Source organism: Ursus americanus, chromosome 3 (assembly GCF_024610735.1).
Source record: "Ursus americanus isolate L20-20 chromosome 3, mUrsAme1.1.p, whole genome shotgun sequence".
NCBI classification, from domain to species: domain Eukaryota; kingdom Metazoa; phylum Chordata; class Mammalia; order Carnivora; family Ursidae; genus Ursus; species Ursus americanus.
Genome location: NC_142129.1, coordinates 89,640,874 through 89,785,052, shown reverse-complemented (window position 1 = coordinate 89,785,052; position 144,179 = coordinate 89,640,874). Strand labels below are relative to the sequence as shown.

General features: G+C 42.9%; 1 protein-coding gene, 1 non-coding gene and 3 pseudogenes across 3 annotated transcripts; 2 read left to right on the top strand and 3 right to left on the bottom strand.

The window, feature by feature from the left end:
- Positions 1-12,903: 12,903 nt before the first annotated feature.
- On the bottom strand, positions 12,904-13,216 carry LOC148110433 (10 kDa heat shock protein, mitochondrial pseudogene; annotated as a pseudogene).
- Positions 13,217-47,071: 33,855 nt separating this feature from the next.
- LOC123789735 (U6 spliceosomal RNA) lies at positions 47,072-47,177 on the top strand. Its single transcript, XR_006778895.2, has one exon. It is a non-coding gene; the product is annotated as a U6 spliceosomal RNA (small nuclear RNA).
- A 14,545-nt stretch (positions 47,178-61,722) lies between these two features.
- RALA (RAS like proto-oncogene A) lies at positions 61,723-136,863 on the bottom strand. Of its 2 annotated transcripts, none has more exons than XM_045793499.2 (5): positions 136,625-136,863; positions 77,820-77,972; positions 75,507-75,715; positions 69,112-69,286; positions 61,723-63,374 (listed from the first exon to the last, which is right to left on the bottom strand). In XM_045793499.2, the coding sequence occupies exons 2-5, from the start codon at positions 77,931-77,933 to the stop codon at positions 63,252-63,254; spliced, it is 621 nt and encodes a 206-aa protein (XP_045649455.1). In that variant the 5' UTR covers positions 77,934-77,972; positions 136,625-136,863; the 3' UTR covers positions 61,723-63,251. The 2 variants fall into 2 exon arrangements, with proteins under 2 accessions (XP_045649455.1, XP_045649456.1); XM_045793500.2 differs by lacking the exon at positions 136,625-136,863 and adding an exon at positions 100,144-100,338.
- LOC148110432 (aspartate aminotransferase, mitochondrial pseudogene) lies at positions 89,093-99,991 on the bottom strand (annotated as a pseudogene).
- LOC148110431 (cell division control protein 42 homolog pseudogene) lies at positions 104,166-105,572 on the top strand (annotated as a pseudogene).
- Positions 136,864-144,179: the final 7,316 nt, after the last annotated feature.

The following is a 144,179-nucleotide window of genomic DNA, read 5'->3' as shown; positions in this document are numbered from 1 at the left end:
TGGTAAGAGCTATGTTTCATATTAATTAGTTACATTTCCACACCTGTATCCTAGCCATCTGATGTGAAGAACACCAGTGTTAGCTAATATTTCAGGTTTCAGGTGGAACCATGACTGAACAGACATTTTCCCATAACATGGAAGTCGAAGGACTTTGAGCATCTCCCGTAACAGGGAGACAAATTTTCACCTGCACTAAGAGCAAGAGTTGACACTGAAGGGGAAAGGGGTTGGACCCTGCTGAATATCTTCTTTTCACCTCTCCAGATCCAATCTCCATTCTCCTCTCCCCTGCTCTGTGCTCTAAGAGGCTAACCTTTATGGAAAGCATGGAAGCCTCCCTTGCCTTCTGCTTCTGACTAAATTCAAATCATGGGGAACACCTATAAGATTAGAAGGAGGGAGAAGAGTGAGGATGAAATGTTTATTTCCAGGATCCCTCTCGGGGAGTTTGCTGTCATGGCTGTTGTAGTTAGCTATCAAAAACTGACTGACTGGGGGGCGCCTGGGTGGCGCAGTGGTTAAGCATCTGCTTTCGGCTCAGGGCGTGATCCTGGCGTTCTGGGATCGAGCCCCACATCAGGCTCCTCCGCTATGAGCCTGCCTCTTCCTCTCCCACTCCCCCTGCTTGTGTTCCCTCTCTTGCTGGCTGTCTCTATCTCTGTCGAATAAATAAATAAAATCTTAAAAAAAAAAAACTGACTGGGGCAGCTGGGTGGCTCAGTCAGTTAGGCGTCTGCCTTTGGCTCAGGTCATGATCCCAGGGTGCTGGGATCGAGCCCCTCTCAGGCTCCCTGCTCAGCGGGGAGTCTGCTTCTTGCTCTCCCTCTGCCTCCCCCCTTGCTCATGCTCTCTCTCTCAAGTAAATAAATAAAATATTTTATTTTAAAAAAAACGGACTGACTTAGGGATGCCTGAGTGGCTCTGTCAGTTAAGCATCAGGCTCTAGATTTCAGCTCAGGTCGTGTTCTCAGGGTGGTGAGATTGAGCCCCACATCGGACTCTTAACAGGAGTCTGAGATTCTCTCCTCTGCCCCGCTCCGTTCTCCCCACTCATGATCTCTCTCTCTCTTTCTCAAATAAATAAATCCTTTAAAAAAACCACAACCAACTGACTTAGAATCTTCACCATTTTATTGTTTCCCATGATTCTGGGAGTTGACCAAAGCTCCGCTGAACGATTCTTCCAGTGGTCTCACAAGTTGTCTCTCACAGAGCTGCAGTCACACAGCGGCTGGGGCTGGAACACCCAAGATGTCTACACTCTCCTGTCTGGTGGGAACAGCAGGAAGCCTGGGCCCAGCAGGGGTTCTGGGAAGGGAAAACTTCTCTCTCTCCCCAAGCGGTCAAGAACCTTGCCCCTTCTGTACCGCCCACCACAAGCTCTTTTCCCGTGGTCTCTCCAGCAGAGTAGCTGGACCTGGTGACTCAAGGGCTCCCCAAATTGCAAAGGCAGAAGCTGACGGACCTTCTTAAGGTTCAAGGCCTGGAGCTGGCAGAGGGTCCCTTCCATCATCTTTTAAGTAGTCCCTTTATTAAGCCAATCTAAAATGATCCCAACTTGCGCGTGCCATCTGTTTCCTATTGGGACCCTGGGAAGTTCCTACTGTACACGCCTCTGCACTCTCTTCATGCCGGCACCCGGTAGAACTGAATTGCCTTGGGGAAGATCGATTGACTCTACATATATGGTCTATTCCTGAAGTCTCCATTCTGTTCCAATGATCTGTACGTCTACCCTTATGCCAATACCACATTGTCTTCCTTACTGAAGCTTTGTACTAAGTACTGAAGTCGTAAGTCCTCCAATTTTGTTCTTCTTTTTTAAATTTGTTTTGGATATTCTATATTGTACGCATTTTTGGATAAATTTTAGAACCATCTTGGCACTTTCTACAAAGAGTTTTTTGGGATTCTTATCAGACTTTCATTGTTGGCCGGCCGCTGCCGCGTTCTCGTTAATGATCCTTCCACAGGTTCACCTACGGAAACCTTGTTATGACCTTTACTTCCTGTAGGTAGTCAAGTTCCACCGTCTTCTCAGCGCTTGCCAGGGCCGTGGGCCGACCCGGCGGGGCGGATCTGAGGGCCACACTAACCCATCCAATCCGTAGTAGCGACGGGCGGTGTGTACAAAGGGCAAAGGGCTACGTATAGCTACGGACCCAGGGGTGCCAGATTTTCCAGCTAAAAAATAAAAAAGCCCCAACATGCTTTCTGTGAAATCTTCCAACATTTATATGTTTTTTTAAAAGATTTTTATTTATTTATTCGACAGAGATAGAGATAGCCAGCGAGAGAGGGAACACAAGCAGGGGGAGTGGGAGAGGAAGAAGCAGGCTCATAGCAGAGGAGCCTGATGTGGGGCTCGATCCCAGAACGCTGGGATCACGCCCTGAGCCGAAGGCAGACGCTTAACGACTGCGCCCCCCAGGCGCCCCCCCAACATTTATATGTTGGTAAACAACATCAGCCACAGCAAGACTAGGCAGGCAAAATAAACAGTCTGCCAGCTGAAGTCTAATGGTGTTTACCAGTTTGGGACTTTGGGACATGAAAAGCTCAAGGGCCTCTTTCAGCTCTAACCATATAGGATTCCATAATATCCCAATAGTGTTCGTGCAACCCTGTCATTGGTCCTTCACGGTAAGCCATTCACGTGGATGACAGTCTTCGGTGCTGCTTGAACAAGCCTACCCAGGGATTTCAGGGTTAGTGTTCACCCACTGCTATTTTCATTCATTCATTCATCCATTCATTCATTCATTCCACAAGCGTTTGTATAGAGCTGATTACACACAAAGTATTGTTAGACCAAGATAGAGAAATAAAAGAAAGACATGGACCTAGGGGCTCGTGGAGGAGAAACTGGGATTTACTTGTAAGAAGGAGAAATTGGTCGTTTCTCATCTGATGCCTCCACCAGCAGGTCTTAGCTAAAGGAGAAAGGTCTGCAGCTCGATTCAGGGGCTCAGTGTCCCCCTTTCCAGGGTGAGCAAACTTGTCCCTCATGGGTCCCCCGGATAGTCGGGATCCAACCGCTTCCTCTTCCACCTGAAGAAAAGACAAATGAAAATAAAGGAAATAAAAATAAAATGTAAAAAAAAAATAAGGAAAGGAAAGGAAACCTCTGCTTACAGTGATTCCTGTGGTTGTTACAAGACAAAATAACAGGTGACACTTGTTAAAGAGGGGTAAAAAGAAAAAAAGAAAAAACACGAAAATGAGGGGCGTAGAAAAATGTGTATCGTGTGGTAGCTTTGTGTGGACCATGTGTGGACGCCTCTAGAAGAAACTGATATATGAATTCTATCTCATTTCTACCAACAGAACGGGAGCTTGAGAAGAAATAAAGTTCGAAACAAAGAAAGGTAAAATACCGTACCAATAAAGCACAGGAAAACATTTACCATCTTAAACTCATTTTAAACCATTTTCATGTAACATTTTTCACAAAAATGACCAGTTTATAAGAATTACAAGGATTTAAAAAATCATAATACCCAATGGTGTTCATATAATACAGAACGGCGTCAAACCATTCAAGATTGTATTAATACGAATTGTTCCAAAGGAAATCATCTAACATGTGTAAAGATTTGATTGCAAGGATGATTATCATAAGACAACTTTAGAAACCAGAAAATAGGGGCGCCTGGTAGCGCAGTGGTTAAGCATCTGCCTTCGGCTCAGAGCGTGATCCCAGCGTTCTGGGTTTGAGCCCCACATCAGGCTCCTCCACTGGGAGCCTGCTTCTTCCTCTCCCACTCCCCCTGCTTGTGTTCCCCCTCTCTCACTGGGTGTCTCTCTCTGTCAAATAAATAAATAAAATCTTTAAAAAAAAAAAAGAAACCGGAAAATAACTCAATAACTCACAACAGGGAATTGGTTAAAGAAATGGCATAAATTGTCACTATCTAGTCATTAAGCATGACTCAATTTATTCTCTAGAAAGATGTCCCAGGGGGTGCCTGGGTGGCTCAGTTGGTTAAGCATCTGCCTTTGGCTCGGGTCATGATTCTGGGGTCCTGGGATTGAGCCCTGCGTCAGGCTCCTAGTTGAGAGAGCCTGCTTCTCTCCCCCTCGGCTGCTCCCCCTGCTTGTGCGCGCTCTCTCTCTCTGTCAAATAAATAAACAGAATCCTCAAAGGAAGGAAAGAAAGAAGAAAGCAAGCAAGCAAGCAAGCAAGCTGTCCCAGGGAAGCATATTTTAGCTTATCTATGAAAGAATCTCCTGACAGCTAGACTTGTGCGTTGAGCCACCTGGGGCATTCCAGCAAGGTCTCCAGCAAGAGCTGTCATGTGTCATACTGTGGGCAACAGGATAGGGCTGGCCACAAGGGCAAGAACTAGAAGGAACCAGACAGATCACACAGCTTAGGGAAGTGGTTAAGCCCCAAAAGGTTAGTGACAGTAGGGACCATCAGAGAAATACCACAGGCTCAGATCAGCAGGGTCTGAGCCACATTACGTAATTTTAAACTGTCTAGTAGCCAAATTTGAAAAGGACAAATAAGCAACTGAAATTAGTTTTAATAATATATTTTAATCTAAGCCAGTATATCCAGAATATCATCATTGCAACATGCAATCTATATTTATGATTACTAACGAGATATTTTGCATTCTTGCTAGGTCTCCAGAATCTGGTGTGTGTTTCACACTTACAGCACATTTCGCGTGAGACACATTTCAAGGGCTCAATGGCCACATGTGGCTTGTGGCTACCGTGGGCAAGGAAGCACTTGGGCTAGAGGAAAAGTATACCTGAAAACAGGTCCAAGGGCAACAGCTGCGACGTCTAAGATACTGTCCCCTGAGTGAGTGTGCGGGGAACGGACTGCTGCCCTGGAAAATAAGCTGGGCTTTGTCGGTCCTGACGCCGAGTGCCTGAGCCTAGGGTGGGTTTCAGGCCCCTGACCTCACTGTTTCTAACAGAAACAGCAGGTGCTCAATGTCAAGTGCACGAAGTCAGTGCCATACTTACCACGGACAGAAAGACAGACATACACACAAATAGAGATAAAAGGGGCCTCACCTGAGCAAAGCACACGGTTGCTTTGGCTAGTAGCTTTGTTTTGCTGAAATATGAATGACTCTGTGTCTATGTGTATATCAGATTACGTAAACTTTTGTAATCTCTTAGTCCTTGACACCTTATTTTTTTAAGATTTCATGTATTTACTCGTCAGAGGGAGAGAGAGAGAGTGAGTGCATGAGCAGGGGGAGCGGGCAGGGGGAGAAGCAGGCTCCCTGCTGAGCAAGGAGCCCGATGTGGGACTTGATCCCAGGACCCTGGGAGCATGACCTGAGCTGAAGGCAGACGCTTAACCCACTGAGCCACCCGGACGCCCCTTTTTATTTTAACGTTAGGCATATAACTTCAAGTTGCTCAGCCAAGCATCTCGCTGCCACCTCAGAATCACCAGGCTGATGAAGGGAAAGTGGGGTCCAGGGAAGAGCAGGGAAATCTACTCCGGTGGGAGCCCGGAGTTTCAGGCTTGTGCAGCCTGGTTGGGGCTCAGATCTAAGAAGGTACAATCCTGTTGGCATCAGGGTGGGGAAGTGACAGCAGAAACGCACACATTTGTTATGTGGACAGAGGACATCATGACGATGAGTCACATATCTATGAAGCAATTCCTAAATTTTGGCTGGCCTAATGATCACTCAGGGATCTGGTTCAAAACGCATAATTCTAATCTCTACCTTCGGAGATTCTTTTTTAAAAAGATTTATTTATTTATTTGAGAGAGAGAGCATAGGCGGGAGGGGCAGAGGGAGAGGGAGAGAGAATCTCAAGCAGACTCCATGCTGACCGCGGAGCCGCACACGGGCTCCATGTCACAACCCTGAGACCAGAACCTGAGCTGAAACCAAGGGTTGGACACTTGACCGACTGGGCCACCCAGGTGTCCCCTCTACCTTCGGAGATTCTAATGGAGTAAATTCAGAGCTGGACCCCAGGAGTCTGAATGTAAGCAGCACCCCAGCAGACTCCGATGCATTTGGTCCCTGGAGAAATACTGATATCGCCAGCAACAGTTCCAGGCACAAGGAGCAGGATCTGGCCCCTTACGCACCAAGACCGCGAGGAAAGATGTCAGGGCCCAAGAGGAGCCATCCTGTGAGGAACTGGGATCTCAAACATAGAGTCAGGTGGACGCTTACTCATCCTGGAGAGCCCAGAGATGGGAGATAGGGATAAGGGCAAGGGGGTTCCAGAGAGCCAGCTACCTAAACCACAAGCCCAGAAAATGCGAGGCTCCTCTCAGACGTGCGCTGTCCCCTCTAGACCCACAATGGGCTCTGGAAGGCATGTTGTTTTCCTATGAAATGAGCCAACACCAAAGACTGGGCCGTTCCACCAAGTTACTTTATGATTGCTTCTGCTCTACGCTGCTTGCAGTCCATATTACCAAAGTGGAATCTTGGAGGGTCATAGAATTAGCTGTAGAATTAACAGTCTAGAAGCCCAGTGACATAGAGCTCGAAAGGCAAAAACTGGATTATTTGGCGTCAAAGGTTGAAACCAAGGCATTGTCAGGCTAGTGATGCCTTACTTGGGATGCGTCACCAGAGGGCGCTAGAGCATCCTTCTCCGAAAGAAATTTCTGTTGCCTAAAACCCGTTAGCCTTCAATTAAATAAAATACTTGCCCAAAGGGACAGTCTCCACGGAAATAACCCTAAAAACAGAAGAGAGCGGACAGGTGGCCCCTTAAAAGTCTCCTGAGGGCATGCAATTTTGTTGATGTCATCAGTGTTGTGTTAAAAATTGGTGTAACTTTCCACTGAATCTCCTGGTTTGTTTTAATGTAGCATATGATGCTTTACATCCCTTATGCCCAGTAAACAGGATGCTCCAGAGGACGCTGGTCGCCCGGCACACACTGGCGCCGACCCGCCAGCCTGGATTCCTGCACCCCAGACTCGCTGGGGAACGCGAACCCACGCCCCTGCTGGCCACCTCCTGCAAACTCTGACCCTGAACTTGGAACCCCCAGCTGTCGGGGCTGTTGACCTCGGAGAGTCCTTCTTCCAGTGTTCTCGTTTCACACAGGGGAAACCGAGGCTCAGAGCAGCACAGGGACCTGTTCGGGTTAGACTGGCGGCCGAGGTGAAACTTTGTTTTAACCCATGAACTGACACTGGAGTCCCCACTAGGAAGGGGTCTCGGCCCGCTGATGGTCTAAAGCCTAAACGAGGATAAGAAAGGGTCTGAGACCCAGGAAACGGGGTTCAAAATGCAAAAAGCTGGCCTCGTGGCGTTGAGGCAGGGGGCGGGGCAGGCGGCGCAGAGCAATAGTCTCCGGCAAAATTCCCGTGTAGTGCTGCCATCTTCTGTTCAACTAGGGAATTAAACTCGCATGGTCTGTAAAGCCGGCTTTTCCGATAAAATGGTATTTTGTAAAAGAGCTGGCACTTGGTATATTTCTTTCATAATACTGTTTTCCTAATTCATTTGCTTGGTATTTGCAAGCCCCATGATCATCACTAAAGAAATAGGAAAAGACAAATATAAAGAGACATGAAAATTTCACAACTAATTACTAAGAAATTAAATTTAAAAACTTCAATTTCTTCTAGACTCAGCCTTTACGAGTGTGAAAGATCTGTGGATCTGGCATATTTTATAATAGGCATTTGCAGTATAATCACTGACTCACAAAATGAATTCTGAATTAAAATAATAACAAACATTTGAGTATTTACTGTATGCCATATGCATTTTTTATGCAGATAAAGTATTTTGTGGATGAAATACTTTATGGCTACATACAGTACCCATACTTCATATGGATTAACTTATTTAATCCTCACCATAACCCCCCCAAAATAGATGCCATTATTATCCTCATTTTACGTAGAAAGAAACTGAGGCATGAGATAGTGAATATCCCAAGGTCACACCATGGATGGTGAACTGGGAGCCCACCCCACTGAGTCTGACCTGGAAGCCTGTGATAACCAAAAAGCCAATGGTTCTCAAAGTGTGGCCCCCAGACCAGCAGCACCATCATTACCTGGAAACTTGACTGATACACTGAAACACAAACACATCCCATCTAAGAACAGATAGTGGAGAAGCCGGGAGGGGTACAGGAACCTGGGCTCAGGGAGGAAAAAAATCTTGGAGACTCAGCGTGTCCCTGCTGAGTGAACCAGGGGATTGTCAGGATGACTCAGTTTTCAGGGGAAGAAAGATGAACGAATCCTGACTTTTTGTGCTATCCTCACCACAAGATCACACAAAAACCAATTTCATGATTTGGTGGGAGGATGTTAGTGGGGGCTGCCTGGTCTGAGCCCAGCCCAACCACTTACCTGCTGGGGGACCTTGAGAGAGTTACTTAACCCTCTTTGCCCAGGGTCGCTTGTGTGTGAAATGAAGAGGATAATAGCACCTATCTCACAGGTCACTGGGAAGTTTATGGGAGTTAATATGTGTAAAGGACCTAGAATAATCTGCAGCATACAGGAAGCACTATCTAAATTTCTTCTACTTATTTGTAGGATATATTCATAATTACGGGTAACCTGCGCCCCTTGGAGCATCCCTCTCTCCTGCTCCGCCTCCCCTCCCCGCATTTGCCCTTGGCCAGTGTGCAAGCAACCTCATCTTCCTCACTTAAACCCCTGCCATCAGCATACCAACCCTTCCCTGGATCTTCTCTGCCCTGACTTTCATAGAAGCCAGTCATCGGCGTCTAACATCCAAGCTGCACATCATCCTGTGACGTCTGAGTGGCCATGGGGGGATGTGGAGAGGCAGCCACGGGAGCCTTTCCCTGCCCTTGCCACCAGCTCGTTGGGCACCTGCCGTGTACCATGCAATCCGGTGGGCACAGAACATATAATGCTTCACTCGGTCCTTCCAACGTGTTGGGTGGTACCGCCGTAGTTTCACAGCAGAAGTAGTTGAGGCCAAGAGAGGTTAGTAATTGCCCAAGATCACACAGCCAGAGTCATGGGGTCAAGGATAGGAAAGCAGGTCCGTGGCGGCTGCATAGTCCTTGCCGGCTGCATAGTCCTTGCCGGCACTTTCCACTACAAAACCTGTCCATTAACTCCCAAGGCATGGTTAGGAAATCTTGAAAGGCATACGTGCAGCTGTAGGGACAGGAGAGAAGCGGGGAGATGAGGCTTAGTTCTATAGGGGCCTCGGATCAGAGAACAGAGACGCGCGAGAGGCGTCCAGAGAGTAGCCCTTAGCTATCCTCCTTCCATTGCTCCCTGGTCCCTAACCCCCAGGGTTGGCCTTGGTCAAAAGCCACCAAGCTCAGATGGTGCAGAACCAATTGTCCGAGACAGCAAGAAGGGCAGGTGTTTCATCGCAACCAAAGAGAGGGTAAGGAAGCCCTGACTCCGCTTCCCCATTTCCTAACGGGGTGTTCCTGTGAGATTACAGTTCTTAGAACCATTTCCTAACGGGGTGTTCCTGTGAGATTACAGTTCTTAGAACTCTCTACAACTTTCTCAGCCCATGAGGAGGAAGCCATACAGAAAATATTCTGAGGGGCGCCTGGGTGGCTCAGTCATTAAGTATTTGCCTTCGGCTCAGGGCCTGATCCCAGGGTCCTGGGATCGAGCCCCACATCAGGCTCCTCTGCTGGGAGCCTGCTTCTTCCTCTCCCATTCCCCCTGCCTGTGTTCCCTCTCTCACTGTCTCTCTCTCGGTCAAATAAATAAATAAAATCTAAAAAAAAAAAATTTTTTTTGAGTGACTGTTTTCTCAACGTGCTGGATACATAGCAGCAAAATTAATTCATCACACACATGCCTTAGGACAGCAAAATATCCTGGATTCTCTCAGGAGTCTACTCACTTTTTTGTTACATACACAGAAATAGAAAGAACAATGTATACGAACTAGAATGAACCCTGGATGCACCCACCTACCTCCAACAATTAGCAACAGTTTCTCAATGTTGTTTCATCCCTTCCTTGAGACATCATGAACTTTCACCTGTAAATACTTGAGGATACATCTCTCACTGGAAAGGATCTTTTAAAACATAATCAGTCAGGGTGCCTGGGTGGCTCAGTGGGTTAAGTGTCTGCCCTTGGCTCAGGTCATAATTCCAGGGTCCTGGGATCAAGCCCTGTGTCGGGTTCTCTACTAAGCAGGAAGCCTGCTTTTTCCTCTTCTTCTGCCCGCCGCTCCTCCTCTTCTTCTGCCCGCCGCTCCACCTGCTTGTGCTCTCTCCCTCTCTGTCAAATAAATAAACAAATAAAATAAAAACAATAATTCCAAAAAAAGGAAGCAGGCAGAAATGCTTCCAAATTCCTTTTAAAAAAATAAAAATTAAAAATTAAAAAAAATCCATAATCACTCTGCCATTATTGCACCTGACAAAAGTAATATTAGTAACATCTAAACAAATAAACCAATATGAATAATATTTATAATAATTTAATAACAGGAAATACTCCAATCTTTATTTAAATTTCCTTGATTATCTCAAAAATGGCTTTTTATAAATTTATGAGGCTAGCTTAGGCACAAATACAGGCAAAGGATCCGGTTTTGAGAAACATGTCTGTCCTCCCCTCCTGCCTTCCCCCCTTCATTTAGCAAATATCTATTGACTGCCTGTACCAGGCACTACCCAGGGCTGTGGCAACGGGCTGTTAAAAGCCACAGGGCCTGTCCTCAAGGACTAATGGGTCACCTGCCCCCTTCCCTACCCACTCTTGCACTACCACCCCCAGCTCCCACCTAAGAACTTTTTTTAGGAGTTAATTGAACCCAAAGCAGAAACTCCAGTTACCAGATTGTTGAATCTCAGGGTCTTTGGATAACTTCTAGTACAATATTCCTCAAAGCACTTTCTCCAACTATATTCTTGGGTTCCGAATATAGGAAATATATTCACTATTAAGAATATAGTTATAGGGGCCCCTGGGTGGCTTAGTTGACTAAGCAACCACCTTCAGCTCAGGCCATGATCCCAGGGTCCCGGCATCGAGCCCCAAACAGGGCTCCCTGTTCGGTAGGGAGTCTGCTTTTCCCTCTGTCCCTCCCGCTGCTCGTGCTCTCTCTCTCCCCCAAATAAAATTTTTAAAAAATCTTTTTAAAAAAGAATATAACTAGGGGCGCCTGGGTGGCACAGCGGTTGAGCGTCTGCCTTCGGCTCAGGGCGTGATCCCGGCGTTCTGGGATCGAGCCCCACATCGGGCTCCTCTGCTATGAGCCTGCTTCTTCCTCTCCCGCTCCCCCTGCTTGTGTTCCCTCTCTCACTGGCCGTCTCTCTCTGTGTCAAATAAATAAATAAAATCTTAAAAAAAAAAAAAAAGAATATAACTAGGGGCACCTTGGTGGAGCAGTTGTTAAGCGTCTGCCTTCGGCTCAGGGCCTGATCCCAGCATTCTGGGATCGAGCCCCGCATCAGGCTGCTATGCTAGGTGCCTGCTTCTTCCTCTCCCACTCCCCCTGCTTATGTTCTCTCTCTTGCTGGCTGTCTCTGTCAAATAAATAAATAAAATCTTAAAAAAAAAAAAAAGAAAAAATATAACTATATAGAATGAAGCTAAGAATATTCAGGCTGGGAAAACAGCACATCAAGAAATCAAAGGCAATCTATAAAACTTTCAGTTGTGTATTATTTCTAAAATATGTTTTGTCTTTATAACTGATAAAATAATTCCACCAAAAAAAAAAAATCACAAATGCAGGTTGATTGTTTCGGTTTGACATTTGGTGTAACATTTCTTTTTTTTTTTTTTTAAGATTTTATTTATTTATTTGACAGACAGAGAGACAGTGAGAGAGGGAACACAAGCAGGGGGAGTGGGAGAGGAAGAAGCAGGCTCCTAGTAGAGGAGCCTGATGCGGGGCTCGATCCCAGAACACCAGGATCATGCCCTGAGCCGAAGGCAGACGCTTAACGACTGAGCCACCCAGGCGCCCCTGGTGTAACATTTCTTAAAATGAGGGCTACAGACACAGGGGCGAGGGGTGCATATTTGGGGGAGACTATGTATTCCCAGTTTGAGAAACCAACATAAGGTAGTGGATCCTAAAGCTGGCTTTATGTTAGAGTCTTCTGGGGATTTCTGTAAAAATACACCTGCCTGGCTCTATCCCAGACCTACTAAATTAGAATCTCTACAAGTGAGCCAAGGAATCTGAATTTTCACATGCTCTCCGAGTGATCCTTATGATTGGCTCTTTTGAGAACCATTGGTCAAGGAGTTCCTTTACTTCTCTCCATCATTAATGCTTAAATCCATTAATTAATGCTTAAATCCATTCTACAATTTCCTAACAAACACTCCTCCTGTGTTAGCTTGTCTCCCCCAGTGAGGGGCAGATTACTTTCCTCTGAGTCAGCTCATTCTGTCGTAGACATCATTGTTGTTGATTTTTTTTCTTGCATTGAGCTGAACTCCCTTTCCCTCAAGCTTTACCTAAGGGTCAGTGAGGCAATACAGAGAACAAATGTAGATCAGAACTTGGAAAATTATTATTAAACAATAATATTTGTTAATAATAATAACCCTCTTAAGACACCCTGTCTCTAAAAGTCTGGTAATTCTTAGAGGGATTTTTTGACACAAAATCCCAGACTCAACACACTATGTTCTATATATTAGGACTGATTCTTATAGGCTTTATTTAATCATAACGATTCATAAACTGTGGTCTGGCTGGACTCCTAGGAAGTATCTACTATTTTCTTTAGGAAATTTTGGGGAAAAATATGTAAAAATATAGGTACAAGGATTGTGTCTGAGGAATGGAATTTGTTAAGGAACATAGCTTTTATATTTTTCTCGTGATGAAGTTTCTTTGGTTACCATTGGTTTAGGATAAAGGAGAGTCGTGAGAATTATTTACATGAGGAAGGATTTCACAGCTTCACTGGAGTGGGCAGCTTCACTTTTGCCATTTCAGTGATTTATTTCAGTATGTACTTTCCGAGAATGTCGCCGTCTCCAAATAAGAAATAATCCTTGTCGTCTGGAACGGCTTTGGTGCCTCCATGTTCTGGGAAAAGAACTTTATCGCCAACTTCTGTGCTGACTGGTTGACTCTCTCCACCCTTTCCTTCAGAGCCCGATCCAGCAGCTACTACTGTCGCTTGCAGTGTTTTTCCTCGGGATTTTTCCAGGAAGTATTATGCCTCCTTTAGTTACAGTCTCAGCTGCATGGCTTTCAACTCAAATTTGGTCAAACAGGGGAAGAAACTTCCCAAACGCCCGTCCTGCCATGACTGCAGCCTCCGCAGTTTGTACTCTGGTCTCTGGAGGTGCCAGGTCAACGAGACCTGCAGTCTGACCCTCAGGCCACACAAACGTGGGGGAAAAAAAGTCCCACGAGGAGTCTTTTGATTTTATCTTCAAATTCTTGAAATTTTTCCGATATTGTTTTTCTCCTATCATCCCTCATCCTTCCCTCTCTTCCTCCCTGCTTTCTTGGGGCTTGTCAACAAGTATTTAGTCTTTCTCCTATGGGGCAGGGGAGAGGCTGGAGGAGGAGAGCCAGTTTGGATTTACTACAGCAGCCTAGGCCTGAATAGAAGGTAGGGTAGGGGCAATGAGGGGGGAAAGAAGAGACAGAAAGGAGAGTCAGGGAGGGAGACATGCCAGGAGGGAATCACCACGTGGATACAGGGGCACAGGAGGTGGGGGAGGGAAAATTTACTCCAAGATTTGGAGGCAAGGGGGAGTGATAGGCAGAAATGGCAAGATCTAAAGGAGTGGATGCTGAGGAGAAGATAATACATTTAGACATACTGGTTTGAAGAACCGGTGGAGGGTGTTTAATAAGCTTTTGTAATGTAGTGCTGGAATTTAGGACCAAGGTTAGGACAGAGGAAAAAAGCCTTAAGCCAAAGTAATAAACCTCAAGGACTGAAAGGGAAGGCATCAGTGAGAAGGTTGGGGGAGTATGCTGGCAGAGGTAATCTCTCTCAGAGCTTCTAGAATAAGAAGTGAGAGTCCACATCCAGTGATCCCTATTTAGTAATCCTTTGCTTATAATCTCATAACACCAATGTCTTAGGGTCAAATTCCCTTCTAGTTAAAGTTTTCCTGATTTTCTGCTACATTTTCTATGTAGATTTATCTTAGATTTTTACAAGAAATTTTACTTTTCCTCGGGATTGATAAATTTTCCTTTCGGAAACTTTGATAAACTTCCTTTCGGTGACCTATTTTTTTTTCACTGTAGTCATTTTCTGCCCAAACTATGTAAGTTGTTTAGTCTGTCCTACAGCAAGTTCTTTGTCTTTATAATTCTTTTTTTTTAAATGTGGTAAAGTACATGTAGCATAAAATTTACCATCTTAAGCATTAAAGAAGCACCGAAATTTCAGTGGCATTAAGTTCACTCACATTGTGCAGTCACCACCATCATCCATCCTTAGAACCTTTCTCATCTTGCGAAACTGAAACCTGTACTATTAAACACTAACTCTCCAGGGGCGCCTGGGTGGCACAGTGGTTAAGCGTCTGCCTTCGGCTCAGGGCGTGATCCCAGTGTTATGGGATCGAGCCCCACATCAGGCTCTTCCGCTATGAGCCTGCTTCTTCCTCTCCCACTCCCCCTGCTTGTGTTCCCTCTCTCGCTGGCTGTCTCTATCTCTGTCAAATAAATAAATAAAATCTTTAAAAAAAAACAACACTAACTCCCCAATCTCCCCTCCCCCTGGCCCCTGGCAACCACCATTCTACTTTCTACGACATTAGGTACCTCATCTAAGTGGACTCACACAGTATTTGTCCTTGTGTGACTGGCTTATTTCACTCAGCATCATGTCCTCCAGGTTCATCCACGTGGTAGCTGTGTCTGACTTTCCTTTTTTTTTTTTTTAGGCGGAATAACATTCCATTGTATGGATATGACACGTTGTGTTTGTTCATGCATCCATCGATGGATACTTGTGTTGCTTTCACTTTTTGGCTATTGTAAACACAGCTGCTACCGACATGGGTATATAAATACCTCTTTGATATGCTGGGGTGCACACTCTTCTATTACTCGGTACCTCTTCAGTTATTTGGGGGTATATACTGGGTCATATGGTACATCTATGTTGGTGGCTTTTTGGGGGTGGGGGGTGGACTGCCATACTATTTTCTGTAGTGGCTGCACCATTTTATAGTCCCACCAACAGTGCCCCAAAATTCCAATTTCTCCACATCCTCGCCAACACTTGTTATTTTGTTTGTTTATTTGTTTGCTTTTTTAATAGTAGCCATCCTAATAGGTGTGAGGTGACATCTCATTGTGGTTCTGATGTGCATTTCCCTAACGATTCATGAGCTGAGCATCTTTTCATGTATCTGTTGGCCGTTCTTCCTTGGAGAAATTTCTAGTCAAGTCTTTAGTTCATTTTTTAAATCACGTGTTTGCTTTTTTGTTGTTGTTGAGTTGCCCATGTTATTCTTGATGGTCGTGTTTCTCTAAGTAATTTCTTTTTAAAAAACATTATTTATTTGAGAGAGAGAGTGAGGGAATGAGGAGGGGCAGAGGCAGAGGGAGCCTGATACGGGACTCAATTCCCAGGACCCTGGGATCATGACCCGAGCCAAAGGCAGACGCTTAACTGACTGAGCCACCCAGGCGCCCCTCTCTAAGTAATTTCTGTCCTCCTCTTCCTTTTTTTCTTTTTTAGTTTTTCATATTTTGCCAGCAAAGCGTGTAGCTTCTTTGAACTCTGTTGTGTAGTTTCAGTGTTTATTTAGGAGTGAAAACAACTTAAAAAATAAAAATAGAAGAAAGCAATAGAAATGCAGTAGCTTCCAGCTGCAATCTGGTGAATTATTACGTTTCACCAGCAAGTCTTAGAAAAAGGAATTTTTTGACTCATGTAAGCTGAAAAGTATAGGGGAAGAGCTGATTCACTGATTTAAAGCTTAACGTAGGGCTCCAGCAAAGTCACCCAGATCCACCTCTTGGCTCTGCTTCCTCTGAGTCTTTTCCATTTTGAGACAGCCTTTCCCAGTGTGGTTGCCAATGGCAACTCTCTTCTTTTTCCTCCTCCTCTTCTGCCACTTCCTCCTCTCCCCCCTCCTCTTTTCCTTCAGTAAACTTTATTTTGACATAATTACAGATTTACGGAAGAGTCATGAGAATAGGAAAGAATCCCTTTATATCCTCTGTAAAGGAAGACTCAATTCCTGTGTGTCTCCTTTACTCTCGACACTACTCCCACATTTCACTTCTGACACCGAGGTGTGCTAGTTTTTACACACATTAAGCAATTCTGCAGCATCACCTGGGTGTCCTTCAAGTTAACTCGATTCTGACACTAACTGGAGAGAGTGGCAGATCCCACAGTGAAGGGCTCAGTCCCACAAGACTGTTTCCCTGGTTTCACGTGTCAATCACGATTCACCTGTTTCTCACCAACCAGCTATAAATTGAAGGTTCCCATGACCCCCTTCTCAAGTTTAATCACCTTGTTAGAGTCACTTGCAGAACTCAGAGAAACATTTACTTCCATTTGCTCGTTTATTATAAAGGATATTATAAAGGATACAGATGAATAGCTGGATGATGAGATATATAGGGTGAGGTCTGGAAGGGTCCTGAGGACAAGAGTTTCTGGCCCCGTGGAACTGGGGTGCAAAACCATGGATGCTTTCACCAACCCTAAAGCTCCTCAAGCTTTGTTGTTCAAGAGTTTTTATAGAGCTTCATCTTCAGCCCCCTCACCTTTCCAGAGGTTGGTGGGCGTGGCTGAAATTTCCAACCCTCTAATTACTTGGTCTCTCTGGTGACCAGCTCCATCCTCAGGCTAGTTTTGGGGCCCAGCCTAAGTCAGCTCTTTAGCATAAACTGAGATATGCTCAAGAGGGGCCTGTGATGAATGACAAAATGCCGTGGGTTTTCAGAATTCTGTCCCAGGAACCATGGATGAAGACCAAAAGTATCTCTTATTACACCACACCCTTTAACCAAGTTCCTCCACTGCTAACGTTTTATTCCCTTTGCTTTACCATTCTTTTTCTTGTCCCCAACTTTAATCTATTACCTCTGCGTGTCTGTGTGTGTATAAGGTAATTTTTCCTGAACCATGGGTGAGTTGCAGATGTGATAACCCTTTATGCCCAACACTTCAGTGTGTATTACCTAAAAATAAGGATATCAACCTCAATACAGTTATCAAAATACAATGATCAAAATCCAGATATTAAAGTTGATAAAATATCAGCTAATGCACACACCTTATTCCAATTTCACTAATTGTCCTGGTAACATCTTTTATAGACAAAGAAAACCACAGATCATAAATTGCATCCTGTTGTCAGTCTTTTTAGATAATGCTGAATTCCCCTCTGTAAGGCTGGAACATCTTGCACTCTCACCAGCAATGCATGATAACAGTAGCTCTATTCTTCTTTTTTTATTTGAATTCAATTAGCCAACATATAATACATTATTAGTTTTTAATGTAATGTTCAATGATTCAATGGTTGTGGAAAACATGCAGTCCTCATCATATCACGTGCCCTCCTTAATGTCCATCACCCAGTTACCCCATCCCCCACCCACCTCCCCTCCAGCGACCCTCAGTTTGTTTCCCGGAGTCAAGAGTCTCATATGGTTTGTCTCCCTCTCTGATTTCTTCCCATTCAGTTTTCCCCCCGTCCCCTATGATCCTCTGTGCTGTTTCTTATATTACACATATGGGTGAAACCATATGATAATTATCTTTCTCTTATTGATTTATTTCACTCAGCATAATACCTTCCAGTTCCATCCATGTTGCTGTAAATGGTAAGTATTCATCCTTTCTGATGGCTGAATAATATTCCATTGCATATGTGTGTGTGTGTGTGTGTGTGTGTATTCACATCTTTATCCATTCACATCTTCTGAGAAAGAATCCAGTAAGGTCCAGGTCACTCATCAATTTTTTTGAATTGAGTCTTTTATGCCCTGATTGGTCCAATTTGGGTCATGTGTTCTTTCCTGAACCAATTACTGTTGTCAGGGGAAGTAGACAGTACTGATTAGCTTAGCTTGGGTTACACATCACTCCCTGGGAGCCCATGGCTGTATTCAGGTTCACAGGCTGGGCTCAGACTGGGGGGCGGGCTGGAATTGGAATACTATTTCTACAGAATAGAACTGGATGAAAGCAACAAAAACAGCAACAAATATCCAATACATTCTCCCCATAATGGGTGCCTCATGGTCACACATACCAAAACAATAAATGCCTACCATGTGTGGTGAAAGTGAGAGATACCAAAACCAGAACATAGGTAGATCCCCACCTAATTTTTCATGTTCATGCAGTAAATATTTTAATATCTCTTCTCTTATTTGTAGCACCACTCTCTCTGAGAGATATTTTGGTCTGTCTAATTTTGTTTTATTTTTCAGTTGAACTAACTCTCAGCTCTAGGTAGCAGTAGGAAATTGCATATTTATCCTACTTTTGCAAAGTATGTACTAAAAAATAATTGAAAAATAATTGAAATAATTTCACTAAATGTTACTCAAATAAATAAATGTAAGCCCAGTTTTTGCTTTTGTTGTTGTTCTAACCTATAGGTCTTTTGAAACTGTGATCTGTCTAAAAGAACTTGCAGATATTTTTCTCTCAGTTTCACAAAAGAACAAACAAACAGTCATTGTTAGAATGTTTATTTTCCTGCCTTTTCAAATGACAGAGGATTTTCATCTTGCACAGAAACTGGAGGGCTCTTGGTGTAGGGTGATGATTTGTGGCTGTTCCACACTTCTTCTCATGCTTGTTTTTCTTTGGATTGTAAAGCTTCTAAATGATCAATTGCCATCATAACAGACCCTATGGAAGTTGTGCTCCCCAGGACAGTTTCTTTAAGCCCAGAAGCATTAACCCTCCCAGATGTATCTGCACCAGGACAAATGGATCTCTTGTTTTACATCCAAAGAGTATTTGGGAAAATATTTTTCGAACCTAAGTAGTTAGTGTACTTTGAAGAACACACATCTTATTCCCGTAGTCATCAAACATCAAAAAGTCCTACCATTCCTTGATGTAGGAATGTACTCATTTTTATTTTCCGTAATTAACTTCTTATTTTCCACTCAACAGAGTTCAGAAATACCTTAAAAAACCAAACCAAAACAAAACAAAAGAATCCAATTTAAACCAGTATCTCTCCATTCTTAATCAACAATTGGACAAATAATTAAGAAGTTGTGGTCCATATATACAATGGAATATTACTCAGCCATCAGAAAGAACGAGTTCTCAACATTTGCTACAACATGGATGGCACTGGAGGAGATAATGCTAAGTGAAATAAGTCAAGCAGAGAAAGACAATTATCATATGATTTCTCTCATCTATGGAACATAAGAACTAGGATGATCAGTAGGGGAAGAAAGGGATAAAGAAAGGGGGGTAATCAGAAGGGGGAATGAAACATGAGAGACTATGGACTATGAGAAACAAACTGAGGGCCTCAGAGGGGAGGGGGGTGGGGGAATGGGATAGGCTGGTGATGGGTAGTAAGGAGGGCACGTATTGCATGGTGCACTGGGTGTTATACACAACTAATGAATCATCGAGCCTTACATCGAAAACCGGGGATGTACTGTATGGTGACTAACATAAGAAAATAAAAAATCATTATAAATACTTAAAAAAAAAACCAAAAAAACAATTGGACAAATATTAAACAGAGGAAACTCAGTGATGATCTAGCCTGCATCTTTCCCTTCTTGTAGATCTGAAGGAGAAAAATGCAGAGGAGTGTTTTAGGGAGGTGTTAGAGGATGCAGGGAAGGGGCATGAGCCCTGGGATATGGACACAGGACACCTGGGTCCTAAGGTGGCTGTGTAACCACAGCCAAGCCACAGATACTTTCTGGAAGTTGGACCATGATATATAAAAAAAAAAACCCACAAAAACCCAAAAACTTCAGAATTTAGTACCAAAGTCATAATTCCCAGAAGTGACAAAGGGCGTCTTCCTGAAAAAAATAACCGTAAATTTGTGATCTCATAATTCAGATTGCCCGGATAGATGTTATTCGTATAAATTTCCCTAGTATAATGATAAAATGTTTCCTTTCATATGGATACTTTTATTCCTTTTGAGAGGGGAAGGGAAGAAGGCAGATTCCTGTGACCAAGCTCTCTTCACCCAACACAAGGTAAACTTGAGGCTGTTTCTTAATAGGGAAGATAAGCCTTAGGAAAAGAAAGGGAAGACAGATGACCTATTCCTTTAAAAACAATCGATCTGACTTCAGATTGATGGGGCACGGGAAGATCAGCTGAGGCTTTGAAGCGATACTGGCTACCTTTCCAGAAAATTTCTTATCCCAAATTAAACAGCAATTATGCCTTGGAACCCATTATTTGGGGCCTATATTTTATTTTCTGTAAAACTGGATTAAAATGTGGAAGAATTTTGAAGTAAAAAAGAAACAGAACGGGACAAAATAGTTCCTAAAACCTCTTTAAAATAAAACAAGTGGTCAAAATCAATTTCTAGAATTCCAGCTGGCAACTCTGGATAGTCTCATTACAGACCAGAGGAATTGTTTTGATAAACATCCACCAGGTCCGAAGGCTTTGCCTCCAGGTCTTAATTAAAAAATTATCCTTAAAAAAAAAGGGGGGGGGGCGCCTGGGTGGCACAGCAGTTAAGCGTCTGCCTTCGGCTCAGGGCGTGATCCCGGCGTTACGGGATCGAGCCCCACATCAGGCTCCTCCGCTATGAGGCTGCTTCTCCCTCTCCCACTCCCCCTGCTTGTGTTCCCTCTCTCGCTGGCTGTCTCTCTCTGTCAAATGAATAAATAAAATCTTTAAAAATAAATAAATAAAAATAAAAAATAAAAAATTATCCCACAGTGCATGTTCATTATTTTTTAGGGCAAACCGTATCTCAAATTTTCCCTATGTTACTACCACTTAGCCTAGAAGCTACACTTAACTGACCCCTGTCGCTCCAAAAATAAAATAATTTAACCACCAAGAAATGTCTTGGGAGGGATTCTTATTAGAGAATAGTTATTCATTCATATAAATCTTAATAAGAGCATCTGGGCATGCAGTAATGAACCAAAACAATGGCTCCGATCTCATGAAGCTGGATTCTAATGAGGAGAGACCCACAATAAACAAGGATATAACATCAGCTGAAGACAGGTGCTACCAAGAAAAATAAAGCATCATATAATGCAAAGAGCAGGCGGGGTTCATGCATTCCATTTAGGTAGAGTGAAGACCTGTCTGATAAGGTGACATTTGAACAGAGGCCTGAATGAAGGGAGGGAGGGAAACATGAGGTCATCTAGAACAAGAGTTTGCCATTTTTTTCTGTGCGAGGACAGACAGCAAGTATTTTTGGCTTTGCAGACCATATGGTCTCTGCTGCAGCTCTTCGACTTCACCCTTGGGGCGAGAAAGCAGCCATGGACAGCATAAATGAACAGGGAAGGCTATGTCCCACCAATCCCATACTTATGGACAGTAAAATTTAAATTTCATGTACTTTTCATGTGTTACAAAATATGATTTTTCTTTTGTCTTTTCTAACCATTTTAAAATGTAAAAAACATTCTTGGCTCAGAGGCCCTACAAAAATAAGCTATGGGCTTGGTTTGCTGACTTCTGATCTGTGATCCCTGACCCCAAGTAAACATTCCAGGAGAGGGAAGAATCAGGCCTTGAAGCAGGAGCATGCATAACTTGATGATTGAAAGCAAAGGAAAGTTCCATCCAGAGGCATCAATGAGTAGTCATTATGCGAGAGAGCTCCTATAGTCATTACAAATTATTTTTACCTGGATATGTCAAGCTTCTAACTGTTAAGTATCTTTAGGACCAAGATATGTTCTCTTGGTCTCCCTTCAGAAGACAGATCTCACATTTCAGAGGGGTGGATGGATCTGGAGAAACTTCTCAGAGGAAGTAGGTTTTGAACTGGTTTGGCTTTGAAAAATGAGCCATGTTTTAACAGACAGGCCTGGACAAAGACAGGGAAAGAATTTTCTAGTTAGAGAAACAACCTGAATAAAGGCCCGATAGAAAGTAGGAGAGTAGCATCTTGTGGATTACAGGTCCTTTTGGTCCTGTTCCAAGTACTCTGTATGTGCGTGCATGTGTGTGTGTGTGCATGTGCATGTGCGTGTGTGTGTGCACGTGCGTGTGTGTGCGCGTGCATGTGCGTGTGTGTGCATGTGTGTGTGTGCGTGTGTGTGTGCATGTGCGTGTGCGTGTGTATGTGCATGTGCGTGTGTGCATGTGTGCGTGCGTGTGTGTGTGTGTGTGTGTGTGTGTGTGTGTTGCATATCCCTACACCTTGAAATACAAGCCTCCAAACAATGGTTCTCAAATTCGGGCCTGCATCAGAATCACCTGGATGGCTTATGAAAACCATTGCTAGACCCCACCTGAGGGTCTCTGGTTCAGCAGGTCTGGAGAGGAGCCTGAGAATGTGCATTCCTAGTAAGTTCCCAGGTGAGGCTGATGCTGCTGGTCCTAGGACCCCACCTGGAAAACCACCGGCCTGAAGGGTCGTCTGCTACAGAGGAAGGGTGGGATCTGGCAATCATCTATTCCCTGGCTTTCAAAATGGGGTAGTGCCTGACCAGCTGTGGAATCCATGCCTATCATAGACTTCCTTATGCATGAATTCCGTTCCGCTCCTGACTTCTTTCCTGCGACTATTTAGAAGGGCTTAAAATGTGTACATGTTTCATATGATGCTTCTGCTTCCAGATTAAAAAAAGAAAAGCCATAGAGACATGTTTTTTTGCCATCCACAGCAAAGCAATAACATGGAGTAGCATACATCACACCAAGCATTCAGAGACTTCTAGGGTGTCTCCAGAGAGACAAAGGAAACTGGAGACATTTTGGAATTGACTAATGCAGTGAGTTTGTGTATCTTTCTCATGAATTACAGCCCAAGATTCAACTTAAATTCTCCAGCAGCTAAGACTATCATAATTAAGTTTCTTACTATGCATACTATTGATTCTTCTGTCATAACCATTTTTTAAGACTGGCAGGTAGCAAAATTAAGCAACACATTATTTCTTTGAATTCATTCACTTGCACCAAATTTCCAGGGATTAGCAAAAAATCCAGAAGGTAGGCAATTAGAAGATCAATACGCTCCAAAAGAAATATGTATTTTTAAAATGGAGAATACCAAAAATAAAAATTCTCCTTTGTGTTCCAAAATTAAACAGTGAAAAGTGAAGTGAAACGTCCACATGTATTTGGAAGTGGCACTTCAAAAATAATCAAGTTAAGGGGTGCCTGGGTGGCTCAGTTGGTTAAGCTCCTGACTTGTTTTTGGCTCAGGTCATGATCTCTGGGTCGTGGGATTGAGCCCCATGTCAGGCTCCGTGCTCAATGGGGAGTCTGCTTGAGATTCTCTCTCTCCCTCTCCCTCTGCCCCTCCCCCAACTCTCTAAAATAAATAATCTTTTTTTAAAAATCAAGTTAATACTGAACTAAAACCTAATTAAGAATATGGAGAAAAAACTCAAAGTTTGAAGGATCAGAGTAACCTCTGTACATTGAGTTTGCTGTTGGCTGGTCTCTGCTAAGGAATAAGGCCCTATTTACAAATTATTTACAAATTCTGTGGCCTTACCAGCTAAGGTTTATGTCTCACGACCCTGCCCCATACCCCCAGCTATGGCTTACTGGGCATTTGATCCAAAGGTGACCTATCTCAGGCAGGCCAGCAACCTATGATGTTGGAGAGACTGGGTCAGCTGGCTGTGAGAGCCACGTGAGGGCTCACTGTGGACCAAAGGCAAAGTGAGGGTATGAAGAAGCCCAGTGGTAAAAAGAGGAGGACAGGGTGGGCAGATTCACAGGAAAGAAGTAGAGAGGCCATCAGTTAGAGATCACGTGGCCACTACTGGAGAAAGGGACAGACTTGTTCTGGGTGGTTCTTTAGTCCCAGTATATGTGTATTCTTAGAGTCAACTACCTTTTCCTTGCGATAACTCACTCATGTGAGTTTCTTTAAAGGGACCTGATGCAAACAGCACCTGTGTTTATAATTATTACTATTATTTCTAACTACGAAAGCAGCAAAACTTTTATTGTAAAACATTTCAGCACATCTACTGGGAAAGAATGGTTTAGAAGCATGCATGAATCTCAGTTCTGTGTGGTCTGAAGCTTGCACAGGTTGGGTGGCTATCTTTAAGAAAAGAAATGCCAAAGTACCCATAAAAAATAGGTAGAGGGCCGTGGAAGAGGAGACCCATGTAGGTGAGGGGCTTTGAAGCCTGAGCTTAACTTTATGGTAACTTCAAGTCCATTTAGAAGTGAGAACATGATCCAAAGGGGCAATGTGAGCTTAGACACTTCTGTCTCCAACAACAACGTTTAATTTAAGTAAAAAGTGCCCCCCAGAAAATTACATTATACCACCGGCGTGCTTTACTTCAGTGTTTTTAAGCCTTAGCTAAAGAAATATTCGTGGGCATGACTGGCACTTTGTAAAGGATGAACTAGACTAGGAGAGAGTAGAAAATATCAGGGTGCATCACATGATATCAGGAAACAATTGTTCTGTGAGACTTTTGTTTCAGTTTTATACTTAAAATGCTAGTGATTCTCAGGATCTCTTCAGAGCCTCAAAATATAGGCGGGACCTCCCAAAGTGTTTTGCTTGTGTGGGATGTATCTATTGATATTTGCTGTATTAGAAATTAAAATTGAGAATTAAATACATATATTGATATTTTATCTATCTATCAATCTCTCTATATTTTAGACTAGTCAAGTGCAGTTGCGAGAAGGGGGAAAGAGTAGAACAAAGCGTTCGAGCTGTAACTATGAACGATCAATAGAGGTAACTCACTACCTTTGGACCAGACTAAAATATATTAATTTCTTAATTTATTAATAACTTGTGGTCACCCCAAAGAGGCAGGATGAGCCCAACAGCTGTCACAATGGACAGGGTGTTTCGGTGGTGACCGCCACCAAGAGTCTCTCTTCTCGTGCTTTGGCTTGCCAACTGGCTCCGCTGCCCGCTGCTGAGCACGGATTTTTTTTTTTTTAAGATTTTATTTATTTATTTGACAGAGAGAGAGGCAGCGAGAGAGGGAACACAAGCAGGGGGAGTGGGTGGGAAAGGGAGAAGCAGGCTTCCCGCTGAGCAGGGAGCCCGATGCGGGGCTCGATCCCAGAACGCTGGGATCATGACCTGAGCCGAAGGCAGACGCTTAATGACTGAGCCACCCAGGCGCCTCTGAGCACGGATTTTGAGCTGCCTTCTGGCCAGAATGTTCTGTGAGCTGTGCTGCTGCCTGCTGGGGAGACTTGCACTTTGAACTGTGCTCCTTTGTGCTGCGTTTGCTGTGTCCTACCGAGGCTCTGTTAGAGACGCAACCAACCCAAGTGGAAAGTTTCGATAATTTGTGTTCAGGGACTGGATTGAGACCCTCTTTAAAGTAGCCTCTCTAAAGTAGCCTGGGTCATATGTCTCAGCCTTTGCCAGATGTTATCATGCTGGAGGACCCCTTGGCTACCTGGGGAGCCCCTGGGGATGAATAGAGTGAGTAACAGTGGGAGTTTATGGACCAGCACTGCCATCATCACACATGAGGGAGCTTGCTGGAGAGTTGCTGGCTTCCATCCCTTTACTGGGACATCCCTTCTTAAGGATGGGACACAAGGGCCAGCACAATTAGCTGCACTACAGGCAGTCATCTTAGCACTGGTCCCTGGCCAACAACTGACCCCACCTGCACATTTTTACAGGTACTAGGGTCATTCATTGTCAGTGCTCAGCCATCTGGCCCGGCGAATGGCAGCAACAATTTCTTATCCAAGGCCACATCCTTATGGTTAAAGAACTCTGGAAATCCATTGCTAACAGACACCCAAATTATAATGAAGGTCACACATAACTCTGTACATACTAAAACCACAATATGAGGCTTTACTAAGACATTCCTTTGCAGTTCTAAACTTTACTGATAGTGACCAAGGCACACATTTCACTTTGCAAAATACACGATGCTGGGACCTTGAACAAGGTCTTCAACTGAGCTCCCTAACCAGATTCAAGCTACAGGTTTCATAGAGCCTGTCATAGCTTATCTGTTATAAATTCACGTGCAGTTAAATGAACCATGACATTTTCAGTTATTAGTCAAATATCAGGAATGAATTTTAATAATCAGTCTGATTCCATTTTTGATATTTGCGTGCTGATATCTTTCAACCTCCACTCCTCACATTTCCCTCTTGCACACATCTGGGAAGGCAATAAGAAGGCTCATGAGCTCCTTCTCTTGATGCCAACAAAGAATTCAGACCACACAATATCTGGTCCATAGGAGGGAACCCTTGCTCCAGCCCCACTTCCTAACTACGATAAAACTCCAAGCCAGTCACCTCCCCTGCTTTCTCAAGCCACGTGTGGACCATCCTGGGAGCCTGTCCTGCTCTTTCCAGAAACCCTCATTATATGAGTAGTAAATTGCTTTATGTCCTCTTGGTGTATGTGTGATGTATCTGTCTAAAAAGCTGAGCCAAATTTTGGCTGTGGGGTCCGTATATCTCCAAAGGGTGACCACAACAATACCAAATATAAACAAAAATAAACGTAACATGTTAAGTTAAAAAATATTTTTAAAAATAAATATTTTTAAAAACAGGAAAAAATTCAGTGAGGAGAATGGCATTTTTACATTTTGGGGGAGAAATCTCTTTGATGCCTAGTTTAATGGAAGACACTTTGATTCTCATATTCTTCATTCAGTTTATTGCAATGTGCTTCTCTGGTTAAAGTGTTTGAAGAAAATTCATCCTCACTGTTATCTAGTTGGAAAGAGGAAGAGTATTTTAATAACAACTTTAGATAATCGTAGTTATTTTTGATACTGCCCCAGACTTGATAAGTGGGAGTTTCCTAAGTGGCAGTGTGGAACCTGAAACCATATCAATGTACCTTTCATGCTTTGCTACATTAAAATCCATCCTGCATTTTGAATGGATCTTTTACCCATGCATGTTTTTTTTTTTTAAAGATTTTATTTATTTATTCGACAGAGATAGAGAGAGCCAGCGAGAGAGGGAACACAGCAGGGGAGTGGGAGAGGAAGAAGCAGGCTCATAGCGGAGGAGCCTGATGTGGGGCTCGATCCCACAACGCTGGGATCACACCCTGAGCCGAAGGCAGATGCCCAACCGCTGTGCCACCCAGGCGCCCCCATGCATGTTTTTTTTTTAACATCATATTGATTAACTGAGATGCACATCTTACAAAAGGTGACACATTTCACTATGTGATATTTTAAAAAATCACCTTTGTTAATATGACTATTGGTCTTATCAGAAAAATCTTTAAACGTTGGGAAACTGTCAAGTTCATACTGGTGGGTACAAGTTTTCCAAAAATTCTCATTTTTACTTGAAAACTCGAATTGTATCACTGCCAACAAATGCTGTCAATTGTTGTCCTTCAAGTGACAGGCTCACTTCATTCATTTTTGAGGAAATGTCTGCCAAATATTCAAGGGTGACTAAATCTAGTTTGTCTGTTAGGTGTTCTTTCGGAAAGTAAAAACGGTGCTCCATGAAAAGATGCAGCTTGTTCAGTCTGCAACTCAAACAGTAGTTCAAGGGCTCTTGTTGGACAGCCATTGACTTCATTATGCAGCAGAGTGCTTTATGCATATTTATTTCATACACAGGATATTAAAAAGATGTGTATGCAAGGAACAAGATTTAATATAATGAGTGACTTTTTACTGTTTTACCAACAATACTCTTAAATGATATTGGCTTTTAAGACAATCGGCAGTGTATGGAGGTGAGGAAGGCCGCCATGACTCACACAGTTTGGCGCCCCTGCCTGAATTGATCCCAGGGCACCAACAACTTTACCGCCACTGCTTTTCACCATTATGCAACACAGTATAAAGGCAAATAACACCTAGTGTTCAGAGGCAGGCGATAGGAGGTTGTGAGCTGAAACAGCGTTTTGTTGTTATTGTTTAATGATTTATTTATTTGAGAGAGAGAGAGCATGCGCATGAATGGGGGGAAGGAGAGGGAGATAATCTCAAGCTGACTCCCTGCTGAGCTCGGAGCCCAATGTGGGGCTCGACCCCACAACCCATGAGATCACGAGCTGAGCCGAAATCAAGAGTCAGACCCTTAACCAGCGGAGCCACCCAGGCACCCCTGAAGCAGCATTTTAAACATGAAAAAGCAAGGGCTAGGAATCAAGCAGTCAAGGCTTCTAGTCTGGCCTCTGCACTACTGAGCATAGAGATTTACGTGTAGTAGGAGATCAGTAACTATTTTGTTGGTGACTGATGAACTGTGTGGCCTTGGGAAATCGCTTAGCTCCCACGGGGCTCAACTGACTATAAACTGAGGTGAACTAAATGTTCCTCGAGGCTCCCAAACGATGGCCATTCCGTGTTGTTCTGCAGCACGTAAAAATTCACCTACCGGTCAGGTCTCCTTGGCACTCCTGTCATTCCTTCACTACCTTAGTGAGAGAGCCTTCATTCCTTTCCAAATTCAAGAAAACATCAGAAGTGTTGCTTATTTTCCCCAATTTTCCTAGAAAGAGAGAACGCTTTGCAGGTGTACTGTCTCCAACATTTGGAAAGGTACCAGTGGGCACAGGTGGTAAAACCCTAAAGGATGTTCCCTTATACACGTGCATTTCTGTAGGGGAGCAGAGCACGAGGATAATTTTCTGTGCCAATTCACCCGGGCAGAGGAATATCATTTTCTGTTCTTTTTAAATTGCTGCCAGATGTTTTGGCATCATCTATTAAAATCTGATTTTTTTTAAAGATTTTCATTTATTTATTTGTGAGAGAGAGTGCACAAGCAGGAGAAGAAGCAGGCTCCCTGCTGAGGGACTCGATCCCAGGACCCTGGGATCATGACCGGAGCCGAAGGCAGACGCCCAACCGACTGAGCCACCCAGGCGCCCCTCCATTAAAATCTTTACAAAGGACTCCAGTTTATTCAGAGCCAGGGGAAGCGAATGAATCCGAATCAAATGAAAAACCAAGAGATGTACAACTGAATAGAGAAAGCATCTGTCCCAGGTTGATTAGGCAAAATTCATGTCCGTCCGAAAGCTATGAACATGACTTTATACGGAAGGAAAGTCTTTGCAGATGGAATCAAGTTAAGACAAGCTCATACTGGATCCGGGTGGGCCCTCAATTCAGTGACTGGTGGCCTTCTGAGGAGAGGGATTTGGAGACAAAGATGCAGAGACCCGGACACAGAGAGAAGAAGGTCATGGGGCCATGGTGGCAGAGACTGGAGGGACACAGCCACGTGCTGAGACACACTGAGGATTGCCAGCCGCCAGAAGCTAGAAGCAAGCAAGGTTTGCCTACAGGTTTCAGAGGGAGCACGGCCCTGCCAACACCTGTTTCAGACTTCCAGCCTCCCACACTGAATGCATTGTGCGAAGCCTCCCAGTTTATGGAACCCGGTTATAGCAGCCCTAGGAAACGAAGACAGCATCTTGCAAGCCTCCCGTGTGAGAAAATGTAATGTCTGGAGTTATGAATTGGACCTCTCTAGGCCTGAAGGTGTGTATTCTCTAGAAACATTGCCCTGTGACTGTGACCAGTAATTAAAAGGATCCGTTTTGAAAAGGTAACAGCGAAAACCCATGTCATTTAAATCAGGAGGCCTTATAGGTATGACCTGTGTCGTTCGGATGCAGGCCACTGGTTCCAAGTCCCTAGGAAGACCCGTTTTCCCCACATAATTTTAGGAGACCCCAGAGCAGGGCCCTGACTGGGGTGAGATTAAGGGGGGGTATGAGTGGTTCCCTAAATGCTGTGCCCTGGGGGCTGCCCTTCCACCACCCGCAGCTCACAAGTGTGCATACACACAGAGACATATTTAGAAGCCATACCAAGTTCACCCTGGAGAAGACCTCCCCGGGAGGGCAGGCAGACTCTGCATTGAATGACCCTAAGGATGAGCCAGGTGGTGCTGGGGGAGGGGAATCCCAGCCAGGCCCAGAAACATGATTCAAAATACATACATGCTTCTTGCCTTACACCTGCTACGTTCATCCGGGTTTAAAACGCAGAGACTCCAAGAGATGTTAACACAGTCTCACACTTTGTAGATGAAGTGTTGAGAAGCTAGAGAAGAAGCTGAACATGACGAACAAATGAATTAAAGATGAGAGGGTAAGGAAGGCAAAGGAAGTCATGAGATTCCAGTGGTATGAAATGTCTACAACAGGCAAATCCATGGAGACCCAAAGTAGATCGGTAGTGGCCAGGTGTTGGGGAGAGGAGGGCATGGGGAGGGAGAGCTTAATGGGTACAGGGTTTCCCTCTGAGGAGATGAAAAGGTTCTGGAATCTTCAGTAGGTGAACGGTTAAATAAACCCCGGGTACAACGTAGAATGTGATTTAGTGCTAAAAAGGAACGAACCATCAAGCCACGAAAAGACATGGAGGAAATCGAAGTGCATATTACAAAAGCCCTTGTGGACAGGCTCTGGGACATTCTGGCTGCCAGGGAGGAGGAAGGAGGGGTAGTATCTGCACGATACTATGATGGTGGATACACACCATTATAAATACACCCAAACCCACAGAATGACAATGGCAAGAGTGAGCCCCAATGTAAGCCCGCGACCGAGGTGGCTCTAACGCCTGGGTAGTCTATGTAAATAAACCAAAACCTAAGCCCGAGTCAGTGCCCTCAAATCCCAGAAAGCAAAATATAAGGACGAACAGCCCACTAGGCTCTCCCAAATAGGGCAACCCCTCAGGCGACAGCCGATCAAGTCATTGCTTGGCTTCCATATCTTCTGGATAAAAACCTTTCTGCCAGCTCCTGTCCACACTGCTCCTGACCACTTGTTGTTGGTACTGCCTGCTTCAAATGAGGCTTGCTCAAATAACTCCAGATTTGTAACGTGCCTCGGTTTACCTTTTACTAGTCACCGTGTGCTGGTGTGCACATTGTAGCTTGGAACAAGGGCTCGGACACGCCCTCCAGCTCCGGGACGCCGCGATGAAGGCGACTGGACAATTCGGCAGAGCCTCAGAGGAAGTCTCGGGTTGTCACTCAGGGCTCCACAGCCACCTTCTCTGCCCACCCACAGAAATATGGCACTTTATTTTTTTGGCACCTGGGAGTTTTTCACTTCACAGTTAATTTTAGAGGCATTTCTGTATCAGCATATTCTTACCACTGCATTAGAGCCTTAGCGCAGCACAGTTTTGTTAAAAGAAAACACCCAATTGATTCTGTGCCATTGCAACATGGGGGGACTATCTGAGCATAATGGGAATTTCACATTTGGTTCTGCGTGATTTCTTCTTCGAGAAATGCTAGGTGATGCGGGAAATCTACTCGCTGGGGCTGAACTGAGCCACAGAAGGATCCCTGAGTCGCACACAGGTACGCAGCTCACACACCCTCCAGGGGTTCGGCTGGCTGCTGTGCAGTGAGCCACACCCGTGCACGGGACGTGGCACTTCCAAAGAAATGTGCACTCCAGCAGGAAGGGACCCGCCCAATCTGCATTTCACTTGTGCACCCTGAACGCCCGAACCTCCTTTTCTGGGTAGCTCATGCCAAAACACTGGTGCAGCAGAATCACCAGCCGTGGAGACATTTAAAGAGTCACTGAAACTTCTCAAATGCAACAGAACCACATTTCCTACTGACATTAAAAAGGTTCTGAACGCTCACATGGGAGGATCGGATGAACACAACGGGAGAAGAGTAACAAAATCGTGCGGCCAGGAGGTGGCGCCTGGCACGCAGCTGGGAGAAGGGAGGCTCCCCCAGCCAGGTGGCTGCGTGGAAATAGGGCTGGGCAGGAGAGGGGACGATCCTAGTGACCCAACAGCAGGCCAGAAAACTGAAGAATGACTTTTTTTAAAAAAGATTTTATTTATTGGTTTATTTGCCAGAGAGATAGAGAGAGAGCACACAAGCGGGGGGAGCAGCAGGCAGAGAGAGAAGCAGACTCCCCACTGAGCAAGGAACCTAATGTGGGATTCGATCCCACGACCCTTGGATCATGACCAGCCAAAGGCAGACGCTCAACCGACTGAGCCACCCAGGTGCCCCTAAAGAATGACTTTTTGCATCTCCTGCTCACTCCCCAGCATAAGCTGGTGGGCTGCCCAAGAAAATGTAAATGGACCCCAACCCAAGACTCAGACCAACAACATCTGCATTAAAAGCGAGCAGCCCGTGGGGGGGGGGGGGCGGTGGATCCTGATGTGGGCGTGGTCCTGAGGTCCTGGCTATAATGATTTTGGAAGAAACCAGCACATTTTGCAACTTAAGGTTGGAGCACATTAATAACTAAAATTGAATCTCACCTCTCGGTTTGCAAAAGGCTTTCACATCAAAAGTGTTATCTGAGACTCAGAATGACCTTTTTATAAAAGGGGCACCTGAGGAGTCAGCCCAGCCCGCCACCAGAGCCTTCCATTTGCAATGCAGTGCCTGTTTCTCAGCTCCAGGCAGCATTACCCCACCCTCCACCCCCCGTCCCAGGACCCAGGCCAAAGCCACAGCAGGCATGGGTTACCTGGGTCGTTCTCCAAACCGGAGAACCAGACCACCGGGGAACCTGTTACAAGTGCACTTTTGCGGGTCCCACCCCAGACCTGTGGTTTGCGAGCCTCTGGAGTGGGGCCCAGGCATCTGTGTTTTAACAGGCCTCTTGAGGGGACGCTGACCCTTGAGAACCACTGAGCTACCCCAACCAGACCCTAAAACCTAAAGGCATCCTTGGTGTCCAGACTGCTGAGTGAAGCCGTCAGCTGGAGGGATCGCGGAGGGTGCAGGGGGTTAGTGGGGGGCGGTGAGGGCAGGCCTTTCCCTCTAGTGGAGTGTAACCTGGTGCTGAGGCCTCGCCTATTTTTTTCCTGCTTCTCTGAATGGCCCCCCTCTTCCACCGTTCCATCCTGCTCCCCAGGAAGTTTATCTGATACCGGAGAAACTTTATCAGAGCCAGCCTGCTTCTCAGCCCCACCCTTCCCTCCCGCAGGCCATCTGGACGCCGCTGACCTTCAGCCCCAGCCCCAGCTCGAGGCCTGGCCTGAGGTCCCCGAGAGGGAAGTCTGGAAGGAGCGCCAGTCCCCGTCCGGGAACAGACACATCCTCTTCGTCTGCCGGCCTGCGCGTCCTGCTGCCGCCTCTCACGCTTACTTCTTTCCAATCAGGCTGTTTGGCTCTTGAAAGCTGACAATTCCCCGCCTCCCACACGGAGAGGGCTGATGGCTTGTCTGCAGCCCAGGCTCAAACAGCTCCCTTGCAGCAGCTTTCCCGGGACCGACCCCACCACCCCAGCTCCTTTCCAGGAAACGTGAGCCGTTTCCTCCTGGGGCGGGGGCTGGGGGGCTGTGGCACCTGGAGCTCATCTCCACCACTTACCTCACTGTATTCTAATTCTATGTATCCGCCTGAAATCCTTCTTGGATTCCCAGTATCCTCGCCTATTCCTGGCCCAGAGGAGGATGTCAGTGAGTGCTCAACGGGACACGTTCAATGTTGCAAATGCAACTTGGAATGGGTGTTTGATTTCCTCCCAGCCGCAGCCTTCGGATCAGTGTACCTTGCTTTCTGCACGCGGGGTCCCAGAACGTGGCGCCCGAGCGTGGGTGAGACGTGGAGGTGAACCAGAGCGTGTATCCTGGCCGTCTGGGTCTGTCCTGTTTGAGGCTGAAGAATTTAGACCCTTTCGCACACTCTCTATTTCTTTTATTTTGGGGGAACCAGCACCATGTCCCTGGACCACTTCTCCAAACCCAGGCTTCCAAATCTTGCTGACTGTGGAAGGAACAGACCCCTGTCGGGTTCCCAGTAAGGAAAACCTGTCACTTATGCCCCGTATTGGGGCACTTTGGAGAGAGAAAGGGGCAGGATGAGTAATGACACCAGGACAAAGGTGTAGAAGGGGAGTCGCAGGCAAACTGGGAGATGTGGTCACCCCCTCTCTGAGCCACAGGGCTGCTCCGTCCCCTGGCATTCAGGAGCTGGGTTTGGCTGGACTGGGCCATGTAGCAGCTGTACCGGGAGCCGTGAAAGGGGTCTCACGGCTGAGGCAAAAAGCATTTTTCCATGGAAACTAGTGCCCGATTTTGAACTGTGGGCAGGCCAGCTTAGAAAGAAAATTACATTTTGGGGCACCTGGGTGGCTCAGTCAGTTGAGCATCTGCCTTTGGCTCAGGTCACGATCCCAGGGTGCTGGGATGGAGCCCTGCATCGGGCTCCCTGCTCAGTGCAGAGACTGCTTTTCCCTCTGCCCCTCCCCCTCCCCCTGCTCATGCTCCCACACACGCTCTCTCTCTCTCAAATAAATACATTTTAAAAACTAAAAAGAGAAAAGAAAGAAAATTACATTTCAAAGGTCTGATCTGACCTCCAGCTGCCTTGGGTATCACTTCATTTTTGGCACTTCCTCTTCTTTCTCCATGGGCTACCTCTTCGCTGGTTTTCCGGATGCTCAGGGACCCCAAGAAGTCACCCACTCTCATTATAACCCCCAACCGGTCTAGCTCTTCAGTGAAAAAGCACTTTCACACACTTAACCTCTTTGGGGCCACACAATGGCTTCCTGGGGCGGGGAGGGGTGCATGGAATGACCGGGCGTCTGTCACAGAAACACAGGACACAGCAGAGTGTGAATAAAAGGAATTCCGCGTGTATCCATGTACCCCTCCCACACTGGGATTACCTGATTAAACAGAATGCTTACCACTTACTATCTTACTGCATCAAATTAGAGGGGGAGTTACTCCCATGGCACAAGGATTCTCCATTTTTCGAAAGGGTCCTTTTAAGAAGAACTTCTCATGTGTAGGCTTGCAGATTGTTACATGCTTAACAGAGGGAGACCCCCCCCCCAAAGCTGAAGTGTTCCAGCTTGCTGCTTCTTTTTTTTTTTTTTTAAGATTTTATTTATTTATTCGACAGAGATAGAGACAGCCAGCGAGAGAGGGAACACAAGCAGGGGGAGTGGGAGAGGAAGAAGCAGGCTCCCAGCGGAGGAGCCTGATGTGGGGCTCGATCCCAGGACTCTGGGATCACGCCCTGAGCAGAAGGCAGATGCTTAACAACTGAGCCACCCAGGCTCCCCTAGCTTGCTACTTCTTTAACAGAATTAAAAACTGAAATCAATGTAATCTGCCATTATGATGCCTAAAAAAGTATTTTTATATGTTTCTTCTTTCAATAGCCATTTCACCCGTTATGTTTTTTACTTCACTGGGAAGGAAGCTAAAATGCCAGATGTTCAGCTCCATATGGAATGCAGGGAGAGTTGGGTGACTGGTGCTCATGCACCCACAGAAGGAGGCAGACCCAGGACCCGACTCAGTCTCCCCCAGGCCCACACCACCTCCCAGCCAGGGCCGCATCACCACCCACTTCCCGCTTCCAGCCCTTTGTGCCCTTGGCCAAGGAGGTCTTTTCCGTCAGCCAGAGAGGGAAGAGCATTCTATTGGCAGGTGATCCTGCAGGGGTTTCCCCACACAGGACGGGGTGGGGGGACTCATTTCAGGACATGCCCCTTACTCACTACATCCCCGGCCACAAGCTTCTGCTCCTTTCTCTGAATGTGCTCAGCTCCTTCCCACCACAGGGCCTTTTCCGGGTGGTTGTCTGGTCTGGAAAGTTCTTGCTTTTACTGGATTGCTTGTGGAATCTCTCCCTCTGCGGAAACTGAAAGCTCTATACATGCCTTTAACATCATCTGTCTGGTGTACGACTCTCCTCAGCACTTAGTCCCTGGCACATCGTGAGGACTGGTGAAATGACCCCGTCTTTACATGTTCCCTGACAGCTGCAGTAGAAATTCTGCAGCGACTCCCCAGCTGGGAACGCTTCCAACACCACCATGTAATTTTGGCTTTCTCTGGAATTCTATGTTATCTTTTACTACCGTGCAATTAAAAGCCAGGGGGACACGTTATTAAGTCACTGTGAACATTCTAAATGATTGTTTACAAACAAAAGAGACAAGCAAAATTTCTGTAAGATAACAATTTCTAAGCAGGACTCATTTATTTCGTTTGCACAGTATCATTTGAAGACCTCCCTGGAAGAAGACCTTATTTACAAAGGCAACCAAAGATATAAACTACAGAGGAATAAACTTAAAAATAAATGCATCAAATGATGTGAAGAAAACTATAAAACTTTGCCAAGAGACATAAAGATTTTAATAAATAAACACTAAATGAGGGGCGCCGGGCTGGCTCAGTTGGTGAAGCGTGGGACTCTTGATTTCGGGGCTGTGAGTTCGAGCTTCACAGTGGGTGTAGAGATTACTTAAAAATAAAATCTGTAAATAAAATGAACACTGAATGAGAATTCTCAAAGTTAAGACATTGAATTAACCTACATGTTTTGCATTATCCAAATCGAAATGCTAACGTTAACTTTTCTGAGATTTTTACCAAATGGTACTAAAGAATATCTACATAGAATAATGACATACAAACACAGCCCAAGAATTCTGAAGAGGAAAAATAATGGACAAGGACATTTCCTCTCCAAATATGAAAAACATGTACAAGAATGTTCATGTAGGGGCGCCTGGGTGGCTCAGTTGTTAAGCATCTGCCTTCGGCTCAGGGCGTGATCCCAGAGTCCTGGGATCGAGCCCCACATCAGGCTCCTCAGCTGGGAGCCTGCTTCTTCTCCCACTCCCCCTGCCTGTGTTCCCTCTCTTGCTGGCTGTCTCTCTGTCAAATAAATAAATAAAAAATCTTGGGGCGCCTGGGTGGCTCAGTCGGTAAGCATCTGCCTTCAGCTCAGGGTGTGATCCCCGTGTTCTGGGATCGAGCCCCACATCAGGCTCCTATGCTGGGATAAAGAAAGGGGGGGTAATCAGAAGGGGGAATGAAACATGAGAGACTATGGACTATGAGAAACAAACTGCGGGCCTCAGAGGGGAGGGGGGTGGGGGAATGGGATAGGCTGGTGATGGGTAGTAAGGAGGGCACGTATTGCATGGTGCACTGGGTGTTATACGCAACTAATGAATCATCGAACTTTACATCGGAAACCGGGGATGTACTGTATGGTGACTAACATAATATAATAAAAAATCATTAAAAAAAAAAAAGATTCTCTCTAAAATAAATAAATAAATAATCTTAAAAAAAAAGAATGTTCATGTAGAATTATTGATAATAGCTAGAAATTAGATAAAATCCTAGTGCCCATCAACAGTAGAATGGATAAGTAAATCGTTGTATATTCATAAAATTTATTTACAGCGATAAAGAATGATCTCCTGCTGCACCCAACAATGTGGTCGCATTTGAGAGATATGATGATGAGGGAAATAAGGCAGTCATCAAAGAATACACACCGTGTATGATCTATTTACATAGAAAGTTCAAAAATAGACAAAACAAATCAAGCGTGATCAAACCCAGAAGACTTACCTTGGGAAAAACAGTGACTGGTAGGGGGCACAAGGGAGGCTCCTGGCATGATGGTTACACATGAATACACACTTATTATTTATTATTATTATTGTTATTATTAAAAATTTTATTAGGTAATCTCAAACTTACAACCTCGAGATCAAGAGTCATATGCTCCACTGACTCAGCCAGCCAGGCGCCCCAAATATACACTTTTTAAAAATTCACTATTAGAATATACCAAAAAAATACATCAGCGAAGATGAATGAACTACTGTTGAACCAACAACAGGAATAAGTTCACAAAGATAATAATGAGTGAAAGAAATCAGACACGAGTGGGTGCAGACTTGTATGATTCCATGTATGCAAAGCGAAAGGACAGCCAGAATCAATCTTTGGTGTTAAATTTCAGAAGAGCGGTTACATCTGGAAAGGTGAGGGCAGAAAAGGATGGGGGGAGGGACGAGAGGGGTTCTGGTTGTTCACAGTTTTCTATTTCTTGTTTTGGGTTGTATTGACACAAGCGTGTTCCCTGTGAGATATTTGATCAAACTGTCCACTTATCATGTGTGCACTTTCTGTATACAAGACATTAATCTATAAGTTTGTCTTTTATGAAGCAGGTGCATTTCCTTTGACCTTGCAATTTCAATTATATGATTTTTTTTCCCTAGGGAAACAATAATAAAATCACCCAAAGATGTACAAAGACATGTATCAGAGCACCGTTTATAAAAAATAAAAATAAGAAACCATCTAAATGCCTAATGGTAGGGAAAGCACATGAATAATTTAGGAGGCATACACTGAGATACTTTCCAGCCAGCTGTGGATGACACAGATCTGCATTTATTGACCTAGAGAAAGGCTCACTACAAAGGCTCAGATGACAAAAGCAAGCAGATATACCGATCTTTTCAGCTATAACACTAAAATGTTTTGGCAGTAACTTTGGATGGGGGATTGATTATTTGATTGCTTTTGTTTTTACCTCAATATATTTTCTACCTTTTCTATAAAACCCATGTCTTTCTTTTTAAAAATTTATTTATTTATTTATTTATTTATTTATTTATTTATTTATTTATTTAAAGTAAGCTCCATGCCCAGCGTGGAGCCCAACGTGGGGCTTGAACTCACAGCCCTGAGATCAAGACCTGAGCTGAGATTAGGAGTTAGACGCTTGACTGACGGAGCCACCCAGGTGCCCCATAAAACCCATATCTTTAAAAAGACATTTCGTCATTTTATTCACGTCAAGACAGCCCAGTCGTTAGTAAATAGCTGCCTTGCCTCCCCTAAGAACTTAAACTCTGTGGATAGATCCAGAATGGCGTTCCAGGATCAACCATATTAGCCATGCTACCTTGGGGGTGTTGCCTCAAGTTAAGAGCTTCCTCTTCCAGACCAACAAAAATGAAGATAATTGCGTTTAGAGGATTTGAAATATTTCATCGTATGTAAAGCATTTTTCATGGAGGGCACACCAAAGACACTCATGGATGTCGCCGCCCTGCTTCGGCTATGTTCAATGCTCTTAATTTCAGAATTTGGATTTCGGATACAACAATCCTTTCAACAGATGCTCAGTTTTCCAGGGAATTAGAAAATGTCTACAGCCTCTTTTGTTCTTATTGCCTTGTGTTTTTGCCTTGTGTTAACAGCTATTGATCAAAATTGTTGACAGTACCTGGAAACTTTTCCTTCAGGAGAGCGAAAGAAACGGGATTGCCAGGTGAGGACAGAATATTCTTGTTTAACCCTGTCAGCAGGTGGAGTTGCTACACTTGTGCTCCAACTTCGATATCTGAAGGGTCAGCAGCCCAAAGGGCTCGGGAGGAGCTCTGGTGACACAGCAGCCCTGAGCCAGCAGGGGTCAGATCCCTGGGGCAGAGCAGGTGGGCTCCTTGACGGTATCTCTCTATTCAGGATCCATGACCCAGCGACTTCACAGACAGGGCATGGCACCCCCAAGGGTCAGCCACCTCAGCGTCTGGTTCCCAATAAGCTAAACCAGGACGTCGGGCCACAGATACAAGCACAGCCTTTGGGAGGTGCAGGGAGACGTGAAGCCTTCCCAAACGTCACTCCATGCCCCAACTTGCTAAGAGGTGCTCTCTCAAACACGACAAGTCCTGATGTAAACCCCAAGGCCTCACTGATGTTCCGAAGGAGGAAAGTGAAATGATGGGCAGGAAGCTTGTCGGAACACGAAGCGTGTCAGTAAATGAAAACTACGTGACGTGCGAAACAGAAGTTCATCGATGCTGTGATAGTGTACGCATTGCCACGTTTTCATTAAGATGAGAACTAGAGACAAAGTCAGCTGTGAACACCTTCCTGTGAGGAGACCCCACTGACAGGGGAAGGGATCCTCCTATTTTATCCACTGAAACAGCGACCCCGTTTCCTCACCTCTCCAAGCCACAGTCAGCCTAGCTAAGACTTACACCCCACTTAGTAACACTTCAGGCATTTACACTGACTGACTTTATTCACCATCATGACTTATGAGGCAGCTAACGTTCAGGTGAGAACACTGAGGTTGTCAGCCCATGAGACTGGGCCACACAAGCCTTGCTCCTCCTCTTCATCATCCAGCTCGCTCAGCCACTTTTGTGGTCTGGCTACCCACCAATCTCCCCCAACCAGGCCTCTTGGTGATCAGATCGGAGCTACCAGACCTTGATCCCCCCCAGAGCTGGCTCCCTGACACCCATCAAGATTGGTGACGCCGGGTTGTCTGTAGTTGACTAGGGCTGCCATTACTGAGACTGCCGGTCAGATTGCCAATCCCGGGGAGGTGGCACTCCATTGTCCCACTGAGGCTGCTTCCACCAGTTGGGCAGGAAGGGACCCCAATGCTGCCTCAGATCTAAGAGTGATTCTCAGTGTGGGGGCTGTACACTGGAATCACTTGGGGAACTTCTAAGAATCCATTGGCCAGCCACACCCTAGACTAATTGCACCAGAATCTCTGGGGGTGGGGACCAGGCATCAGTGTTCTTTAAAACTCCCAGGTGAGCTCCAGTTGAAATCCACCGTCAGCTGTCTGTCACTGACTGGAAAGGGGAAGACGAGACCTCCACGAAAACGGTCTTGGAACTAAACTGTTAGAAAACCCAATACAGAACTATGAACTGGCCCTCCCTTCTTTTCAATTTGTTTATTAAAAGCATAAAACTTCTACATGGACTGGATTTCATTTTCCTGTTACAGAGAACAGAAAGATAAGCATGCTGTAATAAACATATGGTAGACATTATTCCTTCGAACTAAAAAGACCTGAATAGAAGAACCCTCTTGGCCAGACCAGAAAGAAGAGACATAGAGCAAATATTTATTGAGTAGCTACTCTATGCCAGGTATTTTACTCAGTACTGGGGAAGACAGACAGACAGACAGACAATTACAGTTCAGCACAGCACCTATGATGGAGAGGAATACTATGAAACCATAGTATGGGCAAAGATAAAATCTTGTCAGTCAGTCAATTGCATTAGAGATAGTTCCCCAGACCTGAAGGTCAGAGTGTCTAGACAGGGCAGTTTTGCCTTAGACTTTTGTAGGGATGGGTAGACAGGTTACAGGTGTGGGGGACTTGACAGTGGGATTGTTTTGCAGCTAGGAGAAGTCTCAGTCAGTCTTAAACAGGAAGTGTTTATCTCTGTGTCTACCTAGTTTCTTTTTTTAAAAAATTTTTATTTATTTTTATTTTTTTAAAGATTTTATTTATTTGAGAGAGAGAGAGAGAGAGTAAGCGAGCACAAGCAGGGGGAGCTGCACAGAGAGAGAGAGATACAGGGCTCGATCCCAGAACCCTGAGATCATGACCTGAGCCAAAGGCAGATGCCTAACTGACTGAGCCACCCAGGCGCCCCTTTGTCTACCTAGTTTCAAGGGAACAAGCAGTTCTAAGCTAATTATTCATGAGACAAAGAACAGGACATTGAGCAAAGGCAAAAGGGTCTATGTCTGGCCTTGTCACTCCTAACCAAGATTTTGTATATGTGTATATATGTGCTTTTCTTCTCTCTCTCTCTCTTTTAGTTGGCAGCATTTCAAATCTATGCAAAGGAAGAGAGAATAGTATAATGAATCCTTATATACAATCCTCCAATTCCATTAAGTATCAAAATTTGGCCACTCTCGATCATTTATCCCTCTTTACTTTTTTCAACATATTTTAAGACAAATCCTAGACATTGTGTCACTCACTCCTACATACTGGAATATGCATTTGTTAATTATATTTAACCAATTTTTGAGGTTTGGGAAGGCTTCCTAGAAGAAGCGGCATCTAGATTGAGATCAGAAGGACGGATCACAAATAACCTGGTGAAGATGTAGGTGGCGGCCAGAACAAGGTGCCAGGAATGTTCTAGACAGGGAGAAGAGCATGCACTAAGTACATTTTGAGGAGAAAAGGATCCATGAGAGATGGGAGTAAATAGGTAAGTGGTGGCCCTTTCATAAAAGGCTTTGTGAGCCTCAAGTTCCAGAAGGCCTAAATTCACTAGAGGAGAAAGGAGAAAACGGTGTATCAAAAGATTTCCCCAGCCCACGGGCTCTCTGTAGCTTCACTCCACTGGGGTCTACTTTCAGCTCTTGCCTGAGGTGGGGAATCTAGAATCTCATGGGTCTCAAAGCATCAGACTAAGCAAAATGTGCACAAGGGACTCAGTTCTCTCATGCAGCATCCCCCATTCCTGCCGGCCGAGGTGGGTGGGCTCCCGCCTGGTCCACCCCCTTCCAGGCTGTTAGATCAGAAGTGGGGGCTTGTCTTTCACAGATTTATTCCTCCCGAGACCCACTCAGAGAAGTGGGGAGGTCCATGTTCTCCAATGAAAGAATGGGACATTGCACAGTATACAGCTCAGTCCACAGGCCAGGAGAGATATGAGCTGGCAACAGAGACTTGGGAACCGACTGCAGAGATGTGCTTGAGGTGGAAAGTGAGCCTAGGCCAGTAGCCAGAGGGATGCCGATATTTAAGTGCCTAGCAGAGTAGTTACATTACATCTTGCCATTATCTCCTTAAGCTTCATAATTGCATTGGTTCGTTATTTTTCTTGCACCCAAGTGTGTTCCTGCAGTAAAAACTACACGTCTGTGGCTTTGTCTTTGGAGATAGTAAACCTACGAGATCACAGCAGGCTGTACGAGGGTACAGCAGCTTGGAGACGGTGGAGGCGACAGTGAAGTGATCAGGAGGAGAGAGAAGCCAGCTGAGTCCCTGGGAATTACAGAATTATAGGTTGGGGGAGGGAGAAGCACGGAAGCCAGAGTCACCGAAGGGGGAAATAGTTAACAGAACGAGCATGGGGACCCACCCAACACAGAATCCACATTTAACAAAAATCCATTTCCTTTATTAAATATTTATTTAAAACATTATAATGACCATTTATTAAGAGCCACATGCTTGGCATCTTTTTTCGTGATTTCACATAATTCTAGGGACACCCCGCTGAAGAGGGATTCGCAGTCCTGTCTACAATGAGGAAACGTTGGCTCTGAAAGATCATCCAGTGCCTTCCTGGTTAGAAGCGCTGGAAATGACCTATGTTCTGGCTCAGCCACTTGTCTAACTGTGGGGCCTGGGGCAAGTCCCTTCATCCTGTACCCCTTAAAGACACCTGGCATTTGAGAGACCCCCGGCTTGGAACCACCGGTCTAGGGGGGCTCTAATGCCCCTGCACTCCAGCTCCGCGGTCCAAATCTCAACCCTATTTCACAGATGAGGAAACGGAGGCCAGAGACAACGCCGGGTCTAGAACGCAGGGCTCCTGGTTAATAAGAACCTCTCATTGTGACGCTGAAGCTGCGGACCAGCGCGGACAGTCCCTTCTCCCTGGTTGCACAGAAGGAGACCATGCCCAGAGGAGACGCTACGGTGAAAAGAACAAAGCTGGAGACGAGAGTACTCGCAGCCGGGCTAGAGGGTGAGCGCCCGCCCCGCCTCACCGCGCCTCCCTTCCGCGCAGGTGCGTCGGGGCGGGAGCCGGGAGGATCCGGCTTCCGGTTTCCAGGCACTACTGACGTAGCCGCCCCTTCGCTGGGGAATGCCGTCTCCTAGAGCAGGCCGGGGGACGCCCAACTTGGTTCCTTCCTCGCAGCCAGAATGCGGTCGCCACGGAAACCGCCTCCCGCGTCACCCGGGACCACAGCTCCCCCTCCTTCCCACGCAAGGGGGAGAGAGGTTTCGTCCAATGAGATAGCGGGAGTCCTGTGACGTCGGCGGTAGCTAAGTGGGCGTTGGCCGAGAGCGGAGCCGGAGCCTGGAGCCTCGGGCAAGGGGTTGGGAGGGATGGTGCTGGGTGAGAAATAAGGTTGGAGTCCAAGAGTGACAGCTTCCTCTCCTCCTGGATGTCCCACAGGCGCCTCCTCTCGTGTTCTCCCCGGATTCACCTGCCTCCCCGTCTCCCCCCCCAACCTGTTGAATTCAGTTTCCACGAAGGTGGCCCCTAGGTGGGGGAGGACGGATGGGAGAGAAGCATTGTCAGAGAAGGCTTCGCTAGGGAAGCCGGTCGCTGAGTTTTGATTCTGCCTGGAAGGGTTGAATGGGGTTCAGACAGCAATGGGAGGTAAGGGTGAGGAAGGCATTTCTTAATTGGGGAGGGTGCAGGATGGAAATGCCACCCTGGAAACAAGCTTGCTGAGCTAACTGAGGTAGGTGCACATGGGGGAAGGAGGGCACTGGCCCGAGGCGTTATGCGGAGCCTGAGTGCCAGCCTTCTCCGCTTCCTCCTGCTGGAGGTGGCCAGCAGACAGTGAAAAATGTGGGTCTGCAAGCCGCGGAGGCCCGAGTGGACGTCCCTATACGGCAAGCGTCTACGCACTGGTCTTTGTGGTTGGGGTGAGGAAGGGGGGTGACTTTGTCAGGAATTCTTTGGGCCCAGAAGGTTCTGGGGCTGTTCCTTAGAAGGCCACAGAACCTGGCTCAACCCAGCTTGGAGAGGGTCCCTGGAGGGAAGTCCATCATTCCTCCCTCAGTCCCTTTCTCAGTGTGCGTTAAGGGCCACTGTGAGCCAGGCCCTGTCCCAAGGACTGGAGATACAGTAGTGCACACAACGACCAGGTTCCTGCCCTCAAGGAGATGGCATTCTGGGGTGCATTCGAGCCTGCCTTCTAGACTCTAGACCCCAGACTCTGCTCTGAAAGTGATCCTTTGTGTCCAATGCAGTGAAGAGATCATGACCAGACATGGCCCAAAAGAGGGTAACCCCCCCTTTTCTTAATTTCAGCTTCGTTGAGGTATAATCAGCATATACAATTATAAGATATTTGAAGGGTACATCACAGCGATTTTATATATATATATATATATATATATACACACACACACACACATATATACGCATTGTGGAAAGATTCCCCCCATCTAGTTAATTAACACAGTCATCACATTACATGTTTGTCTTTCTCCTCCTCCTCCCCTTCTTCTTCTTCTTCTTCTTCTTCTTCTTCTTCTTCTTCTCCTTCTCCTTCTTCTTCTTTCATGAGAACAGTTACCGTCTACTCTCAGCAAATTTCAATTACACAATACAGTGTTTTCAACTGTGGTCACCGTGTTTTCCATCAGCTCCTCAGACCTTATTCATCTTACAGCTGAAAGTTTATACCCCTTTACCAACTGTCCCTATTTCCCCCACACCCCAGCTTCTGTCAACCACTTTTCTACTCTGTGTTTCTATGAATTTGGCTTTTTTTTCCCCAGAGATTCCGCATATAAGTGATACCATGCAGTATGTGTTTTTCACTGGCTTTTCACTGAGGAGTGTATCCTTTCTTGATGGCATCCTGACCATATCCCAAAACTGCCCTTCCCTCATGCTAAGGACTGAGGCCTCAGGGCCAACGCTCTAGGCCCCTGGGTAGTATTCATCCCCTCTGCCCCAGTCTGTTCTCTCCCCTTTGGTCTCCAATCGGAAGATTCACCCAGGAAGAATAGGACCTGGGTTCGAGCCTCAGTCCTATCCTGAGCTGCGGTCTCAGGAAGGAGTAAAAGGGGTACGGTGTTGAGGTTCAAGGGATTTGGGGGCCGGCCAAGGGAAAACATGACCACGAAGGGCAGTAGCACACAAGCTTTAACAAAGTTGGGCTTGAACAAGATCGCACACCCGGGAAGTCCCTCCGGGCCTGAGACCATCAGAAGCTTACGGTGAGCTGGTGAGCCACCATCCGGCAGAGGGAGGCAAGGGAACCCCCAGGGATGTGGGACTCACAGAGGGGGCTTCCAGGTCTAGCTCCTGTAGCTCAGCAGCATGGTGGGGAGTGTCTGAGTCAAAGGGCAGCTTGGGGTCTTATAACTGTCAGACTCTCTCTTATCTCTGGCTCGCAGACACGGGGTGAGCTGTGTCTTGCAAAGTATGCAAAGCAGGCAGGCTCGAAATGGTTAAAAATCTGCTTGTTTGAGCTACTTTTTAAATAAGTGAATGTGTAAAAATTTGCATTTTGCCCTGGGGGGCTTTCGAGCTGGTGGGTTTCAGCCCACAGAAAGAACAGCCTAGGGACTGATGCGTGGAGGCCATCTTTGTTTTGGCTCATTTATATAGGACACGGACTGCAGGAGCAGAGAAAGGTCTGCTGATGGCCTTCCCTCTTCGCATGACCTTGTCTCAGGATCCCCTCAAAGACTAAATGAGGGCATCTCATGGGGGGTATTTTCCACCCTTGGAGGACTCCGAAGCCTGGCATTCAGGGTCCTTCAAGATCCGGCCCCTGTTGGCTCCTATACCAGTTGCTAAGTATTGTAATGGCACAACGGGGAGATAGTCTCCTTAGAACAACTTTCCTCACGTCATCCCACTTGGAAGCCACAGTGGCTCCCTATTGTCCACTTTGTCCCACAGACTTGGTGGCTTCAAACAACAGAACTTTCTTGTATTACAGTTCTGGAGGCGAGAGCTCCGAAATCAAGGTGTCACGGGACCGTTCTCTCTCTGGAGGCACTAGGAGAGGAGTCCTCTCTTGCCTCTCCCAGCTTCTGATCTTGCTGACATTCCTTGAGTTCCTCGGCTTGTAGAGGAACGTCTGCGCCCAGGATCACATGCTGTCTTCTCCCTACGTGTCTCCCAGTGTCTGTGTCTGTCTCTCTTCTTACAAGGCCATGGGTCATGTTGGATTAGGGCCCATCCTTCATGACCTCATCTTAACCTGATTATATCTGCAAAGATCTTATTTCCAAATGAGGTCATACTCACAGGTATGGGGATTAGGACTTCAACAGCTCTTTTTGAGGGACACCATTCAACCCAGAATACCAGGTGACTAAGCTCCTGTTAAGTGACTGTGATAGAAATACGCAGCAGCATCCTTAGCCCTTTCTTAGGAAACAGCGTGTGGGTTCCCTTTGCTTTGTCACTGTCTCTTCCTCCATCTTGCCGCCCAGAACTTGAACTCTGATCTTGAGGCCATGGGAGACGAAGCAGCAACACAGAGGAGCTGGGTTCTTCATAGTGCAGAGCACACCTCCAACCTGGACTTTTACTTTAAAGAGAAATAAATTTCAGGGGCGTCTGGGAGGCTCAGTCAGTTAGGCATCTGCCTTCGGCTCAGGTCATGATCCTGGGGTCCTGGGATTGAGTCCCACGTTGGGCTCCCTGCTCAGCAGGGGAGTCTCCTTCTCCCTCTGCCCCTCACCCTGCTCTCTCTTTCTCAAATAAATAAATAAAATCCTCAAAAAAAAAAAAAGAAAAAGAAATTTCAGTGCTTGCTTTGATATACTAAAAATTGGAGATGACACGGAGAAGATTAGCATGGTCCCTGAACCAGGATAATATGCAAATTCGTGAAGTGTTCCATATTTGTCTGGATGATCTAGAGGGTATCGTGCTAAGTGAAATAAGCCAGTTAGAGAAAGACAAATTCCACGATTTCACTCATATGTGGAATTTAAGAAACAAAACGAATGAGCAAAAGGGGGAAAAAAACCCCAGAGAGATGAACCAAGAAACAGGCTCTTAACTACAGAGAACAGACTGATGGTCACCAGGGGGGAGGGGGTGGGGGGGAAACAGTGACAGGGGTTAAGGAGGGCACTTGTCAGTGAGGAGCCCCGGGGGATGTATGGAAATGCCGGATCGCTACGTTGTACACCCAAAAATAATGTAACACTGTATGTTAACTACACTGGAATTAAAATTTTTTTTTAAAAAAGAAAGAAATTTCAAAGCATAGTATAAATCCTTTATTGTGGAGATTGTACTTATAGCAGCAGAGCCCGGTTCCAACTAGTAACACTTGGTGCCGTCCTGGACTCGGGATTTCACCATGGGGATTGGTTTCCCCTCAGAGTTGCCATGGGGAAGTGAGCACAGGTCCTTTTGCTTTTAGGTTTTCAAACTAACTTGGGGTTTCTGTCACATCCTCCCTTCTCGGGGCCACTCACCAGTGCCTCATCTCTCTCCGCTCCTCTTTTTTCTCCCTCAATTCAGAGGGTTTCCTAGGGCAGGGAAAAAGTTACTCGCTTGCATTCATCCAAATCTATGATTTCTGCCAAAAACGGCCTGCGCTGAGTCCCTTGGGGCTTTGACATTTGAAACTCAAAACCTTTATCTCTCATTCTGTTGTCTCAAAGATGTAATCTGAAAGCCAGAAATCCAGAATGGACATTTTTCTGCGGCTGTACCCCTCCTTTCTCTGGGGTTGTGAGACCAGAATGCTACAGCTTATGTGCCCTTGTAGGGGAAAGGTCACAAAGGCCCAGGAATGACCAGGAGTGAGGACACGCTGGCTAATTTATCAAATATGCCCCTGCCCCATGATCATGCACCTCTATGTGGTGTCAGAAAATGCCAGTACTGATGATGTCTCTAAGAATCTCCCCCAAGGGGGCGCCTGGGTGGCTCAGCCGGTTAAGCGGCTGCCTTTGACTCAGGTCATGATCCCAAGGTCCGGGGATCGAGCCCCACATCAGGCTCCCTGCTCAGGCTTGGCGGGGCCGGGGGAGGGGCTGCTCCTCCCTCTGCCTCCACTCCTCTCTTTCCCTCTGCTTCTTTCACTGCCCATGCTCTCTCTCTCTCTTGCTCTCAAATGGAGAAATAAAAAATCTAAAAAAAAAAAACAAAGACTCTCCCCCAAAAGAAGTGTTCTGGGTTCGAAATAAGTTTGAGAAACAGCTTTTACTATGCAAGTATGCACCTTGATGTAGACAGAGTGCACATATCCTAAATGTATCTTCCTTTCCAGAACCATATACAACACACCAAAGCACAGGAAAGTTCTGTCTTCTAAGATGTGTCTTTACTAAGAATATATGTGTGTGTTGTCCAGGAAAAAACATAGCTGGTACAAAGGGTGGCCTCTGGGGATCCAAAGTGGGGAAGCTGACTTCCTTTTCACTGTACAACTTTTGCTCTTTGGGGTTTATGCTTTCTACGTGTACGTGTTACCCAATGCCTGGAACGGGCGCTATCTCGGGAAATGAGCGGCTGAGCCGTGGCCCGGGCAAGGCGACCTGCCCTGTCCCGGAGAACCTGGGGGGCTGGACAAATCGAAACCATAGATCCTGGCTGGGTTTGCCAATGCTGTTGCCGACCAAACTTAGATAAACCCGTCGCAAGAGAAGCCAATAACTCAACAGACAAGGTTTTTGGGAAAGAGAAAGGGAGAGATTTATTTCGGGTGCTGGCAGCCAGGGCAGGTGCAACAGAGCAGGCAGAGAGCCCGCGATCCCAGGCGAGGGTGGTAGGGATGTGTTCAGCATGAGATCAGGGGCAGGGAAGGGGACCTATGGGGGGTGGTCTTCTAAGCATTCCATTGCTATTGGGGCTTTCCCCACCTAGCAACTGGAATGTTCCAGTCATTGCAAAACATCTTCAGTGCCTCCAGAAAGTGCCATGAGAAATAAGAACCATGGGTTTCAGTGGGAGCCTGAGTTAAGCCATCTTGTCTGTTACTGATTTTAATGGTTGGGGTCTGTAGTTGAGCAAGAGGGCTTGGCGACTCATGTATTGAAATAGAGACAATAAACTGATGGACGCTTAGGTAAGCCCAAAACTGGATATGGAGTTGACATCAGGTTTCAGTGAATCCTGCTGGGGGCTGAGCTGCTGACCTCCGTTGAAGGTCATCGCAAGGTACATCCCTCAGAAGCTTGCCACTGAGGCTGCTGTAAGAATGACATCGAGGCTGCTGTGAAATCGGAAAGCAGGAAAAACAAGCACAAAATCTGATTTAACTGCTCTGGTGTGGAACTGGATATGGCAAATGTTTTAAAAACTCTAAGGAGTAGCCAGAGTCAAGACCCACTGGGACTAGAGGAAACTGTAAGAGGTCTTCCAGAAGCCTTTTCTCTTGTTTTGGGCAAAGCACTGGGGGAAAATTCAAAAGTAAGACTTGGTCTCTATCTTCAAATGGCTCCTGGAGCTGGAAGTTGCTCTGTTTCTTATCAGAGATGTTTCTGGAAAGAGCCTCTCCCCCCACTCCCTGTTTACCCCCAGCTTCTTTACATAAGAGCTGGGGCTGGGGCTGGGTTTGTTCAGAGAGAGCTGAACCGAAGTATTGTGTCAGCCTCGAAGATAAAGAGCTTTGGGTCACCCGGAGCCCTGAGGGCAGCTGGCCCTTCCAGATACTTCTGGGAGAATTCCACATTCCAGATCACACATGCAGGCGTGGGGAACCCGGGGTGGGGGGTGGGGGGCTGTCCCTTGGCTTGTACAGCCGCAGATCCAAATTTTGCTCTAGAAAAACCTTTTTGAGTGCCAGCCCTTGGACAAACTATGTATTTTTTGCCATCTTGATACAGAGTCACACAACCTTTTCAAACTCTAGCAGTGGAGAAATCATAATTTCTCAGGAGAGAGAGCATTCCAATTCTGGAAAATTCTATTTTATCCTAAAATTTTTATCTTGAAATCATTATGGGCTCGCCGGACATGGCACAATTGGTACAGAGGGTCCTGTGTTCCCTTCGCCTCACTCCCCCCACCAGTGACATCTTATTTGGGGGTAGGAAGTTTCAATTGACACTGGCACATGACTGGTCTAGAGTACAGCACTTACTCACTTGTGATCACTTTTTTTTTAAAAGATTTTATATATTTGTTTGTGAGAGAGAGAGAAAGAGCACAAGCAGGGGGAGGGGCAGAGGGAGAGGAAGAAGCAGGCTCCCCACTGAGCAGGGAGCCGGATGCAGGACTCGATCCCCAGGACCCTGGAATCATGACCTGAGCCGAAGGCAGACACCCAACCGACTGAGCCACCCAGGCGCCCCACTTTTCATCACTTTCTAAATTACAAAAACCCTGTATTCATTTGTGTTTGCCACTTGTATAGATCTGCATAGAAATTCCTGTATTTAAGATATAGATCTGTTTCATCCCTGAAAGAGAACTTCCTGCTGCCTCTTTGTGTTCACACCCACCCGTTTCTAGATGGGGAATGTTCTATAAATGGACTCGTACAGCATGCAGTCTCCATCTGAAAGGTCACAGCTCGAGGGATATATAATTCACACACCATTCATTCAAAGTGCCCAGGTCAGTGGCTCTCACTGTAGTAAGAGTTCTGCAACTATCAGCACAGTCAAGTCAGAACCTTGTTGTCACCCCAAAAAGAAACTTTCCACCAGTCAGCACTCGCTCCTGATTTCTCCCCAACCCTCAGCCCCAGGCAACCACCGATCTGCTTCTGTCTGTATAGATTCGTCTGTTCTGGACACTTCATAAAAATGGAATCATATAATATTTATAATCATATCTACTTAGCCCTTTGTATTCTGGCTTCTTTCCCTAAGGATGATGACCTTAAGTTTCATCCCTGCTGCAGCAGGAATCAGGACTTTATTCACTTTTATTGCTGAATAATAGTCCAGGGAATAAATAAAGCACCTTTGTTTCTCCATTGATCTGTTGTTTCCCCTTTTGGCTCTGATGAACTGATTGAATTGATTGGCTATTATGAATTGATGGATTGTTTCTACTTATGGCTATTATGAATAATGTTACTGTGAACATTTACATACAAGTTTTTTGTGTGGATATATGTTTTTATTTTTTTAGGTATATACCTAGGAATGGAATTGCCAGACTTTAGGGTAACTCTATGTTTAACCTTTTCAGGAACTGCTAATGAAGGATAGTTGGAAGATAGGCAGGCAGGGACGAGGGGCCCCCACCCTAAGAGGAAACCACTCTTAAAAGGATTTTACACCACCCTGGAAGGAGCCCTCCACCCTTTCCCACATGATAGGTAGATGACAAAAACCTGATTGGGTGCGCATGGAGGGTTAATCAGATTAAAGCAGCCCGCCCACAAGCCCATAAAACCCCCTTAGATTAAGAAATTCGTGGGGCAACACTCTCGGTTCCCCTCCCTTTTTGGGACTTTTCTGCTATCACTCAATGAACTTTACCGCTCAGTAAACTTTGGTTTGCTGCCCACCCCTCTTCGTCTGGTCTCTTTATTCTTTGAAGCTGCGTGACCAAGAACCCCGGGCAGTAAAGGCAAAGAAATCCTGTAACACTGCCAAACTTTTCCCAAGCAGCCGTCCCAGTTGACGTTCTCACCAGCCGCGGATGAGGGCTCTGATTTCTCCACATCCTCAACCAACACTTGGCGACTGGCTGTCTTTCTGATTCTAGCCGTCCTGCTGGGTGAGTAGAATCTCATCGTGGTTTTTGTGGGTTTTTTTTTTAAGATTTTATTTTCATTTATTTATTTTTTAAAGATTTTATTTATTTTCAGAGAGAGCGAGAGAGCACAAGCAAGGGAGAGGGGCAGAGGGAGAGGGAGAAGCAGACTCCCTGCTGAGTAGGAAGCCCAATGTGGGGCTTGATCCCAGGACCCTGGGATTATGACCTGAGCTGAAGGCAGATGCTTCACCGACTGAGCCGCCCAGGCGCCCCTAAAGGTTTTATTTTTACGTAATCTCTACACCCAACATGTAGCTCGAACTCACAACCCTGAGACCAAGCGTCACACACTCCACTGACTGAGCCGGCCAGGCGCCCCTCACTGTGGTTTTGATCTGAATTTCTCTAATGACTAGAGACATGGAGCATCTTTTCATGTGTTTTATGGCCTTTTGCATATCTTCTTTGGAAAAAATGTCTACTTGAATCCTTCTAAATTGGGTTGTCTTTTTATTGTTGTAAGAGTTTCCCCACATAATCTAGATACAAGTGTCTTAGATTTATGATTTGCAAATATTTTCTTCCGTTCTTTATGCTTTCTCGGTAGTATTCTTTGAAGCACAATTTTAATTTTGATGAAGTCCAATTTATCTCTATATTTTTCTTTTGTTGTTTTTTTGTCTTCTTTAAAAAAGGATTTTATTTATTTATTTGAGAGTGAGCGAGCATGAAAGTGGGGAGGGGGAGAGGGAGAGGGGGAAGCAGACTCCCCCCTGAGCAGGGAGCCTCATGCAGGACTCGATCCCAACACCTGAGATCATGACTTGAGCTGCAGACAGACGCTCAACTGACTGAGCCACCCAGGCATTCCTTTGTAGATCACTTTAGAAAGTACTGCTATCTTGGCAATATTAAATCTTTCAATCCACACACACAGGGTGTCTTTCCATTTATTTGAGTCGTATTTAGTTTCTTTCAACAAATATTTTTAGTGTTCAGACCATAGATTTTGCACTTCTTTTGTTAAATTTATTCCTAAGTATTTTACTCTTTTGACGCTATTGTAAATGGAATTATTTTTCTTTTCTTTTTTTGGAATTATTTTTCTAAATTTCAGTTTCAGATTATTCATTGCTAGTATATAGAAATGCAACTGATTCTTGTATATTGATGTTGTACTCTCCAACCTTGCTGAACTTACCAGTTGTAATAGTTTTCAATGGATTCCTTAGGGTTTTCTTTTCTTTTTTTTTAAAGATTTTATTTATTTGAGAGAGAGATCAGGAGCGTGAGCTCAGCAGGGAGCCCAACAGGGCGCTTGATCCCAGGACTCGGGGATCATGACCTGAGCTGAAGGCAGACACTTAATTACACTGAGCCACCAGGTGCCCTCTCGTTAGGATTTTCTATATACAAAATCATGTCATCTGCAAATAGAGAGGTTTTTTCCCATGCATTTAAAAAAATGTTTATTTATTTTTAAGTTTATTTGAGAGACAGAATGCACACGAGCAGGGGGAGGGGCAGAGGGCGAGGGAGAGAGAGAATCTCAAGGAGACTCTGCACTGACCATGGAGCCCGGCTTGGGGCTCGATCTCTTGACCCTGAGATCATGACCTGAGCCAAAATCAAGAGTCAGAGGCTTCACCGACTGTGCCACCCAGGTGCCCCTCCATGTTTTTTAAAATAGACTATTTTTTAGAGCAGTTTTCGGTTCACAACAAAATTGAGACATATACTCTCTGACCTTACACATGCATAGCCTCCTTATCAACATTCCCCACAAGAGTGGGGGGTACATTTATTACAATGGTGGAGCTACAGAGACACATCCTTACCCCCCAGAATCCAGAGTTCACATGAGGGTTCACTCTCAGTGTTGTACATGCTATGGGTTTGAACAAATTTATAATGACACGTATCCATCATGATGTATCCCACAGAATATTTTCACTGCCCTAAAAATCCTGTGTCTGCCTGTTCATTCATCCTTCCTCTCTCAACCCTGGCAACCACTGGTCTTTTGACTAGTTCCATAATTCTGCCTTTTCCAGAGCATTTTGTTGGAATTATACAATATGTAGTCTTCCAGGCTGGCTTTCTTCACTTAGCGAGATGCATTTAATTCTTTAGAACTGAACAATATTCCCATTATCGGATGTACCATCATTTATCCATTCCCCTACCAAAGGACATCAGGGTTGCTTCCAAGTTTTGGCAATTAAAAATAAGGCTGCTTATAGACATCTGAGTGCAGGTTTTTGTGTAGGTGTAAGTTTTCACCTTCTGTGGGTAAATACCAAGGAACACCATTGTTGGACTGTACGGCAAGAGTATATGTAATGTTCTGAGAACCACACACTGTCTTGCAAAGTGGCTGTTCTGTTTTGCATTCCTACCAGCAACAGATGAGGGTTCTTTTTCTCCACGTCCTCACCTGCATCTCGGTGTTGTCAGTGTTTTGGATCTTGGCCATTCTAACAGGTGGGTAGTGGGCTCTCGTTGTTTCGATTTGCATTTCCTTGCTGACCTACGATGGGCAGCATCTTTAAATACGCTGCTTTGCCAGCCCTATGCCTTTGATGAAGTATCTGCTATGGTCTTTGGCCCATTTCTAAATTGAGTTGTTTTCTTATTGAATTTTAAGTGTTCTTTGCGTATTTTTGGGTAACAGTCTTTTAACAGCTGTGTCTCTTGCAAATATTTTCTCTCGGTCTGTGACTCGTCTTTTCGTTATCTTGACTGTGTCTTTAATTCGCATTTTTCTAATGGCTAAGGATGCTGAACATCTCTTCATGTGTTTATTTGCCAGCTAGTGTAAGACCCGTTTATGCTTTTTCTCTCTTTCCTGTTTTCTGGGGTTTTTTTTGTTACTGTCGAGAGTTATTTATATATTTTGGTTATGAGGTCTTTGTTGGATATGTGTAATCATATACTTAAAAAATTAGTTTCAAGCATGGAAGTAGCCATGAATGCATTCCTTTTTTTTTTTTTTTTTTTAAAGTAGGCTCCATGCTCAACACAGGGTTTGAACTCACAACCCTGAGATCAAGACCTGAGCTGAGATCAAGAGTCAGATACTCGGGATGCCTGGGTGGGTCAGTAGGTTAAGTGTTTGTCTTTGGCTCAAGTCATGATCCCCGGGGTCCTGGGATTGAGACCCCCATCAGGCTCCTTGCTCGGTGGGGAGTCTGCTTCTCCCTCTGCCTGTCACTGCCTGTGCTTATGCTCTCTCTTTCTCTCTCTGACAAGTAAATTTTTAAAAAAATTCTAAAAAAAAAAAAACCCAAAAAGAGTCAGATACTCAACCAACCGAGCCACCCAGGCACCCCACATGAATGCATTCTTTATTTAAAAATAGTAAAATAAGTTTAAGTTTAAACCCCCAAATCCTTTCCTTTTCCACCATCCCCCAGGGATAACCATTATTATGTATTTGAGGTATATCACCTAGATTTTTAAAAAATAACTTTTTTCAAGATGCACAAACTCACAGAATGTATATGGGGCTGTTTTGTATATGGGTTTTACAAAAAGTTATACTGTTTGTATCACAGTGCAAGATGCATTTTTGAATCAGGGATATTCTAGAGAGCTTCTTAATGCTGATAGATATCTCTGGTCTGTTCCTTCACACTGTTGTAAAGCCTTGCATTGTATGACTAAGTTATGTTTAGCCTCACCTCGGCTGCAATCATCCAAGCGGTTCCCAGGGCTTCTCCAGCGAACAGTGCTGCAGTGAACTGCCCTGTGCAGGGCTCTGGGCACACGTGGGAGTGTTTCTTTAGCAAGATACAGAGAAAGGGAATGTTGAGAACATTAAAGTGTGTGCCATATATATAATATATATATATATATATGCAAGATTTTATTTATCTTAGAGAGGGAGGGGGGAGAGAGAGAGAGAGACTTAGAGATGGGGCTGAGGGAGAAAAAATCTTAAGCAGACTCTGTGCTGATTGCGGAGCCCAACACAGGGCTGGATCCCATGACCCTCAGATCATGCCCTGAGCTGAAATCAAGAGTTGGACGCTCAACCGACTGAGCCACCCAGGTGCCCAGTGCTTTTTCTATTTTAATAGGCCCTGCCAAATCACCCTCCAAGATGTGTGTGTTTCCCCACGCCTTGGCCGACAACCACATGTCTTTTGAATGTAAGACCCACTATTTGGTGGGTCGATTGCCTACCAACTGCGAAGAAGAGGCTGTCTGAGGGCGGGGAAGAGGAGTGGGACTCAGACACGTGGCCGGGGAGGGGGAGGGGGGAGCTCACACCGACCATGCCTTCTGTGTCACGGGGCCTGTGTTCACATGCTTCCAGCTCATTTCTGTTAGGGACTGTCACTGACTGGAGGGGACGGAGGAGGCATGAAGACTAAGTCCAGTGCGGATTCTGGATTAGAATGTGAAACAGAAAACGTGAGAACACTGGTGAGATCCCATGAAGTCTAGTTTAACTGTGGTGTACCAGTGTTAATTTATTCCTTGTGACAAGTGTGACCGGGTTATGCCGGGAGAAAGATACACAGGAACTCTCTGTCCGACCTTGGCAACTGCCTGTAAATCTAAAATTATTGTAACATAAAAATTTGTAAAAGAAAAGACTTGAACATGCAATAAAATACAATGTGTGGACTGTATTTGGATCCCAACAGAAACAAACAAAGAGATTTGGGGGGAGAAAACAGCAAAAATTTGAATATAGATTGGGCATTAGACAATATTAAGGGGTTATTATTAATTTTGTTAGGTGTGATACCATGTTTGATGAACAAAAATCATCTTTACCTATTGAAGGTACGTGCTGAAGTATTTATAGGTGATATGATATAATAGCTGGAATTTGCTTTAAAATATTCAGAAACAAGGGGGGCCCCTGGCTGGTTCAGTGTGTAACTCTTGATCTTAGGGTCATGAGTTTGAGCCCCATGTTGGGTGTACATATTACTTAAAAAACAAATAAAATATAAACGGACACCTCCTTTAAAAAAAAAGTTAAAATATTCAGAAACAAAAGAGAAGTACTTAGGGGTAGGTAAAGCGATATAATTTCTTGGGGTTACTTTAAAATATTCCAGAAAGAAAAATGTAGTTGGGGAAAAAGATGAAAAACAATTGGCAAAATGTTGCTACTTAATGAGACTGAATGGAAGATACAGGGTGTGGGCGGGTGTCTGACATACTCCTCTCGACTCTTATGAATGACTAAGTTTTTCCATAATAAAAAGTTAAATAGACAACACTGCTCCAGGGATAGGAGTGACTTCGTGACACCCACTTTTTCTTCCCATGGGACTTTTTTACTCTTCCATAGCACTTCCTCTGTTGTTTGACGCTGTCCGTAGGACCTGTCTCCTCTCCGCACCAACCTCATCCAGTCCGATAAATGCTTCATGTGTACCAGGCCCTGTGCTGCCCTGGGGGACGGGATGTAAGGAAAAGCAACGTTGTTGCTAACTCATTGAATTTATAACCCAGGGTGGGCCAGGTCCTCTGGTCATGGCACTGGATCGCTCGGCTCTCTGTTTGTGTTGTCCTAACTCCTTACTTTAAGTCTGACCTTTCCGCCTCCGGTTTGTAAGGACTCTTGTGATTACACCGGGGCCACCGAGATAACCCAGGGTGATGCCCCGTCTCAAGAGCCGTACTTCATCACACCTGCAAAGTCCCTTTTGCCACTTAAAGGTAGTAACATATTCGCAAGTTCTGGGGGTGAGGACGTAGACATCTTTGAGGGGGTGTTTTTCAGCCGACTCTGTCGTTTTTTGGAGTTCTGTGTTTATCCTAAAAAAGACTTGGAAGTTAATGAGATGATTTAAGCAAAGGGAAAACCTGATCAGTTCTGACCTTTGCTCTGTTGTATCCGGGATGGACGTGGTGGGCAGGGGGGGCGGGGGGTGCAGCGGTTAGGAGAGGAGCAAGGGCGTCTACGGTGAGAAACGAGGAGGCTGCCAGGACAGCTCAGGTGAAATCACTCAGCCTGGATGAGAATGGTAAAGATGGAGAAGAATGAAGAATTATGTTTGATGAATGAATGAATGAACCAAGGAACAGGCTGTCTTGGAACAAAAGGAACTTGCTTCCCGGCTTGGACGTTTCCACTCTAGAAGCACAGAGCTCTGCTGCTGAGACGTGCAGACCTTGACCATTGCAGCATGGCCTTTCAAGGCCCACGTGGTCCAACGTCACACAGACACGGTTTTTATTAAGAACGGGGCCAGGCACGGTTAGAACCTTCCTCTGCATTTAAAAATCACATGCCCTGTAATAAAAAGTATATTGTCTGGGCCGTCCTCACAATCCTCCTAGAAGGTAGGCAGTGAATGCCTGTTTTACACTCAGGGAGAAGCCACAGAGGCCAGATTGGAGTCAGCCGGCCGGGTTCTGGGAGCCTCCGTCTCCCCTGGGCCCTGTCTGCAGGTAAAGCACCCTGGACACTGTGTGCAAGCTGGAAAGGCGAACGGGAAGAACCCGAGTTAGAAGGCAAGGCGTGCATTCTAATTCGTGGGACCTTGGGCACGTTCCCTCCCCTTTCCGGCGTGTGAAACTAAGGGAATGGTGGCTACGGCCCTTTCTAAGCCGACTTCTAGGACTCTGGAAAATGCATCTGAGGATCTTTCCACCAAATCGGGCATCCTTTGCCAAGGTCAGTCCGCGGACAGCGGGCGGGGCTACAGCCTGAATGCGCTTGCAATGTGGACGAGGGATTGCTGCGGGGCCTTGGAGGTGTTAGCTTTCAGATCAATCTGCTCCTCTCCCTTCAGTTCAACAATTTGTTTTTAGGATGTTTGGAACGCTCTGCCCTTAGGAGCCTTTCCTGCTGGGTGCTTGCGACCACCCAAGCATTTCAGCTGTGTGTTTTCCTTTACATAAAAGCCACCTCCTCGATCCTCTCTCAGATTAGCAGTGCAAGTGCCCACAAGCCTCACAGCCTTCCTCTGCCCCGCCCGCCCCCCAGAAGTGGTGTTCTGGGGAGACTGAGGCTACAGACGGCCAGAGCTCCCCCCGGCGCCCCCAGGCCTCTGCAGGCGGCGGTCCGCAGCAGCTGTGTGCGGGCTCTCGGATGAACCTGCGGGCTGCTAGACGAAGGCTGGCCTTCCGCTGTGGGGCCTGACTCCGCGGTTGAGCTCCGCTCAAAACTGTCCGTCTGGGCCCTTGATCTTTCTCTGGCAACCAGGCCGTCCGCACGAGGGGCCTCCTCGCCTTGGCTCGCAGCAGGCTCTGCAGGCTTTCCCCAGACCATCAGCGCATAAGCGGCCGTGGCCGTGGGGCCGTGGGGTCGTGTGGGGTGCTTCCCACCTTCGTACAGGCTACACGACGGTTTCTTCTCGTCTCCACTCTGCTCCTCGTCCCCGTGCGGTGTTAAGGGCATGGGCGGCACACTCCCGCGCTTCCGATGCCGGCCGGTAGTTGCTAGCTTTGTGGCCCTGGGCGAGTTCAACTGCTCTCTGGCCTGTTCCTTCATCCGCAAAATAGGGGTTCATGATAGCACCTGCCTCACAGGATGAACGTGGAATTTCAATATATATATATATATTGAATTGAATAAATGGAATATATATATATATATATATATATGTATCTGGCATATAGGATGCACTCTTGCTATTATAGTATTATTTTTTTTTAAAGGAGGCTCCATACCCAATGCGGGGCTCAAACTCAGGGCTCTTGAGATCAAGACCTGAGCTGAGATCAAGAGCCGAACGCTCAACCCACTGAGCCACCACCCAGCTGCCCTTATTACAATGAATTTACATGTTGACAATCTAAGAAATATGAGGTCTAGCCCAGAGTAGGGAGACTAAGATTAAGATTTAATCTATTTTTTTTAAAGATTTTATTTATTTATTCAACAGAGATGGAGACAGCCAGCGAGAGAGGGAACACAAGCAGGGGGAGTGGGAGAGGAAGAAGCAGGCTCATAGCGGAGGAGCCTGATGTGGGGCTCGATCCCGTAACGCCGGGATCACGCCCTGAGCTGAAGGCAGACGCTTAACCGCTGTGCCACCCAGGCGCCCCTAATCTCTTTTTTTTTTAAACTTCCCCTCCCTCTGCATGGGGCACAGAGGTCCTTTCTTCAGCGTCAATCTCTGTAATCGCCCCTAACTCATGTTTGTCCTTCATGTTATAGTCTCAGCAGCACCCACATCTACTGAAAAGGACATGCACGAATGAAGACCTCTATTGACCTGCCGCTCTTGACTTCCAAAGTAATTTGCTAAAGGAGACTTAAAACACTGGATTCAATCAAAAGGATTATTTTGAAAACTTTGCAGGAACTTTTGGTAAATGTTTTGATGGTTTTACTCTAAAGGTAGTAATATAAGGTTGCCAAATATTAAGATTTACGTCCTTGTTGCACAATTTTGAGAAATGACATTCTGATTTTAAGACTGGAACTTAATCTAGCCTTTGTTTGGTATGTAATATTTAACAGCATACCCCGTATCGGTGTTAAAAAATAGTCCCAGGGGTTCAGTAGTTGGTCAAGCGTCTGCTCAGGTCACGATCTGTCAGGATCGTGGGATTGAGCCCCACGTAGGGCTCCACGCTCAGTCGGGAGTCTGCTTCTCTCCCTTTGTGGCCCCCATCCCCGCTCATACACGCTTACTCTCCCCCAAAATAAATCTTTAAAAAAATGGGTCCTGTGAGGTTTAAACTATGCTAATTATAACTTAAACGTGCTCATTCTGGCACTGCTTATGAATTAAGTAAGAAATTAATATTAACTGGATTTTGAAAGATAGTGCTCAGTCAAAATGGGGCCATTGTTTCTAACCCACCGACTGTGAGTTAATAGGCCACATTTCCCACCAGACATCCGATGTGAGACTGAATGAATGGTCTGAGGCTTGCTGAGATGGTAGCAGGGTGGTGACTCCTGCCACAATTTGGAAATTAAATGACCCATGGGGATTATTCTGATTAGAACATGAATATAAAGCCATCCCCTAGTCATTCTGGACTTCAGTGGTCGTCTAAAGTGCTGCACACCCGTGACTTTCATGACCACACGGGATTCTCCCAATGCTGCTGTCATCTAGGGAATCCGGCATTCCCCCACAGAAAGCCCTAGACTGAGAGCTCCAGAGATGTAGTGTGTGTGTGTTTAAGGTTTTATTTATTTGACAGAGAGAGAGAGAGAAAGAAAGTGCACAAGCAGGGGGAGCGGCAGGCAGAGGCAGAGGCAGACTCCCCGCTGAGCAAGGAGCCCGATGCGGGACTCGACCCCAGGACTCTGGGATCATGACCCGAGCCAAAGGCAGATGCTTCACCAACTGAGCCACCCAGGCGCCCAGAGATTTAGCAGTTTTAAAATCTCCTGTAAAGATGCCCAGGTTGATAAGTCTGAATGTTACATGTTATATCTATCTATATATATATAGTAAACATCAAGTAACAGCACAAGCATTTAAAAAAAAGGAAGTTTATTGGTCTTTAAATGGCTCAAATTGCAAATAAACCAGTCGGGTAGTGGCATCAGCCTAAGACATGTGACGCATCTTTGTCAGTTGGCTTCATAGCACCTCAGTACCCAGGAGAGGAAAGGTCTAAAGCAAAGTCACAATGTTAGTGGTTAGGACCCCTGGTTAAATAAGACTGCAACGAGTACACATGGAGATCGCTGGGCCCGCGGGGCCGGCGTTACATGGGTAACTTTAATGCTGCACATGGCATAGCCTGTGAAAAATACAAAATGAAAGATGTACATCTCAAACCCTTTTAAGGACAAATATTTAACATGACAAGTCAGATGTAATATCTAAAGAGCTGAGTTCCTAAAAAGCCTATTTTTTTTTTTTTTAACTTTACGTACACACCTGTTACCTGGAATGCCTGAACACATCTTTGACTTGTTGAAATTAGGACGGAGCAAAAAGAAAGACGAACTTAGTTGAATCAACTGTCTGAGCCCCGTTCCAGAGAAGGAAAGAAAAATCTGGACAGCAGTATATTTCCCGTTGAATTTATGTTCCCAGATAGCATGCTAGAATTCTTCCGGTGGGCGCACCACACAACGGCGACACAAGCTCATGTCTGGCCTGCGTTTGCCAAACACGCTTTCTGCACTACACTTGGGGTGGACTGTCTGGTGTTAACTTGAGGACAATGTGGCTCTGGTCTGGTGTTCTTCGTGCTGAACTCGGACTACAGAGACTCCCGAAAACTCTCCCAGAGCCAAGCTGTCACCTCTGAGCACAGACTGAGAAACTAACAGGCGGCCAGCACGCACACCTTCCCCAAGTGCCCAGTGCAAAATGCACGCACACTCACGACGTTTTTCCTGTGCCCTGTTCCAGAGAGACCAACAACCTAACACATGCTCACCGCTGCAGAAAGGGATTTCCAGGGACCGGCATCTTAAAAGAAAAAAAGGGATCACTGAAACGTAACTGCTGAGTCCTCACAGTCTAAAATTATCTTACAAGTATATGCTGGCCCTTCACTGCGAACTACCTTACAGTTAATTAAAAGGAATCACGGTGCTCTGGAACCTTACTTTCAAGAACCAGAGTATGGCACACATTTTGAATTTGGACAGACTCCTAGCAGACGGTTATTTTTTTACGAATCTTCTATACAAAAGTTGTACTCCATACCAGGCAGATACTCTCTCACTGGGACACATGGGGCGATGGGCCCATGGCACTAGTGAGGACACACCCAGAAGGATGTCACCGGGTATTTTTCGGTTTCTAAATTAAGGCATATTCAAAAATTTCCATGTACAAGTTTTACACCACTTTTCCACGTTAATCACCAGGTAATTAATGCAGGTTCACAGATGAATTACTCTCAATTTAACTATATGCAACAATCATGCCAATAACTTTTCTTCTATATTTTGCATAACAATGGTTAAAAAAAGTGGTACAGTTTAACTACCATGTTCACAATTGTCATTTTTCAAGGCAGTAGAAGACCAAGACATTTTAAAATGATATAAAATTTAAGCTTTATAATAAACCAGAGGAAGTAGCCTTTCCTCCCATCCCCCCCACCCCATCTCAGCTCTAACAGTTCCAGAAAGACTGCCCTCGAAACACAAGCCCACACGCTACATTCAGGACCGCGATAAATGTAGGCAATTATGAAAGAAGTTGAACTTTGCTTCTTGGAGAAGCCACATTAATTTCTTTTTTAAGTGAATTTGACTTTCAGTGCAGTTCCAATTCATGCTTTTAGTGATAAATAACAATTTCCAAATTGTTAAAGTAATTTCAGTCAATTGAGCCTTCGATGGCAATGCTTATAAATTATATTTATTAGTATGGTCAAGATAAGAAAGGAGTTTGGGCTTTGATTATAAAATGCAGCATCTTTCTCTGATTCTCTTGGCTAAACTTTTCCTCTTCTTTTTTCCGTTCTTTTCTTTGCTGTCTTCCATCTTTCTGGCTCGAATTTCCCTCATCAGATCAAAAAATACCTAGAAAGAAGAAAACAGGGTAAATAAAGTCAACAGATAATATGAGCTTGGTACTCCTTGGAACCACAGCAGTAAGCCTTGGGAATAAACTAAGAATAACTACTTAAGAGCTCTTGTTTGGGGAGTATAGGGAGAAGACTGCAAAAAACCAAAGTCTCCTTCTCCAAGTAGAGTGGGAAAATTGGGAAATTTTCTGAGTTACACTTTTCAGTAAAATTGTTCACATAATATAACCTAATCTTCCCATCCCGACTTTCAAGATAAAGACGACAATAGCACTACAAATGATAGCTCCAAAGTTACAACTCAGTGGATTCTGCTTATAAAATTAATGAATGTAGGGGCGCCTGGGTGGCTCAGTCGTTAGGGGTCTGCCTTCGGCTCAGGTCATGATCCCAGGGTCCTGGGATTGAGCCCCGCGTCGGACTCCCTGCTCAGCGGGAAGCCTGCTTCTCCCTCTCCCACTTCTGCTTGTGTTCCCTCTCTCGCTCTGTCTCTCTCTGTTAAATAAATAAAATCTTTAGAAAAAATTAATGAATGTATTTTGCCAGTTCATATTTAAAGGTAATTAATTTATGTTTAATAAAATTTATATTTAGTAACTTCTCTTCAGCTCCATTTTTAGAAACAAAGCTGAGGAAAATAAGTGCTTCCTTTATTTTGATACTAGGTACTAAGAAGACAATTTTCTTTGTTGCAACGTATTTGAGATTTTATCAATTCTGATGTCTAGAAACTGGAAAATGAGACCTATTAGCATCATAATTTAAAAATTACTAGTGAGTGTAACAACTCAAAAGTTAAGTATCATTAACAAATGTCCAAGGGCAGACCGACAAGGGTCTAGAAGGACATGAGCTTACACCGTACACACAGTTGTGAGTATGTGTATGATGACCGATGAATAACTTTCATGGTTTACACTCTCATATTCTGAATTTAAAAAAATTCAGTTATTACCTCTGTTTTACTTTTCTTGTAAGCATAAAATAAGAAGTGTCACCGCACCGACTTATTAAGAACTCAATTGAAAACAAAGATTTCAAAAATTCTAGTTAGCTTGTGCACTGTGAATGTTGTAAGTCAACAAATGTCTGTTACGTAATGGCTGGTGTGCGTCTAGCTCTCTAAAGGAAAGGCTGACTGGAAGAGCGAGGTGCTGTAAAGGGGAGGTAGTCAGCTAACCTGCATGGGTGTCGAACAGGAGTTATGTGGATTTGCCTGCATTTGAAATACAAACGATGAAATGATAAACCAAACACTAATATTATTTTCAGGACGAAGGGAACAGGGGACCCAGAACAGTGAGGCATCTCTGAATATACTTCATTATGCAACTTCTACTTCAGAAATGTAAATGTTTTACAGATTAAAAAAACGAAATTAAACACAAAAAAGCAGCTGCCAGAAACTAAAAATCAAGCTAAAACAAATTAAGATGAATAGCACGTAGTTGGTGACATAGTCACACAGAGGAAAGAATTCAAGAGACTTTAAAACACAGCCTATGGAATATACATCTCAGAGCAGAAGCTTAATAAAAGCAAAACCTCAACAAATAAAAAACAAAACAAGCCAAATCTTAAACTTCACTTGGTAATTTAGCTGTTAATAGCAACAGTGGTATTGCTCTTCTGGAACGATCTGACACGCACGCTGCAGGATAGTGTAAGAGCAGTGATGCTACGTAGCTTAGGAACGAAGACTTCCAGTGTGAGAGAGAAGATAGGAAGTCCAAGAGGGAGAAAGTCCTGAACGCTAAAACTGAACTAGAAGTAACAGTATGATCTCAGGACTTGTTTTCTTTTAATAGCACTTCACTGAAAGGCCAGGAAGCCAAGACAAGGCCACAGCGGAGAACACATTTGTCCTCAGGCTACGGCTGCTGAACACCAGTGTTCCTTAGATAAATGGCGGATTCCTGATGGGGAGCGAGAAACAAAAAGTCAGAAAGCAAAGAAGCTATTAAAAAAAAAAAAAGGCAAGGAAGTGATTAGAGACTAATGGCTTAAGTCAAAGGGGTGCAAATGGTTAGGACAGGGAAGAACTGAGCAAAGAAACCCCGCGGAGAACGCAGGAGACTGGAACACACAGGTGACACAGACCCCGGGGGTCTCTGCCCCCACTTGCTGCATCGCGCTTCCCTGGGGTGATTTCAGAACGCCTGGCCTTTGAGTCCACATCTGGCCAGCCGAGGCAAGAAGCTTCCAGACTGGCTACACGTACTGCCAGAGGACTCCCTGCAGCTTCCTCATGCACATATTATCACTATGGAGTGAACGTCAGAAGAAGGTTTAATTTTTTTTAAAGGAGGCTCCATGTTGGGCATGGAACCCAATGCGGGCCTTGATCTCACGACTTGTATATTCTGAGCAGAAATCAAGAGGTGGATGTTCAACCGACTGCGCCACCCAGGCGCCCGTTATAAAATTTAAAAAGCAAACTACAGAAATGCACGATCTACATACACAAAAATACTATATATGTACACATAAGTGTACAAATGTACTGTATATACTGTAAAAATCCTATTTATACGGGGGAAACACAAGCCTTCCCTTAGACTCTATATACTGGTCTTTAAATAAGATAAACGTCTGGAAACATACACCTGAGTTACCAGTGGTTACCTGCCAGGAAGGGGAGTGGAGTGGAATTTGGGTGAAGAGTGACTCCCCTTTCTCCTTACTTAGAATTTTCTTCATATAATAAGCATATGTTCATGTTTTTAATGAAAAAAAAATACAGTATTTCTACTAAAATTCTTTTCCCAAATTGGTTCTCTTCACGTAAGAAATCATACTCTCCTTTTGACATCTACTTGCTCAACCTCTTGCCATTCCTCCAAGGTGTTCCTTAAAATTAGGAGCAACCTTGGAGTTAACGCTTTAAAGAGCCAGAGCGTTCAGCCAGAGGGCCACTAACAGGGTCACGAGATGAACCTGGCACCCCGTGAGTCCACAAGCAGGTTAGCCAGCTGGTCCTCTTGCCTCTGGGTGACTCCTCTGTGACAGGCGTGGCCTCTGGGATGGGCCCGGCTTATCACTCAGATGGTCACGGAGCTCTTCACAGGGTGGATTCAAAATCTACCTCTTTGAAACTTCAGGGCAACGGTCTACTTGGAATCCAGTGGAGGACATGGCATGAGCCCTTAATGTCTCATAGGGGAGCTATGGTTTATTTTCTGTGACAAAACAAGATACTTCCCAATATGATAGGAGACAGTGGTAACTAACACTCACGACCCCAGAAAACCTGTCCCCGGCTTCCAGACTGGGTGACATACACCCTGGGAGATACCACAGGTACGCCAACCAACAGTGAAACAGCGAGATGACGTGCAAACCACGTCGGCCACACCCAGAGCTTGCAGCTGCCATCATAGGCCTTTTGAACTTGAATCAGGTATGTAATCTCTCCACATCTCAGTTTCCTCATCTAAGAAGTGAGCATGAGAAGAGTACTTCTGCTTCACGGGGTGAAAGACGCATGGCTGGTGCCGGCCACAGTGCCTGCGTCTTCTAAACATCAATGAATAGGAGCTCTTTTAACTATTAATATTATTTCCTCAGCAAGAAACCAAGTATCACCTAATTCTAGAAACTGCATAGGTGCTGCAAGCTACTTTCATTTAGCCACTGGGGTACTTTATCTGGCATTTACACTTTTCAGGGTGTAGCAGTACACGCAATAATAGTATTCAGTATGCACTTGTACCTTGGTTTACAAGCCGCCATATTTAATGTGATTTTGCTCTGGAGAGGTGACCACTGACTAAAGACTACCTTTGCCAAAACCAGCCACAGCAATACTCCCTATGTGTTCTTCCAGCATCTTGCCACTCTCCATCAAGAGGTGAGTTGATTCCCCTTCCTCCTGACCCTGCGGGGGCTTTGGGACCACCAAGGCCAAGAGAACGAAGTGGAAATAATGCTGCGTAACTTCTGTGGCTAGGTCATAGAAGGTGATGTGGTTTCTTTCTGGTTCTTCTTCTCTTGTGACGCTGGCTTGGCACTCACCCTGCCACCCTGCTGTAAGAAAGCCTGACGTAGGACACCTGGGAAAGGTCACATGGTGAGGAACTGAGGCATCCTTGGACAACAGCCAGCATCAACCGGCTGAACAAGACATGTGTGAACGGTCTTTAGAACCTAAGCTGAGACGCTTCCAGTTCCCAGACCTGAAGCTTTTCAGCGGAGGCACCAGACGCCATGGAGCAGAGAGAAGTCATCTCCACTGTGACTGTTCAAATTCCTGGCCCAGAGATTCCATGAGCATAATAAATGGTCGTTTTCCCCCGTAAGTTTTGGGGTATAGTTTGTTACACAGCCAGAGTAAGTAAAATAGCCCTACACCTTTACCTTTCGTCCTCTGAAAATACATGCATCTGGCCAAAAAATTCATGCCAGCAGATGACACCACAGGGACTGTCAGAACGACAGCTTCATGGCCTGCATGGTTACTGCTCGCCTCTCCTCGCCCTGCCTCCCCCCCAGTTTAAATAGGTTTTAGAGTGTGTGCTCTACAACCCGCTCAAGACACCAATTAGAAGGAAACCAAATACACACACGACGGTAATATTCAATGTTGCCTTTCAAAACTCCAAATGCACCGAACTTTAAAACATTTTCAGTACTACTTTAAATATACTTGCCGTGGCTTTAGAGAAAACTGGTACACGAAGGAGAAATCTTGTAACACTCATTTTGTACAGCTATCCTGGGCCTACAGGAATCCGACCACGTGACAAACCGAATCAGCTCAAGACAGTATATGACAATGTCTTGAAACCTACAGTAAATGAACAGAATCTCTAATTTTTTTTTAACCTAATGATTTCTGGATCAGCGTTACAAACCTACGGGCACAAGCAGACCGGTTGACTAACACCTGAGGCCACCTAGCGCAGTGCTACTTGAAGTGTGGCCCCCACCCGCCCCTGGGCCACAGTCTGCACCACTGGGAAGCTTACTGGAAATGCCAATTCTCAGGTTCCACCCACAGCAAATAAATCAAAATCTCTGGGGGTCAGACCCAGGAATCCGTGTTCCTGAAGTTTCAAAGAGCACCGGCAGAACCGAGTAGTGCTTGATGGCTGGAAAAGCCCCTCGTGGGGGGCTCGAGGAGCCCACGCCTCGGCCCAGGGGGCAGTCATTCCTGAACACAGAAGATGTGGGTCTCCGGCAGCAGGATGGACTACTGCACCGGGGCCGGCTCCTAGAAAGGAGGCAAGGGTGTTCCTCACCTGGACTCAGGAAGGGCCACCTGAACAAAGGGGGAAGATACAGAGGAGGGCAGAGGAAAAAACAGAGGGTGAGGGTGGGGAGTGTGGGGGCAGTAACAGATTTCAAAGCCCTCTCATCTGGGGCTCCTTTGTCTTGGGAGGCACGTTCCTTCTGAGAACCTACATGGTGCTGGGCAGGTGTCAGCTTAGAGGACTTAGGCCATGCCTTCTCAATTACCCAGCCCATCAGGATAAGAAAAAAGAAAAATTTAAAAAGGGCAGGGATTCAGGTCAGAAATCCTGTCAGTGCTAGAAAAAAAGTGGTGTCTCGTGTTTCAGTGTCTCCTGGGAAGCTGAGGACAAGGTGAAGTACCTGAGCGATCAGGGCGGATAAAAATCAGCACATAATAAATCCCTGTTGGAAAGTTCCACCAGTCTCTAGACACAATGGAGCTGAGTCAGAGCGAACCTTATTGTTAACACGATGTAGCCGTGAGGAGGGCCGCCCTTTACCTTGTCAACATTAGCTCGAGTTTTAGCAGATGTTTCCACATAGTTCACATTCCACTGGTCGGCTCTGGTTTTTGCCTCTTCTACAGAAACCTGCCTTTTATCTTCTAAATCTGATTTGTTACCAACCAGCAGAAATGGAACGTTCTCATCTTCTTTTACTCTTAAAATCTGCTCCCTGGATAAGAGGAAATGAGAAAGAAATATTAGTATTACCCCCGTGTGTCAGACCAACAAAATAACAAATACCATCTGCAATGAGCATTTATTTACATGTTTCTTGAGCTCATTCATCGCATGGTGGGAAATGAGCGTCACGTCCTCCTTACTTTACTCTCAATCCCTTGCATCACACACTCACTTCGTGGACGAAGGAACAACACGCCACAGAGGTGAGTGTAAATATGGAAGTAAAGGTACAAAATGGAAGTGTCAAACGCAACTTCCTCCAAATGCTTTTTAAAAATAAACTTTTACAAGAAGGGTGGTTTTAGATTTGCAGAAAAGTTGTGACGACAGTACACAGTTCCCGTACTCTCTGCGCTCAGTTTCCCCTACTGGTAACATCTGACGCGAGGGTGTGCGTTTATCACAACTAATGAGCCAATCTTGATACATCATTATTAACTGAAGTCCAAATTCTATTCAGATATTCTTAGTTTTTACCTAATGTCCTTTTCTTGTTCCAGGATCCCGTCTAGATCCCACACGACGTTTAGTCATCAGCTCTCCTTAGATCCCACGTGGCTCTGACAGCTCCCAGACTTGCCTTGTTTTTGATGACCCCGACAGTTCTGAGACTTGCTGGTCAGCTCATTTGTAGAAAATCTCTCAACTGGGATTTGTCTGATGTTTTTCTCATGATTAAACTGGGGTCATGGGATTTGGGGAGGAAGATCACAGAGGGAGGAAGTGCCATTCTTATTCTTACTCATATTCTTATTACCTCATATCAATGGTCCCATTAAATGTTTTTAAAAGCCCCACACAGGCCAGACATCTCTTGAGTATAGATTTTGCGTTTAGAGAGAAGTTACAGGCCGTCAGCAGTTTTAAAGGTATGACAGCTCTCTGTCCCTCTCAGTCACGTGACTCTGAGCAAAGTACTTCTTTGCCTCGGTCTCCTCCTGTATAAAATGGGGCTAACAACAGAACCTTCTGGTTGCTAGGAGGGTGAAATGTAAAGTGCTTACTTAGAACTGTGCCTGACGCCTAGTCAATGTTCAACGAATGTTAGCTGTTCTTAATGATTACTAGTACTCTACTGGAGAAAGGGGTTTTCTTCTAAAATCAACATTCTCTTGCTACCTTCCCGATGCCTCTCCTTTGAAAGTAAGAGACACTGAAACTACAGGAACGGTATTCTAGATTAAGAGAAAATGAGAAAATTAAAGGTGTGATCAGAATGACAGGTCAGCAGAGGACACTGATTTTGAGGGATCTATCGTGATGTTTGAGATGGAATATGAATCTTCGCCAAGCCTTAATCTCCGATTTGTCTACTTTGTGCTTCCTAGACAGTGTCGCCTGAACACCACTGCCACCGCCGCCGCGAGCATTTTACTGAGTGCTCCCGAGGGGCCGTGGGCTTTAAATGCACTAACTGCACGCATTACGTTATATGCCCCGCTGAGAAACAACTGCTGCCAGTTTTAACTGTCAGATGTCCTCCTATAAGACACGGCCCTGAGTTTAAGAGAGGACAAAATGCAAAAAAATGTGTGTCCCGGAGTGTATGAAATTCGCTAGTATCTAGCTTGTCTTGTTCATGCTTGGAGCAGTGCCTGGTGTGTGGTGAGCACTGAGTGAGTATCAGGCAGGGTTATTTTTAGTATTCTTCATTCATCTGATTACCGATGTTGTCGTAAACATTCTAACAGACTCCGTGCTTGCAGGCAGCTCTCTGGACCCGCACTCCCCGTTTTCTAGCATGAACAGATGATGGACCACATAGACAGTCACCTCCGTCTTCCGCTGATGTGCATTTACCTTAACCACCCTTTTAGGAAGGAACAAGGTCAGTGGGGCACAGTAACTGGGGACACGTGCTGAGCTGTGTAAGATCGAGGGCTGCGATGTTTCCCACCACTCACATGAGCTCTTGCGAAGAGCATGTCAACACTCACTATTGCTCTTATTACATTTCTGATGTGCTTGTGAAGAGGATACCGGTCAGTGATAATCTTTTTCCCGTAACAACAAATGTGCTGTACCTTCTTAACTGGTTTCCTTTGTGATCAACAGCCTCAACTAAGATGTTAACAACGGACTTAGCCCTTGATCTCACTAACCAGAGACGGACCCTTGTTTTTGTGACTCTGGTACTTCTGGTCATCCGTATATACAGTCATTAGTTTATTTCTTAATAAACACCTAGTAAGGTACTCTGAGTCGCTGCTTCAGGAAGACCAATACTGAAAATACAGTGATAGCGTTCATCACTGCTGTCAGAAACGTGGCTATGGAAAGCCTGGACTTACTGGGCTCGGGGGTGAGAAGACAATATTCATTATAGTTAATTAGTTGGTTTTAATGAGCTACTTTCCCGGATGTCAGAGAAAGGCAATGCTATGTCTACAATTTTCATACACATTTTACTTCATGTGATGCCTCCTTTAAAGAGTGTTAGAGGCTGTTATACAATTTTAGAATAGGAAAGTACCTTCACAAACTGGTCCAATGTCTTCGTTTTTGACATAAGGAAAGTGAGAACCAAAAAAAAAAAAAGAGTTTTCTAACATTTCTACCAAACCTTTACTAAGCATGCCCTGTACGATACATGCCAGGAACTGTGCCAAATATGGATACTAGGGATTCTCAGATGGGTAAGAAATGGGTTCTGCTTTCAAGAGTTTTCCCCTTCAGGAAAAACACATGCCCATCAAGCGGATTCCGAGAGTGTAGTAAGTATGCTGGTGGCACCGTCGCAAGCGCACTGGGTGTGCAAATGAGGGGCCGGGGGGCTCTGCCCTGGAGGCGGGAGGCCCAGGAAGGCTTACGAGGAGCGGTCTGACTCTGTGGGTCAGACCACGTGCAGCGGAACCATTCGGACGGTCTCAGAAATGCTTTCCTGTCGCCGCTGAGTCACTGGGACTATATTTATTTATTTTTTTTTTATTTTATTTTTTTTTATTAATAATGATTTTTTATTATATTATGTTAGTCACCATACAGTACATCCCCGGTTTCCGATGTAAGGCTCGATGATTCATTAGTTGTGTATAACACCCAGTGCACCATGCAATACGTGCCCTCCTTACTACCCATCACCGGTCTATCCCATTCCCCCACCCCCCTCCCCTCTGTAGCCCTCAGTTTGTTTCTCATAGTCCATAGTCTCTCAGGCTTCATTCCCCCTTCTGATTACCCCCCCTTTCTTTATCCCTTTCTTCCCCTACTGATCATTCTAGTTCTTATGTTCCATAGATGAGAGAAATCATATGATAGTTGTCTTTCTCAGCTTGACTTATTTCACTAAGCATTATCTCCTCCAGTGCTGTCCATGTTGTAGCAAATGTTGAGAACTCATTCTTTCTGATTGCTGAGTAATATTCCATTGTATATATGGACCACAACTTCTTAATCCAGTCATCTGTTGAAGGGCATCTCGGCTCCTTCCACGATTTAGCTATTGTGGACATTGCTGCTATGAACATTGGGGTGCATATGGCCCTTCTCTTCACTACGTCTGTATCTTTGGGGTAAACACCCAGTAGTGCAATGGCTGGATCATAGGGTAGCTCAATTTTTGACTTTTTAAGGGACCTCCACACGGTCTTCCAGAGTGGCTGTACCAACTTGCATTCCCACCAACAATGTAGGAGGGATCCCCTTTCTCCACATCCTCTCCAGCAATTGTTGTTTCTTGCCTTGTCTATTTTTGCCATTCTCACCGGCGTAAGGTGGTATCTCAGTGTGGTTTTGATTTGAATTTCCCTGATGGCTAATGATTTTGAACATTTTTTCATGTGTCTGTTAGCCATTTGTATGTCTTCATTGGAAAAGTGTCTGTTCATATCTTCTGCCCATTTTTTGATTTGTTTATTTGTTTCTCGTGTATTGAGTTTGAGAAGTTCTTTGTAGATCTTGGATACCAGTCCTTTATCTGTAGTGTCATTTGCAAATATATTCTCCCATTCCGTGGGCTGCCTCTTAGTTTTTCTGACTGTTTCCTTGGATGTGCAGAAACTTTTAATCTTGATGAAGTCCCATAAATTCATTTTATCTTTTGTTTCTCTTGCCTTTGGGGATGTGTCATGAAAAAGGTTGCTTTGGCCGATGTCGTAGAGGTTGCTGCCTATGTTCTCCTCTAGAATTTTGATGGATTCCTGTCTCACATCGAGGTCTTTCATCCATTTGGAGTTTATTTTTGTGTATGGTGTGAGATAGTGATCAAGTTTCATTCTTTTGCATGTAGCTGTCCAATTTTCCCAGCACCATTTATTGAAGAGACTGTCTTTTTCCCACCGGATGTTTTTTCCTGCTTTATCAAATATTAGTTGCCCAAAGAGTTGAGGGTCCATTTCTGGGCTCTCTATTCTGTTCCATTGGTCTATGTGTCTGTTTTTGTGCCATGGGACTATATTTATTTATGGGAAGGGCAACACGTCGGAGGCACAACAGAAGAGTAATGAATGATTCACTTCTTCTCTGTCACAGCAGTAGCCCAAGATTCTTACTCTTGGCATCAAAAGACTTCATTCCCTTGAGTTACCACTTTGGCTTTGGCACCTCTGGTGACATTATCCCATTACCTAGAACAGGACTTGCTACATAACAAGCACTCAAATCTTTGCTGAATGAGTGAACAAGCACTGACGTTTATGTAACTTTCAACATGTCTCCCAAGACTGTAAGTTACCGGGGCCTGCCACCCTTTGCACTTTATCACGTACAAAACTCCTTCCTTAAAGAAACCAACAAGGTTAATTTTACCAATAAATCTGCATTTTATTTATTTATTTATTTGAGAGGGTGAGAGAGCAAGCACGATGAGGGGGAGGGGCAGAGGGAGAGGCAGACTCCCTGCTGAGCAGAGAGCCTGACGTGGGGCTCGATCCCAGGACCCAGGGATCATGACCTGAGCTGAAGGCAGACGCTTAACTGACTGAGCCACCCAGGCGCCCCAATGATTTGCATTTTTAAAGTTTCTCAATGACATGCTTTTTTGCAAAGAATGCTCTCTTAAATTCCTTAGAGACTTTCAAGTCTACATGAAAAGGAAGCTTTATATGAGTCCAGGTTCAGGTTTCACTCAACCACCGGAAAACTTCTTTCCTCATCAGTGGAAATCCTTCTTATCCTTAGGCTCACCTATCTCATGAAGGCCTCTGAGCTTCTCTCCTCTCCTGGATCCCTGCAATGATCACTGTCCACATCTCCTACCTTGTCACTACCTTGCTCTTGGTTTCATGCCTCTTTCAACTAAGCTGTGTGAATCTTGGAAATAGAGGATACACTACATGCTTCTTTTGCGTCCCTCATACCAAGGCAAACTCGTAACACAGAAATAAAAAAATATAATTAAAGAATACTTTTGGGTGCGCCTGGATGGCTCAGTGGGCTGAGTGTCTGACTGTTGGTTTTGGCTCAGGTCATGACCTCAGGGTGGTGGGATTGAGGCCTGTGTCTGGCTCCACGCTCAGCACGGAGTCTGCTTAGGATTCTCTCTCTCCCCCTTCCCCTGTCCCTCCCCCTGCTCACACTCTCTCTAAAATAAATAAAATCTTTAAAAAAAAAAAAAGAATACTTTTGATTATGCATGCAGTATTAGAGACTACTCAAGAACTTATTTATGCCGTAGTTCTCTTAGAAACTCTCCCCCTTCACCAACCACCTCCCTGCAAACCAAATGGATGACAGATTTGGATTAAGCAAACAGCAAATAAGATATAAAAAATATTACATAACACAACCTCGTGTGCCAATCTATAGTATTTTTATTTCTATTAAAAAAATCAGTGTGTGCTGGCGGGCATCTATGTTGTGAGGACGATGGCGATGGGCCTGCTGAGCATTCCACAGGCACTGTCACCGGTGATGAACACAGAGATCTAAAATGTGGGGCAGAGCTCCATGATGGGAGCCAAGTGTCAACTATGACGGCAGCAGCAGTAGTATGCTCCAAAGAGAAACACCTCAGTAACAGGTACTGAGGCTGTCACGAAGTCACGCTCCAATAGAGCTGGCACTGGGACAGCGGTAAGATTATGCGAGGTGTGCCGAGTATCTGAGCATCAGTACACCATGGATGGGTCACCGATTGCCATCAGAGAGGGAATAAACAGAATTACACAGAGTGAAAGACTAACAAGTAACCACCTCTAGTTATCTGCTTGTTTCGGGGGGAGACACTACTGTGTGGAATGTCAGCGCAAAGGCGCCAGTCCCCACCATACCTGAAATCGGCTGTGGCTGCAAAGGATTCCATTTCTGTAATAGAGAAGACACAGAGGAAACCCTCCCCGCTCCGGAAGTAGTTGTCTCTAATTGCGGCATAATCCTCCTGCCCAGCGGTATCCAAGATGTCGATCTGCACTTCCTCCCCATCCAGCACCACCTTCTTCCGATAGCTGTCTGCTTTGGTAGGCTCATAGTCTTCCACAAACTACAAAAGATAAAACATGGCGTCAAGTGAAGTTGTCAGAACAGTACAGAGAGGTCCCATGCACTCTTCCTTCCGTGTTCCCCAATGGTAAACACTACATTAATTTATATTTTCATTTTAGATAATTCAGTGGCTTCCAGTTTTGCAAAAAGCAATGGTTGAATGATCAAGTCTAGACTGTTTACGGCTTGGAAACTGTGCCTTCTTCCTGCAAACATCATTACCTGCAAAAACGATTATACATCTATTTCATCAAATATATAAAAACTCCTTTCAATGTGACTCTAAATATAAATTTTCATGCCAGAATTGTGGAAATAACTTGAAAGTGCGTCAATAGTGAGGTAAGTATTGAAAGTGGCTGTGAAATCTCTTCTCTAAAATGAACCAAGTCAATGAAGTGGCTTATACTACTCAGCAGAAAGGCAAATCACGAACTTTGACATCTCTCTCTAAATGTCTGATCTTTTAAATAATACAATTAAACAACTTTACATTCCCACGTCTATCTTCAACTCTGTACATCTCACCTCGGTATTTTTCATCAGTGTATCACTGTTAGCATGTGTGTATGTATACATACATACTTTTGCCGGGTTTTTAAAATTAGTTCCTATAAATATTTTCATTATCTGATATTTTCTTATTTATTTGCTCAGTGTCTATATCCCCCTATGAGATTATAACCCCTGGGAGCAGGGACATTGACTATACTACTCATCACTGTAGCTCCCAGGGCTTAGAACAGTGTCTGGTACATGGAGGATACTCAATACATAATTATTTAAGAAATGAACACAGGGAATTTGTAACTACAAAGGCTACAGAACATTCTACCATATTTCCATGCTAATTTTTATTACATATTAAATATTTATGAAGATTTTAATACAAATGTTCAGATATCACATCAGATACTACTGTGAATATGAATATTTATGAATACTAAGTGAGAGCTTAACCATTCATCAAATGTCAGGTACGTGAATAGTCTTACTTTTGACCTCCTCCTTATCGTTAAGAAGGGGCCTGATTTAGCGATTAGTTTGAAAGACTAGAGATTAGTTTGAAAGACGAGCTATTAAAATGAACAGTATGGAAAACAGATTGAATAGATAAATAAGCAATCTCATTTAAAAACCATTTCAATCTCTTCTTTCCAAATTTTTTATTATAGCCCTTAATGAGCAAGACAATGGCTGGATCTAAACCGTTTGCTGTGACAGAAATGCCGATGAGCAGGCCATCGGGTGCTAAGGATGTGCAGGATTTGCTATTAGCAGACCAGGCTTCATGCTCCATTACTCATCGGAGATCACTCCTCTTGGGCAGGCTGAGAAACCTCTCCGAGGTTCTGTTTTCTCGTCTGTAAAATGGGGATACTACCATACCATGCAGGATTGTTATAAGGATTAAGTAAGAAAGAGTAACCATAAAACCTTGCTTCTCTGGAGAAGAATTGAGATAAATGCTTAAACTGGATTATCAACTCTTAAATCATTTAGGCTTGATAAGGGTCTTCTGGGAAAAGAATATATTGCTGTATATGGGCTGAGACCTTAACTCTGTGGCAGTGAAGTCTGATATAAATACAGGCACACAAATCTGTAGCCTTCTTGTAATTATGTTTTAGGGACAGAGCCTTCACCTGTCTAATGGTGAGTGCAGCGCCATGCCAAATACTACAACTGATTTTTTCACTATTATTAAAATTACTTTATTTTTATTATTACTGTTATCACAGGACACTTTATTAAGTTAACTTTAAGTCCCAATCAGGTACTATATCTACCGGTTCTACTAATTCAAAGAGGGAACCCTCCATTAAACACTTAGAACAAAAAAGCCAAAGTTAGATTGCTTAAAAATAGGTACTATTTCCAGTTTTGTTTTTTTTTAAAGTATTAACGTTTTTAAGGATCTTGAGTTATTGAGTTGTTAAATCAAGATGCATATAAATGTTGGCTCTGAATTTAAAAATGGGAAAAAACGATGAGCATCTTTCAAGGATTCAGGAATATATCTAAAACGGCACCAAGACGAAGCCACAGAAATCCTCTCTGAAAGCCCAAACTTTGCTATCCATTATAAAACAGGCACTCACCTCATCATACATGAACTGTAGGGTCAGAGCGGACTTGCCCACACCGCCACTGCCCACCATGATGACTTTGTGCAGGGCCAGAGAATTCTGACCCTTGGGCTTGTTTGTAGCCATCTTGTGTCACAGAGTTTGCAGCAAAGGAGTAAGAAGAATCTAGGAAGAATGAAAAAATAAGTAATGGTCAGTACATTCTTCTTCAGAATTCCAAGTGTAGGAAAGAGATACAGTGTCCTTGGGCTTCAAGACACTCGTTTTCATTTTCACGAAATCACTGGGGTGAATTTAAACAGATGGCCAATGAAGTATGCTCATTCAGAGGAAGCAGCCCTTATCAGAGAGCACCAGGACAATACAGCAAGTAGAGGAGTCAAGGGCGTTTCTCCTGGAACAGCTCGTTTTCAGTAATGAGCTGTGACCCAAAGTGAAAATGCTGACAATCACGGAGCATTACAGGTACTAGAATATAACCACACGGATGATGAAAACAGGCTCAACAATCGCTTTGTTCTCTCATTAGCCTTTATCGGCAATAATTAAAGAGATGTTTCTTCTAATTCTAGTAAGAAACAACTGACTCCCCTCCTACCCTGCTGCAAAAAAAAAAAAAAAAAAAAGTTGCCGACTGAAAGGCTTACTCACTGTCGGTTTATAAATGAAGAAACCTCATCCCAGTAACTTGGTAGCAGAATTAGAGATAGAATCCAACACCATCTTATCACACGTCTCAAGGGACATCATGGAGAAGACGGCCGATCTAACTTAAATGCCTGGACCCGGTGTGCCCTCACTTTGTTCAGAACACGCATTTGGGTACTCCTTGTATGTGCTCAGGGTGGGAGGACCAGGTTCCTCCAGAAGCCGGACGCTGCTCTACACATTCGGCGCCCAGCACCCAGCCTTAGAAAACAAGGCTGTGACAGCACAACCAACAGCCCACGTGGAGCCCAAGCTAGAAGCCTTTTTGTTACTGGAGGTTTGAGCGGGCTGCAGCACCCTTCCTTCTCAGCATCCTTTGCCTGGTTTTGATCACAGTACAGGTTTCCCAAAGTGCAGCTCACAGGACCACACCGCCTCCTGCCTCCCCCCCCCCCCCCGCCGCCCCCCCGGGTCCTGGGCCAGTGTCTCCCAGCTGGGCTGCATCAGACCCCCACTGGCCTCCCTCAGTTCGGCAGGTACTCTTCGGTGCCTCTTGGCCCTCGCCATGCAGTATCCTGCGTCTGGCAGACTCTTGAATTCTATCTGGCTAAGACCTCTCAGTTTTGGGGTCTCAGCCTTACCTGAAACTCTCAACCTCAATTAGTTAGGCTCTTCCCTGCCCTGTGCTCTCATACAGCATCTGATTCTTCCCCTCATAACCATTATTACAAGTTGCAACTGCGTGAATGTGTTAGTTGCTTATTCTGGGTCTTCCTCCCTAGTATCACCAGAAACGACGAGTGCACGGGGCCACGCCTACTTGCTTTACTTTATGCTTAATGGGATCAACACGGCTTGGCAAAATCAGCCACTTGGTACAAACCTGTTGAATGAACAAATAAATGTGCTCAGTCTGGCAACCTCGGGGAGTGATTGAGACGGCACTGGTATAAAGCAGCCATTGCTACCAGAGATTCTATCACAGGTCTGGGCAAGGACAGTCAGTCGGCTGTGGGTCTGTGCTTCACACACTGGCTTACGGGCACCCGAGAGCTGAGCAATTCTCAGGCTGCGCCCAGAAATCACACCTATATGACTATTTGCCCAAACAGAGAAGTCTTTTTTTTTTTAAAGATTGATTTATTTGTTGTACAAAGACAGAGGGAAAAAGAGAGAGAGAGAGCACATGCGTGTGAGTGGGGGGAGAGGCAGGAGAGAATCTTCAAGCAGACTCCCCCCTGAGCGCAGAGCCCCACAAGGGTCTCGATCTCAGAACCCATGAAGTCATGACCTGAGCTGAAACCAAGAGTCCCACACTTAACCCACTGAGCCACCCAGGCGCCCCCTCAAACAGAAAAGTCTTAAGAAAAAAAACCAACCACCACTCATAATCTTATTATCCATGTAACAACATGAACATGTTATACTTTGAGACTGCTTTCAATCTGTATGGAGCCTACCCTGAGCTGACATATATGCAGTTTCTGATCCCATTTTTGTGTATCATAAACAGTTTAGCAGAAGCAGCTTGCCCTGTGAAGTGTCCTGTAAAGAATCTATACTTGGAGGCTAGCAATTTGATCAACTCAACAAACAAGAATTGAGTCCCCCGTTTTCCTGGGTACCAAGGACATGATCATTAGATTATGAATGACTATCACGGCTCAGAAATACTGAAAAATAACAGCATATTTCAGATAAGGAACTAAACGCCTGAAGTCTTCCCAGCCTAAGCAGTTTATGGAACATGATGTTGCTGGTGTTCCTACGGGAATCAGGAAATGACTTCTCCCCATTATGATCCTTACTTGCTGGTAGCTGTAATCACTTCGTGACTATGTAACTACTGTCTTATTTTTAAAACAGTAAGTATACTCTAAGAGCTCTGTGTGTGTGTTTTGAAAGCAAAACATTTAGCAGCTATAGCAACTGGGTTAAGAACACTTTTCCTTCCAGAACAATTTACAATACTGTTTAAATATCTGTAAATATATAATTTAAATATCTTCATTATACTTATTTCATATACATATTTAAATATATAAAATATTTAAATATTGTAAAATATTGTGACTTAGATGTAAAAAAGGCAGATTCCCAAAGACATTTTTCCAAAGTGCAATAGGTCCCTAACACCTATGAGCTGCATATCCCATACGTTCAAGAAGCTATGCAGGAGGAGAAGCTTCCACGGAGGAGACACTCCTCTCTCCCCAGTTCAAAAACTTGGCATTCCACAATTTAGCCCCAATCCCTAGTCTAGATGTTGTTCTGATGGTAAACAAGCCGAAGCCCCTGCCTACCTGGAACTTCAGACAAACACATACATAAATAAGAAAATTCCATAGTGCTAATTTAAGTGCAATAAAGACGTTGAGGGGCTCGGGGCCGAAAAGTAGGGGGACGGGCTAGTTTAACCAGGACGGTCAAGGATGACTCCTTTGAAGAGGGAGCATTTGAGCTGAGACCTGAATTTTATGAGAGAACCAGGCAGCTCTGAGGGAAGAGCATTCCAGATGAATGACAAATGCAAAGACCTAATATGGGAGAGTTTGGCGTGTTCCAGGTGAAGTCCAGAGTGGATGAAGCCTTGGGAGTAACAGAGGGGAGAGTAACAGGAGGTGAGACTGAGAGGTAGAGGAGGCCAACTGACAAAAAGCTTTGCAGGCCATAGAAAGGTGTCAGAGTTTAATTTTAATTGTAATGGGAAGCCCCTGGAGAGTTTTTAAAGCAAGACAGTGACAGGATTTAACTTCTCTCCTTAAAAAGATTAGCCTGGCTGGTGTGTGGACAGTGGATGGTAGAGGCCCAAGAGCGGAGAGCAGAGGAGGCTGTCTCATAGCCCATGCAAGAGAGGGCAGAAGCTTGGCCTACAGCAGCTGCAGCCCAAATGGTAATATTACGAGTCCCCCATAACTAGTACTTGCGTAACTATCAATACTATCAATACTGGGGACAACGACAAACCTTTACCGAGCATTCACGAGTGCCAGGCACTGTTCAGAGCACCTCACACATAACAGTTCCGTTGGGGACCACATGTTATGAATGATCCATCCTATGAGACGTGTACTATTTTAATTTCATTTGAAAGCTGAGGAATCCGGATCACAGAAGTTGACTTGCTCGAGGCCGAGTCAGGACTCAAACTGAGGCAGGCTGGCCTTCCCAGTGCTATCTGGCGTACTTCTGGAGAGACAGCTGAGGCAGGCTGGCCTTCCCAATGCTATCTGGCGTACTTCTGGAGAAACAGCTGACACGGGGGACATGGATGGGGGGGAAACAAGAGTATCTTCTAAAAATACTGAATGTGTGGTGGTGCCACTATTTAACATGGAAAAACACAGGAAGGAATAGGTCTGCGAAAGAAATCCTAAGCTCTGCTTGTATATTGGATATCCTATTGGGGATTGAAAAGGAAATTGGATGTTCTAGTCTGGAATTCAGGAGTGAGGGTAGAGATGGACATAAAAATTTGAAGGTTTACAAATGTACAGATTTAATGACATCCCTATAAAAATACCAACATTTTTCCAGAGAAGTAGAACAAATAATACTAAAATTTATATGGAACTACAAAAAACCCTGAGTAGCCAGAGCAATCTTGAGAAAGAACAAAGCTGGATATTTCAAGATTTACTACAAAGGTGTACTAATCAAAACAGTATGGTACTGGCACAAAAACAGACACATAGATAGATGGAACAGAATAGACAGTTCAGAAATAAACCCATGATTATATAGTCAATTAATCTTCAACAAAGGAGGCAAAAATACAGAAAGGGGGAAAGACTGTCTCTTCAACAAACAGTGCTGGGAAAACTGGAGACCTACACGCAAAAGAGTGAAACTGGACCACTTTCTTACACCATATATAAAAATAAACTCGAAACAGAAAAAAACCCCCACAAAACCCTCAAAATGGATTAAAGACTTAAATGTGAGACCTGAACTACAAAACTCCTAGAAGAAAACACGGGCAGTCATCTCCTTGACATCACCTGTAGAAACACTTTTCTAGATGTGTCTCCTCCTCAGGTCAGGCAAACAAAGGCAAAAGTCAACTGCTGGGACTGACCTAAAAAAAAGCTTTTGCAAAGCAAAAGAAAACCATCAACAAAACAAAATGCAACCTGCTGAAGGGGAGAAGGTATCTGCAAATGATATCTCTAATAAGGGGTTAGTAACCAGAGCATACAAAGATGTTATACAACTTAACACCAAAAAATCAATCTGATTAAAAAATGGGCGGAGGACCCGAACAGACATTTTTCCAAAGACGTACAGATGGTCAATAGACGCATGAAAAGATGTTCAACATCACTAGTTGTCAGGGAAATGCATACCAAAACCACACTGAGGTATCACCTCACGCCTGTCAGAATGGCCAAAATCAAAAACATAAGAAACAAGTACTGGCGAGGATGTAGAGAAAAAGGCACCCTTGTTGCACGTTGGTAAGAATGCAAATGTGGCACAGCCCCTGTGGAAAACAGTATGGAGGTTCCTCAAAAAATTAAAAATAGAATTACCATATGATCCAGTAATTCTACGAAGTGGGAATTTACCCAGAGAAGGAAAACGCCAATTCAAAAAGATAAGCACCTCTATGTTCGTTGCAGCATTATATATAATATTCAATATATGAAAGCAAGCCAAGTGCTCACTGACAGATGAATGGATAAAACAGATGTGCTAAATATACACACTGGAATATTATTCAGCCATAAAAAGAACGAGATCTTGCCATCTGCAACAACAAGACTACACCTAGAGGGTATAATATGCGAAGTGAAATAAATCAGTAGGAGAAAGACAAATACCATATAATTTCTCTCATAGATGGATGGAATTTAGGAAACAAAACAAACAAAGAAAAAGAGAAACAAAAACCCAGACTCTTAAATACAGAGAACAAACTGGTAGCTGCCCAAGGGGAGGTGGGTGGAAAGATGGGTGAATAAGCAAAGGGGATTAAGCATCTACTTACTGGGGAACCTGGGTGGCTCAGTTGGTTAAGTGCCTGAGTCTTGATTTTGGCCCAGGTCATAATCTGAGGGTCATGAGATGGAGCCCGCATGTGGCTCCACACTGGGCATGGAGCCTGCTTAAGATTCTCTCCCTCTGGGGTGCCTGGGTGGTTCAGTTGGTTAAGCATCTGCTTTTGGCTCAGGTCATGATCCTGGAGTTCCAGGATAGAGCCCCATATCGGGCTCCCTGCTCAGTGCGGAGTCTGCTTCTCTCTGCTCAGTGGGGAGTCTGCTTCTCTCTCTGCCCCTTACCCGGCTCAGGTTCTCTCTCTCTCAAATAAATAAAATCTTAAAAAAAAAAAAAAAAAGATTCTCTCCCTCTCCCTCTCACCACCAGCCCCCGATACTCTCTCTCTTAAAAAAAATAGAGTACACTTACTGTGATGAGCACTGAGTAATGTACAGAATTGTTGAACCATTATACTGTACATCTGAAATTAACATAACACTGTATGTTAATTATACCTCAAAAATAAACAAATAAAAAAATGTAGAAGACAGGGTGCTTCCAGGAGCAAAGTACCTCTAAGAGTGGGCCAGAGGAGTGGAGACAGGTCATGAAGGAGGAAGGCCATCTCTTTCTTTTTAACAGGAGATGAGGTAAAGCAAAGAACAGGGGTATAGATGAAGGTTGCAGACAGATCTGATCATTTCTTTAACTGCATCTATATTTCCTCAATGAAATATGATCACACACCAATTTAGTGAGGGAGTTGTAATTCAAAAGCAAAGCCTATCTAGATAGATCAATGGAACAGAATATACAGTAACAGATCTGAATACATACTATAGTTTAGTTTGTGATAAGGGTGGCATTTCAAATGGAGGTGGGGAGGGAAGCATGGAGGATAATTTAATAAATGGTACCGGGACAACTGGTGAGCCATCTGGAAAAAAATAAAGTTGGATCCATTCTCCCTACACCAATATAAACCGTAAGCGGATCAAAGACTTAGATGATAAAATAAAATCACAACAGCACTGGGGCGCCTGGGTGGCTCCGCTGGTTAAGCGTCCAACTCTTCATTTTGGCTCAGGTCATGATCTCGGGGTTGTGGGATTAAGCCCTGTGGCGGGCTCCTCGCTCAATGCGGAGTCTGCTTGAGATTCTCTTTCCCTCTGCCCCCCCACCCTGCTCATGCTCTTCCTCTGTCTCAAATAAATAAATAAATAAATAAATCTTAAAAAAAAAAATCACAAAATCACCAGGGTTGGGGGGGGCGGACCTGAAAGAATTGTTTGATAATCTCAGACTGGGAAGGGCATGAAGTGTTACATAATACTCATCATCAAATAACTGACAAATTTTACTACTCAAAACAATTTCTATATGACAAAATCTTCTACAAGCAAAGTAAAAAGATAAAGATAAAACTGAGGAATATATTTGCAATTCATTTCAAAGAGATAATTTCCCTATATAAAATGTTACTATAAATAAAATCAACAATTATAGGAAAATGGGCAAAAGGTACGAATAGTCACAGAAAAGGGAATATACATGGCTCTAATTGGCTCAACTTTGCTGACAAGAGAAATACAAATAAAATTACATTGGGAGGGGCACCTGGGTGGCTCAGTTGGTTAGGCAGCTGCCTTTGGCTCAGGTCATGACCCCGATGCCCTGGGATCGAGTCCCGTGTTGGGCTCCCTGCTTAGCGGGGAGTCTGCTTCTCTCTATCCCTCTCACCCTCCTCCTGCTCATGCTCTATGTCTCTCAAGTAAATAAATAGAATCTTAAAAAAAAAAATTACACTGGGACACCATTGTTTTACCCATCAGGTTGATAACAATTGTTTGCAAAGGTCAGCAAACTATAGCCCCTTGGCCTGCTTTTTGTATGGCCCGTGAGCTACCAATGGTTTTATGTTTTGAAGGATTGTAAACAAAACAAACCAAACCAAACCAAGAATATACAACAGAGAATGTATGTGGCCCACAAGCCTAAAATGTTTAACTTCTAGCCCTTTAAAGACAGTTTATCTCTCCTGGGTGTAAAGAAACGGGTATGTCCATTCACCAGAGTGCGAGTGTAAGCTGGATACACGGAACAACCCCAACCACAAAACACGTGGATGCTCTTTACCCAGTGATTCGGAGGGGGCCCCAACATAGTGTTAGAGCAAGAAAAACAAGATGTAGAACAATGTATCTTGTATGCTATGAACCCCATATACAGATGAGGAAGAGGCTTATTTAGGAATTCACTTGTTTATTGTATCTGGAACAATATAAAATAGTGGTAACACAGGGTTGCCTGTGAGGACGGAAATGAAGTCACTGGTGGATAGAAGTGGGACAATGGCTTTTTATTGGGTACCATTTTTTGCATTCTGATTTTTGTATCATGTGCATATACAACTTGCTTTAAAACAACAAAGAATTAAAATTAGTCATAAAATAAACTAATAATATAAGCTTGTTTATTTCTTGCATTCACTTGGCAAAAGTGCAATTAACTACCTTGTTCCAACTTTCATCCAAACTAGGAACTGGAGGACTGAATCTACATTTTAATTAAAATATGACATCTCCATGTGTGTGCATGGCTTTCTCCCCTCAACTTATGAGACAGGGATTCTTGAATTTCAAATGGTTTGGTTTATTTGGTTTCTCAATTATCTTCTACCTTTTACTGTTCAATTTTTTTAAAAGTGATGTCCTAGAATAATACTAGAGAACCTATTTGGTTACAGGTGGGCTTCAACTTTTCAACCCTATGGTTTTTCTCTGCTTCATTCAGAAACTAGACACCTATACCATGTTCAAAACAGTCATAAAATATGAATTCCCTGATTACCCCTCCTTCTCTGCCTTCCTTCTTTCCCTCTCTCCATCCACGAAGGCACTGTTCCCAGCGCTGGGGCTGTGGAGTTGAATGAACTCCACAGGCCACGGCCTTGCCGTGCTGTTTAGTGGATGGGTAGCCACACTGTATGAGTGTCCTGTGGCTGCTGTGACAAATCACCACAAACCTACAGAGGCTTCAAACAACACGCATTTATTGTCTTACAGTTCTGATTGCCAGAAATCCCCAGTGAGTCTTCAGGCTCAATCAAGGTGTCAGCTGGGCAGGTTCCTTCTGGAGGCTCCAGGGGAGAATCTGTTCCTGGCTTTTCCCACTTTTTAGAGACTGGCTTCTCCTGGCCCTTAAACAGTCTCAAATTCCTTTGCAAAAAGAATGAAATCCCCTTGCTCCACCACGACACTCTCTGCTTTTGTGGTCACATTGCCTTCTCCTCTACTGTAGTCAAACCTTCCTCCTCTACCTCCCTCTTAAAAAGGACACTTACAATTACATTTAAGGCCCACCCAGATTGTCCAGAATAAGCATCCCATCTTAAGATCCTTAATTTAATCACACCTGTAAAGTCCCTTTTGCCACAGAAAGTAACATTCACAGATTCCAGGGATCAGGTCCTGGATATCGTGGGCTGTTATTCAGCCTGCCACACACAGAAAGGGCAAGATGCTTCAGACTACAAATCTTCAATCCAAATTTGAAACTCTCTTAAGAAACTTTCTAACAAATGATCAGTCTAGTTCTCCAATACTGAATAAGGAATACTCTATCAAGTAAGATATCAAACAGTCCCAGCCCACCAAAAACAAAAATCCCAATAATCTTCATATTTCCCACTTCATTATTGTCTTTAGACTTTCCTAACAAAGGCACTTATTATTAGTGGTAAAAGTTCTTAATGAGAGATTCCTTGTAATAAAGAGATTAAATGAAGCATTCACCCCCTCCAATATCAATACTGCATTAAAGGTTTATGATCACTCAAGTACAGTTCTTATCAAACTACTACTAATCACAAGTAGACAGAAGCCAAATTGGTGACTCATTCTCAAAATGTAAAGTATTTCACACAGGCACACTCACCCACGACACTCCCTTTCTGCAGTAAGAATATTTGCTCAATAACACCCCCCCCAGGAATTCAGTATAAAATTAACAATTTTAGAAGAGTTAGAGTATATTTGACCAAGGAAACAAGACACACTATTCTTTTTGAAAGGGATTTAAGACTATTTAGGCTCATTACCAGGCACAAATATTATCACTGGTATAATTTTCCAGTCATTTAAAGAATGGGTATTATCAATACTATTTACTATTCCAGAAAAAGCTTCCAAATTCTCCTCAGAGAGCTAGCTTAACATCAACAAAGTCCTAAAAAGAGACTAGAAGAAATGTAGATTAACTGACCTATCATGTGAATACAGTGCAAAAACTCTAAATAAAAAAATGTTAGCATATAGAATCCAGCACATTAAGAGTAAACCAAAGTGACCAGGTGGGATTCAACCAGCTATTGCAAGAACAGCTTTATATTTTAGGAAGTCAATATAATTCCTTATATTAACAGATGAAAATAATCATATAAGTATCATCATAGGATCTAGAATCTTTGATAAAATTTGAAGTCCACCACTTATAAAAACCCTTAATAAAGTAGAAATTTATTGGTATTCACTCAGTACAGAAACTGGTGACTTTAAAAGCAAATCCCTAAAAATCTCATCATGCTTCATGACAAAATAAAAGCATTTCCACTAATGTTTTTGTCAGGAGTAAGATAAGAATGCCCACTATCATCACTCTTTTTAGCATTGTTCTGGAAGTAGCATCTGATGACATCAGAAAGAGAAATAATGAGCACATGATCATTATTAACTGATAATATAATTTCATACTGAGGCCAAAGGAATCAATTGAAAAATTGCTATTACGAGAGATTTCAAAGGGTATATGGTTCTTAACAAATATGTTATATAAAAAATGAATTTCTTTTCACATAGCCAGTTAAATGTGTAATGGAAGAAGGGGCCAAAGCAATTAAATGGGGGAAATGACAATCTTTTCAACAAATGGTCCTGGAACAACTGTAACAACCTTGGAAGAAAAGAACCTCTACGCATTTCTCACACTATACCAAAAAATTAATTCGATATGCATGATAGACTCAAATGTAAAACGAACATATGAAGTTTTCAGAAAACAGGAAAATACCTTTGAGACCCTGAGGGATAAACAGGTTTCCTAGAAAGAACACAAAATACATGAAGCACAAAAGAAAAAAAACTGAAAAATTGGACTATCGAAACTAAAATCCTCTGCTCATCAGAAGGGACTGTTAAGAAAATTAAATGGTAAGCGGTAGGCTGGGAGAAAATATTCACAATATATGTCTGTCAAAGGACTTGCATCCAGAATATATAAATAACTCCAACAATTTATTAAAAAAAAATAGAAGCAACCCAATAAAAACTGGGCATAATACTTGACCTTCATAAGCACTTCATGAAAATATTTCTTTGGCCAAAAAGTTCATGAAAAATTGCTCAACATTAGAGGGAAATTCAAATTAAAGTCACAACGATTTCCTACTTCCGGCCCACTAGAATAACTAAAATTAAAAAGTCAACATTGAATGTAGGCAAGGATGTTGAACTATCAGAACTCTTATGCCTTGCTGATGTGCGTATAAAAATGGTACAATCATTCTGAAAAATGGCGATTTCTCAACAAGCTAAACATATACATACCCTATGACCCAAAGTTCTACTCCTACACTTTACCCAAGTGATATATGTACACAAAAAGACTTTTTTTTTTTTTAAGATTTTATTTATTTATTTGACAGAGATAGAGACAGCCAGCGAGAGAGGGAACACAAGCAGGGGGAGTGGGAGAGGAAGAAGCAGGCTCATAGCGGAGGAGCCTGACGTGGGGCTCGATCCCGTAACGCCGGGATCACGCCCTGAGCCGATGGCAGACGCTTAACCACTGTGCCACCCAGGCGCCCCCACAAAAAGACTTGAACAAGAATGTTAATAGTTTTATTCATAGTAGCCAAAACCTGAAAACAACCAAATGTCTAACAATTAAAAAAAATACATATATACATAATATTATATATTATATAATTGAAAAATGGAAAAAAGACTGAATTTACAACAGCATTCACAAAGGGTACATAAGAAAGAACAAGACTAACACAAACTGTCTAAGATATACATGAACACAATTTAATAATGAACTTAGATAACTTTATAAAGAGTGACTCAAATGAAGAAAGATACTGTTTTGGGGGCAAGAAGATCGTATATTGGTTAAGGCACAAAATCCTGTAATAAAAAAAAAAGACTATTACTTTATAATATATAAGAATTTATTTACAAAAAAACCCAAAAACACAAACACCACTGAGTCAAAAGACAAGGGACCTGACTTAGGGAGTCATCAGATCTATCTCCTGAGTTTTCTTTACCCTTAAATTTGTGAAGACAGTTTCTGATGTTGAAAACCGGCTTTAACTTTTTCTTTAAAGGCAGTTTGGTTTACATACAATAAAATCACCCTTTTTATGAATTTTGATTAATGTACAGAGTCACATAACCACCACCACAATCAAGATACATAACATTTCCATCCCTCCAAAGAGGTTCCTCTTACCCCTTTGCAGTAAATCTTCCCCCACGAACCCATCCCCTGGCAGCCGCTGATCCAACTACAGCTCCCATCACCTTTTCCAGAACGTTATATAAATGGACCATGTTGTATGGAACCTTTTGTACCCGGTTTTCATTTTCCTAATAGCTAATCATGTTGAGCATCTTTTCATGTGGTTCGCTGTCATCTACGTCTTTGGTGTTTAAATCTTTAGCCCACTTATAAAAATTGGGTGGGTTGTTTGTTGTTTCAGTGAGTTTTAAGAGTTCTTTATATTTGCTGGAACAAAATTCTTTATCAGAAAAAGTCTTCTCCCAGTCTGTGCCTTATCTTTTCATGTTTCATTTTCTTTACATGTTTTTTGAAGAGGAGCAGCTTTTAATTTTGACAAAGTCCAACTCATCATTTTTTTGTTTCATACTTTTGGAATTCCAACAAATCTTTGACGAATATGAAGTGACAAAGAAACTATTGTTTTGAATATTTATAAACGAAGCCTTTTTCATTAGTCATTAAAAAGAGAAGGTGGAAAGAAGTCCAGGTGAAACATAACATTAGGAGTAACTGTCACCCGAAATTCTTAGGAGGTTTTCCTCCACTTTCAAGTACACGAGCAAGCTCTATATGAGCAACATTCAAAGTTGGAAAGTTTTATTTTTGAGGCACTGTTTTATTTTTGAAATGTAACAACATAATATTTTCCAATTATTCGAGCTGCACTGAATAAGGAGAATACAAAATTATAATAAAGACTGAACTAAGGAAAGTAATACTGTTCTAAAGGTACAGTAGCTGGAAACCACTTAATGATGGCCTAACATTTTGCCTTGTCTGAATAGTAAAATTCTTTATAGGACTTGCCAAACATGTCAGATATCAAAGCACAGACTTAAAATCACAAAGGCTCGGATTACTTTATCTTCTTGGGTCTCGGCATGTTTGTAAAGCCAGGGTTAGCATGAATTAAACAGCACAAGTAAGATGTCTAATACGGTAAGGATTGGTAATACAAACATTCATCTTTCTACGCTCTTTTTAGAAGATCCTACCTTTCTATGCAGCATGTATTCAGCCGCCAGTCAGGGCAAAATTACTAACAGCGGCACAAAGGTAAAGCCCTTGCCACAGTTAAAGCTAACAAAAATTCTCTAGAACAAATGAGGAAGTGAGGGCTGAGACTTAAAAGACAAAGCACTAGGCTACCTGGAAAGCCCAGGAGGGGGAGAGATGAGGCCAGAAGTAAAAAGGGCCAGAAATAGAACCTTATGTACCAGGAATTTAGATTTTTGTCCTCAGAGCAGTGGAGACCCACCAGGAGTTTTGAAGCGAGAGACTATGACTCAGAGGCAGGCAGAACGGCTGGAAGGCTAGAGGGCCATGTGGACTTGAATGTGGACCAGGGAGAAGGTGTGGATGGATTCAAGAGACACTCAACCAATTTGGGGACAGGTTAGATGTGAGGGGTGAAGGAGGAAGTTCAAGCCAAATCACCCAACTTTCTGGCTAGAATGGACACGGGTAAGGAAAAGAAGAGGAATGAGCAGCCTTTTGTGGGGGGCGGCGCTGAGGGGTAGGTGGTGAGAAGGGTTCATGCAAGGAAATAATGGAAGTTATCAATACTGATCTTTTAAATAGATCAAAACAATTCAAAACAAGAATCTAAGTATAGCCTAAGTATAAGTGGTTTTTTTCACCCCGGCCTCAGTGGTTTTGTTACCACATTATGACTTGATTTCTTTTTTTTAAAAAAAGATTTTATTTATTTGAGAGAGAGCGAGAGTGTGAGAGAGAGAGTGCACATGAGTAGGCGGGAGGGGCAGGGAGAGAGAGAAGACTCCCCACTGAAGAAGCCTGATGCCAGACTCAATCCTAGGATCCTGAGATCATGAGCTGAGCCAAAGGCAGACGCTTAACCAACTAGGCCACCCAGGCGTCCTTTTATGACTTGATTTCAATAATGTTGAGAAATAACAGGGTGGAACCCGAAAGGTAAAACAGTAAAAAACCGATAAACTACTATTTACAGCTATTTTAACACTTGTCTCTGAACCCTTAAATGTGCTTTTTTTTTTTTTTTAAAGATTTTATTTATTTATTCGACAGAGATAGGGACAGCCAGCGAGAGAGGGAACACAAGTAGGGGGAATGGGAGAGGAAGAAGCAGGCTCATAGCGGAGGAGCCTGATGTGGGGCTCGATCCCATAACGCCGGGATCACGCCCTGAGCCGAAGGCAGACGCTTAACCGCTGTGCCACCCAGGCGCCCCCCTAAATGTGCTTTTGAAGTAAAATTATGTAGTTTACAAAAACAGTAAACAATTAGTAATTATAAACAATATATATTTTGCTTCTGTACTGCTATGGTAACTCTGGAAGGATACATAACAGATCGTAATCATTTGAATTTTGAACCATGTGAATGTTACTTATTTGAAAATTAAAAACATTAAGTGTTATTTACTGAATTTACCAGCTACAAAACTGGATAAAGAAACAATACTCAGAGACTGGATGCTTAGGAGATCAAATAAAAAAGTATAATTTGGATAACCTGTATCTGCTTTAGGTTCTACTGTGTATGAGTTTTAATTAAGTATATATATATATATATATACACACACACATACATATATACATACACATATATATACATATATACTGTTACAGTTTCTCTTATTGATAGACTTATGAACTTCATATTGTCTAGGAAAGCTCTGCTAATTAAAAAAATGCAGACAGAAAAAATAATTGAATTAATCATGTCTGAATGATTCAGCTTAAATATTATTCAAGTAAATAAGACTTATATGAAACCTAGATATTAGGGGGGCGCCTGGGTGGTATGGTCTGTTAGGCAACTGACTCTTGGTTTCAGCTAGAGTCGTGATCTTGGGGTTGTGGGATCGGGTTGGTGTTAGGCTCCATGCTCAGAGTGGAGTCTGCTTGAATTTCTCTCTCCTCCCACCCCGCCCTTCTCCCCGTGTTCTCTCTCTCTCTAAAATAAGTCGATCTTGAAAAAAAAAAAACCCTAGATATTAGAAGAAATACTGACAAGTATAACAGTAAACAGTCATGAGCACCTGAAATGTTTTTAAGGAATTTAAATTCACATGAAGACATTTGTTAGATTCTACTTTTTAACGCATGTTTCATTAGTATGTTAGCTCTGTGTAAAGAGGCTTCTCTGATCTTTCAGCTTATTTTTGGATTTCCTTCCTGTTTCTTTTTCCTATGCCCATCTTCTGAGTCACCATATAATTACTGAGAGTCAGGTACCATGCTAGGCATCGGGGGGCAGTGGTGGATGGGCACAGAGATAAGCAGGTCAGGATCCCTGACTTCAAGGATCTCACAATCAAGTACTAAGACATGGTGGGAAGAGGTTAAGCTGTAACACACAAGTTTGCTTTCCGTATCCCTTTCCACTAAAGTTATACTTGTTTTTCTGTGTTATTTGTTGACTTCCTGGATGTAATTCTTATGGCTATTTAATATGTCATTCTGTAGATGTATAGCAGTTTACTTACCAAGTCCTGTAATAGAAGACATTACAGCCGGTTAGAATTATTCAGTATAACAATGAATGACCATCTATTTCTATATTTAAAATGCTTTTCATGAGGTAGATTCTAAGAAACAGAAATGAATGAATGGATTGTTTAAGGTTTATTAGGCATAATGTCCCACTCCTTTTCAAAAGGGCTGTACAACTGTTCACAACATTCCCATTAGCGATTGGTATTCTTTAAAAAAATTTGCTAATCATGTATCAGGAAAAAGACCTCATTGTTATTTCTATTTCATCTTTGATTACATGAAGAGGATGAATATTTTTTCCATCCAGTTATTTTGTGAATTGTTAATTCATAACCTGTACTAATCTGGCAATAGTATTATACTAATTTTATATAATATCATGTCACCAGTGGCAGGTAGATCTCCTTCCCATTACAGACCTGGACACTCCATGTCCACTGGCATTTTAACAGACACGCTTCACTTCAAGGTTCTTGGCCAAGGAATAGGATGACAAGTTGGATTCTTCTCCAAATATCAAAACAAGGAGAGTTTATCTTGGGTCGCTAGCACTTTTACTGGAACTCCTAGTCCTCCTCAGGCTCCGAGATTAAAAGAAACTTTGTTTGAAAGTAGATTTCCAAAATAGCATGGGAAGCAATGTTGCTGCAACATTTGTATGGGCTGGGTGTGTGGGTAGGATATCCAGTTGGCTCTTAATACAGACATATATTGATACCATGTCCCATCATCTCTTCTGCTCTGCTCCTACTGACGCAGCTTGAAGTCTCTTCAGCCATCTTTGGGGAAGAAGAGATTCCACTTGCAGCCTTTCCTCAAGGGGATGCTGGCCTGGGGCTTCCTCCACCCCAGTTCATCCATCAGTGCCATCTGTTTTCTGTCTTCTAAAACCTGGAAAGTCTCTGCTTTGCTGATGGCCATTCCATCTGTTCCCATTCTCAGTGCTGTTATGAATTTACAAGTTTCTGTCTGTAAATTTTATTTTCCTCTGTCATTTCACTGGGAGTCGGGGACACAGAGGAGTTAGTCTATTGCCTTTCATTACAAACTTCAGTTAATATTCTTAGCTGACTTACTTGAAATCCCAAATTATTTCAAATTCAGGAACTATGAAAATCTCAAAGATAATCTAATTAAAATTAACCTCAGTTATCTTTTAAGATTATTTATTATTTGAAAGAGAGCAAGCGAGAGGGCACGAGGTGGGGGGGCAGAAGGAGAGGAACAAGCAGACCCCTTGCCAAGCAGTGACCACGACACGGGGCTTGATCCCAAGACCCTGGGATCATGCCCTGAGCCAAAGGCAGATGCTTAACCGACTGAGCCACCCAGGTGCCCGAAATGCCTCAGTTTTAAAGAATACAATTATCCACTACCAATTTTAAGAATAAATAGGTTTCCTGAAATGAGTGACCAAATAATCACAAATACAGAAAAAAAGATTAGGCAATATCTGACATAGAAAAGGAGTAGGAGTGGGGTGCCTGGGTGGCGCAGTTGTTAAGCGTCTGCCTTTGGCTCAGGGCATGATCCTGGCGTTCTGGGATCGAGCCCCACATCAGGCTTCTCTGCTAGGAGCCTGCTTCTTCCTCTCCCACTCCCCCTGCTTGTGTTCCCTCTCTCACTGGCTGTTTCTCTCTGTTAAATAAATAAAATCTTAAAAAAAAGGAAAAGAAAAGAAAAGGAGTAGGAGTGAGGCACAAGTGGGAGAAAAGAGAAAGGATAGCCAGTAGTCTTCACTGCTGCTATAGAGAAGTGTTGAAGTGATTTTTAAAAAACCCATTTTCTTTATAGAATTGAGACAGGTCAGCTAACTAAGAATTTACAAAGGGCCATATTGATCAGTCATACTCTGCAAATTAAGTACTGAAACTCTTTTTATAAACCAGGAATTTATTTTTTTTAAAGACTTTATTTGTTTGAGACAGAGTGAGAGAGACCAAGCATGCACAAATGGGGAGGGGCAGAGGGAGAGAGACAAGCGGACTCTAGGCTGAGCAGGGAGCCCCACAAGGGGCTGGATCCTCCAAGTCCCAGGATTGTGACCCGAGCTTAAGGGAGATGCTTAACTGCCTGAGCCACCCCGGTTCCCCATAAACCAGGAATTTAAAGTTAAAGATTAACTCTACAGCAATAAAGAGAAATCCCTTTGTACCAACTAACCTCTACTACAGCTCTTTTACAGGCCACTTGCTGAGTTTCTACTTTATGGAAATGTGGTTGAATAGCCAATACTTTTTATTTTTATTTTGGGGAGGAGGGGGGTGCTCGATAGAAACTTCAACAGAGAAACCCAGCTGTAATAAGTCTACATGGTTGGAGCAGGTGGTGGTTATCTTTCCAAAAGGCAAAGCCTGAGTCCAGCTGATGGCACACAAAGATTACAAGCAAAGCCAGGATACTCCCCTTTCCTGGTTGTGGCCCCATCGCCCGCTCAGGATGTGAGAAGAGAGACTGAACTACTGCCCTGAATGAAGGAAGAGGTCCGACCAGGCAGAGACAATATTCTGACAGGAGACAAACAATCACTGAAGAGGATTCTGATCTAAGCCCTACAGGATGGGGTTGAAGGTCAATCGAGCAGTAGCAAAGGATGAAAACCTAGGCTAGTTATAGATCTCTGTGCCTAAGGAAAAGAACAGCAACACTAAGGGAGAAGACTAGAACATTAAAATGCCTTTTTTTTTTTATTAATAAGACAGGAAATGGCATCTTTCTTTTCCTTGCTGTAGTGGCAGCACCCTTGCTGGTTTTCACGCAACACGATTTCTGTAACGAGGTCTGCGGATGAGCTTGCTCGGTCACGGGAGAACACGAGGCTGCCCGCTAATGCCAGAGCCAGGCCTTCCCGCAATGCCTCTTGTAGGTGGTATTCTCACGCTGGACCCACAGAGGTGCCCCCAACGCCATCATGTGTGGCAGTGAAAGCTTCTGAAACATTGCAATGGCATGACCGACAGGTTTTTTGGGGGGGGGGGGCTATGTCTTTCTTGTACATGCAGACTCTTCTGGAACAGCTGGAGTTAAAGGATGAGCAGGAGTTTGGCTTCGAGCCACAAAGTTTCAGACACCCGCCACAAATGCCTCTGCCCTATTTCACTACACATTCTTTTCTGAGAAACACATTCAGTGGTTGAGTGTTAAGTCCTGTGGTGGAAAGCAATGACCTGCTGGCCACCATCCACCCTCCTTCTTCCTCCATGTGAATCTCACAACAGAGGAGGCCGTAGACGGGAAGGTTGTCTCTGTTCCCTCTCACCAGGGAAATGACTTGGTGACCTAGCGAAAGGCGTGGGCAAGGTAGCCCCCTGCCACAGAAGTGCGGCCGTCCTCTGTCCTGCAGACGGAGAACTCCTAGGCCTCTCCACCGGCTCAGGCTTTAGTCCTGTGAAACGAACATGCCAATCCGGTCAGTGATGTGCTGCCGGGGAGGAGCCCTCCTTCTTGAGGCTGGAGACCAGCGGAGTCCACACGCTCATGACGCGGTGGGCCACGCCTTTTACTTCCTGCCACCACTGTTTTCACAGGTCAGGGCTGGTCAGGATGGGCCTGGTCAGGATGGTCCAGGAAATGTGGGCCCCACTGATCAGGGAGGATTGGAATACATGGGACGGATCAGGATCTTCAACCGTGACTCCACCTTTGTGGCTGCACCAGCACCCTGGCCGACCACACTGGAGGCTCCCACAGATAGGCCCCTGTTCTCGGCACAGGACTGGCAGAGACCGACACGGATGCTCTGTTCGATGAAGTGGCGTACAGCCCAGGCATCCTTGTTGCCATCACCACGGGCAAAGCCTTGGGAGGCTATGTCAAACAATGCAAAGAAACTGTTCTTCACCACCGTTGTGATCTCCTTCCACTGCTCAGGGCGAGGGTCCACTCCCGTGGGATTGTGGGCACAGGCATGCAGGAGAAGAACACTTTGCTGTGGTATTTTCAAAATGTCCTCCTTAGTGCCTGTGAAGTCAAAGCTGCACATCTTGGGGTTATCGTATCAATTAACCTTGTGGCTGCATGCCAGAGTCCCTGAAGACGGGTGTGTGATTGCCCCAGGATGGTTCCCCAGAAAGACATTTGGCTGGACTTAAAAAATCTTTGCAGAAAACTGACTCCAATTCTTAAGGCCCTAGTTCCAGAAATGGTCTCCAGGGTGACATAACCTGCTACTTTTCAGCACTTGGTTGTTCTGCAGCTGCCTTACAAAATTCAGCAAGTCTCATGATGGCAGGTATTCTTTGTCCAAATTTTGGCAGCAGTCTGGGCCTCTGCCTTCCAAACGCTGGGAAGCACATAAGGCTTTCCATTACCATCCCCATAGGCACCAACTCCCAGATTCACCTTTTTGCTGTTGGTGTCTCTCTGACAGGCTTCTGGGACTCCCAGGATGGGATCTGGGGGCCCCATTTCCACACAGGTCCACCAGGAGCTGGCTCTGGCAGAGGCCACATAACGAGGACTGGGAGGAAGGCGGCAACGAACGCAGACAGCGCACCTGGTTGTGACCCAGCAGGGACATGGTGGGCGCAGAGAAGGCAGTGGGGAGCTGCGGGGCGGAGCGGAGGGCCAGCAGCCAATTCTTTTTAAATAATAACAGGGAGTCATTCAAAATACGGAAAGAAAGAATATCGAAACCGGTAACCTCTGAAATTGACTTGCTATCACGCACGGCACCAGGCATCCACGTAGTCCCATTAAGCGTTTGGTATGTAGTCTATGATGCTTACTGTAGACGTACGGCACAGCAAAGACAGGAAATATCACTGTTTTTTAATTAAAAACTCTAACAATGAATATAAGAAATAGACAATCTGAACTTATGTTTAATAACAACTTGAGTATTTGTCAACTAAACTCGCAAATGTGTTTACCACCGGCTCATTTCCGAAGGCTGTGCTGAAGGCTGTTGAGGAGTCTTAACGTTATCATTAGTGTTGATCAACCACCTACACACACGTACACAACGCACACACACACATGCGCAAGGGATGTGCGCTCCTCCCTCACTTAACTTTTCATCATTATAAAAAGTAACATGTACTCATCATATAAAACTTGGAGAGTAAAGAGACAAGGGGAAAGTCGCCTGTGTCGTCCTCTTACCTAATGTTAATATTTTTGAATTTTTATTTTCTTCTAGGACGATCTTACCTTTTTTAAACGATTTTATTTATTTATTTGAGAGAGAGAGAGCACAGGTGTGGGGGGGGGCAGGGAGAAGCAGATGCCTCACCAAGGAGGGAGACCCATGCAGGGCTCAATCCTGGGACTCTGGGATCATAACCTGAATCCAAAGCAGACGTTTAACTGCTTAACTGACTGAGCCACCCAGCTACCCGACTAGGACTATCATACAAAGCATTCAGCCAATCATATGGTTCAAGAAGCTGGTAGAAAATTCCCAAGGAAAGGAGGAAAAAGTAAAAAAGGAAAATTAAAAAAAATACCCAGAGATAAGACAATAACATTGGAGGAAAATAAATATTTTCACTTATTGACTATTTAAGTTGGATACTTTTTCAACTACTTGATTATCTCAAGAAACTCTTAAAGGACATTAAAACTATAACCCACATTTTACAGCTCACCCACACAGAGTTTTTAGAAGGTGACCAAAGTCACACTGTTTGTGTGAAGCCAGGATTTTTAAGAATCCAGATCCTAAGAGTTTACCATCTAAACTTTACTACCATTATGGAAGAAACTGATAAGAATCACCTTTCTACAGGGCTCAGGCCCCAGACCGTGTTTATTTTTTAAAGATTTTATATATTCATTTGAGAGACAGAGAGAAAGAGAGAGTGTGAGTGGGGAGTGGCAGAGGAGGAGGGAGAGGGAGAAAGAATCTGAAGCAGACTCCGCACTGAGCAGACTGGGGCTCGACCCCACAACCCCAAGATCGTGACCTGAGCCATAACCAAGAGCTAGAAGCTCAACCGACTGAGCCACCGAGATACCCCGGACCCCAGACAGTTTTAAAGGCAATTTCTCTTAAACATAAAAAGATAATTCTCATGGGTAGCACAGAAAAGCTACCCCATTCATTTCGTTTGGGTAAGAGAAGCCAGGGGTACCAAAATATCAGTAATCATACCAAAAAGAAGGCCACATTATAATTTCATTAAAGAACAGACATTTCATAAAATACAAACACCCGATTTTTACCTCTTAGTAATGAATAATTCATTACGGTTAAATGTGTTTTATTCCAGAAATACTAACAGCCAAATATTAAGAATGCTAGAATACGATCTAATCACATGAATAAGCCAAATGAGAAAACCCATATAATCAGAAGAGAAAAGAAAAAGGCATTAGGCAAAATTCAATATTCCTTCCTGATAAAAAATTTTTGAGGTAACCAGCAAAGGGTACATGTTGTTTAGTGTTTACATAGACTTATAATGACATGCTTCACAAATTTGAGAGTCCTTTTTCTTCAGGAGCTACACGAAACTTAACCTTCTCTGTTTTTTAAGAAAGTACATATACCACTAAAGCCAGCCCACTTAAGGAGTGCAAATCAGAGAGAACATGGTGGCGGGAGGTAGAAAAAAGCTCAGATTTCTCTTTTCTGGGTTTTAATATTCTTGTCTATAGCTGTCAATGAACGAACAGAAAAATTTTGCCCATAATTTTGGGCTTGTCTAGAATCCACTTACCCAGAGATTTCAAAACACTGGTTAACAGTAAGAGAACAGGGGTGCCTGGCTGGCTCAGTCGTTAAGCGTCTGCCTTCGGCCCAGGGTGTGATCCTAGGGTCCTGGGATCGAGCCCTGCATAGGGCTCCCTGCTTGGCTGGGAGTCTGCTTCTTCCTCTCCCACTCCCCCTGCTTGTGTTCCCTCTCTCGCTGGCTGTCTCTCTCTGTCAAATAAATAAATCAATCAAATCTTTAAAAAACAAAACAAAACAATAAAAGAACAAGACACAAATTACTATCAGTGAAGGGGAGAAAGCTGCTGTTCAAAGAATCTGCCTCCATTTTCTCTTGGCTACGTTAAAATTATGTGGGTAAGCTGCCATCGTGAGTCAGGTGAGTGAAGGCAGTTAAACTAAACTGTGGCCTGCTTACTACAGCTTATTCTCTTTTGCATGAAAAGGCAAAACTATATTGGAAAAGTGCAAAATCCCAAGTTTAAGTTGTATGAAAGATAATGTGAAGTGATCTTTCATAACTGGGGGGAAAAAAAGACTTGGAAGTTCCTTGAAAATCATGAAAACATCTTATAGCACCTAGATTTTCCTTCCCAAGGTTGAGTATTGATAAATATTAATTTGAGATTTGATCATATCTTAAAGTTAAAAATGACAGTAATTTGTGGAGTCATAAAAATAAAATTTCAGTTCATGACCAGATAATGGATTACATGAAAAACATACAAGTCTGTATAAAAGAACTTGTACATAAAAGAAAAACAACCTGAAGGGAAGATTATCTGACAGGTATTTTAGCAGGCATATGAATGAGAATCATCTGGGGAGCTTTTTAAAAATGCATTTACCATCGGGCGCCTGGGTGGCTCAGTCGGTGAAGCGTCTGCCTTTGGCTCAGGTCATGATCCCAGGATCCTGGGATCAAGTCCTGCATCAGGCTCCCTGCTCCACGGGGAGTCTGCTTCTCCCTCTACCTCTGCCTCTCTCTGTGTCTTTTGTGAATAAATAAAATATTTTTAAAAAATGCATTTACTCAGGGGGCGCCTGGGTGGCTCAGTCGGTTGGGTGCCAGACTCTTGATTTCGACTCAGGTCATGAACTCAGAATTGTGAAATTGAGCCCAGCATTGGGTTCCACACTGGGTGTGGAGCCTGCTTGGGATTCTCTCCCTCTGTGCACCGACCCCTCTCTGCTCGTGCTCCCTCTCCCCCCGCCAAAAAAAGTACTTATCCAGGACCCATGCATGAAGATCCTAATTCAATGGGCTAGGTTGAGGGCAGTGTATATTTACATACTGTAAAAGGCTGACTAGATAATTCGAATTTGCATCCTGGTTAAAAACCATCACTCCGCGTATCTATAAAGTTGAAGATATAAAACTGCCAACATTAGATTTCTTTTTTTACTTACAAAACAGCAATTCCATATGATTCATTTAATAGAAGGTGGCCAAGACTAAAAACAGCTACCATTTCCTGAATATACTACTTTGTACCAGGCACTAAGTTCTGCACACCTGTTGCTGCAAGTTTCCTAACACTAGCCGAGAAGTGGGCAAAAATATACCTGGACTTTGTATGGGGAAGCGAGGGGGAAAGAAAGGCAGCTGAGAAAAGGAGGAGCGGAATCAGGGATGATACCACAGGGTAAATCATCATTATGCCTGGAATAAGCACCACTGGGGTTCTAGACGGATTGATGGAGGCAGAAGAAGAGACTGGACAACATTAACTTAAAATGAGTCCCACATACAGCAAATGTCCGTGTGGTCAAGGAGGGACAAGCCTCCTCTGTCATTTCCAACATGTCTAACAGCCAGAACATAGAGCAGGATGCATGTCCTATTACTCTAAGTGGAGTTGGGGGGTGGGTGCGGTGAGCGCGAGTGGGTAGAAGGTGCTGATTGGGGATAGTCAGGGCTCATCAGGAATGGTTGGGAATCATAGGCTGAGTAGCAGGCCCATGCACAAGGAAGCTTCCCATATCTTTAAACTGCATCACCAAAAGCCAACCATATATTAAAATGAAAACATTAAACATGTGCACCTAAATTCAAACTGGGGGGTTAGCAGCAAAGCTGTAGCACCTCATTATCATGTAAGGCTCATAGGCTTCAGTATAGAGGACAATCTGGAGATAACATCTGGAAGGTCCAGACCGCAGAGAAAGTGAGATTTACCTAGGGACCTCATTCAATACAATTTACCCTTCGGTATACTAGCCTGTTTCTTCCAATTTTACATGTGATAGGATTTAACAAGTTATTTCCATTTTTACCTAGAAGTTTCACTGCAAGATGTTAAGTCAAGTAAATACAATGTCACTGAAGAACTACAGAAGGAAGTCTTAAAATAGTCCATCCTCTCAGTTTTCATAAGAAGAAGTAAGGGCTAGACATGAGTTCAGTCACTTGCAAGAAATTCTGCAGAAAGCTGTGGTAGAGTTAAAACTAGAACTGACTGACCCAGGATGGTACCAGCCAGCAGAATCCATGTATCTGTCATGGATGTGACAGATGTGAAAGCACTGAGTACCCACACATGACCTTTGGAGCCAGTGCCCCTATCCTCATTCTTTTGCTCTATCTCCAAACCCAGGGTGCAGTTCAAGCGATGGGCTGAGCATGTTTATTTTACTATTATGGGCTTCCACAGGCTCCAACTAACCTCCGGAAGGACTGGTCTCATACGATCTAGTAGTTTCATGTTATGTCAGGTGTTGAAAAACATGGTCTTGGTTAAGGCAGTGACAGGTGCTATATGAAGACAAAGAAACTTCTAACAAGAAACTCATTTTAACAACAGAGCCTTCCCGTTGCCAGAAAACCAGCCGCTGCTCCTAAATCACCTTTTTCCTTTCTGGGTTCTTCCCATCTCTTACTGTCATCGAGCATCTGTAGGGCCTTACTGAGAATCATAACTAATCCCAAATTAGTGAACCTTGACCCTACAGGTTTGAAAGGAAGAAAAATAAAATACCAAAACCACTTACATACCATTTTATAAGATTTCATACTGAAAAACAGCAAGGATACATACATGAAGCCTGTATTTAATTCCAGTAGACTAAATTCTTAAGCCTAAATATAGTTGTCATTCTCACAAATCCAAGAAGCAGAAGCAAGAAAATTCAAGTAGTTCTGAACTTTGAATTGCTAGTTATATTTCATTTGACAGGATGCAACTATAATGTACAAAGCCTGGGAATAAAGTATCAGAAGAAGAGTATTGACCCTGCCACCCCCCCCAAAAAAAACTATGTATTAACTAAAATACCAAAGAGACTGATACAAAGCCCCTCCTTGTTAATATTGCCTGCCTCTTTATGTAACCACAACCTATCACATTAAAAGGGACATTAGTCTGACACGGCTTAGCTAAAATTCTTCAAAGTCTCGATAGTGCTCTTAGGTTGAAATCTAAATTCTGTAATACTGTCTCCCTATGACATCTGCCCCTGATCATTTCCTGTTTTACACTTCTCCCCTTAAACCTTATATATCTTGATCCTATGCATTTTTCAGTTTCTACTAGTGAAATATGTCTAGACATTTGGGGGAGTTTGAGTTAAGTGGATAACAAAGTGGGTTGTACGTAGTGGAACAATGGTACCAAGGAAAGAGAACAGACCCTGTAGGAACTGACATGACATAAGGACTTGAATAAAGAAGTAGAAGGTATACTTGAAAGTGAGTTTACAATGATCACATTTTCTGAATGCTATGTTGAGATCTACACACCATTTTTTAATAGGAATAATAAAGTGGGGGTTATTTTATGAAAAGATTAAGGAATAAGAAAAGAAAAATTTTAGCTATCAAAAGTTTATTGTGTTATCCTATAATATGTTTAGAATTTCATTTGTAACAGCTTTCTTGAGGTACAACATACAATAAACTGCACCTATTTGAAAGTCTGACCCACTGTAATCTCCCCTTCCATTGCCAGCCTCCTTTAATACATTGAATGAAATACACTGTTTTCTATATAGGTTAATTAGCATTTTCGAGACATTCTAGAATTATGCAATATGTATCCCTCAGGCTTCTTTCATTCCGTAATTCTGAGATACATCCCTGTTGTTGCCTGTATCAGCAGCCCTTCTTCTCCTTCTATTCTGCACAGCACTCCACTCTATGGATACACCACCATTCGTTTATCCACCCACCTGCTGGTGGACAAGTGGGTTGTTCATAGTTTTTGACCTCTGTTGACAAAGGTGCAAAAGGCAATGCAGTACAGCAAGGACAGTCTTTTCAATAATGATATTGGAACAATTATGACATCCATATGTTAAAAAAAAGGAAAGTACCACATACAAAAGTTAACTCAAACTGGATCATTCTTACATGTAAAACCTAAAATTGAAAAACTTCTAGAAGAAAGCACAGAATTAGTCATGTGGCCTTGGGTTAAGTAATGATTTCTTAGTATACCAAAAGCAGAATCCACAAAAGAACAAACTGATTAGCTGGACGTCAAAATTAAAAACGCCTACTCTTTAAGAGAGTTAAGTAAATGGTTACACCATCATCCGCTACATTCCTATGGTGTGCCTTTTACTCCTGTGATGTACTCACTTCCTGATGGTGATAAGTAGCAGCTACATTTGTGGTGAGCACAGCATAACACACAGACTTGTTGAATCACTGTGCTATACACCTGAAACTGATGTAATACTGTGTGTCAGCCATACTCAAAAATTTTTTAAAAACATATATTTGGCCTTCAAAAAATGAAAGACAGTTAAGAAAATGAAAGGAGGGGTGCCTGGCTGGCTCAGTTGGGAGAGCATGAGACTCTCGATGTTGGGGTCCTGAGTTCAAGGCCCACATCGGGTGTGGAGCTTATTTTTTAAAAAATGATGCATACAGAAGAAGAAAATGAAAGGACAGAAAGGCCCCAGTGGAAAAGCTGAGGTCAACACGAAATCTGAAATATTCAAAAAGATACAAAACAGTCTCAGCGCTGCCGACAAATAAAGTGGGTGATGGTGCCGCTGGTAAAATGTGTCTCCCGACTTCCCACACCACACATTTCCATCTGAATTATGTACCAACTGTTTTTGACAACTATGCAGTCCTGGTTATGATTGGTGGAGAGCCACATGCTCTTGGACTTTTGTGTTTTTCACTGTCTTCTCTGTCCTTGTTCAAAACGTGAAAGAAAAGTGAGTGCCTGAGATAATTCACCACTGTGCAAAGACTCCTCTCTTGCTTGCTGGGACCCAAACTGATCTCAGAGATGACCCCTCTCCTACTGAGAAGCTTTCAGAACAAATAGAAGCCTATCACTCCAGAGACCGCTTGAAGGCTATCGAGTATGTGGAGTGCTTTGAACTCATACAGAAAGGCCTGAAGAACGTGTTTGATGACGCGATCCTGGCTGCCCCACAGCAGGGAACCCGAGGAAGGGCTGCAGGTGTGTGCTGCTGTGAACGTCTCGCCAGAGCCCTCTCCCCACAGCTGGCGTCAGCACCGTACTAAAAGCAATGTTTAACTCAAGCTACAGATGAAAATAAGATCTGTCTTTCCAATGACAACAAATGCCCTGCACCTTCCCACATGTGCTTGTGTGACACAAGGCCCACCGGTATGGCCTCCTGCCTCTCCCAGTACTGGTTAATTCTGCAGAGTTCTATGTTGTCAGAAAAGTGATCGGTATAAGCTTTTGATCTGTTGTTTCAAAAAAACAAAAACAACCAAATGTTTTTGTTATTGTTTTAAAAGCAAGGCATGCTTGTGGTCTTGTGAGGACTCTGTAACAGACTCATCTGGACTGCTGAAGCTGCTTCCTGGTTCCACTCCAGAGAGTAATCAGGGACATCTTACTGGTATTTGTTTCTTTTCCGTTTTGGGGGTGTGTGTTTAGTTTGTTTTTATTTAGTCTTTTTTTTAAAAAAAAGTCATTAACCAGTGGATAGCCCTTAAGGTGTAGACAACAAACTGATTCCACGTCCTAGATCTAGTTTAGAAAACATGTCTCCCCACCCACCCCCGCGCCCCCCCGGCCCCCAAACATGCTCTTAGGAAGGTGTGTAGTAAAAGCCTCCTGTAGTAACATACCCCTTTTTGAGAGCTGACTTTTCTGTCCACCCTTGAATAGTCCACTATTTGATGAAACTCATAAAAGCAGGTGGTAGCTGACCTGCCCCTGCTCTTTTCTGGAATGCACTCTGTATGTGACTGTGACTTTCAAGGAGATCTGTCTGCCACTTGCTGAGTTTTTTTAAAGCTAATTTCTAACATCTACTATTGATAAATGAAGAAAAGTATTGCATCTTTTGAGATAAATCAAATGGATTGAGTTTATAATTAAAAAAAATTTTTTTCCCTTTCAAAAATAAAATGAGGGGCGCCTGGCTAGCTCGGTCAGCAGAGCATGTGACTCTTGGTCTCAGGGTTGTAAGCTTGAGCCTCATGTTTGAGGGTGTAAAGATTACTTTAAAATAGTATCTTGGAAAAAAAAAAAAAAGAAAATGAAAGGATAAACTACAGCCTGGGAGAAAATGTTTAGAATTAAAACTAAAAATACTGAGGAAAACGGGTGCCTGGGCAGCTCAGTCAGTTAGTAGGCTGCCTCCGGCTCAGGTCATGATCTCGAGATCCTGGGATCAGGCCAGCGATGGGCTCCCTGCTCAGCAGGGAGTCTGCTTCTCCCCTCTCTCTGCCCCTCCTGATTGTGCTCTCTCTCCAATAAATAGATTTAAAAAGCCTTTAAAAAAAATAAAAAATAATAAAAAAGAAAAAAAAGAAAAAGGCAAATTCTGGCTCACTGGCAGATTCTTTCTGATTACTTATGGTAAAAAATGAATGAGCTGTCTATAAGCTCCCAAGAAAGGATTCAAACAGTAGGAAAGAGGGTGGTAGAGACTCAGGTAATTAAATTTAAATTACTTCTTATTCTATAAATGTACTTTTTAGCTATTTCTAAGATGACTAATTTAATGCATATTTGATACCATATTAAATCAATGGTGAAAAAAGTTCTTGATCCATACAACTTGATCAAAACATTTTCAATGAAAACACTGTATGCGAAATGTATACATAAGGGTAAAGAAAGCTGTTTAAACAGAACCTCTTCTGTGAAGCATGTCCAGCCTTCCGACTGCTCTCTGGGGCCTGAGTGGCTACGTCCTTGGTGGTTCTAGAGCATTCTGGACATAACTTCTACCAGTGCTTCACACCACATTAATTACTGGGGGCTTTTCAATAGCAAACTGCTTTTTTTTCAGTTCTGAAATCCCAGCATCTAGCACGGTATCTAGCAAATAACATACATACACTTTTGAAAAAGAAATCAAACTCTAGAAAATGACTGGAGAACAGGTCATCAGTATTGGTAAAATCCTGAGATATTCCCCCAACCAGAATAGGAACTCCAGTTAAGAACTGCTGATTGAGGGGCGCCTGGGTGGCTCAGTCGGTTAAGCGTCTGCCTTCTACTCAGGTCATGATCCCAGGGTTCTGGGAGCCAGCCCCACATCAGGCTCCTTGCTCAGCAAGGAGTCTGCTTCTCCCTCTCCCTCTGCCCCTCCCTCCCTACCCTATTCATGCTCTCTCTTTCCCTCTCTCAGTCAAAAAAATAAAAAAGAAAATGCTGATTGAGGGGATGGACAGAGAAAGGAGAGCCAGCAGCAGAGACAGTCAGGCTGCTCCCACATCTGATAATGTGATGTTGTATTACTTGGAATTACAATGTATTATGCATTATGGACAAATTAAACACTGGTCTCAGAAGCTAAGTTAGCTTTTCCAAGACTAATGTTCAAAAAAAGCCTCAGAAAAAAAATTAAATGGAATAGTCAGAGATAATTCTAAGCTCAGCAGATACTTCATGCAATTTTCTTAATAAATTAATATAACCATGTCAATGTTATATAACATCTGACTACAAAGCAATTCAATCTTCTGATAATGAGATCATTTACTAAGATCACGTAAAGCAAGTGGCAAATCTCTACAAACATTTTTTGCTTCTTACCTTACATACGTATTATAAGGTTTAGGAGTTTGGGGGACATTAGATGTGCTACGTTCTTATATCCAACCCAAGAGGTTTACGTAAGGTAAGTTTATAGTCACTGACCTATTTTTGCAAATCAACTGAGGATGTGAACATCCCAGTCACTTTTGAGAACCTAATAACGTCTATGGACCCCTCAACACAGAAGCCTCACCATCGTCCTATTATAACTATTAAAACTAATATAAATATTACAAAGTTTATACCTACAGTTATTGCTTTTGTTGGATCTGTATGTGAATTATTAGTAAGAACTGATACTTGAAAAAAAGACTATCATAATCATGGTTGCACAAAGAATTAACAAGGATACTTACTGTAACATTACTCATAATAAAAAATGAATTAAATTATGGATAGCCATAAAATGGGATTATAAAACAATTATTTAAAAATGACACTGAGTACTGAAGGACACTGAAAAATGTTCACAAAATATGTGAAAGCAGCTCACAAATAATGTGAAATATGAAAACAGATTACATATTAGTACAAACAGGAAAAACATCAGATAGCAAAATAAAATCTCAGTAAGAGTAATCTAAACAGAGGCACATGAAAAATGTTTAATTTCCAGAGCCTTTTACTTCTCTGAATTCCAGTTTTCTATCATGAATGTTTCTTCTGTAATCAGAAACGAAAAAAGCTTAGGAAAAAAGAAAAAATATTTATAACAGTGTTTGTGGTTGGGCTTTAATATAATCAAACTGTCAGTAATAGCTGCTGTGGGCAGTTAGGAAAACACTGGTCCCTACCCGGCAAAGCTGGAGGTACACAACATAGTTTTGTAGACGTGCAAGTGAGTCTGTGTAGTCAGCCTCCAAGATGACTCCCAACAATCCCCACCTCCTGGTGTTCACAGCCTTCTGTAGTATCTTCCTATAATGCACCAGGGTTGATCTGTATGACGGTTACAATACAGCAGAAGTGAAGGCATCTCACTTCCAGGACTAGGTTATAAAAGACTAAGGCATCTGTCCTGGGCACTCGCTCTCATCACTCTCTTCTGGGGAGCCCTGCTGTGAGTCGTCCCATGAAGAAGCCCCTGTGGCAAGGCACTGAAGCCTCCTGCCGGCACCATGTGAGCGAGACGGAAAGCCAGACCTCTAGACCTAGCCAAGTCTCTAGACCTAGCCAAGTCTCAGACGACGGGAGTTCTGGGTGATACCTTGATTGCAACTTCATGAGAGACTGAGTCAGAACCATACCGCTCAACTGCTTCTGATTCCTGACCCCCAGAAACTGTGAGATAATAACTGCTGGTCGTTTAAAGCCGCTAAAATCGGGGTCATTTGTAACACAGCAATGGCTGATTATATGGTTAGCTTATACCTTTGGAGACTGCAGTCCTTCTAAGAACCCACCTTAGCTTGAAAAAGCACCTAGGCTGTAACTCCTTTTGCTCTAAATTCATGGTTCTGATTTCCTTCTGGTCTGACCCAAACCAGAAAAGACATGTGAATACCTTTCTCAAAATGCTCAGTTCCTTAGAACTGCCTTCTACTTCTCCTCTCCCACTCATATTTCATCTCCTCTTTCAGTTACTGTAAATCTAGTGTCAGCAAACCCATTCTGCAAGAGTCAGATAGGAAATATCTTAGGCTTCTCTGTAGCAGCCATCACTACAGCTTGAAAGCAGCCATAGACAACAGCTAAATAAATGGGCACAGCTGCATTTCGATAAAGCTTTATTTCAATAACAGTAGGTGGGCTGATTTTAGCTCCAGAACTGTGCCTTGCCAACATGCTATAAACGAAAACGAGTAAGATCAATGCTTCCAAATCATGCAGTAGATCCCATTCCCTCTAGCTGATTCCAAATATTGCTCCAGAAAGCCCAGAAAACCCATGCATCAATTTGTCCCTCTCTACTGAATATAAACATGTTACTTCTCCTTTCTTAAAAAGCAAAACTAAAGACAAAACAAAAAACAAAACAAAAAAACCCAACATAAACACTCTCAACCCTGCTTCCATTTCTCCAACTCACTCTTAATTTTCCTCCCCTCCTCCTCCCGAAGCCTACTCTTATCAGGCTTTTGTTAAGATCATCAACGATCTCCAGTTTGCTAAGCCCATCAATTTTCAACCTCCATTATACTTCATTTAGCAGCAGCAGTTGACCCAGATGATCACTCCCTTTTTCTTAAAATACCTTGTTTTATTTCCAGGATACCATAATCACTTGGTTTTCCTCAAATCTCTATGGCTGCTCCCTTTTGATCCCCTTTGTTCTAAGTGTGGTGGTTCTCAGGGTTCGACTTGAAGCTCTGTTTTCTGTCTATACTCATTTCTTCATAAACTCACTCAGTATACTTCTCAATGCGACGACACCCAAATTTATACCTCCAGATTTCCTCCCTCCCATGAAGGCCAGACTTAGAGTCAGCTGCCTACTCGACATCTTCAACTGGTTGTGTTCCAAACTCCAAACTGTCCAAAACTAAACTCCTCGTATCACCTACCTCAACCTACCTCTCTCTCAGTTTTCCCCTTACTTTAGTAAAACGGCAACCCCATTCTTTGAGTTGCTCAGGCCAAAACCCTTGAGTCATTTTTGCCTCCTTTTTCACAGCCCACATCTGATCTGCTGGCAAATCTGTAAGCTCTACCCTCAAAATAGATCTACTCCTGAGAAGAATTTCCATGTTACCCGGAATAACACAGTCTCACAATGAAATGTAAGGTCCTAAGTTATCTTGCCATTCCTTCCACTAGAAGATAAAACATATGGCTCACTCCCTCACATCACTTAGGACTCCCCTCAGTAGAATATGAGATTCGTGGGGGCAGGGAACTTTTCTTGGTTTACTGTTTGTTACATCTCCATTACTTTATATAGTGCATAACACATAGTAGATCCTTACGCAGTATTTGTGGAATGAATGAGTTAACTGTGAAAAATGACAAACAATACTTTCTAGTTGATGGGAAAGTTACTGGTAAAACAAACTGGGTACGTTAACTTTGTTCTCATTTCCTACTTTGAGTGGTTTTTAAAATATAATCAAAGCCCCTTGTAACTTAGAGCGTAAAAAAGACTAGAATCTGAGTCCTTGGTCTAGGTTCTGCCACTTACCAGCCTCTAAAGTCTTTAGTTTTTCTTCAATGACCATGGTTTTCACATATGTAAAATGAGGACTGCACTAGGAAACTGGGACCCTTTCAAAACTGACCAACATCCAAAACTGTACATGACTTCAGAGACTTATGCAATGACAGATACTCTTCAAGCCCACAGGCATCTGACCACAGCCTCTATAAAGGTGTGTTGATAGGGAAGCATTAAGTCTGACTTCCTGGAAAAAATGTCATGCTATATAAGGAGAAGTGGCAGAGCAGCTGATACGTTGGTGACACCGACATGAAACACTTACTTAAGGGCTTTAAGTGTCCAAGGCTTTACGTTAGATACAATAATAATGCTGGAAAGTAGATAGAAATTTTCTTGGTTTATTTATTATTTTTATAGGTTTTATTTACTTCTTTGAGAGATGGAGAGACAGTATGAGTGGGGAAGGGGCAAGCAGACTCCTCAAGGAGCCCGATGTGGGGCTGGATCCCAGAACCCTGAGATCATGACCTGAGCTGAAGTTGGACGCTTAACCAACTGAGCCACCCAGGCACCCCAGGAATTTTCTTTGTTTAGATTTTTGTAATAGACCATGTAAATGAGCCCCCAAAGTTATGTATCATGTCCAAGGTCACACAGCTATTAAATGGCTGAGCCATTTATTCAAATACAGGTTTATGAAATCTTTGATACTAACAAGCTGACTGGAGATGTGAACAGAGTCCATCTGTTTCCCAGTGCTACTACTCATATCTATTTGGATATTTACAGACAACTGAAACTCAAATGATGATCCCATTCAGGCTCACAGACCCACACCTGAAACTTCAGTTATTCTTGATGCCTCTCCTTAACTTTTCATGTGTAATTAATCACTCGAGCTGTACACATTCTACCTCCTCAGTATTTCAAATCAGCTGCTTTTCTTAATCCCCCTGATCCTATTTAGGACATTATCCTATCAGCCTGGGCTGTTCTAAGAATCATATTATCCCCGCCTGATAGCCTGACCTCTTCCGGTGCATCCTCTAGAATACTGACCTTGAGAGTAGGCTTATATGCACTCCAGGATGAATAGAAAATGAGCCACTGGAATAGGGGAAAATATCAGAACTTGTATTTACATATGTTTCTAATCTTAAAAAATGAGATAGAAATTAAACTTCACTAATAGCCAACATGCTGACTGACAGTGGCATCCTCACTGGGTCTCTGTCAAAGGGAGAAGGTCCATGTGGTGTTTGAGGGGTCGGACCTGAGAGGAGAGCGAGCAATCTGAGAGAGGTGGAGAGTGGTGCTCTCCTAGCTGTTCACTGTCAGGATATTAGGGTGTATTTTAGTTTACGTGACCCAGGTAGATAGATATAAAAAATATAATCTAAGTTTTACCTAAAACATCTTTACAAGATAGATAATTTAATAAGCTTCCTGAAAAGAAACCATGAATTGAAAAGATTCACGCAAGCGCAGGTGAGCAACAAGACAATGGCAGAGTGTCAACTCATTTTCGCTTCTAGTATAAGCTCTTCATCAGTTTCATGGAAGAAAACAATGACAAAGTACATCAGTTCTGAGAAGTAGTCCAAATTGAAATGAAAGACAGAAATGGTAATGTGGATTTATATATCTAATTCTGTGTTAGGTTCAGGTCTCACTGCTAATGACAGAAAACCCCAAGTAACAGTTAAAAACAGAAATTACTTTCCGCGATGATGGAAATATAACAGAGATGGGCAATCCGGGGCTGACAACATGGCTCCATGGTTTCAAAGTTATCTAGCAACCAGCATGCTTCCAGTTTTCTAGGGCGCAGCTGTCCCCATGGTGCAGAGGATCCCCAGTCATTACAAGTAAGTTTAAGGTGTGCAACCCTCTCAACTTTAAGAGCCCTTCCTGGAGTTTCACAAATCATTTCACCTTGATCCCATTGGCCAGAAAAGAGTCACCTGGACAATGGTTAACTGTAAGGGAGCTGGGGATTTGTAGACTTTGTCCTGGGCAGTGGCACACCCTGCTAGTATCCGGGAAGTTCATTTACAAAAGAAGGGGAACACTGAGATCAGCTGTCTCCAACGTACAAACAATAACCCTCATTTCTGTTCCTCATTGTTTTTTTTTTTTTTTAAAGATTTTATTTATTTATTTGACAGAGAGAGAGACAGCCAGTGAGAGAGGGAACACAAGCAGGGGGAGTGGGAGAGGAAGAAGCAGGCTCCCAGCAGAGGAGCCCGATGTGGGGCTCGATCCTGTAACGCCAGAATCACACCCTGAGCCGAAGGCAGACGCTCAACCGCTGTGCCACCCAGGCGCCCCTCTGTTCCTCATTGTTAACCAAGAGTCAGCCACAGCACCAAAACACAAAAAGGTCTGAATGATGAATTTTTTTCCAGGTAAGTATGGTACAAACTGATATGAGGCAAAACCTGAACTGGACAGACAAGAGACTCTTTGTACTATTGATTTATTTAGTGTGAACAGTCATACATTTTGCTGTAGAAATATTATCTGATTAATGGATACTGCCACAAATGATGAAATATTTAGTATATGCATAAAATTATCTCTCTTAAAGTCTAAGGATTCCAAATCCTAAAACACATCCATTTTGGATAAAAGGATTATGGAATGGTAGTATGAGACGATTAGAATTATTAAGGTATTTTTATTAAAAACTAAGGGCTAGAACGAGCAAATTTCCATGTTTTTTTAGTCATCTTTAAAGTAATGCAATACTGAATTGAAACTTTTATAATTACTCTAAAATTAAGCGTAAAGGTTCATAAGCATCCATTAAGGCTTCTTACTTAATACCAAAATCCACATTATACTCTATTAACACTTGTTCTTCCTGCCATGGTAAAAACGCCTGAAGTAACACAGAAAACAAAAGGCAAAATTTCACTAACTGAATTTCACTAACAACAATTTCACTGACACAACTGAATTTCACTAACAACAAACAGTGCTGGAAATCATATAGGTTTTAGGTTAACAAGATTCTTGGACAGGTAGATTAAAGTACAAATGTTTCTAACGTGTCGGCTAAAGTATTTGCTGGATTCTAGAATAACATAACACACAAGAGCTGCTTTTTATTTTCAGAGACGAGATCTCTGAAAGTAAGTTACTTCTTTCATAAAAACAATGTGCTACATGGAAAAACTATGTAGGTGCATCACTGATGGAGCTATTTGGATGATAGGAGGAGGATTCTAGGATAAGCACATAGAGGTAGCACCACATCTGAAACTTACTCTCTGCATAATTCACAGCTAGTGCACAAAATGTTAGGCCATTAATATGGTTCATTTTATAAAAATAAGACCCTTAAAACACAGAGGAGAAGAGGGACCATAACCCCACTCATTTTCTAACACCAACACAATCTTGATATGAAAACCTGAAAAGGAAAAGAAAGTCAATTACAGGCCAATCTCTCAGGAACAAAGATGTAAAAACATTAAAGATATGAGCAGACCAAAACCAACGATACTGAAAAAATATATATATCATGATCCAACTGGATTTATTCGAGGAATACAAGGTTCTATTCACAAATTGATGTGTAATTCATAAAAGGGGAGAAAATCATAAGATTATCTCAACAGATACAAAAAATTGCATCTGACAAAATTCAACATTCATTCGTAAGAAAAGCCTTATTAGCAAACGAGAAACAGAGGGAAACTTCTTTATCCCGATAATATTTATAAAAACTTTACAGGTAAACTAGCCAATGTTTTCCCCATGAGACGAAGGATAAGACAAGACTTCTTACTATCATCACTGCTAGTCAGTAAAGTCCTGGAAATTCTAGTTAGTGCAATAAAGCAAGAACAGAAATAAAAGGCAAAAGACTGGAAAGGAAGAAGCAAAATTAAGATTATTCATAGACAACATTCCAAAAGAATCAAATTATCAATATTCACAAGTGAATTTAGCAAAATTGCTGAAAATGTGGTCCTAAGTTGCAACATTATATTTCAGTATTTAAAAAGTAATTACAGGATCAAGAACCTAAATGTAAGACCTAAAACAATAAAACCCTTGGAAGAAAAAAAGGACAAAAGTATCTTTGTGATATTGGATTTGGCAAGGTTTCTTGGCTATGACACCAAAGGCACAGGTAACAGAAGAATAAATAGACAAACTGGACTTCATGAAAATTAGAAGATTTTGTGCATCAAAAGATGTTACTGACAGAGTTAAAAAGGCGACCTACAGAACAGGAGAAAATATTTTTAAACCATGTATCTGATAAGGGATTGATATCCAGAACATACAGGGAGAACTATAACTCAACAAACAAAACACCAAACAGCCTAGTTTAAAAATGGGCAAAGGACGAACAAACAGACATTTCTTCACAGAAGATAAACAAGTGGCTGACAAGCACATGAAAAGGTGCTCAACATCACTCAGTGTTAGGGAAATACAAATCAAAACTACAAGGAGATACCATGCACATGCATTAGGATGACCACTATCAAAAAAAACAGAAAACAAGTGCTGGCAAAGATGTGGAGAAATCAGAATCCTTGTGCGCTGCAGTGGGAATGAGAAATCGCGGAGCCACTGTAGAAAACAGTATGGCAGTTCCCCCCACAATAAAAAATAGACTTCCCACAGGATCCAGCAATTCCACATCTTGCTTTATACACAAAAGAATTAATTGAAAGCAGGGTCTTGAAGAAATATTTGTGCACCCGTGTTCAGAACAGCATTATTCACAACAGCTAAAGCATGGAACCAACCCAAGTGTCCATGGGTAGATGAATAAGCAAAATGTGGTCTATACATATAATGGAATATTAGTCAGCCTTAAAAAGCAAGTAAGTTCTGACACAGGCTACAACATGCACGAACCTTGAAGACATTATGCTAAGCAAAGTAAGCTAACACAAATAGGCAAATACTTATAAGATTCCATGTATATGAAGTATTTAGAGCAATCAACATCATAAAGACAGCAAGAATAGTGGTGGTTCAGGGTCTAAGGGGAAGGGAGAATGTGAAGTGATTATTTATTGAGTACAGAGTTTCAGTTTTACAAGATGAAAAGACTTACGGGGATGGACCACAGTGGTGACGGTTGCCTAACAACGTGAACGTGAATGTATTTAATACCGCTAACACTTAAGATGGTTAAGATGGTAAATGGCATATGTATTTTACCACAAAAAAAGGAAACAAAACCAGTAATTACATAGAATTTGAGAATGAAAAATTAAAAGTATGTATAAGACTGTTAGTTGTCTTTTGCTGCACAACAAATTACCCCAAAACTTAGTGACTTAAAATAACAGACATTTATTATGCTGCAGTTCAAGTGGCCTAGCTAGGTGGTTCTAGCTCGAAGACTCTCCTGAGGCTACAGTCAAGACACCATCAAACTGCAATCATCTAAAGGCTTACACACTGGAGAATCTGCCTACAAGATGGCTCACTCACATCCCTGTTGTGGCAGAAAGCCTCTGAGCGCGTCTCCATTTGGGCCTTTCCGCTGGTCTGCTAAATGTTCTCTTAACATGACAGCTGCTTTCTCCAGAAGAGCAAGGCAGAAGACAAAACGTCTTTTATGACCTTGTCTTTGGAAGTCACACAATGTCACCTGGTCAATGTGAAAGGGAACAAAGAGGTAACAATCTTTGGTGGGCAATTTGGAGGATGGTGACCACAGAAAACTTTAAAAAAAAAATTATAAAACAGGGATGAGAAAATTTAAAGAAGACCTAAATAATGCTTTAGTTCATGTTTATGGATTGGAAGACTCATTACTGTAAAAAAAGGTCAATTCTCCTCAAATTTATTTACAGATTTAATGCAATCCCAATCAATATCCCAGCAGGTTTTTTGGTGGAACCTGGCAGTTGATTTTAAAATTTGTACAGAAACATGGGGCACGTGGGTGGCTCAGTTGGTTAAATACCTGCCATCGGCTCAGATCATGGTATTGTGGTCCTGGGATGGAGCCCCGTCTCAGGCTCTACGCTCAGCACTGAGTCTGCTCCCCCCCCCCCAACTCATGTTTTCTCTTTCTCATATAAAGAAATACAATCTTAAAAAAAAAAATCTGTATGGAAACAGTAACACCAATAATATCCAAGACCAACTGTGAGGAACAGTCATCAAAGTACCCAGTGGTTGGTAAACTAGGCTGCTTGGGTTTTTTTCTATAATAAATTTATTTTACTTACTTTTAATGATATGGATTTTTCAAATGTTGGAACAATCTCAAATTTATAGAAAAGTTACAAGTACAATACAGAAAGGTTTTTCCCTAAGCCATTCAGGAGTAAGTTGCTGGGGCGCCTAGGTGGCTCAGTCGGTTAAGTGTCCAATTCCTTTTTATTTTTTATTTTTTTTTAAGATTTTATTTATTTATTTGACAGAGAGAGACAGCCAGCGGGAGAGGGAACACAAGCAGGGGGAGTGGGAGAGGAAGAAGCAGGCTCCCAGCAGAGGAGCCCGATGTGGGGCTGGATCCCAGAACAGGGATCACGCCCTGAGCCAAAGGCAGACGCTTAACGGCTGAGCCACCCAGGCACCCAATAAGTGTCCAATTCCTGATTTCAGCTCAGGTCATGCATGATCTCGGGGTTGAGACTGAGCTGTGCGCCTGGCTCCATGCTGGGCGTGGAACCTCCTTAAGATTCTCTTTCTCCCTCTGCCCCTCCCCTGCTCTCTCTCTCTCTAAAGAAAAAAAAAGACGACTAAGTTGCTGATATGATGCTTCATCTCACCTGAATACTTCTCAGTTTATTTTCAACAAACAAGGACAATCCCCTACAAGCCAATATACAGTCATCACCACTGGGATATGAACATTAACATAGTCCTATCACAGAATCCTCAGACCCTATCCCAGATTCTGCACTGGCTTAGAATCATGTGTTGCATTTTCTTTGGCCTCCGTCAGTCTGGAACGACTCTTCATACTTCGACTTTCATGAACTCAACAATTTTGAAGATTACTAACCAATTATTTTATAGAACATCTCTTAATTGAGTTTTGTCTGATGATTAGATTCAGATTATATTATCTTCCATAGGACCGACACAAAAGTGATGCTGTTTCTTCTGTCCACATTTCTTTTTAATAGACTTTACTTTTTTTAGGGCGGTTTTAGGTTTATGGCAAAATGCTCCTCTTCGTAAATAAAGTTTTATTGGGACATAGCCATCCCATCTGTTTATGTATTGACTATGGCTGCTTTTTATTACAACAGCTGAAGTGAGTGGTTTTAACAGAGACCATATGGCCTGCAAAGCCTACATTGGATATTTTGGCCCTTTGAGAAAACCTTTGCTGACTCCCATTCTACTGACTATAAAGACTTCTTTTTCAAGCTACAGTAATTAAGATAGTATGACATTAGTGAATGGATACACCGGGAGCTGGCAAGTTTTTACTGTTATGAATGTAAATGTACCCCACTTTAAAAGATAATCTCACCTGAACACCAACTTAAAAATTAATTTCTAACCTGTTTAAATCTATAGTTTCACTGGATTTTGAAAACATTATAAATACACACAAAAAAGGAAACACATTTTGATGAATTTGCAAGAACTGACTGACATCAGAGAAAATGGAAATCAGCAAGACAAATTTCATGAAGAATCTGTCCTTATTTATTAGATAAAATTAAAAACTGAAGACTATCATTAAGCCAACACAATGAACAACATCATTCTCCCATTTTTGATCTATATCTTAATGAGGCATCTATTTCTAATGTGACAAGCATTAGATATAAAACAGATTGCACCTAAAACCAAGCCTTTGAATCACCGTCTACTGTAGCCCCCGGCACTTATAAGAGGGCCTAAATAATACTTGTTTTTTAACTTACTGTTTTCCAGCTCTACTGAGGTAAAATTGACAAATTTCTATTTGCAGAAATTGTACACAACATGATGATTTAACACACTATTTATCTGTTGTATGAATGAACCAAGACTTGTAAAAGTGATAATAAAGCACATTTGATTACAGGGCTTTCATTAAACAATGTCTTAGTGCCAATGAAAAATTTTTATACTATTAAAATTTTTAAATTTAAAATAGCTTATATAACCTCCCATTATTTTCTAATTTACATTTTATGATTTATAATGTATACTGTATAACTGCACAGCAGTATGTATATGTGTGATTAAAAAAAATGGGAGTTTCTAGAATTCTGTAGTGACGGGGCATAATGATCAAAAGATCACTCCTCTGTAGCAGAGGTACTCAAAGTCTAACTAGTTAATGACCAGGAAAGAACAAATTTTAGAGTATACATTCAGAAACTTACAGAGAAACTTAAAAGTAATTTTATGTCTATTCAATCTAACTTCTGAAATGGGCTTGTTTTCTGTTTTTAAAATTTCATTTTTCTAGTAATTCATTTTTATTATATTTTACAAACTTCTCAGTCTGATATGTATTGAAAATTTTATTTATTTCTGTATTTATTTTAAAGACTTTATTTATTTATGTGACAGAGAGAGACAGCGAGAAGGAACACAAGTAGGGGGAGTGGGAGAGGGAGAAGCAGACTTCCTGCTGAGCAGGGAGCCCGAGGCGGGGCTGGATCCCAGGACCCTGGGATCATGACCTGAGCTGAAGGCAGAAGCTTACGGACTGAGCCACCCAGGTGCCCCCGAAATGAAAATTTTAAAAATAGTCCTTCACCAAAGTTAATTTCAGGAGCACTGCTATAGAGAATGATCAAAACACAAATCTGATCATAACGATTCCTAAATTTATTTGATGGCTCCCCAACGGCCTGAGATGAGGGGCTTTATGATCTGTCTACAACCCTCCCAAACCATCTTCCTCAGAGCCTTGCGTTTTCCCCTCCTTACCCCCCGGGAATATACCACACTCACTCTAAATTCATGGCATGAATTTGATTCCCTGGTCCTAAACCCTCCTGATTTCTTTTACCAAATTCCTACTCATCTTCCTGGTGGTCACTTCCAGAAAACTCTCCTTGTTCCTTAAGCCTAGGTTAAGTGCCTGTCCTTTTATGTGTCCAGCACAGAACCTGGCACACAACAGGCACTTATTCATTTAACAAACATTTTATTAAACAAAACCTACACTCATGTCACCATACCACACTGTCTCCCCCAAAATGTTCTATACTTGTTTTAAAAATGTTTCATTCTACTGACAAATAAATGAATGTCTATCAGCTTCAAATATTAAAGAATAAACAAAACAAATGATAATTTCTAAAGGGAAAAAACTCCCTCAACTACTATCAAGCTTCCCTTTCTTATTTATGAAACATTATTGCCAACATGTCCAAGTTTTGGAATGAAGAAAACACACATTAGTAACAACTTTCATCTGAAAATTACTTTCATATGACTGCCTTAAAAAGGAATGCTTCCTGGGACGCCTGGGTGGCTTAATCGGTTAAGTGTCCAACTCTTGATTTCGGCTCCAGGTCATGATCTCAGGGTGGTGAGATCCAGCCCCAAGTAAGCCTCTGCCCTGGGTTGCTTAAGATTCTCTCTCGCCCTCTGCCCCTATTCATCCCCCACTCCCGCTCCCAAGTGTGTGTTTGCTCTCGCTCTCAAAAAACCCAAAAAACACGGAATGCTTCCTTTTGAACCCTCCTGCCCTAAAACACAGGTTTACTGACTAACCTAGCAAAAATAAACTACAAAAAGGAAACCTGCTGCTGTTTATCCTTGGCCCAAATACTTTAATGTAAGTGAAAATATTTTATACTGACAGTAAGTTGAAAAACTGAGTCCTGAGTTCTGAACCCAAATGATGTTATAATTACAGTCTCAGTACTTTAAGCCAAAGAGCACTTCACACTTTTAAGGGAAGTCATTGAAAAGTCTGAATGTATCATACTTCTTCATCTATCAACATAAAGAAACATCACAATTTATAAGCAGAGGGTGGGTTTCCTACATTTTTCACAAATCTGTCAGGTAATTCTATACTGCATGACAAACTGTTCTTAACATGAAATTTACTAAAATTTCACTGAAAGCACAGATAAGCTTACTATTTTATAATCCTCAACGGTAGCAATGCTCTGACAAGATTACTGCTAGGTTTTAAACAACCAAAACAAACAAACAAACAAACAGACTCCATCAATATTCTGGCACTATACATTTTAATCTGTTTTTCATTGAAGATTGTCAATATGTGCATCAAAGACTTAAAGATGTAATAATATTAGAGAGTTGAAACTTACAAGAATAAAGGGCAGTTGACTACTTACATCAAAACAGCAACCAAATGAACAGCTGGGGTTTGGAAGAAAAGGAGAGGAATTTCTGGAGTAATACAATCTTATACTTTTACTTCCCAATCCAAAAGAAAGCAATTGCTAACTAGGTAATTTTAAAAGTACTCACATAATTTTTATATGAAAATTTAAATTGTTTTGCTTAGTCTAATAACAGCATTCTCTAAATATTTATCAACTGATGGCTGGGGAAGTGGACCAAATGTGTTAGCACACAAAAGGAAGACAAGCTGTAATAAACCTTAACACAGCCAAGATGACAGGAAATGACAAATTCTAACTGTACAGATTACCCGCCCTCTGCAATCAATCATCAACAAGTGAACAGCTACTATTTACTGTGGACCTTATTTTACGTAATGCTTAACATACGTTAAAAGAAATCATCATCATGGGAATTTAGTAAAGAGATGATAATCGATGAGAAACAAGCGATTTAGCCACCAGAAGCAGTATCCAGATAGGATGGTATTTTAATTTTTGAGGTGCATTCGACGAAGATTTTGAGTTCAGAATTATATGTCTCACAAATTCCTCAACTTAACCAAATAGTTTTTAAAAAAATTCCTTGGTCACCCAGAATCATAATGAGCAACTATTCTCCTGTTAGAGGCTATTATGAATTCAGGGCAGTTTTCCTTGGACTCAGTAGCCTTAGAATGTGGAACTCTGAATTCTCCTATGGTTATGTTGTATCTTGCTGCCTCTTGCCTTCCTTTCATAGCTGTCCGTCGCTGATCACTACTGCCTATGTGCTTGCCTTCAGCAGCACCCCTGCACGCCTAAAACTTGTCTGGACGGAAACTACTAGGCTTACTGTAATTAGATATAAAGTAAGAGTTCTGAAAGATGGCATGATTATTCTCTTGAGTATCAGATGCATAATAGCCTTCAGTGCTAGGACCTTGCTTTTCTACTGTGGATGTTCAAAGGTATGCTGTTTTTTCTATTTGTTTGTTTTTAAACTTTACTTCTTGACTCTTATAGCCTTTACGTTTCCTCATCTTCTACCTCATCTGGCTGAATCTGGACAATTACATGGAAATAATGAATCTGAAACTGTTTAGAGTCAGGGCCTGGCCACAGAAGGGAATATACAGATTCTAGTTTCCTCTTTCCTCTTTAAGTATGTTTCATATTTTAAGTTGTAAAATTTCACCTCGAAATAAACGAATGTTACTGCATTATTTTTGGAAGCCTGTGATCAGGATAGTTAGGAACTAACTAAAGAAATGAGGGATGTTTGGCCTGAACAGGCAGACACTAGGGAAGCTGGCAGAGGAGCTGTATCACTGCCATCTTCAATTACTTGAAGAAAGGTATCTGTAAAATGCCTTCTCAATTCTGTCAACAGATGTACTGCTTAACGAGGGCTCAAAAATATGTTTGTGTACTAAGTGCTTCTTCAGAGAGCAAACCAGCCACAAAGAGAAGTCACAGGATAATACACTTCAGGACAAAACAAGAATGATTTTTTAAATGAAAACATCCAAAAATGACCCAGATTTCCACAAGATCACCGCAAGTGCTTAAGCAATGGCTAGTGGCTGGGTAGTTTTGAAGGGATTTTTGTAAAGGGTCGAAGAATACATTAGAAAACCTTTCAAGGCCCATTCTTCTAACTCAGTGACAGATGATACATTTTATGCATTTCATTTTCATACTGCATTTCACTTTCATATTGAAAACAAATCCTAAAGAGTACTGGAAGAGTATGCAAGTAACATAAGAGCCACACAGTATCCAGAGTTATTTGTTCAACTTCAGGGACAGTATTTATACAGCAGCTGCATCTATCTATTAAAGACTTTAGATAAGAAACATTTTAAGCGATAAAAATAATTTCCTTTTTAGAGCAGGAAAATCACAACTACATCAACAGCATCATCACTATCACCACACGCATCATACACTCGATGTCACAAAAAGGAATTGGGAACTATCCTTACTTTAAAAAAAAAAATCACTTCGGAGATGAATCATACAACATATGGACGCTGACAGAGCTTGAGAACCCAAGTAAATGAAAGAGGAGAGGAAGGAAACTAATTATAAAAAATTGATTTCAGCAATCTGTAGGAATGTAGAAACTCCAAGACAGTTGGATATAACCCCCACTCAGAGAGCTAAAGAAAACTACATGAAAGAACACTCAAGACAAGTACAGAGAAATCAGCCACAATTCCCAAGTTGTTACCATTCTTAACGTTGGTTGCTCCTCACCTCCATGGGAGGGGGAAAGAGGTGTGTGGAATGTTTTAGTTTAAATCAAATATCCATCAGTTTGCTTAGATAAGGAAAAGTACTCCTAGTAAAGCTCATTTAGCGTTAAAACTAATCAGATAACAAATGTGATTTTTTCCCAAAAACTCCAGATGTTGAGTTTCTATGTATTACTCTTGGTTTAACTTCACAAAAGTGGGCAAAAAATGATCCGACACCCCTAAAGAAGCAGACATATGGTTTGTCTGCCTAGCATCCCTTCTCCTAGAGGGACCCACCCTCTCCTTACTTACTGCATTACAACAGTACTGCAAATCTGGATGCTCCGCCCCTCTCAAAAGTGGGCAAGAGACCCAGGCTGGCCAGAGTGCTCCATTCCCTGGGCTACAGAGAAAGACTGGCTCTTTCTGCTGAGCTGGGAAGAACTGAATCTGGGGATGAAAGTGGCCACCATGTGAGGAGTCCACCAAAAGAATGAAGAAAGAATCAGAGCTGAAGAAGGGAGAGAAAAACACCAACATTCTGTTTTGCTTAAAATAGTCTAGGGGCGCCTGGGTGGCTCAACTGGTTGAGCGACTGCCTTGGGCTCAGGTCATGATCCCAGGGTCGTGGGATCGAGTCCCGTGGGGAGCCTACTTCTCCCTCTCCTCCTGCTTGTGCACGCGCTCTCTCTCTGTGTCAAATAAATAAATACAATCTTAAAAAAAAAAAAAAAGACAGTCTAAACTGAATTTCTGGCTCTTACAACTGAAAGAGCCCTAATATCTACAGTATCTCAGCTTCTCACAGTTCAGGAGGGAAGTTTCTCAGCGCTTAATTGCAGAATGAAGATGAAGGTGACTATCATTGCCTTTAATTATTTACTCCGCTTCTGTACTAGCTCGACATATGGAAGAATTGAGAAAAGATTTAGCTTTTATTCCAATTGTCTAAAAACGCCCCATGGCAAATGAGAAAAATTAAGCAAGGCTCGTGGTTAACATCGTTACAAAAACAAAACAGCATTCTCTGGGAGAAAATCTTTGCCAATCACATATCTGATGAAGGATTGTACCTGGAACACACAAAGAACTCACAATTCAGTAACGAGATAGATAGCCCAATTTAAAAAAATAGGAAAAAGATCTGAGTAGACATTCCACCAAAGAAAATTTGTGAATGGCTAATAAGCACATGAAAAGATGCTCAACACCATTAGCCATTAGGGAAATCCAATTAAATCACAATGAGATACCAATTTATACCCACTGGAATGGCCATAATAATTTCTAAAAAGACTATAACCACTCTTAAAGATGCAGAGAAATGGGAACTGTCAAACCCTGCTGGTGGAAATGCAAAATAACGTGTAGCCTCTTTGGAAAAGTTTAGTCCCTCCTTAAAAGGTTAAACATAACTGTACCATACCACTAAGCATTTCTACTCCTAGGTATATACCCAGGAGAAATAAAAACATATGACCACACAAAGGCCTGCACATGAATGTTCAGAGCAGAATTATTCATAATAACCAGAAAGGGCAAACAACCCAAATGTCCATCAACTGGTAAATGGACAAGCAAAATGTGGCATATCCATAAAATGGAGTACTTACTTACTATTCACCAATAAAAAGAATTATGGACACATGCCACAACATGATGAACCAGAAACAAACAAACAAACAAAAACCCCCAAAGATTACTTACGGAATGATTCCATTTGTAGTAATGCCCAGAAAAGGCAAATCTGTGGAGATAGAATGTAAGTTAATGGTTGCCTGGGGCTGGAGGTGGGAATGGAGATTATTAACTAGAAATGGGCAAAGGGATTTTATTGAAGTGATAAAAATGTTTTAAAACTGGATTATGGTGATGGTTACGCAATCAGTTACTAAAAATGACTGTAAACTTAAATGGGTGAATTTTATGGTATGCAAATTATATTTCAAAAAATTTAATTAGAAAAAATGAAATAAGAGACTAAAGAAGACATAATAAGCAAATAGAAATCATAAACCTTGACCAGACCCCGGATCAGAGGAAAAACAGCTATTAAAAACATTGGGTGGCAAGGAGGGAAGGAAATCTGAACCTGGGCTATGTATTACATGATGTTATAAAATTATTACTAATTTCCTTATGTGTTGCAATAGCATTAAGGTTATACAGGAGAATGCCTTTATTCTCAGAAGATGCAAGATAAAGTATATAGAGGTGAAGTTTCATGTTGTCTCCAGCCTTCTTTCAAATAGCAGAGAAAAATAAAAGCATCTGTACTTAGAAAGATAAAGTAAATGGGGCAAAATGATAATTGGTAATTGGTGATTGGGAAATACAGGTGTTCAATACTCTTCTAACTTTTTTATAAGTTTGGAATATTTCAAAATACAAAGTCGGGGAGGGCGGGGAAAGAACACTCTCCTTTCAAAATACAACCAAATGTAAAAGAATCACCAATGCAGTTCTCTATGTATTTCACAAAGAGGCATATAGTTTTATCTTTATTAACATAAAGAGGCATATTATCTTTATTAACATACAGATAATAACAGGGAACATATGGGAACTAAAAGTATAAAATAGTTACGCAGAGACTTAGCAAGTTAGAGCTTTATGAACATGCTAATACTAACCAATACTTTCTGAAATAATCATTTAAGACAAAGCAACATAGTTATTAGTTGGTATAGAAATATTTAAGTTATAGGTATAGCCAAGAAAACATTGTTGAATGAAGGCCAATAAATTTTCCCATCCCAAAAAGCACCCATTCCACCTACATCTCTTGGCTGATACAAAGATCAAATGAGATCGTGTACACAAGAGTGCTGTTTCGATTTTAAAAAATTTAGTCACTTACACTTTGTACCTTCCTGGTAAGAATAGGAACACAAACATAGGATCAAACCTAGCATCATTTTTGGTTACTCTTGTGTATAACTGGTGTTCCTCAATTTTGTAGTCAACACTGCACCAACAGATCTTCATAACACTGTCTGTGTTCATTATGAATGATTCCCCTTCACTCTGTAACTTAGGCATTTTTTCTTTCTACTTGTTATGCCACAATTTTTGACAGTGTGCTTTTAACAATTTAAAGTTGTAACAGCTTGAAACTCATCAAACACACTAATGTAAAACAGAAATCTTGTTATGAATCAAAAGCAAAGTTCACTTGGAAGTTCAAACAAAAAGCCACGTTTATAGTTTTTACAATAAAGAAAACATTCTTGCAATCGGGCCTCAAAGTAAAATATCTAAGAAGAAAAAGACATGATATGCTAAGATGTCATTACTTCACATTCACAGGGCAGCTCAGACAAAGTATTCTAACAGATGAAAGAAGATAATCACACCCACTGCGATGGATGTAATTAAAAAGAAGGCCTGTAACAAATGTTGGTGAGGAGGCAGAGAAACTGGGAACCCTCATACACAGATCCTGGGCATGTAAAACAGTGCAGGTGCTTTAGGAAACAGTCTGGCAGTTTCTCAAAATGTTAAACATGGACTTACCACATGACTGAGTAATTCCGTTCCTATATATACATACCCAGGAGAAATGAAAACACACGTCCATGCAAAACATGCACATCAATGTTCATGGCAGCATTATCCAATATAAGCCAAAAAGTGGAAACACCCAAATCTGTCCCTCAACTGATAAATGGATAAACAAAATGTGGTATATCTATCCAATGCAACATTATTCAGCCATAAAAAGGAACGAAGTACTGGTACATGCCACAACCTGGATGAACACTGAAAACATGCTGAGTGAAAGAAGCCAAACATAAAAGACCACATAGTGTATGATTCCATTTATGGAATCCAGAAATGTCCAGAACAGGAAAATCCGTAGAGATGGTGAGTGGATAAGTAGTTCCCCTGGGCTGGAGGGAATCAGGAGCCATAGCTAATGAACATGGAGTTCCTTTTTGGGGTCATGAAAACGTTCTTAAATCAGACAGACAGTGGTGATGACTGTACAATGCTGTGACTACTAAAAACCACTGAATTATACTTTAAAAGAGTAAATTTTATGGTATGTGAATTACATCTCAATAAATCTGTTATTTTTTTTAAATCCAGCCCCTCCATTCACCCAAAATAAGCAAATGACGTAAAGACAATTCATAGAGGGACGCCTGGGTGGCTCAGTTGGTTAAGTGCCTGCCTTTGGCTCATGTCATGATCCCAGGGTCCCGGGAATGAGTCCCTCATCAGGCTCCTTGCTCAGTGGGGAGCCTGCTTCTCCCTCTGCCTGCCACTCCCCCTGCTTGTGTGCATGCTCTCTCTGACAAAGAAACAAAATCTTAAAAAAAAAAAAAAGACAATTTACAGAACAAAAAATATAAATGACCAGTTACTGTACAAAGAGTTTAAGCAGTTGTGCCCAAATAAACTTTAAACAAAACAAAATATAAAGACAAGAGTGAGTTTTATGATCTCATAAAAGCAAAAGAGCCAAAGCAAAGAATAAGAAGAGATAAGCAGACCAAATGATCAAGTTTTATTTATTCTGAGGGATCAAGAAAGCTACTAAAACCCACAAGCAGCAAATAAGAACAAATGAAGTAACAGACACAGAGAATGATCTTAGCTGTAGCACAGAGACACAGAAATAAGGAGACTGTGGAGACCAACAGGGTAGTGGGAAAGTTAACCAATAATCCAGGCATTAAGACTGGGACAACCAAAGACCTCAGGGAATGGGGATTTTCTGTCACAGACAAAATGTCTTAGGCAGAAGGATGAGGGGAGACAGACTGTCCTCAGCCTTAAAAGGTGGGGGTAGGTGAAGTAAGGGAAAAAAACAGGAATAGAAAAAAAATCAGCCTCCTCCCCAAGCTCTGCCATCAAGGTGCCATCAATGTACCAGAGGGTGGGACTTGAGGGTCTTCAAGGCAGGGCAGTCCCCACACCCCGTCGAGGCTGAACTGCATGCCAGTGAGTTCTACTGAACTACATGACTCAGAGAGAAAAAGGCAACATGGGTCCCAGGAAAAGTGGAGTTGGACAAATGGACCACTTAGCTGGTGAGTGAGAGCTCTTCAACCTAGGCACAAGAAGAGATTATTAAACACTCTACCCACCAGTGCTCCTGAGACAGTGAAGATGGACAACAGGCCATGGACTATGACTTGGAAGGACTTCTGGGGAGTAGCTCCTCAGAATAAGGGGCAAGAAATTAATAAATATCCTATCACCCAGCACTCCTGGGAAAGGAAATACTTAGAATGACAAAGACAACAGGATGTGGATTGGGAGTTCACAAATGGACCTAGATAATTGTGAAATTATAAGAAATCTACAGAAAACATGCTATTTAAACTTTCTGGGTGAATTAGATGGCAGTAAAATGAAAGCACCGTCTAGAACTTGGGAGGCAGCACTGGTGTGTATCCATAACTGACATGGGGATGGAACGTGCGCTGGACGCCCAACACTTGATTCCACACAACCGTATTGCTTCCAGCTAGAGGACTAAGTCTTTGAAAAATGAATTCTGGGGCACCTGGGTAGCTCAGTCAGTTGAGCGTCTGCCTTCGGCTTGGGTTGTGATCCCAGGGTCCTGAGATCGAGTCCCACATCAGACTCCCCACTCAGTGGGGAGTCTGCTTCCCCCTCCCTCTCTGTCCCACCCCCTCCGTTCAGGCTCTGTCTTTCGCTTTCACTCTCTCTCAAATAAATAAATAAAATCTTAAAAACAAAACAAAGCATATTCTTAAACGAAAAAGAAAAAGAAAAAAGAAAATGAATTCTGGAGAAAGAACAGATGATCCAGACCCTACAGACTTGTCTGGAACCACCCCACATCTGTGTACGTTAGGTGGATAAACTCATCTAATTGCAAACCTGCCTAGCCATATGGCCTGTAGCCCCAAGAACCCAAGCCATGACCACATCAATACAAGGTAAGCCTAATTTATCTTTTTGCAATGCAAAGAAACCACTTGAGACTGCGAAAGCCTAGAAGGGCACCCTCAGATCATCATAGACACATGGCAGCTTTGGCCTAGAGGGGAAAAGGAGGTCACCCTGTGGCATCCATGACTGGCTGAGAAAAAACTACAATGAAGTTCGACAAAACTGTGCGGCAAGGTAAGAACAAAACTTAGGACTAGTTGCATGAACTGGGAAACTACACATCAGCCCTTACTGTGCTTATCTTTGTACTTTGCCTGCTAAGAAAGTCCACCTTTCCTGCCTCTCACCACATGCATCTCCATTTATAATCACAGAGACAGTGAAGGACTGCAGTCTTTGAAATGCTCTTCCATATCTAAGTTAATATCTAGTACAATGTACAAGGGACTTCTGGGTATATCCACAGGAAAAAAATAATAAACCAATCAGCATCTCTTATTAAAGACACAGAAAAAAAAATGTATATATCCACAGAAAAAAATAATAAAGCAATCAGCATCTCTTATTAAAGACACTGTTAAACTGCAGTTTAACTGTCCTGAAGATATTAATCAATACAATTAGATAGGAAAACAATAAGAGGCATAACCATTGGAAAAGAAAGGATTGAAATCTCTGCAGGTGATATAATAGTATCTGAGCCTAAAAGAAGCAGTGATAAAAGTAATTCAAACAATATGAGTTTAGCAAAAATCTGTAATATTCATATACATGAGTAATAACCAGTTAGAACATAATAATATATAAGAAAATTCTATTTATAATAGCAACAACAACAACAAAGATAAAATGCTTAGGAATAAACTTAACAAGAAATGTTCAAAACTTGTATGAAGGAAATTATAAACCATTCCACAAAGACATAAAAGTAGTTTTGAAAAAATATTGCTTATTCTAGGTTAAGATGTCTCCAACCATCAAGAAATTATTTCTAAGTTAAATCATAAGTTTTATGCAATCTCAATAAAAATAGGAATAAGCTTTTTAATGAATGGACTTAGATAAACTGATGCTAAAGTTCATATGGAAAAATAAAACATGCCGTAGCAGGGACAACAATGAAGAGGATGAATATAATGGGGACTAGTCCTACATGGTATGAAATCATATACAAGGCCTCCATGACCGAAACAGTGTGTTATTGGTGCATGAATAGTCAGACAGTCCAACAGAATAAAATACACCCAACTACATATAGAAATCTAGTATATGATAAAGGAAGCAAAGTTGTTGTTTTTTTTTTTTAGACTTTATTTATTTATTTGACAGAGAGAGACAGCCAGTGAGAGAGGGAACACAAGCAGTGGGAGAGGAAGAAGCAGGCTCCCAGTGGAGGAGCCCGATGCGGGGCTCGATCCTAGGACTCTGGGATCACACCCTGAGCCATAGGCAGATGCTTAATGACTGAGCCACCCAGGCACCCTGGGAGCAAAGATTTTTTAAAAATAAATGCCATTGGGACAACTGGATAGCCATGTAGAAAATGATAACATTATATCTATTCCTCACACCAAATACAGAAATGTACTCCAAATGGATCAGAAAACTAAAAGTGGAGAATGAAACTATACTGAGTATTAAAAGGCATGGGTAAATTCCTCTATAACCTGGGGATTAAGAAAGGCTCTCTAATAATAACTAAAAATCCAGATGTAATAAATTTAAGATTAATATATTTGATGGGGTGCCTGGGTTGCTCAGTCGGTTAGGGATCTGCCTTTGGTTCAGGTCATGATCCCAGGGTCCTGGGATGGAGCCCAACGTCAGGCTCCCTTCCTAGTTCTCCCTTTCCCTCTGCCACCCTCCTGCTTGTGCGCTCTCTCTCTCTCTCTCTCTCTCTCTCAAATAAATAAAAATAAAAATCTTCAAAAAAAATAAAATAAAAATAAAAAGTGGGCAAATAACGTGAACAATTATTTTTTAAAATGTGAAAAATGGCCCTTTAATATACAAAAAAATGTTCAATTCACAAATTAAGACTATATTGAGATACCATTTCTCACCTATTAGATTGGCAGAAATTCAAAAGCTTGACAATACACTCTGTTGGGAGGCACTCTTACACACTGCTGGTAGTTATTCAAAATAGTATAGCTTCATTAAGGAGAGGAATTTGGCAATATCTAACAAATCTTATATATGCACTTATCCTGAATATTTACTTCCAACAATACAAAGACACATGTACGTAAAGATTTTTGTTATAACGTCATTTGTAATTGAAAAATACTGGAAATTACTTAAATGTCCAAGTACAGGAGACTGGTTGAATAAACCATGGAGTACTACGCAGTTAAGAAAGAAAATTATTTATTTTAATTTACATGTATCTTTTTTCAAATAGCTACTAAATTTTTAGGACTTAAATACTTATTAAGTTGCTTGGGTCTATTTAATAAATCAAACCGTTAGGTGTCTCTTTTGATCTAAGGATGCTGTGAAAAAATTGATATAAGGATGCCATGCACTAAGAAAGTTTGGGAACTTCTGGTAAAGGCCTGTGAAGGCTTTTAAGAATGTATTTATGTGTGTAGTTATGAGTTATGTGTGTAGGTACTATGGACTGTGGTCAACAAAATTTACAATAGACTAATGAAGGCACTGCCCATAGTGGTCAAAGTGCTATGATGAATTTTATGGCAGCCCATAAAAAGAGCAACTAGCCCAGTCTTGAAAGTTGTTGAGGTTTTTACTTGTTGGTTTTTTGGTTTCTTGTTTTTGAGGGTTGAGATCAAGAGAAAGAATCTAATCAAGATACAGTTTTTGGAGAGGTACAAGCTACACTGAGTGCTGGAAGACAAGCAGGCATATACTAGATGGGGGTAAGGAGGAATGGCTGCCACTAGAAGAACATGGAATGGCGCACTAAGAAAACGCAAGCATTCTAGAAGCTTGGTATTGCTGGAACAGAATATCCTAGAAGAGGAGAGATGAGGCTAGAGAGTTAGGGAAGGAGCAGGTCTTGAAAGTTTTGTATATGACATTAAGGATGAAAAGAGTTTGGATTTTATCAAAGGGCAAGAAGGAGCTGCAAACAGGCTTTAAGCAGGGGAGTGTCACGACTGCTCTAACCAAGTGTGGAGAACAGATCCGGGTGGGGTGGGCAACAAAAGGCTAATAGGCTGCTGCAGTAATCCAGAATAGATCTAGACAGGGCAGCTGAACCAAAACATTTGCAATCAGTAGTGGGCGACCTCCATTTTCAATGAGTTACTATGCTAGCTACTCAACTGCACTAGAAAGCAGGGATCCTGTGGCTTAGACAACTACAATCGTGATCTTTGTGGAAGCTGGGGATCTCTGCCTGCCCTTCACGATGCATCTGGGAGTAGAAGTCATTTCATAATGCTGCTATGTTTTATTCTCCAACATGACATTGTCAAACCCTGACATTTAGTTTCAATAAGTGAATTCAGCAACCCAATTGGATCCCAGACTTCAAAAAGATTGTGTGTCAAGCGTTAGGTCTATTGCATCTAATAGGGAATTCTGTGAAGGACTTTAAGAATAGTATCCTAATATTTTATGTAAGCTTGCTGTTTTTGGCTTGTACAGACTACCCTCTTGATGTTGAGGAATTATACCTCAGGTATAATTACATCAAAGATTCAAATTCTCTTCTAAAATTTACTCACATGACTCTTAAAACTCATAGAGCTTTAATTTCATTTTTTCTATATTCTAACTAAATCCTTTTGAGTGTAGTAAGGTAGTTAAGAAAGGTGCCTTAGAGCCAAAGAAAAAACAAAGAGTAATGGTTCCTAATGGGGGCTGGGAATGAGCCATTTTTTACTTAGACCTACCTACTGTTTGAACACATCCTTCAAATTAAGCCCATTCAAAGTGCATTTTTCAAAAAAACTGCACAGGCTTGGGAAGGTTAAATAGAGTTCTACCAGTACTGAATAGCAATTAGACCCTTACAAGAACCCTGCCACCTTTAAGCCTCTATATTAAAACCAAAGTGAAAATGATACATGGTTTGAAACGGTAAAAACAGACCCAGGATACCTCTGCCTCTTTTACCATTCTTCCCAATTCCGCCCCCTCTTCCCCAACATTCTCCCACTACCTTCTTTAGTGAAAGAACTAAAAAACAAGATTTCAGGAAAGGACACTACAAAATAGGTTTTCCATAGTCCCCTCAAGTAGGGATTATTCAGGTATTTAGAGGTAAAAAGCAGTAATCAATCAACACCACCGCTGGTTCCTAACACTTTACTCCTCCAGGACCCTTATCTGAACATTACCCAACCACTTCATCATGGCACACACAGCGGATGATAACACCGTATTTGCAGGCATGCTGGAGATAACCAGTGGTAACCCCAGGGCCCACTTGATGGCCAAGAGTGCTGAGATCATTAGATTCATGTTCCTGGAGCTCAGTTCAATCAGAAACTTGTTTTTCCTCAGCTTTTTAGGATTAATTGCAACACGCAATGCTCTCGGAAATCGTTACTTTCAAATCCAGACTCTCCTAAATACTAAGTACTAGCCTCTAGTCAACAGCTTCACTTAGGCTTAGTAAAGTATGGAAAAACTACCTTACAGAGGTACTGTGGAGATTAAAAATAATATAACTAAAGCTCTTATCACAGTGCTTGGCAGGCAATCAATGTATACGGATTGTTATTACCAAGAGAGTTGCTGAATTAAAAAAGAGAGATCTGACCTCTGTATAGTGGTGATGTTGCTGAGATAAGAAACTGCAGGCTTCCCTCTCTTTAGTGTCTAAGAGTTAAAACATCTTATAAAACAATAAAAACCATAAACTGTCTCCCTACTACTTCCAAATCATAATCTTTTTCCTCATGAAAAACACATACTATTTTTAAAATGACTGTCCTTGTCACCCATCTATAAGGATTACAAGTGTGTATAACAGTGATACACACGCATACAAGAAGTGATTCTGGTACATTCATTTATATCCTGCAGAAGCTGAGCTTGGAAAACCAGGGCAGGACCACCACCAGACATTTGGAGAGGAAAGAAGATATCATCAGCACTTTTTTTTTTGGACCTCTCCAAAGTGAAAATAACCCAACCATCTATAGACAAAAATTATTCCCCCACACAAATGGTAGACAAGCTTCTTCCCTATAATTAGCCCTTTTCTCCCTGAAAGCCCTGTAAAGAAAGGGTTGTATGAAACTACTTTAAAATACGTGATACAGATGACTGCACATTCAGCAGACACACTAGAGAACATCTGGATCTCTGCAAAGAAATGTGAAAGTGGCTACTGGTAAATCACGCCAAGGTCATACCAGGATGTCAGAGGATTTCATGTACCCATGGGAGAAATAAGCCACTATAAGCAATTCTGTGATGTATCATGTTTTCCGAACAGTGGTGATTCCCAATTTCCTCTTTTTTATAAGATATGGTAGGGTTATCAATCCCAAACATAAACTTCCTATCACTAGGAAATCTCTTCTTAATAACCCTGGATAATCATGTTTAAGTAGTAAGTATTGAAGACTGGAATACAAGTTATTTTAATGCCAATCACAATACCCCAAATATAATTTTAACCTTTCAGGGAGGATAGTTTTGGAAGGACAGAAAATGATTCTTCTTGAATTGTCCTTTTACCACGCTAAAAAAACATTAAGACAAAGCAAAGTCTGTATGTTCCAAGAAATAGGAACACAAACAAAAAACCAACAAAATAAATGACTCCTAAGGCAACTGTGGGATCACCTACACATTCATTCATTTAGTGAAGAAATATGGGAATAACTTCTATGTTCCAGTCATCACTGTGAACACAGGGACGCATAAGACATGGTTCTTGTCCTGAAAATATTCAGTCTAAAAATAATGTCTGAAGAGTCACAAGAGTCATTTTATAGTAATATTGTATTAATAGACACAGAAACACATAAACTAGTAAGATACATTTAAATATATTAACAAACAAGCTTAAAAAAAAAAGGCCTTCTACTGCTAGTTAGTATTAACAAATTTTGTTATCCGAGTTTGGGAACATGATTAAAGTTGTCATGTACTTTCAGGACAAAAATTAACTTATGACACATGTTTTAGAAAGGCCTCCCCACTCCACCCGCCCCACAACACACACCAAACACAATTTGTAAATTGGGTGCTTTTCCAGCTTGACACGTAGGGCGTGGCACTGGAGTTCTCACACAATCCCAAAGACACTTGGATAAGCTCTCACAAGTCTGGCCATTCAGGTTTCCCAAGCAAAGGCCAGTTAACTCCCTAATTCTCCTTAAACCTTGAAACAACACTGCCACCTCTCTGTGCTGTCATCCCTGCCCACTTACACACATATACCCAGGCCAAAACCTACAAATCACATCTTCCACTCCTGGAAAACCATAAGGAACAAATCACAGAGGAATTACCCCCTCACTCAAAAAAATATCTATATTTTCTTTCTCTTTAGAGGCTAGATTACCCCAATATGGGTGAACCTGTGCAGTTCAATGCAGAGCATCTAATGATTTCAGTCTGAAAAATCCATTCCTTTAACTGGCACAAAACCCTGGCGGAGATGCTTAAAAAGCAACTGCTCTAGTACAGGCGAGGAGTGGAAGAAAGGAAAGGAGGGGAGAGGGGCGGAGTGAAGCGCGGGGACTGCGGCGGTGGCGACGGGTCCCCCCAGGTCGCGGGCACCGCCCAGGCGGGGACCTCGGCGCGGCGGGGCAGAGATGCAGGGTGACCTTCCGACGAGGCCAACTCAAGGAGGTGCTGGGCTCGGAGGACAGCGCCGCAGCCGCCGGCTCTCGGGGGTGCGCTCGCCCGCACAGCACCGAACACCGCGTCCCGGATTCCAGCCCGGGCTCGTCCCGCAGCTCGTTCCCGGGTAGAACGCGGGATGTGCAATCTCGGCGTCCGGGCCCTGAGCCTGGGCCTCGGCCAGCCGCCGCCCGGACACACCCCCGCCGCCGCCGCCACCCCGGCGGCCCCAACCCCTCCCGGGGCGGCCCGGGCAGGCATCGCTCACCTGCACCGCAAGCCGGTCCGCCGCCCCGCGGGCTCCGGAAGCCGCGACTGAGCTGGCTTCGGTCGGAAAGCGCTTGGCCCCTGTCGTCTGGGAGGCTCCCCGCCGCGAGCGGCAGAAGGACGAGTCCGACGGGCGGCGGCGGAGCCTGGGCGGCAGGAGGAGGAGGAGGACTCGGGGCGCTCCGCTCTCCGGAGATCCACCCTCCTCCTGGCCGCTCTGCAGCAGCCGCCGCAGATCACTTCCGGGGCGCTGGGGGAGCGGGGCGGGGCCGGCTGGGGAGCAACTTCCTGTCCGTGGGCGGAGAGGAGGGTGTTGGGGGCCGAGGCCGGAGAACAATAGCCACGAGTGCGCGGGCTTGGCGGCGTCCACCCGCTGCGTGCCGAGAGCTGGCTGCACTGCCCTATGGACAGCCCCACCCACGGCTCCTCGCGCCGGGCGAGGTGGAGTCGTCTCCCGGGGTCCGGGCGCTGCCGCAAGCCTCGCGGAGGTTCCCGGATTTCGGCGTCGGCGCCGCGACGTCCTTGTCTCTTTCTGGGGACCAGGAGGGGGTTCTCGGGGAAGGAGGGAAAAGCGGAGGCCGCCATCTTGCTTTCGGGGGGCAGCTGCTTCTCCCTCGTTGTCCAAGGGTGGAGGCCACTCTGTCCCGTGGCCGGGGTTTTCCAGAGTGGAGCTGGCGACGTGGCTCGTTGCGGGCCGAATCCTTGGAGATGGTGTGCTCAGTTGCCTGCCCTGGCGGGAGAGTTTCGACAGTGCCCTGGGCCTCGTGTCTAACTGCTGATCCCTGGAGAACTCGGCCCCGAGGGTGGTCTGTGATCCTTTACTGAGGGGGCTCAAGCCTCCCGGACACCGCAGGTCTGCTGTCTCGTGCGGCGCTGAGACCAAACGGCGCCCCCATCTTGTGATTTGGTAGCTTAAGTTAGAAGTAGTTCCACTAAATCGGTTGCTTTATTTGAGTCCTTCCACAGATTGGAAATAGATCGTTTGCCTAACATCCGTTAGCACTAAAGAGTCTTACATTTATCCCCTTATCTCCTCCCACTGTTGAGTACCAACTCCCTGCTTTGCACAACTCATTCAAGAAGTGCCCAGTCTAATGGGCAGACGTGAGAGCAAATAATTATGATTGGAAGTATGGTATATCGAGGTATACAGAGGAAAGAGAGAATGACTCGTACCTGCGTTAGATTTTCAAGATAAGGGATTTTCCCGCACAAACCTAAGGGGGTGGGATGGTAAATCCAGATCCTAACAAAAAGGACATGCAGCACAGGGACAAGTAATATGTATTTAGAAGTCTGGATAATAATTACCGGACTTTAAAGTTCAAGCCTGAGTTGCTGAAAAAGATGAATCTGGAGAAGCAGATAGGAACCAAACTGTGAACTCCTTGGTGAGGCAATGAATAGAGGAATGACCCTGGACAGTTTTATAATTTAGGCTGTTGGTAGAGGCCATTAGCTGAGGGGAGGAGAAGGATAAGAGGGCTTGTAGACAAGGCATGACAAATCAAGAGAAAGGGTAAGGACCATTACACGAGTGTCAGGGAGCACTCAAAGAAGAGGGATTCCTAAAATATCAGGATGCTAAATCAACTGATCATAATTGTAATTGATCGCTGGGGGCAGATTCTGGGTAAGCAAATAGAAGTGGCCACATGATGCCTTGTTTCGCTTTTGGGGGAAGGTAAAGGTGTAATTTACCAAATGAGATAGGGAATGGCCGGGATGGGATGGGGAAGGGATGTGGAAAACGAGTGCGATTTTGGACCTGGCCAGCTTGAAGTACCAGTGGTGCTGTCTAATGGCAGTTGCTACATGGGTCTAGAGCTCTGGGGAAATTCTGGGGGGGAAGTTAGAGACACCACAGGCTTGTCTCACCACATCCAAGCCCACTGCAGTCTCACTTCATTGAGCACAGTTTCAAAACCACTTTCTCCCTACCTTTTCTTGGGAAAATTGCTGAAATATTACATTTTTAAAGTCCCCACGTGGTGATACGTATGCCCGTGCACATGCTAATACTCAAATGTTCTTGTTAAGGACCAGGAAGGTCAGGCTTACAAAAACCCGAGTATGACAGTGATAACTAGTATAGCAGCACAAACTCAGAAGATGAAATACCATTGTTAATTTTAAAAAATTATGGGTTTAATCCTTGCAATAAACAGCTTCTTTAAAGCAGCCACAAAGGATTGAGGACAGTAGGGTGCACAAATATCTCTTGAATGGAGAACGAGGAGGATGACTTCAAGAAGAGTGAGCAATGGGAACACAATGACAGACAACCTCAAGTTCATTAGTCAGCCTGTCTCAGCTGCTTTTTGCCTGTTGATAGCCACGCTTACCTAGCTGAAAGCAGTCAGAAATAGAATGGATCATTTTGAGCGAGGCTTCAGAAAGCTACAAATAACAAAAGCCCTATAAATAAGAGCTACAGTGGCAAACCAATTATTAGTTTTTATTCAGCATTTTGAACATAAAAAATAAGGAACTCTCACCTTTAGTTCACAGATTATTCAAATACATTATTCTCAGCTTTCCTGGAGTAGAAATACATGTAGGTGTACTAAACCGTGTAATGGATACCATACTGAACTGGAAATGGGAACAATGATCTCAAGGCCCTTTTTTGTTCTTTCTTCACCATATGACCCTAGCACAGTCACTTAACCTCTCCATGCCCTAGTTTCTTTGTAAAATAGAGATAATAATAACCCTCTACTGACCTGCCTCTCAGAGATATTATAAGAAATAACAAATTAGTGCTTTAAAAGCTCTTCGAGGTACTTGGATGAAAGGGTATAATTGTAACTACATATCATTAATAATTAGCACTAATATCCAGTAGAACTCATGAGCGTTCCTAAATTTGCTGCCTGGGCGACTCAGACAACATGAAGGATTCTGTTTTTAAAATAGGCTTAGATTACAAAAGGAAAAAAAAGAGATAGATTTCTTCTTGTGAGTTTGATTTTTATTATGATCAAAACTTGTGTATTAAATATAGTATGAGTAAAAAGTAAAAGAAATTTTTAGTCACTACAATTCTTATGTTCACTGCTGTTACAGCTAATCTATGTTTTTTGGGGGGATGTATAGGTAAGTATGCTTTTGTCAGAATCTTGTAGAATTAATGATTAGTTTACTGAAATTAGTTTACTGGAATTGTCTATGAAAGCATTATGTCCCTATAGAATAATAAGAATTTTGCCTGCAATTACATGTTTATCTGACACATGAAGCATTCCTGTGAATCTTCAGTCATTCCCATCGTTGTTTAATCAGAAATACAAAATAAAATGTATGGGCCTGTGAAGTTTTGTCCAATATCTACCCTACAGTAGATGAAATGTTGCCTATTAGATTAGTGGCTTCAGTATTTCTACTTTGAAAGATACATGCATCAACACATTTAAACATATTCATGGCTATATAATGTGCATATTTGTATACACATAACTTATTATGTACCAATTTAATATGATGTGAATGTACATTAACCACACATATAGTAACAATAGTAACAACAAAAGCCTCTTTGGGTGTATTGGCCAGATAAGAAAGCAGTGGTTATTAGCAATTTGTCACTATTGTTGGAAAAGCAGCTCAAAATACATGTTATCTACAATACCCATGGTACCTTAACATTTCTATTACTTCATTCTGTTTTCACAACTTTGTGAGGCACACATTATTCAAAAAAAGAGGCTCAGAGGGCTTAAATACTTGCTACAAATTGTCGAGTAGCAGAGTCAAAGTCAAACTTTTGAGACTCTCCAATGCACTGTTCCCTGTAGTACTTGATACCGCGATTACCAGCTTGATAGGACAGTAATGCCAGAATGTATTTATAATATGGACATTTCTGGCTTAGATTGATTGCCTGCAGAATCTAAAATTCAGCCAGACTTAAATTTTTAAAAACTTAAGCTGCTGTTCTTATGTTTATGGCTGTGTCTTCACCAAAAACTTTGTTGTATTCATCTGTGTATCTGTCATGATGTTGGGCATAAATACTCAAAGTATTTTAGGGATGAAAATAGAAAGTATATTGTGATGATCAGTTGAATCAGAAAAAAGCAACCCATATATAGAATCACCTCCAAAACAGGTGTGTATGTGTGTGTGTATAACACCCTCCTTCGAATTCTGATCATCAGGTTTGGGAAGCTCTAGTTTCATTAACTTACTCAAGGTCACCCACAACCGTAAAAAGAGCCAGAAACAAACTCAAATCTTTTAAGTCCTAGTTAAAGATCTTTTCTTTAACTGACTACATACGACGAAGTAGGAGACAAAAAATAGCAATTTCAATTTTTTTAAGTTATTTTTTTTTACCATATTGTGTTACATGGTTTTATTTTTTTTAGAGATTTTATTTTTTTAAGTATCTGTATACCCAACATAGGGCTTGAACTCACGACCCCAAGATAAGAGTTGTATACTCTACGGATAGAGCCAGCCAGGTGCCCCTCTGTTATGTGATTTTAAGATTAAATGAGTTCATACCCGTAGAGTGCTTTATATCTGTAGAGTGCCACTTGGCATGTGACTAGTAGTGTAAGTGTTAAATAATAGTCTGTTGTCTAATTATAGTGCTCCCGTTGCCCAGGGTTAAAACTGGTAAAATTATGTTAGAAAGAGGCATTTTCTGTGTAGAAAAAATGTATGTAATTAATGTTGGAATCCTCAGTCTTTTTGGGGGGGGGTCATGGAACCTCTGAATTTGTATAGCTGAAAGTATTTCTATGTTGTTTCTTTAAATCTTTCCTGACATATTAAAAGAAATGTTAATAATATACCTATTAAATAAAGTTTTGGACTTGTAGCTGTGTAGTATTTTCATATCATTTTCTTTAAGATACAGTTATAGTTAAGGCACATGAGATGATGTACTATATTTTTACATTGTCCTCGTATCACTAAAGTAGTTCCAAAATCAATTCTTATTGTTGTGTAATCAAGTATTCATTGTTTAGAAGCCATTGGCTGCTTGGATTGACCTGTCAAATGAAATAATTCCCTGGGACGAGGTAATAGATAAACTTGGTTCTATTAATTTCTCTACTTCTCCACAGGTTTCTTTTTTGAAGATTTTATTTATTTATTTATTTATTTATTTGAGAAAGAGAGAGAGGGAACACACAAGCAGGGGGAGCGGGAGGCAGAGGGAGAGGTAGAAGCTGGCTCCCTGCGAGCAGGGAGCCTGATGCGGACTCGATCCCAGGGTCCCAGGATCATGACCTGAGCTGAAGGCAGACGCTTAACTGACTGAGCCACCCCGGTGTCCCTACAAGGTTTCTTTGTAGTCTTTCAAATTTGAACAAATTTTTATACTTGTTAACTATAAATAAAATTGGACATTTTCATCCTGAGTAAAGAGCCCAATTTGATATTTTTAAGGGCTCTATGATATATTTTGAGAAAGTCTGTGAAAGTGTGCCTTTGGTCAGCATCTGTGACTATAAAAACTGATATCCATCTTAGTTTTTGTTCAATTTTATAAGTTGTATTACTTTTCAGAGGAATTATCGCATAGCTGGCAGCCATTTCTAGTGGCTCCTGTATTCCTTTGTGTATGGGGGGGGCATACACATACACAGAATGCCTTCACATCTTCATGCAGAATATGAATTTAGTCTAATATAGTTCATTAAGTGAATTATGCTATACCTTTCCAGAAGTGGGGATAGACCGTAACAGAAGGTATTTATAAAGTCAGGAGGGACCTGGTAGGTAGAGAGGATTAGACCAGAAGGTACAGATCTGAGAAGCCGGAAGGGAGAATTAGATGCTGTTAGTGGTGAAGCAGCTGACTACCAGAGTCCAGAGTCAGCCAACAAAAGGAATTAAATTAGTATTTATTGAATTATTATTGAATATTTAGTATATTTCAGACTTTGTAGCACGTACCTTACCAAAGAAGGAATGCCTGGCTAGGTTTCATAAATCTAGGTGCCTTGAGTCTTGGAAGTCAGAGAAAATGGTATTAATAAGCAAGACGCTTGAACAAGTCCTATTATTCTCTGCCTTTTAAAATACTTATACTGGGGGCGCCTAGCTGGCTCAGTTGATATGGCGTGTGACTCTTGATCTCAGGGTTGTGAGTTTGAGCCCCACGTTGGATGTAGAGATTACTTAAAGTCTTAAAAAAAATACTTAGGGGCGCCACAGTGGCTCAGTCAGTTGATCATCTGACTCCTGAATTCAGCTCAGGTCATGATCTCAGGATCATGGGAGCATGGTTGGGCTCTGCGCTCAGCGAGGGTTCTGCTTGTGCCTCTCCCTCTGCTCCTCCCCCCAGCTCCTGCTCTCTCTCTTTCTCAAATGGATGAACGGATAAAATATTTAAAAAAAAATACTTATACTGTATAGTTTATTATAAGAATTAAAATTAAATGAGATAGTGAATGTTAGTTATTATAATCAAACCCACATCTTTTGAACCATATCCATCCCTTCTTCATTCTTTCCACCATAGAAGACCATCATTCTGTCTGTATTCTGAATCTCAACTCCTCTCTACTGGAGGACCTAGCTCCATCAATTGTTCTCTTTCTGTTGTGTATTCAAACTGTCACTCTACCTGTTCCTTGCCATTAGTATTTTCATTTGTGAAAAGTATCTACCTCACATCCTCCCTCCCTCTAGCTTCTACCCAAATTCTCCTTCCTTTTGCTAAAGAAAAATTTCCAGAGAATTTTTGTGCTTGTTATCTCCCCTTCCTCGCCTCCAAGTCACTCCTCAACCATTTGTTACCAGGCTTTCATTCCCAACACTGCTTTGAAACTACTCTGATAAAGTCACCAATATTATTCCTATTTTTATGATATCTTTTACCTCCTTTTCTTTTTGAGGGGAGTTGGGGGGCAGAGGCAAAGGATGAGAGAGAATCTTAAGCAGGCTCCACACCCACCACAGAGCCAGGCACGGGGCTTGATCTCATGACCCTGAGATCACGACAGAAGCCGAAATCAAAAGTCGAAGCTTAATCAACTGAGCTACCCAGGTGCCCCATGATATCTCTAACTTCTTAATGTTTCAACAGCGTATGAATTCATTGAGCATTCCTTTGTTTTTGAAGCAATCTGTTCGCTTAGCTTCTGTAATACCACACTTCGCCCTCAGAATAATGTTTGATCAAAAATCTGGGCACCATGTTGTCCGGCGAAATTGGCACATAAAGTTCACCATCATAGCCCATGAGGTAGGGTGCCAACTTACAGTAGGTTACAAAGTCATTTTGACCTGATCTGGTTTCCCACCAAAGCAAGAATCTCTCAATAGCACTGCTGTAACCTGGCTATGTTCATTTGACCTGAAGGGCGTCTCACTGTAATTTCAGCCAATTGTCCTACTTCTAACCTGTGGAACTACTCAGAATAGGTCTATACCATATCCACATACTAACTTTTCAAATAAATTAAGACTCCTGTTATAGTCTCCCAAGTGTTCCCCCCCCCACGTTAAATAGCCCCAGATTATTCTTCTAATCCTCATAATAGTACAAGATTTCTTTGATGCACTCTACTTTTCTCAGGTTTCATAAAATATGA

Bases quoted from the DNA above. Each gene is read 5' to 3' on its own strand.
- RALA (XM_045793499.2), bottom strand. From the start codon at position 77,933: ATGGCTACAAACAAGCCCAAGGGTCAGAATTCTCTGGCCCTGCACAAA. The intron at 75,716-77,819 runs GTGAGTGCCTGT...TATCTTTTGTAG, and splicing joins TACAGTTCATGTATGATGAG to TTTGTGGAAGACTATGAGCC. The intron at 69,287-75,506 runs GTATGGTGGGGA...CCTCTTATCCAG, and splicing joins GCAGCCACAGCCGATTTCAG to GGAGCAGATTTTAAGAGTAA.